This window comes from Triticum urartu, chromosome 6A, assembly GCF_056163025.1.
Source record: "Triticum urartu cultivar PI428250 chromosome 6A, HENAU_Tu73, whole genome shotgun sequence".
Lineage (NCBI taxonomy): Eukaryota > Viridiplantae > Streptophyta > Magnoliopsida > Poales > Poaceae > Triticum > Triticum urartu.
In genome coordinates, this window is record NC_141878.1 from 44,891,319 (window position 1) to 45,035,497 (window position 144,179).

Genomic DNA, 144,179 nt, shown 5'->3' on the forward strand with positions numbered 1-144,179 from the left:
CAGTGAACATATACTCAAAATGTCTGGGTATAACAATCACTTGATTCAACTGGGAGTTAATCTTCTGGATGATAGTGTCATTGACAGAATTCTTCAATCACTACCACCAAGCTACAAGAGCTTCGTGATGAACTATAATATGCAAGGGATGGATAAGACAATTCCCGAGCTCTTCGCAATGCTAAAGGCTGCGGAGGTAGAAATCAAGAAGGATCATCAAGTGTTGATGGTCAACAAGACCACCAGTTTCAAGACAAAGGGTAAAGGGAAGAAGACGGGAACTTCAAGAAGAATGAAAAACAAGTTGCTGCTCAAGAGAAGAAACCTAAGTCTGGACCTAAGCCTGAGACTGAGTGGTTCTACTGCAAACAGACTGGTCACTGGAAGCGGAACTGCCCCAAGTATTTGGCGGATAAGAAGGATGGCAAGGTGAACAAAGGTATATGTGATATACATGTTATTGATGTGTACCTTACTAGAGCTCGCAGTAGCACCTGGGTATTTGATACTGGTTCTGTTGCTAATATTTGCAACTCGAAACAGGGACTATGGATTAAGCGAAGACTGGCTAAGGACGAGGTCACGATGCGCGTGGGAAATGGTTCCAAAGTCGATGTGATCGCCGTCGGCACGCTACCTCTACATCTACCTTTGGGATTAGTTTTAGACCGAATAATTGTTATTTGGTGCCAGCGTTAAGCATGAACATTATATCTGGATCTTGTTTGATGCGAGAATAATGGTTGTTCTATTTATATGAGTAATATCTTTTATGGTCATGCACCCTTGAAGAGTGGTCTATTTGTGTTGAATCTCAATAGTAGTGATACACATATTCATAATGTTAAAGCCAAAAGATGCAGAGTTGATAATGATAGTGCAACTTATTTGTGGCACTGCCGTTTGGGTCATATTGGTGTAAAGCGCATGAAGAAACTCCATACTGATGGACTTATGGAATCACTTGGTACTTGCGAACCATGCCTCATGGGCAAGATGACTAAAGTGCCGTTCTCCGGAACAATGGAGCGAGCAATAGATTTATTGGAAATCATACATACTGATGTATGTGGTCCGATGAATATTGAGGCTCGCGGCGGGTATCATTATTTTCTCACCTTCACAGATGATTTGAGCGGTATATCTACTTAATGAAGCATAAATCTGAAACATTTGAAAAGTTCAAAGAATTTCAGAGTGAAGTGGAAAATCATCGTAACAAAAAAATAAAGTTTCTACGATCTGATCATGGAGGAGAATAATTGAGTTACGAGTTTGGTCTACATTTGAAACAATGCGGAATAGTTTCGCAACTCACGCCACCCGGAACACCATAGCGTAATGGTGTATCTGAACGTCGTAATCGTACTTTACTAGATATGGTGCGATCTATGATGTCTCTTACTGATTTATCGCTATCGTTTTGGGGTTATGCTTTAGAGACGGTTGCATTCACGTTAAATAGGGCACCATCGAAATCTGTTGAGACGACGCCTTATGAACTATGGTTTGGCAAAAAACCAAAGTTGTCGTTTCTTAAAGTTTGGGGCTACGATGCTTATGTGAAAAAAATTCAACCTGATAAGCTCGAACCCAAATCAGAGAAATGTTTCTTCAAAGGATACCCGAAGGAAACTGTTGGGTACACCTTCTATCACAGATCCGAAGGCAAGACATTTGTTTCTAAGAATGGATCTTTTCTAGAGAAGGAGTTTCTCTCGAAAGAAGTGAGTGGAAAGAAAGTAGAACTTGATGGGGTAACTGTACCTGCTCCCTTATTGAAAAGCAGTTCATCACAGAAACCGGTTCCTATGACGCCTACACCAATTAGTGAGGAAGATAATGATATTAATCATGAAACTTTAGATCAAGTTACTACCGAACCTCGTAGGTCAACCAGAGTAAGATCTGCTCCAAAGTGGTACGGTAATCCTATTCTGGAGGTCATGTTACTTGACCAAGGCGAACCTACGAACTATGAAGAAGCGATGGTGAGCCCAGATTCTGCAAAATGGCTTGAAGCCATGAAATCTGAGATGGGATCCATGTATGAGAACTAAGTGTGGACTTTGGTTGACTTGCCCGATGATCGGCAAGCCATAGAAAATAAATGGATCTTCAAGAAGAAGACTGACGCTGACGGTAATGTTACTGTCTACAAAGCTTGACTTGTTGCAAAAGGTTTTCGACAAGTTCAAGGGGTTGACTACGATGAGACTTTCTCACCCGTAGCGATGCTTAAGTCTATCCGAATCATGTTAGCAATTGCCGCATTTTATGATTATGAAATTTGGCAAATGAATGTCAAAACTGCATTCCTGAATGTATTTCTGGAAGAAGAGTTGTATATGATGCAACCAGAAGGTTTTGTCGATCCAAAGGAAGCTAACAAAATGTGCAAGCTCCAGCGATCAATTTATGGACTTGTGCAAGCCTCTCGGAGTTGGAATAAACGTTTTGATAGTGTGATCAAAGCATATGGTTTTATACAAACTTTTGGAGAAGTCTGTATTTACAAGAAAGTGAGTGGGAGCTCTGTAGCATTTCTAACATTATATGTGGATGACATATTGTTGATTGGAAATAATATAGAATTTCTGGATAGCATAAAAGGATACTTGAATAAGAGTTTTTTTAGTGAAAGACCTCAGTGAAGCTGCTTACATATTGGGCATCAAGATCTATAGAGACAGATCAAGACGCTTAATTGGACTTTCATAAAAGCACATACCTTGACAAAGTTTTGAAAAAGTTCAAAATGGATCAAGCAAAGAAAGGGTTCTTGCCTGTGTGACAAGGTGTGAAATTGAGTCAGACTCAATGCCCGACCACTGCAGAAGATAGAGAGAAAATAAAAAGTTTTCCCTATGCTTCAGCTCTATCATGTATGCAATGCTGTGTACCAGACCTGATGTGTGCCTTGCTATTAGTTTAGCAGGGAGGTACCAAAGTAATCCAGGAGTGGATCATTGGACATCGGTCAAGAACATCCTGAAGTACCTAAAGAGGACTAAGGATATGTTTCTCGTTTATGGAGGTGACAAAGAGCTCGTCGTAAATGGTTACGTCGATGCAAGCTTTGACACTGATCTGGACAATTCTAAATCACAAACCGGATACATGTTTATATTGAACGGTGGAGCTGTCAGTTGGTGCAGTTCTAAACACAGCGTCGTGGCAGGATCTACGTGTGAAGCGGAGTACATAGCTGCTTCGGAAACAGCAAATGAAAGAGTTCATATCCGATCTAGGTGTCATACCTAGTGCATCGGGTCCAATGAAAATCTTTTGTGACAATACTTCTGCAATTGCCTTGGCAAAGAAATCTGGATTTCACAAGAGAACCAAGCACATCAAGAGACGCTTCAATTCCACCCGGGATCAAGTCCAGGTGGGAGACATAGAGATTTGCAAGATACATACGGATCTGAATGTTGCAGACCCGTTGACTAAGCCTTTTCCACGAGCAAAACATGATCAGCACAAAGACTCCATGGGTGTTAGAATCATTACTCTGTAATCTAGATATTGACTCTAGTGCAAGTGGGAGACTGAAGGAAATATGCCCTAGAGGCAATAATAAAGTTATTATTTATTTCCTCATATCATGATAAATGTTTATTATTCATGCTAGAATTGTATTAACCGGAAACATAATACATGTGTGAATACATAGACAAACATAGTGTCACTAGTATGCCTCTATTTGACTAGCTCGTTGATCAAAGATGGTTGATTTTCCTAGCCATAGACATGAGTTGTCATTTGATTAACGGGATCACATCATTAGGAGAATGATGTGATTGACTTGACCCATTCCGTGAGCTTAGCACTTGATCGTTTTAGTTTACTGCTATTGCTTTCTTCATGACTTATACATGTTCCTATGACTATGAGATTATGCAACTCCCGATTACCGGAAGAACACTTTGTGTGCTACCAAACGTCACAACGTAACTGGGTGATTATAAAGATGCTCTACAGGTGTCTCCGATGGTACTTTTTGAGTTGGCATAGATCGAGATTAGGATTTGTCACTCCGATTGTCGGAGAGGTATCTCTGGGCCCTCTCGGTAATGCACATCACTATAAGCCTTGCAAGCAATACAACTAATGAGTTAGTTGCGGGATGATGCATTACAGAACGACTAAAGAGACTTGCCGGCAACGAGATTGAGCTAGGTATTGAGATCGACGGTCGAATCTCGGGCAAGTAACATACAGATGACAAAGGGAACAACGTATATTGTTATGCGGTTTGATCGATAAAGATCTTCGTAGAATATGCAGGAACCAATATGAGCATCCAGGTTCCGCTATTGGTTATTGACCGGAGACGTGTCTCGGTTATGTCTACGTAGTTCTCGAACCCGTAGGGTCCGCACGCTTAAAGTTCTGTGACGATCGGTATTATGAGTTTTTGTGTTTTGATGTACCGAAGGTAGTTCGGAGTCCCGGATATGATCACGGACATGACGGGGAGTCTCGAAATGGTCGAGATGTAAAGATCGATATATTGGACGACTATGTTCGGACACCGAAAGTGTTTCGGAAGGTTTCGGGCATATACCAGAGTACCGGGGGTTACCGGAACCCCCGGGGGAGTATATTGGGCCTAATGGGCCCTAGTGGGAGAATAGGAGGGGCGGCCAAGGGCAGCTGCGCCCCCCTCCCCCTCTAGTCCGAATTGGACAAGGAGGGGGCGGAGCCCCCCTTTCCTTCTCTTCCTCTCTCCCTTCCTTCCCTTCTCCTACTCCTACTAGGAAAGGAGGAGTAGGACTCCCCCCTTGGCGGGCCCTCCTCCTTGGCCGGCCGCCTCCCCCTAGCTCCTTTATATAACGGGCAGGGGGGACCCCATGGACACAACAATTGATCATTGACCTCTAGCCATGTGCGGTGCCCCCTTCCACCATAATTCACCTCGGTCATATCGTAGCGGTGCTTAGGCGAAGCCCTGCGTCAGTAGCATCATGATCACCGTCCCCACGCCGTCGTGCTGACGAAGCTCTTCCCGGAAACTCTACTGGATCGTGAGCTCGCGGGACATCACCGAGCTGAACATGTGCTGAATGCGGAGGTGCCGTACGTTGGATGCTGAGGATCGATCGATCGTGAGGACGTACGACTACATCAACTGTGTTGTTATAACGCTTCCGCTTACGGTCTATGAGGGTACGTAGACAACATATCCCCTCTCATTGCTATGCATCACCATGATCTTGTGTGTGCGCAGATTTTTTTTTTTGAAATTACTACGTTCCTCAACAAAATTGAGATCAAACATATTTGCATCTTTATAGTGATCCCGGGTTTATTTGTAATATTTTTTTGTTTTCTATTATGTTTCTCATAACACCTACCAACAAATCAAAACCGGTAGAAAATTCCAGGAAATAAATGTGTGTGGATATTACCTCACTGACGCCGGCCACTTTACCTATCTCGCCAGTCGGTCTACCCACCTCGCCGACCAGTCTGCACGTCTCACCAGCCAACCACTCTGCCTGTATTGCCGGCCAATCCGTTTGTCCCACCGGTAAGCCACTCTGCCCGCCTCGCCAGCCGCTTCGTCTGTCCCGCTACTCGGCCCCTTCCCTTCATCTCCATCTCTCTCTTTCAAAGCTCACCGACTAGGCATGAAGATGAAATAAAGCACACATTATCCACCCGGGTCCGTTATGTGAGAAGATAGTAAAACCTACAGCCCGAAAAAAAAATTGCGGACAGAAAACCTGAAATAGAAAAATATATATGTGCCCGGATGCGCACATTGAGATGTGTGCGTCTCCGGATGTATGTCAAGAATTTTGTGTTGGGGCAAGCGGCAGCGAGGACCGGGGACACCGGCAAGACCTTGGCCAGCAATGAGTTGTAGCCGACGAAGATGATATGATGGTTCGGGGTGGTGGGGGTTGCAGGGCTTGTCGGAAAATTCTGGTGCTTCACCGGTTTAGGGCATCTCCAGCCGTTGGCCTCCCCAGGAGGCATGTTTTTCGCCTCCTGAGGGGCTGCCGGCGAAATTTTTGGTCTGGGAGGCCAAAATTATCCACTCGTTGTGCCCCCCACTAGCTTGACGGCGAGGCGAGGAAGACGAAACGATGATCCCGCCGCAGTCCTCGCCATCTCGCGCGACTCGCCGTGCCCCGTCGCTCGCCCGCCTTGATGAGCACCGGCAGCAGCAGAGCAGCGCGCGCGGCAGCACCAACTCGCGCCAGCAGCTTGCGCTTGGGGATGGACTTGCACGCGAACTCGCCGCCGTCCTCCTTGGCCACGCACAGGCAAGCGCGAGAGCGCGCGCACCATGGTCCTGCAGGAGGCGGGCATGGCGCTGTCCGGCCGGACGAGCTCGACCGTGCGGCCCGAGCGGAGCAGGGCGGCCACCCAGACGAGATGGCCAGCCACAGATCGACGCACTCCTGGTGGAAGGCGCGGTTGCAGCTGGGGAGGACGCGCACGGCGCGGCCCAGCTCCATGGCGTCGAGGCAGATGGGGCAGAGCGCCTCCTCCTCCTCGTCGACTGCGGCCTCTGCCAGCCCGTTATTGTCGTCGCCGTCGCCGCTGATCTGGCCGCAGCACCGACCAACCGGGAGGGCGAAGGGGAGGAGAAGTGGGCCTTGAAGGGCGTCGGGAATGGGGCTGGAGCGGCTTCGCGAGCTCTCCGTTTGGCGGGGCGGCACGGTGACGGCACTGAGCCCGCGCCGTTGAGCAGCAGCGCCCCCGGCAGAGACATGTCGTCGTCGAGGCACACGGCGAAAGGGGCCGCGTCGACGGCCGCCTTGGCCGGCTGGAGCGGGGGCGCTGAGGCGAGCCGGCCCGAGGCCGGCGTGCGGAGGCGGGATGGCCGGCCGGCCACCCGGAGCAGGCGCGGGAGAGCTCGGCGAGGAGAAATGAGGAGAAGGTAGGGCGCTGCGAGGATCGAGAGGGGAGCAGGGAGGCGTGGGGTAGGTGGAAAGAGAGGAGAGAGAGGGAGACAGTGGCTGACTGCGGGCCAGTGCATGCCAAAAAGTAGTGCCGGCGCCCCAGCTCGCCCCCTGCGCGTTGGGTTTCTCATGCCAGCGCCGGCCGTAACTTTCCTCAAATCCGGCGAAAAATGTGGTCTTGGGTGCATGGCTGGGGCGATTTTTTACCACCGGTACAAAAAAAGTGGTCCTGGGAGGGCTGTTGGGGAGCCTAGTGAAGATGCCCTTAGAGGGATGACCACGGCGGTGGGCGGCGATGAGGGGAAGGCGGGACTAAACAATGAACATGGGAGGCATCTAGGCATTGGTTTTACAATCCTACGGCCGAAAACAAATTGATTGACCGTCTGACCCCAAAATAGTTTTCAGTGGATTGACCTCTGGCCTATCCCAAGCGGATTAGGTTTTTTTAGATGAAACACTGAGATTTCCATAGATCAAACGGGCTGAGTAGAAACGCTGGTATCCTGCCAGTACAGGTTTTTGGTAACAAACTGAAAAAGACGTAATCGCGCTAGGGTTGAGTTGTCCATGGAGCCCCTCTGATCTGATCTCTTCTTGATTACGCATCTTGATCCCCTCTGATCCGATCCCATGGAAACCCCCGTCACCGCTGTGCAGGCGCCGCAGCCCGGCGGCATGTCCGCCCTGAGGAAATCCCGGCAGTGGTCCGATCTCTCGCCGGACATGCTCCTCGCCGTCTCCGCCCGTCTGCACGACCCCGCCGACTTCGTCCGCTTCCACGCCGTCTGCACGTCCTGGCGGGAACGACTGCACTCCGCAGCCACGCGCCCCAAGTTCGCGCCATGGCTCCTCTGGCCAAGCAACGACGGCCAGATCATGCACTCCCCCGTGGTCTACTCCGGACACGTCGAGGTCGAAGTCTCTTCCGAGAGCCACCCCTCCGATTACAACGACGACATCGTCTTGGCTGCCGCGGCTCCATCCGCGGGAGGCGGCGGCAGGAACTGGGTGGCCAGCGCAGATGGCACGGCCATCTGGCTCTTCGCCGGCGGTCCTGAGCCAAAACTAATCAACCTGGTCACCGGCATCGCCACGCCCCTGCCTCCCTTCCCCGATGATATTGACAGCTATGTGATCAAGCGGATGAGGAATCCCCACGGCGTCGTCTATGGCGATGGCACCGTGTTTCTATACAGCTGTGAGAAGGGTTACGGGGCGATCTTCACGGCGGCCGTCCTACGTCCCGGCGAGGCGGCGTGGGCAGTCATGAAAAAGAGACTGAATAGGTTGGCAACCTTTTGGTGTGCTGCATATCACGACGACAAGGTCCTGGTGTGGCAGAACTTGTTCTGGTGTTGCATCCTGGACTTCCAAGACAACACCGACCATTACACATCCGTCGGCGAGCTCAAGACACCATGTCGTGAAGCCGAGGACAGACGATACAGCGCCTTTTGCAGCTACGCCCTCGAGTCCCGCGGCGAGCTGTTGCAAGCATCCATCCTCATCGAGCGTGAATGGCGTCGTCATCACTACTTGGATGGCCCATCGCCGCCATTATCAGTGACGGTGCACGCGCTGGAAGAAGGAGCGGGCGGCGAGATGCGATGGGCGATGAGGGACGCCTATAGCTTGGGCGACCGCATCTTGTTCCTCGGTTCCAGGGCCAGCTTCGGCGTCGACGCTGCGCAGCTGGGCATCGAGGGCGGGTGCGCCTACTTCGTCTTTATGAGCCGTTTGTATAGGTGTAGCCTCGTCAATGGCGAGGCCAAGTTAGTGAAGCCGCTGCGCCATGGATGCTGCATGTGGCTCCAGCCCCAACCTGCTATTGCTCCGGTCCAGAAAATTCGAGAAAAGCTCAAGGCTCTGTCCGAACAAGAGGATGACAAAAGTTAATTCAGTGAATGGTCGCATGTATTGATGAATTTCAGTGCCATTTGTCTAGTTCATTTTGAGGACGAGTGTCTAAAAAGCAGTAGTATGGATCTATTGTTCACTTTCAAGTACTCCCTTCATTTTTTTTGGTCCGCATATAAAATTTGTCTCAAGTCAAACATAGTAAAGTTTGACTGAGATTATAGGAAAAATATCAACATTCATCACAATATAAAATCGATATCATTAGATGCCCCCGCAAAAAAAAAGGTACTCCCTCTGTTCACTTTTATAAGACCTTGAAGACATTTCAGACAATGTATAAAACAACTTATTTTGAGTTGTCTGAAATGATTTACAAAAGTGAACGGAGGGAGTATAATTAGATGCATCACTTGAATTAACTTTCATATTGTATATCTCTAGTATTGTAGATGGTAATTTTGTATATAATTATGATTAAACTTTATGAAGTTTGACTTAAGACAAATCTTATATGCAAGTACAATAAAAAAGAAACGGAGAGAGTACTTAGTAGTCATTTCAGTTTCTTTACAGGTTAATGCCTCAATGGCCTTATTTAGTATGGCAATGGGCCTCCTATCTGCCCAGCTACGATCAGTTTCTTTACAGGATAGAGTTCTTGGTGACTGAAAAACTACAGACTGCATGTATGTACATGTTCGACAGATCTCAATAGTTGGTTTTTATAGGTTTAAACAGATTGGACACACACAAATATACACAATTTGGATGCTAAGACGGTCAACTTTCGATCTTCACTAGCTTCTCTCAAGGCTTCATTTATCCGTATGTGCAGCTTATTAGTGCTTGTATGTCAAAATATTTGAATCAAGAGAGGGAAGTGATTTCGTACCGCACAATTAGTTGCCGTATAAAGTTTTAAATTAGTTAAGTCTGATATTTTCCTAAACCTCAGTCGCCCCAGATTGCATTACTATCCTGAAATTGTGCAATATATTTAGTGCTATGATAGTGTATTATTGTTTCCCTCGGGTCTTCTATTAAGTTTGCATATTCTTTTCCAGCGGCCGATCTTCCCATTCAGACAATCTTTCTGCTTCCATCTTTGACAACAGGTAAATCAATTTGTTCTTTGCTTATAGTACTAAAGTACTACCTACTAATCACCATATATATTCCCAGTACGGTCTATAGATGTATGCATACACATTTGCTGTTCAACCAAGTCGTAGCTACATATGGAAAATATGAAGAACACTGCCATAAGCACACATATGTTCGTGCAATATATCTAGTACTCTCATGGGTACACTGATATGTCTGACGGCCATATCATATATAGTAACACAACCAAGATGCATGGTGAGAACACCTACAAATGAGTCTTCACAAGTCCTGTACAAAGTCTCTCCAGTCCAACTCTCTAGAAGCACACTCCAAGCCTCATGCCGCTGACCTGAAAAGGAGGAGGCGATAAAATTTTGAATTTTTGCTGCTACAAAATTATTTCCACTCATAGCAACCATACACAGATTGAAAAAAGATTAGAACCATATAACCGAGAGACAGTTACATATGTGAAAATCATCCACCCAACTTTGGAGTGAGGTGGGGATTCTCTCTGAATAAATACTTGCTTCTGAGAGACATCTACATAAGCTTTCATATTACTGAACATAAAACTAAGGTTTTCACTCGAACTCCAACGGACTGACAGCAAGCAATTCAAAGAACAAGGAGGTATACAATACAAGAACAGAGAACAGGGGGAATCGAAAGAACAAGGAGGTATACAAGAACAGAGAACAGGGGGAATCGAAAATCTTGTATACCTCAAATGACTTGGGTGCATATATATATGACTAGAAGGAATGTGTGCTGAAAATAGTACAGCTTGAATCAGCTAATTAACATGCTGATCGAACTATGGCAAACAATAAAAGGAGAGAGAAAACACACTCACCAATTATAATACTATAACATAATCAACACAAACGCTGGCCACTAATGGGGGATATGGCATCCGATGTTGCAGTTGTAAAATTTGATTCTCCGCCGAAGACTAGGCACTGTCCGTCCACAGATGTTTACTGATAATGCCAAGGGGCAAATCAGCTGTTTGAGTTTCAGTGTATTCAAAGGCATGTTGCTGATATAGCTTATTAGGCATTTCATTACTCAATATTTGTTTAGCTAGGTGCAGTTATAGTAAATTTACCATCACCAGATCAACTTTGGGGAAAATAGCACAATACTGCTAGTAGGCGGTAGACTGTAGTACATGAATTAGCATAAGTGTAGAATTGCCTTTGTTGTACTTCAAACAGTAACAGTCAGTTTGCAAGCAGACATGACAGATGACCTTTTTAAGATCTTCAGTCAAGCTGCATATATGGCCCATTAGGCATTTATGTCATGAGGATTTGTTAAGCCAGATGTATTTATACTATAATATAAAAACTAAAGAACTATGAATCTATGAGAAGATGTTAAGAAATGCAGTATGATTCCTTTTGGTCCATAGAAGTTCCAATGGGAAAAGAAATTTCAGTACAAAGGATATTATTTGGTCATTCAGAAATCTGTACCAAGGGAACATGAAGGTACTCATTATACGAGGAGATTTCACTCTGGTAAGGCGGTAACCAGATCACACTCACTCAGATCCTAATTTTCAGTCAAACCGATCACAACCTTACCATCTACCAGCACCCAATTACAAGAACCACCAATGAAGAAAAGATTATTCAAGTTTTTCACAAAGCACCAAAAGAGCAAGTATGTCATTCTGCTACCACTTAACATGACAGCATTCTCATCCTTGAAAAGGCACAGGCATATGCAAGAAAAGGGGAATAAACTGGCTGCAAGGTAGTTGAATCTGAATGACAAGGACAAAAAGCAAAAGAGATCATCCAGCCCAAGGAAGGAGGAGGGATTAGTCATGTTAATAATGAAGGAGACACATTTTCGTAAAACAGTTCAGATACCTCAACTTGCATGCAGAAGATAAGCTTACCTGCTCAACCAATACATCACAATAGCATATCTAACTGAACAATTGCTTTGTGTATCGTGCCCATCGTGTCATCCACCAATGACTCACAACTTTAGCTCCATCGTGTCCACCACCAATGCCTGTTTTACAAACATAAGAATTCAAACAACCAATGACTTTCCAAAGAAAAAACCAAATAGATACAAGGAGGCATCAACTACATATTAACATAAACTCGTAGCTGTAATATGAAACGATGAAATGAACCCCATTTATTGGGAAAAAAATAACGGTATAAATGAGCTTTTCACTTGCAGCAGGACTCTACTGCAAGTGATAATGGACAATTATTTGTAAATTGCATACCAAGTCCCAGTTATGGATTTCAGATTATTAGCAAGATCAGCAGAGATAACAATATTGAAATACAGTACAGAAATTTAACTAGTTGTTAAGCTTCCAAATGTGCCAATTGAGCTACTATTTGACATTGCAGTTGGTTCAAGCTAACTTTAAATTTTTAATATAGTTGTCTTCAACTTCAAAATGCTATGTATCCCATCTTGAAACAAAAACTGCACTGCAGCTATGTGCTAACACTACCATGATACAGCTCTTGCATATTTCAGTAGGCAAGCAAGAGTGAAACTTTGTTCAGTTATATTATAGAAAGAATAAGCCAATCTCGGTGTCCATTGAAACGAAAACATGATACGAGTATGACAACTACTTAAAATCGTTAATTTCACACGGAAGAATGTGAACAACATGTAATCAAAAATAAACTCTGTTTTGCCATATCCAGAGTGCAAATGAATGCTAGTACCTGGAGGATAGGCAATTTCAAATGGATGGTACCAAGAATCGAGACTAGTCTTAGAGAGCTTCTTGAACCGCCATGACTCAAGATGGACCATGAAGACACCAACAACTGTCCAGAAGAACACCACATTGTTTTCCTCGGCATACCCTATCACCTGTGGGGGATCTTTCTTTGGATTTAGTCGAAGTAACTTGTCCAGCTCAATACTTCTCCCTGGCTCCCATATCATAACACCGTCGCGATTGGGCTTCAGACTCCATAATTCGGCGGTAAAGCCGAATAAGAAGAGGAAACCCATCCCACCACCCTCTGCTCGCATAACCGCGAATTTGACAGGACTGAGCGGGGTGTAATAATCCCCTGGCAGCAGCCTCAGATCTAGGCTCTTCCTGTTCAAATCAAACTTGAGGATACTTCTCGAACCCGCCATGGTAAGCGACCAGTGAAGGCAATCCCCTGCCAGCACAGCGGGCTGGGACCTGAAAATGAACAAACCCTCGGATGGAAGCGGCGCCGAGATGAAATCGCCCCATGCGCCGGTCTCCGACGAGTAAACGCAGGCGAGCACTGTTCTAGGCTGCTTCCCGTTGCTGCCTACCATGACCACCCGGAAGTGGTCGACGTCTCCGGCGGCGCGAAGCACCGCGCCGCTGATATCACCCTTGCCCCCCTGGAACTCGAAATCCGGGGGAACGGCCAGGAGGCGCTGGTGGCCGGCGACGGGATCCCACACCAGGACCTCGAACCGGATCTTGTGGAAGAAGAGCCCGAGGCCGTGGCGCCATCCTAGGGCCATGTAGCAGCCGTCGAGCTCCAAGGAGAAGAGTCCGCGGGGGAGGCGGTAGGGGGCGCCCGGAGCTGGCTCGAAGGTGATGCTGTAGCCATCGTCGCCGTCGTCGTCGTCGCCGCCGCTGTCGCCGTCGTCGTCGTCGCCGCTGTCGCCGCCGTGGTCGATGAAGAAACCGAGGAAGGGAGGGCCGCGGCGGTGGCGGATGCGGGAGCAGCGTCGGAATTGGGGGTCGGAGAGGAAGAGGAGGCGGCGCAAGCAACTGCATGCCACGGAGTCGCGCGGGAGGACGGGGGGGCTGCATACGAGGGGATCTTTGCCTTTCTGCTCTGGCGCCGGCGGCGATCTGGGGAGGAGGCGGCGGAGGAGGCTGGCCGCCGTCATCTCGCCCTCCGGCCGGCTGTGCTCAGTTGGTGCGGGCTGTGAGTGTGACCGAAGCGCGTGTGGTCCGACGATAGCCGTGTGAATGGGGATTTAGCCAAGTGATTCTTGACAAGTCGGGCGCAAGTGCATAGGCTAATAAGTAGACAATTGTTGCATGATCAGATAATTACATGGTGTGTAGATCCATGGGAGAAATTTTGGAGGTCCAACTAAAATTACCAACTGTGTTTAGAAATTCTCGAGGTCCAAATCAAATTCTTGCGAGCTAAAATGAATGTTAACGAGAAGATTATAAGGTTTGTACCCATTACAAAAGGGGAAGAGAAGGAGTGGTACCAAGTGAAATATGAAAAACTTCCTATCTTTGGTGGCAACTGCGGTCTGCTTTGTTGTTTCCATCAAGAATGTGGCGACGGTGAACATGACAAGACCTGTCTTGAGTGGGGTAATTTTATCCTAGCAGATGTGGGTAGATGCAGAAGTCGAGGAAGTGGTGGTCATGGTCCTGAAGGTGTACAAGATTATAAGGTTTGTACCCATTACAAAAGGGGAAGAGAAGGAGTGGTACCAATTGAAGTATGAAAAACTTCCTATCTTTGGTGGCAACTGCGGTCTGCTTTGTTGTTTCCATCAAGAATGTGGCGACGGTGAACATGACAAGACCTGTCTTGAGTGGGGTAATTTTATCCTAGCAGATGTGGGTAGATGCAGAAGTCGAGGAAGTGGTGGTCATGGTCCTGAAGGTGTACAAGATTCTGATGGAAACTTAGGTGGATTCACCGAAAGAGGTAGAGGGGCGGGAATTGAAGATACAGGCCACGGGCAAGGGCTTATGGGTGTTGACGTAATTCCTACTAGTAGCTGGCGGTTTAATGGGCTGTTGCGGAATAATAATTATGATGCTTTGAAATGCACGTAATCTGAATGCTAGAAATGATGGTAATGGGAGACAAGATGTTGGAATGCACGATGAAATATTTTGGGAAAGAGAGCTGCTGAGAATTCTAATTCAAACGAAGGCACCACTGTTCATGTTGGAATGCACGATGAAATATTTTGGTAACCCGGCAATACAAGTCCCCCTTCCGACTACTGAAGGCACCACTGTTCATGTTGCTAAAAACACTATTGTGGCAATTATGGTGGATCAGTTTGAGGAGAGATAGAAGAATGACATACATCAGGGGAACCCCTCTAGAAAAGCGCAAACAAAAATAAATTTAAGGGAACTGTTGGAGTGGTAGTAGATAGTACCAGTGCAAGTTCAATCCATGAATCGAAAGGCTCCCTGAAGGGGTACCGCCGAGAGCAATGAAAAACATGAGATGGAATTGTCATGGTACTCCACCATGGCAATTTGAGAGCTCCTAGACCTCAAGGGGCGAGTGAGTGCGGATGTGACTTTCCTCTCGATATCTCGCTTGAATAAGGATAAATCTAATTTCTTAGGAAAAAAGTTAGGTTTTGATGATTTGTACATCCAAGAAAGTGACGGTAGGGCGGGGTGCTTGTTTTGTTTTTCAACCATATTAATAAAGTGGAGTTAAACTATCTGTCATCCAATTTCATTGATGCTGTTTTTATGATTGGTGTTGAGGTTGATTGGAGGTTGTAGGGTTCTATGGGTACTCTTCTTGGGATCAACGACATTTGTCTTGGAATTGTTTGCATGACCTTCATAATAAAGCATCATATCCATGGGCTGGCTGTCATCTCATCTCGCCCTCCCCACTGCTGACTGTTGTGCAGATGGGGACGTGAAGTCGAGTGCGCCCGTCACTCGACTAATAAAACAAGCTGGCTAAACCAGCCGGTTTTCTTCTTCAAGGCAAAGCCCACCGTATTCTTCTTTTCTTTCTTCTCACAATGCCATTTTTTCTTCATATTGCGAGTCCCATTCAAGGCGATAATAAGATCGAACGGAAAAAAGTATTCAATCAAGTGTATTGCCGGCAATGAAATGTTCCATGACATAGGAATTTTGAAGTATCTTGTTGGCCTCCACTTCCAAGAAATTATCTGTATCTTTGACGAATAATACCTCATCTCATTCTCCAGCGTGTGGGTCAAAGAGCTCCTGCACAATAGTTTTAAAACAATTGTTCCCCTTCTTGTGATCACCTTTCTAGATGTGTTTACTAAATCGATAGTAGTTTTATAACATATTAATTTTCTCACCATTTTCAACTCTTTAGATACAGTTGTGCCTGATGGCGAATGCCACCTCCTTGGTGGCGTCGTCATGCTACTAAAGATGCTCAGCTCCTTGTCCCTCAAGGTGTCCCTCTTCCTCTCATAAGTAGGAATATGATAAGAGGCTTGTCAGGGTTATCAAAGGATGATGATCTCCAACTCCTGTGTGTTTGGATACTCTACGATGGGTGTATTGAGAGGATCGCTGGATCCCATCGCATGCTTGCCTGTAGTCAGACCCCAGGAGAAGATGGCTGCACCAAGAGTATTTCTGGATGGGCTTGTTGAGGTACTCAACGTCCTTGGGGTGATCCTAAGAATGAAATGCAATGTTGTTTTTTTGTGATTGGCATGTTGGATCAAGTGAAACAAGTTACAGGTTAGCTAACCGTGATGTGGCCTTCGTAGTGCTCGACCTCCAATAGAATGGTGAAGGTGTTTTGGTCACATTGTGCACCGCCAAGCTCTCTACGCTTTGGCACCTAGGCCCATCTTGCTCTCCACTTCCAAAAGATGGTTGTACACCTATGTTGAGGTAACTTTGTGTCACATAACTCGAAGACCATCTTGGCAACAATGTTCAGATGCACCTCCTTAAAGCCCTTATCAGTCCTCACTTCTCCCACGATGATATTAAACATCTTGTACATGATAAAGATGGACATGAAAGGATCTCATTTCATCGCATTCCCTTTCATTGACCCCCTCAACGATGCCTTGGCAGCCTTAATTTCCACCTTAGTATCAGCCACAAGCATCGCCAGCACTAAAGAACACAAGTGAGGCCTCTAAAACACCTTTGCATCCTGAGTCAACGACGGCTGTGAAGGAAATATGCTGAAGGAAATATGCCCTAGAGGCAATAATAAAGTTATTATTTATTTCCTTGTATCATGATAAATGTTTATTATTCATGCTAGAATTGTATTAACCGGAAACATAATACATGTGTGAATACATAGACAAACAGAGTGTCACTAGTATGCCTCTACTTGACTAGCTCGTTAATCAAAGATGGTTATGTTTCCTAACCATGGACAAAGAGTTGTTATTTGATTAATGGGATCACATCATTAGTTGAATGATCTGATTGACATGACCCATTCCATTAGCTTAGCACCCGATCGTTTAGTATGTTGCTATTGCTTTCTTCATGACTTATACATGTTCCTGTGACTATGAGATTATGCAACTCCCGTTTGTCGGAGGAACACTTTGTGTGCTACCAAACGTCACAACGTAACTGGGTGATTATAAAGGAGCTCTACAGGTGTCTCCAAAGGTACATGTTGGGTTGGCGTATTTCGAGATTAGGATTTGTCACTCCGAATGTCGGAGAGGTATCTCTGGGCCCTCTCGGTAATGCACATCACTTAAGCCTTGCAAGCATTGCAACTAATGAGTTAGTTGCGGGATGATGTATTACGGAACGAGTAAAGAGACTTGCCGGTAACAAGATTGAACTAGGTATTGGATACCGACGATCGAATCTCAGGCAAGTAACATGCCGATGACAAAGGGAACAACGTATGTTGTTATGCGGTCTGACCGATAAAGATCTTCGTAGAATATGTAGGAGCCAATATGGGCATCCAGGTCCCGCTATTGGTTATTGACCAGAGACGTGTCTCGGTCATGTCTACATTGTTCTCGAACCGTAGGGTCCGCACGCTTAAGGTTTCGATAACAGTTATATTATGAGTTTATGAGTTTTGATGTACCGAAGGAGTTCGGAGTCCCGGATGAGATCGGGGACATGACGAGGAGTCTCGAAATGGTCGAGACGTAAAGATCGATATATTGGACGACTATATTCGGACTTCGGAAAGGTTCCGAGTGATTCGGGTATTTTTCGGAGTACCGGAGAGTTACGGGAATTCGCCGGGAGAAGTATTGGGCCTTATTGGGCCATACGAGAAAGAGAGAGGGGCTGCCTAGGGCAGGCCGCGCGCCCCCCAAGGCCTAGTCCGAATTGGACTAGGGGGAGGGGCTGCGCCCCTTCCTTGTTTCCTACTCCTACTACATGGAAGGACTCCTAGTTGGACTAGGAAAGGGGGAATCCTACTCCCGGTGGGAGTAGGACTCCCCTAGGGCGCGCCATAGAGAGGGCCGGCCCTCCCCTCCTCCACTCCTTTATATACGGGGGCAGGGGGCACCCCATAGACACACAAGTTGATCTTCGTGATCGTTCCTTAGCCGTGTGCGGTGCCCCCCTCCACCATATTCCACCTCGGTCATATTGTAGCAGTGCTTAGGCGAAGCCCTGCGACGGTAGAACATCAAGATCGTCACCACGCCATCGTGCTGACGGAACTCCTCCCCGATGCTTTGCTGGATCGGAGCCCAGGGATCGTTATCGAGCTGAACGTGTGCCAAGAACTTGGAGGTGCCGGAGTAACGGTGCTTGGATCGGGAAGACGTACGACTACTTCCTCTACGTTGCGTCAACGCTTCCGCTTCGGTCTACGAGGGTACGTAGACAACACTCTCCCCTCTCGTTGCTATGCATCACCATGATCTTGCGTGTGCGTAGGAAAATTTTGAAATTACTACGTTCCCCAACAGGCTGTTCTCAACATAGGAGGCAAAGGTTTGTTTGATGTCCGATAAAGTAAGGGCTTGAATATACTCTTCCTTGGTCATTGCCTACAATGGTTAGTACCAGAACTAACCGAACAAGAATAATGCATCTACCATGCTAGCATGGATTGGTCATTAAGATGAACACACTACTAAATCTACCATACTAACATGAACTGATCATGAAGCTCAACACACTACCAAATCTGCCACACTAGCATGGATTGATCATGAAACTCAACACACTGCCAAATCTACCATACTAGCATGAAAACCGATATGAAAAGCATGTAATACTAGCACATAAACATCAATCCAACACAACACCATGAAATCATCACTGCCGACAAGCAAAACCTATCATAAACCAAAACAACACCGCTGCCAACTGATCTACCACATCCTCACACAACATTCATGAAGAAATCCTTGCATAACCTACCCTACTACTTGTAGATCTACTCTACTTTAGCACATACTCATAGATCTAGGCTACAACAAGTAGGGTCTGATGTTACTTACCGCCATCGGAGGAGCAGGGAGGAGGCATACTCCCACCAATTTCTCGGGGACGCGCACGATTCCGCGCTCTCCCCGATCGCACGAGCTTGATGCCGTGTTCCCCTCCATGTACACGGAGGGCTTGGCTCCTTGGAAACTGCCGATTCAGGGGTTTTCCCACGGCTGGCTGAGCGGTGCTTTGAGGTTCATGCAGGGCCAAGATTTCAATGCAACCCAGCTAACCAAACGGGCGAATTTGATCTCCCGGAGCATGCATGGTGGGATGCAAGCAACCAACCACGTCCTTGATGTAACTTTTGATTGTATCAGAGATCTTTCTTGTCCGTGTGTGGTTCAGTCTCTCCGATATGATGGAATTTATCTAATTAGTGAATAGGTCGTATGGTGTAGAAAAAGTTGCTCTATCCTAGTAGTTTCTTCCAACGGGGATCAGAACTAGAAAGATGAGCAATGATATATTGGAACGTATACTCTTCAGGAAGCTGTCCCGCTCTGTAATTGACATCTGGAATCCTTTCACTTTGATCCAATCCAACCTGAAGATGAATTTATCTCAGGACTGCAGCAAGTCTGAAGCCTCCAGATGTTGATGTCTGGTACCAATACAGTTGTTCCATTTTCCTTCTCCTTCGTCGTCGACCGAGAGCTGGATCAGTCCGTGGATGACACTGCTAAAGATTGCGGTTTCCACAACTTGGGACGATGCAAGCGAAAGAGTATAAATGTTCATCTTCTTCAGATGACTTGGAACAGTTCAAAGATGCCCAGCATGTACAATTCTACATTCTACTATTGGAATATATTGGATTATCATACAGGTTCAGACACAAGCAGGGTAACCAGCAGAGACATAAAGAATCACAAATAAACCAATCACGGAAACTAATTAAACGATTGCATTCATCCTTGTATATGTGCCAATCGATCAATCCAGTGGCACCAGAAAGAATGCACAAGTATATGGCTATCGGCTTCATTACTGTATTCATCAGCAGCAGAAGGATGTTCACCTTATACCAGCCAACAGGAGAAGGATGCACAAGTAAGTATATCCTATGCCTACCCCAACTTCATCGGTGCATCTACTCTAACTCTATACCACTAACTCAGCAACACTCATTCAACGGCAGCAGCCCATCACAACTTTAATCTGGCAAAATCTGTTGACTTCAACTCTGATCAGCAGGATGTTCTTTCTAGGAAGTCTCTTGACTTGAACTCTGATCAGCAGCATGTTCTCCCTAGGAAGCCTGATGACTTCAACTCTGACCAGCAGGCTCTTCTCTCTTGGAAGCCTGATGACTTGAACTCTCAGCAGAAGGAGCACGTGGGTAGATGATGTTGTAGTGATTTCCCGTGTACAGCAGGGTCACACTCGGACGGGGAAATCCAGGACCAGTGTAGATATCTCGAGCATATCCTTGTTGGAATGATTCCGTTCTGAGGGGGACCTCAAGCGCTGTGGCCAAAGCCACCAACATAACATGGTCCGCGTCCACACGAGCTGGAATGACGTGCTCAAAGCACCACTGTTTGTGCAACAAGAAGTCAGGTAAAATGAGTGTCGTGTATCCAACAATGGATGCACTTGAAATTCAGCAGGAGGTAATGTAAGGGAAGGGGATGCTGATACTGACAACTTCCAGACTGCAATTTCCTTGGTCGACCTCTGGTATATGTGGTACATACTCCTCACTGTGCGAGCATATATGGATAGCTACTAGTAATCTGAGGAAAGCAAAAACTAACCAATAAAATGTGTCAGAAACATGAATTACGATGAACAGAAGGAAATGTAAGTTCAAGGGTGTTTTTCTCACTGTCTTGCGTCCTCTCATACGTGCTGAAGAACTGGAGAAGTTCCTCTTTACGGCAACTAAAAATGGCACATATTATGTCAGTGAGATGGAATGCGTTCATCTACAATACTTTGATGGAATTGCAGAAAACCATAAGAATCAAAAACCTGCTAGTTGATTCCGTGCCCTTCCATCTCATTACTTTCTCAATCAGCTCCTCAAATGCCTGAAAGAATCAGCAACTCGATTATTCATGGTTGATAATCATTACATACTACAGGATACAATAATACATACAGAATATTGATCAATGGCAGGATATAAAAGAACACAGCTAAGACACCTCCCTGAGAAGCTTCAGTCATTACAGATATACTATAGCATAGTAACAGAACAGTGAGGTGGCTGTACAATAATAACCAGCAGGCGTGCATTGTTGCAGTGCTCAAACAAGCATAAAATTATGTTATTTCCCAATTATATTGCTGTTGTTCCTTTGCACGTAAATTTCTCTTAAGGTTGTTGTTACAATCGGGTTGTTAACTTCATAATAAGCTTCAAATTTGAGTTTGTGCCAACATTGTGTAAAACTGTGACGGCATTCCACTACTGTTAAGCAATTGTGCATCTCCTGCAAATGACAAACAAAGATAGTGAGATGCCAGATGATGCTTGAAGTGTACTTTGTAACCTGAAGAGAATCATCATCCCTTGCAAGCATGTTTATCCAAGAAAGAACAAATATGGAGAAGGTGAGAACTTACTCTGCTGGTCCTGGAAAACTCAGAGTTCCATCCAAGAATTGCATGTTGCACAGACATTCTTTCAACGACATGAAGGAGACGATGTTCCTCATCTGTGTCCTGCCTATCAATAACTTGCTCCTGTTGTACATTCGCATAAACAGAGAAAGTTAAATAACTAAACCTACATCATATGCTAAGAAAAAGAGAGGAGGTCAATTACTAGGTAGGAAAATATGAAGCTCCTGTAGAAACACTCCCCATCTCCAATCACCAGTCTAATTTCCGAATAGGCATCAAGATGGTTCGCCTCGTTAGAAGAAACCATATACCGATTCCTTACTTCATTGATGGGACGTGTCTGCAAGAACCACACAAATACGAGAATTCAAATTACAGAGTAGAACATGGAAACAACATATCTAAAAAGGTGATGGAAAGTTTGTTTTTATTGCAATATTCGGTTTTTAAAACCACTGTCATGTATAATCCCATCACTGATATTGATCTGTTGCTGTTCAATAAGAAAACAAGAAGATATCTGTTAATGTCTGATAACTCAACAACAGTACAAGTACGATTCAGCTTCCATCAAACTATCACAACCAAGAGTTAACATACAATTTAGTATCCATAAAAGAGAAAGTAATCTTTCTGAACAGTTCATCGTACAGGAACCATGAATCAAAGTATCTTGTGATCTCGGACATTCTTCCTGATATTTCATGCACTTCAAATTTGAACATCACATTAGGCAAAATGGAGACAAACCTGGTGCTCCACATGTCTTGAATATATTTGCTTTCCTTCTCTACGAAAAATCTATTTGACAAGAAATGAAGAGAATGAAATTAATGTATGATAAACTCAACAACAGTACAAGTACGATTCAGCTTCCATCAAACTATCACAACCAATAGTTAACATACAATTTAGTATCCAAAGAGAAAATAATCTTTCTGAACAGTTCATCGTACAGGAACCATGAACCAAAGTATCTTGTGATCTCGGACTTTCATCTTGATATTTCATGCACTTCAAATTTGAACGTTCACATTAGGCAAAATGGAGACAAACCTGGTGCTCCTCACGTTCTGAACATATTTGCCTTCCTTCTCTACAAAAAATCTATTTGACAAGAAATGAACAGAATGAAGTTAAAGTCCATACATCCTGGCAGTCTTACAATTATAAAGAATCAACAAGAAGCCAAACATTTTCCTTTTCCCAGTAAAAAAAGAAACAAGAATGTAATAGCAAGACCACAAACGTTCAAGTCCAAAGCTCTTTATTTTCGGCAACTATTTAAAAGAAATTATATTCTGAGGCTTCTGAGCGAGTTCCAGGTGCCAATCAACCAAATGGTGAAACTTCTCAACCAGATCCTGAAGTGGTCAGAGATTTTGCATGTAAATAGCAAATGATTTACAGAAATTATATTTGGTTATGTTACAAAGGAAGATCGTACATTCGACTTCAGGCTCTGTTACGAAAATATTGCAGTAATCAGGACATGACCTCCTGATTTCCACACATTTTACAGACAGCAATTCCAACGAGATAGCCATTCGCTTCAAAATATGATGCCAGATTTCGAAAAGATCCACAAACAACAAGGACGTGTGTACTGCTGCCAACATTTGCCCAAGATTACTCCTCTACTCTAGGATGCCACATGATGCTCAAACCAAGATCTTCTATGCAGTTGACTTCCCTTGGTTAAACTAACAGGTCCAGAATTAAACTAACAGTTCACATTTGCCACATGATGGCACTTTTGCCTTGGTTAAACTAACAGGTCACGTTTGCCACATGATGCCACATTTGCCTTGGTTAAACTAACAGGTCCAGAATTAACATGAACACACAGAAATCAAGAATCCCAATTCCAGTTTCCATGCACATAAAATAGGTAAGTACAAGAATGCTGGTCATACCACCCAAGAATCACAAGTGCGAAGAGTAAACAAGATTCAGGTCATACCTTGTTCTTGAGCCGACTCCAGAGCGATTTCCCCTTTTCAGGCCTGGGTCTCACCTTGACTTGTGGTAGTTTCTTCTCCTACTCCACAGAGTTAGCATCAGGATTCACACATTTCGTATTAGCAAGGTGAAAGGACTAACAAGATTGAAAAATGTGGAGCTATCCAACTCCTCTCTACTCTTGCCGATTTTTATATGAATTGAGTTTCAATTTTCGAGGCTCCATAGTCAGATTCAAACTTTCAGGTAACAGATGACCTCCTGATTTCCACACATTTTTGCTTCAAAATATGATGCCAGATTTCTGAAAGACCCACGAGCAACAAGGACGTGTGCTGCCAACATTTGCCCAAGATTCCTCCTCTACTCTAGGATGCCACATGATGCTCTAACCAAGATTCGTTGCCCTGATTAAACTAACAGGTCCAGAATTAACATGAACAAACAGAAATCAAGAATCCCAATTCCAGTTTCTGTGCACATAAAGTAGGTAAGTACAAGAATGCTCATATGGCCATACCACCCAAGAAAATCACAAGTGCGAAGAGTAAACAAGATTCAGTTCATACCTTGTTCTTGAGCCGACTCCAGAGCGATTTCCCCTTTCCAGACCTGGGTCTCACCTTGACTTGTGGTAGTTTCTTCTCCTACTCCACAGAGTTAGCATCAGGATTCACAGATTTTGTATTAGCAAGGTGAAAGGACTAAGAAGATTAAAAAATGTGGAGCTATCCAAATCCTCTCTACTCCTGCTGATTTTTATATGAATTGAGTTTCGACTTTCGAGGCTTCGTAGTAAGATTCAAACTTTCAGGTAACAGATGACCAAAGGCCCAAACTTCTCGACCAAACTCCAGGGTGGAGTAAGAGATCAAAGGCTTTTGCATAAAAGTGGCTGAGGATCCAGATAATGTACGTCAAGGTAAGTAATCCAGTGCAAACATTCAGACTAATTCTCCTATAATACAACTCATTTACACTGAAAACTGATTCATTTTGGCTTAAGGATTTCTTGTTAAAGTATCACAGCAACTACTGCCACGACATGATCCTCGTACCTCCCCACATTTTCCACTTGCAGCAAAATATGTCGTCACACTGAATAGAAGAATCAGTTAGCACAAGACTGGACACCTAAATCTTGAACAGTTTCCAATAATCACAACAAGATGCTCGGTCGTTCTAAATTCATACTGCACCGCAAGAAGAACTCCGGGTCATAATCATGAAACTGTCCCGGCCCAAGATTCCGCTTGTATATTACTCTAAATCATCCCCAAGATTTCAACAAACATAAGAGATCACAGTTCCACGCCCCGAACAAGAAAATGGTCACAGTTCCACACTCCAAATCACAACCGAGCAAGCAAGAAGACCAGATTCAGGCTATACCTTTTCCTTTCCCGGGGGCGCGTCCTTGGCGTGCGGCGATTCCACCTGCTCGAGAAGAAACCAAGAAACGCTCAAGAACGCACTCCAGCAACTCCAAGAACTCCAAGAAACAACATCGCGAACGCTCGTCACCTGCTCCTCCTCGCCCTCCTCGATGATAACCGACTGCCCCTCTCGTACCACCTGCTGGAACACCCGCGTGTAGTCGAACGGCAGCGTCGTGTCCCTCGGCACCACCATCCTCCTCCCCGCCGAGGAGCTTGACCCCCCGGCTCCGAAGGCGGAGGCGGAGTCGGGGATGCTGCCCGCGGAGCTTGGGGAAACAGGTGGCGGAAAGGGACCGGCGGCGATCGCCTTGCCCTTCCGGAGGTCGACCACCGCGGCGGGGCGCGACCCATCGGCGCCGCCTCCGGCCTGCTCGAGGTGGAGGGGAGGTGGCGGCGCAGCAGCGGTCGGGGCCCCATCGCCGTTGGAGGAGGCGTTGGAGGCCGGTTCTTGGATTCGCTCCTCCTCGACCGGTTCTGCAGCTCCTGAACCTGAACCTGAACCGGGTGGCTCCATCGCGGCGGGAGAAACTTGGAGGGCTCGCGTGGCAATTCCGCTAACTCGCGAGGGCGTGGAGAAGAAAGGTGTGCGGGGTGCGGGATGGAAAAAGGGGAGAAGGTTTGACGGCTATTTATTTGGAAATTCTGATGGCGGTTTGGTCCCTTGGGAGTTCCTGTTTTGCAACCAACTCCAAAAAAAAAGTCCATGTTGAACCAAACATTAGTACAGGCCGCAGGCACACACTTCTCGTTTGCAGATACAGCCCACATGAAAGATAAAAATTACAAGAAAGGCAATCAGAAACACGCGACCAATCCATGGTTGAATGGGTAACACGTGTCATGTCGTACAACATAGGTTGTATCTAGGCAATTCAAAAGGATCGAACAGGGGTAGCCATTCACCCTGTGCGTTCGGTTTATTCTGTTTACATGGTTCAGTTTATACGGTTTTTCGGTTTGTACGGTATTAATACTTCGGTAAATACAGTATGAAATTAAAATACGGTTCGGTTTTGGTATATACCAAATTATTTCGGTATATATCATAAAAACCAAAGTTGACGTGAATTTGAAAATGACGTAATAATAATTTGCAAATTTATGACTCAAAGCACATACTATTTTACACAAATAGTATATGACTATATATATAAGTATATATGCATGCATTAATTCATCTATTGATGGTTATGGACGTGCTTAGCATTTTAAAAAGAGAAAAATGACTATGTTACAAGAAAATTTTACATGCTTATTAGTGAATTGGACTCGTGTACAAGAAAAATGACAACTTGTATGATTGTTCATCTCAAGAAATATAAATTTATTTTTACTTCGGTTTATTCGGTTAACCGTTCGGTTTTTCGGTATATACCATAAAAACCAAAGTTCAAATCGGTATGAAAAGTTCATACCATACCGAAACCATAAACCATAAAAACCGTAAAATCGGTTCGGTTCGGTTTATTTTCGGTATGGTTTTTCGGTTCGGTTTTGAAATGCACAGAGTGAGTAGCCATCGAACAAGGCCTACCCTTGTTCATACTTACCATTAAATTCATTGCCATAGAATTTTCGGTTACAAGGCGTTGGAGTCCGGTTCTTGGATGCGCTCCTCCTCGGCCGGTTCTGCTGCTCCTGAACCTGAGCCTGAACCGGAACCGGGTGGCTCCATCGCGGCGGGAGAAACTAGGAGGGCTCGCGTGGCAATTCCGCTAACTCGCGAGGGCGTGGAGAAGAAAGGTGTGCGGGGTGCGGGATGGAAAAGGGGGAGAAGGTTTGACGGCTATTTATTTGGAAATTCTGATGGCGGTTTGGTCCCTTGGGAGTTCCTCTTTTGCAACCAACTCCATGTTGAACCAAACATCTTCTATATCTAAATAGCTAGCCCCCACTAAGATATTTCTCTCAACATGCAAGCATGCCACCTCATCATTCAACATGCATAAGAAAAGGCCCGCCTCAACATGCAACTATGCATATTAAAAATCCACTACAACATGCATGCATGTAAAATTCCATTTTATTATGCTATTTACATTTAATTCTTATATACTTTCAGAAACTATTGTTTCAAGAATTCATGTTCCATATAATCAAAATCTCATTGAAATATTGCAAACATTCCCGCAACAACGTGCGGGGCATCGTCTAGTTAATACAAGCTGCAGGCACACACTTCTCTCATTTGCATATACAGCCCACACGAGAAATAAAAATTACAAAAAAGGCAACCAGGAACACGCGACCAATCCACGGTTGAATGGTAACACGTGTCATGTCACACAACATAGGTTGTATCCGGCCAATTCAAGAGAAACGGGGGTAGCCATCGAACAAGGCCTACGCTGATCACAATTTGGTCGGGCAACGCCTTGCGACATGATGTGTCCTTTAAGGGTGGTTGTCACTTGTCCAATTGTCGTAAAGATATAAGAAATTTCATTAAAATTTTCATCGGGATGAGATTTTCTCCTAGTAGATGGATTCAAGTGATAGTAGTATGAAAAAAAAATCATCAAATAAGGAAAATAAATATAGCTTTCATTGCAACTGAATATTTTATGGCAATGAATTTAACGGCGAGTCTATGTCTATCACTTTGAAATTTTATATAACTAAACATATGATTATTATTAGGGAATGTCTACAACTCAGCTGATTGAGACATAATTTGGTCTCGCTCAGCTGACGTCATATTGCATGCGGTTTCCTGGCATATTCTATTTGGCGCTTCAGGCGCCCGTTACTGTGCATTTGTAAACAGGCGCCTGAAGCCCTCCAAGTTGGGCCAGCCCATCCATCTCTTTTCTTTCTTTTGTTTTAAACCCGCAAAAAGATTGAGCGTGGTGTGAATCCAATCCCCAACCTCCTGATCGCATCCACACTGCACTAACCAACCGGCCACCTCACGTTATGTGATTGCTTACATCATTTTACACCTTTTGTTCCTTTCTCTTCTTTTCCTTTTCCCTTTCCCCTTTTTTTCTTCTTCCTGATTCGATGAACTATTTCAAATTAGTGAACTTTTTTTTCAAAAATGATGAACATTTTCAAATATGTGAACTCTTTCTTCAAAGTCAATTAAATTGTTTTCAATTTTGATGAACCTTTTCCAATTTTGATGAACTTCTTTTTCAAAATGATGAACCTTTTCAAAATCAATGACTTTTTTTTCAAAATCTATGAACCTTTTCAAAATTTATGAACTCTTTTTCAAAATTTGATGAACTATTTTTTGAATTTGGTGAACTTTTTTTCATATAGATGAACAGTTTTTAAAAGTTCATGAACTTTTTTTAAAATCCATGCGCATTTAAAAAAATCCATTATTGTTTTTGAATTCATGATTTTCTTTCACTTGTGCAATTTTTTTCCTTTTTTTTTTACAAATGCGCTCGAGTAGATAGGCCAACCCACCAGCGTCGGCGCGTGGGCACCAAGGAGCTTCCCAGGTGCCTGAAGTGCCGAATGGAATAGGAGCTCCACGGTTTCCCCTGCAAGGCCTGGTTTGTCTTTTTATTTGTTTTGGGTTGGACTTGTCTTATCATTCTTCCCTGTCAAGTGTCAAATACTCGACGATAAAAAGGCCGGCCACAAGCTTAGGAGTTTCATGCTCGATCAACAAACACATGATGAGCAGGGCCATAAGAACACACATGTGTTGTGTAATATTACATCTATCACTTTCATAGGTACACAAATATGTCTTGACAGCCATATTATATATAGTAACACAACCAAGGTGAATGGCGAGAACACCTACAAATGAGTCTTCACAAGTCCTGTACAAAGTGGTTATAGAAGCACACTCCAAGCCTCATGCCGCTGGCCTGAAAAAGGGGCGACGAGTGGTAAGGTGAAAGGGCTGCTGACCACAAAATGTATAACACTACACTGCTCCAAAATCATTTCCGGTCATAGCAATCATACGCAAATTGACATTTGATTAGAGCCATATAACCGGGGCATAATTACATTTGCGAAAATCATCCACCCAACTTTCAAGTGAAGCGGGGATCCTCTTTGAATAAAGACTATTTCTGAGATACATCTGCATAAGCTTCTTATCTTACTACAAAAATAAACTAAGGTTTTCACTCTCCAACTCCAACAAACTGATAGCAAGTAACTCAGAGAACAAGGAGGTAACCAAATACTGTATATGCTACCAGCATATGTTTTCAGCCAAATACAGAGAACAGGAGAAGCAAAATACTTGTACACATCGAATGGCTTGGTGTGTATATGCGAGTAGAAGGAAGGTGTGGTCAAAATAGCACAAACTGAATCAGCTAATGATCGTGCTAATCGAACTACAGCAAAAAAAGGAAAGGAAAACACACTCACCAGTTATAATATAACACAATCAACACAAACACAGGCCACTAATGGGGGATATGGCATCCGAAGTTGCAGTTGTAAAGGGGGCACAGCCAATTTTTGATTCTCCATCGAAGACTGGGCACTGTTCATCCACAGATGTTCATAATGGCAAAGGGGCAAAAAGGCTTACTTATCAAATGAGCTGTTCGAGTTTCAGTGCATTCAAAGTCATGCTGCTGATATATCTTACTAGGCATTTCATTACTCAAGATTTGTTTAGCTAGATGCAGTTATGCTAAATTTACCATTAGCAAACCAATTTTGAGGGAAAATGGCATAATAATGCTTGTAGGCAGTAGTACATGAATTAGTATCACTGCAGAATTCCCTTTGTTGTACTTCAAACAGTAATAATCAGTTTGCAAGCAGATATGGCAACTAACCTTTTTAAGATCTTCAGTCAAGCTGTGTATATATAATATATTAAAAAACTGTAATAGTGTGTACTGCAAACAGTAATAATCAGTTTGCCCATTAGGCATTTCTTTCATGAAGATTTGTTAATCCAGATGTATTTATAATATATTCAAAAATCTATGGAAAATATGAATCTATGAGAGAAAATGATAAGGAATGCAAACATATACACCCCTTTTGGTCCATCGAATTTTGTTATGACAAAGGAAATTTCAGTACAACGGATATTATTTGCTCCATTCAGAAATTTTGTACAAAGGGAACATGAATATACTCATTATACCAGGAGATTTCACTCCGGTAACCAGATCACGCTCGCTCAAGTCCTAATTTTCACTCAAACTGATCGCAACTGGACAATCTACCAGCTTGTTTTTATAGAAAAACAGTTCAGATACCTCAACTTGCATGCAGAAGATAAGCTTACCTGCTGAAGCAATACATCACAACAGCATATCTAAGAGAGCAACTGTCTTATGTATTTTCTCCATCGTGTCCACCAAGAATGCCTTACAACTTCAACTTGTTTGTTTCCACCACTAATGCCTGTCATACAAGCATAAGAAGTCAAACAACCAATGACATTCCAAAAAAAAAAGGTCGAGTAAATACAAGGAGGCATCAACAAGATACTTAGGTAAACACGCAGCTGTAGTTTGAAAATATGAAATTAACTCAATTTATTGATTTTTCATGGTATAAACGAACACTTGCAATGGGGTTCTAGCACAAGTGATAAAATGAACTGTTTGTAAATTTCAAACCAAGTCAAGTATTATGGATTTAATAAAGATTATAGCAAGCTTACCAGAGATAACAATACTGAAACAAAGAAATGTAACTAGCTTTTAAGCTTCCAAATGTATCATTCAGGCCACGGGCCACCTATTTGACATTTTAGTTTGTTCAAGCTAATCATTTCTATAGCCGTCTTCAGTTTCAAACTGCTATGCATCTCAACTTGAAAAGAAAAGAGAAACTGTACTGCAGCCATGCGCTAAGACTACCATTATACTTATACAACTGTTGCATATTTCAGTAGGGAAGCAACTATGTAATTCAGCTCGATTATATTCTACAAAGAACTAGCCAATCTCGGTGTTCATTGTTTTAGTGCAATTTTTTTATTAGATTCATGTATCCTAGATAGCTGATCTGTGCTTGAGCCATGTCATCGACAAAAAGATTGTCCATATGATTATCTCATGAATGGATAGTTGCCGATAATTCCCTCTGATGGTGTGCCTCTTTAGGTTTATACAAAGTTTTTGATCTTCCTTCCATACCTCTAACTTGAAGCAGTTAGTTCAAAGTTTGATAATAAAATAATAATATTACAAACAACACCGTGTAGGTACTGGAAAGATAAATTGAGAGGAGGTCATCAAGCAACAAAAATTACTTACAAACGTTTAGCTTAACATGAAAGAATGTGAACAACATTTAATAAGCCAATTGTTAGAGAAAAAAATCGATTTTGTTATATCCACAATGTAAAAGGCATGCTAGTACCTGGAGTATGGACAGTTTCGAATGGATGATAGTAAGAACCGACGGTTGTCTTGGGGAGTTTGTTGAACTGTAGTGACTCAAGATGGACCATGTAGCCAGCGTCAACTGTCCTGAATAACACCACATTGTTTTCCTCCGCATAGCCTATCATCTGTGGGGGCTCTTTCTCTGAATTCAGCCCAAGTAAATTGTCCAGATCAATACTTCTTCCTAGCGCCCATATTTCAACACCGTCGCGATTGCGCTTCATACTCCGTAATTCGGCGGTAAATCGGTATAAGAACAGGAAACCCATCCCACCACCCTCTGCTCGCACAACCAGTGAAGGCAATAATCCCCTAGCAGCAAGCTCAGATCCAGGCTCTGCGTATCCAGATCAAACTTCAGGATACTTCTTGATCCACAGTGTAACAACAAAAAAACACGTGACACGACACTACTTAAAAACGTTTAGCTTAACACGAAAGAATGTGAACAACATTTAATAAGCCAATTATGTAAGGAAAAAAAACTCGGTTTTGTTATATCCACAGTGTAAAAGGCATGCCAGTATCTGGAGTATGGACAGTTTTGAATGGATGATAGTAAGAACCGACGGTTTTCTTGGGGAGTTTCTTGAACTGCAGTGACTCAAGATGGACCATGTAGTCAGCGTCAGCTGTTCTGAAGAACACCGCATTGTTTTCCTCCGCATACCCTATCATCTGTGGGGGCTCTTTATCTGAATTCAGTCCAAGTAACTTGTCCAGTTGAATACTTCTTCCTGGCGTCCATATTTCGACACTGTCGCGATTGCGCTTCGTACTCCACAATTCGGCGGTAAATTGGTGTAAGAACAGGAAACCCATCCGGCCACCCTCTGCTCGCACAACAGTGAATTCAGGACTGAGCGGGGTGAGGGAGTCCTGGATTAGGGAGTCTCCGGACAGCCGGACTATATCCTTTGGCCGGACTGTTGGACTATGAAGATACAAGATTGAAGACTTCGTCCCGTGTCCGGATGGGACTCTCCTTGGCGTGGAAGGTAAGCTGGGCAATACGGATATGTAGATCTCCTCCCTTGTTACCGACTTTGTGTAACCCTAGCCCCCTCCGGTGTCTATATAAACCAGAGGGTTTAGTCCATAGGACAACATACAATCATGCCATAGGCTAGCCTCTAGGATTTAGCCTCTACGATCTCGTGGTAGATCAACTCTTATAATACTCATATCATCAAGAACAATCAAGCAGGACGTAGGGTATTACCTCCATCAAGAGGGCCCAAACCTGGGTAAACATCGTGTCCCCTGCCCACTACCAGAATAACTGGCGATGCCGACGGCCGAACCTATGCCGACGGGCCCCATCGGCATAGATTGGCCTATCCCGAAGGCCCAGCCCAGGCCGTCGGCACAGAAAAGCCGTCAGCGTATATCAATCTATGCCGACGGCCCCCGTCGGCAAAGCTCACCCGTCGGCGTCGATAGAAATATGCCTACGGTGGCCGTTGGCATAGAGAAGGCCGTCGGCATAGCTCGTGGGCCCGGCCACCCGAACGGAGACGGCCTTTTGACGGCGTCAATCTACGCCGACGGGCTAACGGCGGCCGTCGGCATAGACGCCACGTCATCGATCCGCGACGCCCGCCATGTCATCGATCCGCGTCGCTCGCCTGTCCGTGGGGTGGCAAATCTATGCCGACGGCATGGCCGTCGGCATAGGTCTGGCCCATGGATGTTGCCACATCACTGATCCGCGCCCTTAGGCACGTCATCGATCCGTGGCCATGTGCGCAGGTATGCCGACGGCCTTGCCATCGGCATATCTCTATTTTTTTATTTATTTTTATTTTTTACTTATTTTTATTTACTTTTCCCTGTTTTTTTCACAACATAAATGTGCCTTGTCTAACACAAAAAAAACATACCCAGATGGTATATCGATTGCTCCCCTCACGGACGTTGCTGCCGCCGCGCCGTGCCCCACAGCGACGCCGGAGATGGGGGGCACACCCCGGAGCTGCGTGCCAGGTACCTGCGCTAGCCACCACGCTTTCACAACCGTAGGAGGGCCCAAAGCAACACCTAGCGGCATTGCTACCCCCAGGTACACCCTCCCGTCTAACCGGGCCCTCATACATGCGGGGCGGTGTGGTGCCATGTCTGAATAGGCGGGACGGGGGCCCTGGGGGATAGCAATACCACCGGAGCGTCCCACCGGGCCCTCATACATGCGGGGTGGTGTGGTGCCATGTCCAAATTAGAGGCGGCACGCGTCTCCGGGTTGTGCCCCCGCTCACGGACGGCGCCGCCGCCGGCACCTGAAGGGGGGAAACGGACGCGTCGGGTCTACACGGAGGGGATCTTACTGTGGGTTTGGCCCGGATGTTGCTCTAAAGTGTTCGTATGGGCTGACCTAACACGACCGGGTGGATAGTTCCACTGGTCAAAACCCGTCCGTGCAAAGTCAAAGGGCTAGATCCCGTGGTCAAACGCTACAGGGTTAGGCGGGACGGGGGCCGTGGGGGGGGGGTAGCAATGCCACCCGAACGTCGCACCGGGCCCTCATACATGCGGGGTGGTGTGCTGGCATGTCTGAAGAGGTGGCACGCGTCTCCGGGGTGTGCCCCCGCACACGGACGGCACAACCGTCGGCACCTGAAGGGGGAAACAGACGCGTCGGGTCTACACGGAGGGGATCTTACTGTGGGTTTGGCCCGGATGTTGCTCTAAAGTGTTCGTATGGGCTGACCTAACACGACCGGGTGGATAGTTCCACTGGTCAAAACCAGTCCGTGCAAAGTCAAAGGGCTAGATCCCGTGGTCAAACGCTACAGGGTTAGGCGGGACGGGGGCCCTGGGGGGTAGCAATGCCACCCGAGCATCGCATCGGGCCCTCATACATGCGGGGTGGTGTGCTGGCATGTCCGAAGAGGCGGAACGCGTCTCCGGGGTGTGCCCCCGCACACGGACGGCGCAGCCGCCGGCACCTGAAGGGGGAAACGGATGCGTCGGGTCTACACGGAGGGGATCTTAATGTGGGTTTGGCCCGGATGTTGCTCTAAAGTGTTCTTATGGGCTGACCTAACACGACCGGGTGGATAGTTCCACTGGTCAAAACCCGTCCGTGCAAAGTCAAAGGGCTAGATCCCGTGGTCAAACGCTACAGGGTTAGGCGGGACGGGGGCCGTGGGGGGGGGGGGTAGCAATGCCACCCGAGCGTCGCACCGGGCCCTCACACATGCGGGGTGGTGTGCTGGCATGTCCGAAGAGGCGGCACGCGTCTCCGGGGTATGCCCCCTCACACGAACGGCGCCGACGCCGGCACCTGGAGGGGGGAAACGGACGCGTCGGGTCTACACGGAGGGGATCTTACTATGGGTTTGGCCCGGATGTTGCTCTAAAGTGTTCGTATGGGCTGACCTAACACGACCGGGTCGATAGTTCCACTGGTCAAAACCCGTCCGTGCAAAGTCAAAGGGCTAGATCCCGTGGTCAAACGCTACAGGGTTAGGCGGGACGGGGGCCGTGGGGGGGTAGCAATGCCACCCGAGCGTCGCACCGGGCCCTCATACATGCGGGATGGTGTGCTGGCATGTCCGAAGAGGCGGCACGCGTCTCCGGGGTGTGCCCTCTCACACGGACGGCGCCGCCGCCGGCACCTGGAGGGGGGAAACGGACGCGTTGGGTCTATAGGGAGGGGATCTTACTGTGGGTTTGGCCCGGATGTTGCTCTAAAGTGTTCGTATGGGCTGACCTAACACGACCGGGTGGATAGTTCCACTGGTCAAAACCCGTCCGTGCAAAGTCAAAGGGCTAGATCCCGTGGTCAAACGCTACAGGGTTATGCGGGGCGGGGGCCGTGGGAGGGGGGGGTAGCAATGCCACCCGAGCGTCGCACCGGGCCCTCACACATGCGGGGTGGTGTGCTGGCATGTCCGAAGAGGCGGCACGCGTCTTCGGGTTGTGCCCCCTCACACGGACGGCGCCGACGCCGGCACCTGGAGGGGGGAAACGGACGCGTCGGGTCTACACGGAGGGGATCTTACTGTGGGTTTGGCCCGGATGTTGCTCTAAAGTGTTCGTATGGGCTGACCTAACACGACCGGGTCGATAGTTCCACTGGTCAAAACCCATCCGTGCAAAGTCAAAGGGCTAGATCCCGTGGTCAAACGCTACAGGGTTAGGCGGGACGGGGGCCGTGGGGGGGTAGCAATGCCACCCGAGCGTCGCACCGGGCCCTCATACATGCGGGATGGTGTGCTGGCATGTCCGAAGAGGCGGCACGCGTCTCCGGGGTGTGCCCCCTCACACGGACGGCGCCGCCGCCGGCACCTGAAGGGGGGAAACAGACGCGTTGGGTCTACACGGAGGGGATCTTACTGTGGGTTTGGCCCGGATGTTGCTCTAAAGTGTTCGTATGGGCTGACCTAACACGACCGGGTGGATAGTTCCACTGGTCAAAACCCGTCTGTGCAAAGTCAAAGGGCTAGATCCCGTGGTCAAACGCTACAGGGTTAGGCGGGACGGGGGCCGTGGGGGGGGGGGTAGCAATGCCACCCGAGCGTCTCACCGGGCCCTCACACATGCGGGGTGGTGTGCTGGCATGTCCGAAGAGGCGGCACGCGTCTCCGGGGTGTGCCCCCTCACACGGACGGCGCCGACGCCGGCACCTGGAGGGGGGAAACGGACGCGTCGGGTCTACACGGAGGGGATCTTACTGTGGGTTTGGCCCGGATGTTGCTCTAAAGTGTTCGTATGGGCTGACCTAACACGACCGGGTCGATAGTTCCACTGGTCAAAACCCGTCCGTGCAAAGTCAAAGGGCTAGATCCTGTGGTCAAACGCTACAGGGTTAGGCGGGACGGGGGCCGTGGGGGGGTAGCAATGCCACCCGAGCATCGCACCGGGCCCTCATACATGCGGGATGGTGTGCTGGCATGTCCGAAGAGGCGGCACGCGTCTCCGGGGTGTGCCCCCTCACACGGACGGCGCCGCCGCCGGCACCTGAAGGGGGGAAACGGACGCGTTGGGTCTACACGGAGGGGATCTTACTGTGGGTTTGGCCCGGATGTTGCTCTAAAGTGTTCGTATGGGCTGACCTAACACGACCGGGTGGATAGTTCCACTGGTCAAAACCCGTCTGTGCAAAGTCAAAGGGCTAGATCCCGTGGTCAAACGCTACATGGTTAGGCGGGACGGGGGCCGTGGGGGGGGGGTAGCAATGCCACCCGAGCGTCGCACCGGGCCCTCACACATGCGGGGTGGTGTGCTGGCATGTCCGAAGAGGCGGCACGTGTCTCCGGGGTGTGCCCCCTCACACGGACGGCGCCGACGCCGGCACCTGGAGGGGGGAAACGGACGCGTCGGGTCTACACGGAGGGGATCTTACTGTGGGTTTGGCCCGGATGTTGCTCTAAAGTGTTCGTATGGGCTGACCTAACACGACCGGGTCGATAGTTCCACTGGTCAAAACCCGTCCGTGCAAAGTCAAAGGGCTAGATCCCGTGGTCAAACGCTATAGGGTTAGGCGGGACGGGGGCCGTGGGGGGGTAGCAATGCCACCCGAGTGTCGCACCGGGCCCTCATACATGCGGGATGGTGTGCTGGCATGTCCGAAGAGGCAGCACGCGTCTCCGGGGTGTGCCCCCTCACACAGACGACGCCGCCGCCGGCACCTGGAGGGGGGAAACGGACGCGTCGGGTCTACACGGAGGGGATCTTACTGTGGGTTTGGCCCGGATGTTGCTCTAAAGTGTTCATATGGGCGACCGGGTGGATAGTTCCACTGGTTAAAACCCGTCCGTGCAAAGTCAAAGGGCTAGATCCCGTGGTTAAACGCTACAGGGTTAGGCGGGACGGGGGCCGTGGGGGGGTAGCAATGCCACCCGAGCGTCGCACCGGGCCCTCATACATGCGGGATGGTGTGCTGGCATGTCCGAAGAGGCGGCACGCGTCTCCGGGGTGTGCCCCCTCACACGGACGGCGCCGCCGCCGGCACCTGGAGGGGGGAAACGGACGCGTCGGGTCTATAGGGAGGGGATCTTACTGTGGGTTTGGCCCGGATGTTGCTCTAAAGTGTTATACTGGTTGGGGGTGTAGCTATGGGCTGGGCTATGACAACCAGGTGAAAAGGTACACCGGTCAAACCCCGTGCGGTGAAAGTCAAAGGGCTAGACCCGGCGATCGTGTGTGTCAGGGTTAGACGGGACGGTGTACCTGGGGGTAGCAATGTCGCGAGGTGTCGCAGTGGGCCCTCCTACGGTTGTGGAAGCGTAGTAAAAAAATACCGGAGCTCACAAATATGCCATAATAAAAAAAATAAAAAATATGCCGTAATAGAAAAGTATGCAAAGTACCTATGCCGACGGCTTAGCCGTCGGCATAGATTGACACGTGGCATGTCCATCTATGCCGACGGCTAAGCCGTCGGCATAGGCTGACCTTATCCACAGGCACACCCACCCCCTCCACTCATTCTTCCTCCCCCGCACCGTCTCCCCCCCCGCCCGACCCCGATCCCCACCCGTGCCGCCGCCGCCCTATCCTGACCCTCGCCGCCGCCCCACCCTCGCTGCCGCCGCCCTATCCCGACCCTCACCGCGCCGCCACCCCATCCCCTCCCCCAACTCCGGCGCTGCCCCGCCCCCGCCCTCATCCCATCCCCCACCGCCGCCACGCCGCCCCCACTGCCTGCGCCGCCCCCATCCCCTCCCCCACCGCCGTCGCACCGGCCCCACTGCCCGCCCCGCCCCCATCCCCTCCCCCACCGCCACCGCACCGCCCCAAGACCGCCGTCGACGCCGCCGGGCCGGCCCGTCCCCGTCCTCGTCCGCCCGTCCCCGGCGGCCCATCCCCGGCTACGGCCGCCCCGTCCCCGACTGCGCCGGCGGCCGACGCCAGTGCCCCTCCCGTCGCCGCCCTTCTCCACCCCGACCTCGTCGCCGCCCCACCTTTGCTTCGCCGGTGAGCCCCCTGCTGCTGCTTTGCTGCTACCGCTGGCGCTTGCTGCTTGCTGCCACCGCTGCCGCTGGTTGCCGCTTCCTACTGCTGCCGCTGGTTGCTGCTTCCTGCTGCTGCCGCTGCTTGCTACTTGCTGCTGCTACATTATCCGTCGGTTAGTTGATGATGATGGATAGATGAGTCCCTATAGTTGTTAGGTTATATAGATGGATAGATGAGTGGATATATGATGGATAGATGATGATGATGATGGATAGATATATAAATAGTTAGATAGATGGATTGTAAGATATAAAATTTTTGTTGATAGGTTAGTTGAGAAAAAAATTGTTGTTGATATATAGATGGATAGATGAGTGGATACTACATCATGATATATAGATGGATAGATGATGATGATGAATATGTGACGAATAGATGATGAGTCCCTATAGTTTTTTTGCCTACATGATGCAAAAATAAATGAATGCATGTTTAAATGTTTTAAATATGCTCTATGAGTTGTGATGTTCTAATTTTTTGTCGCGATGGAATTTGCAGGCTTTGTGGTGTTGCATTTCATTAAAGTGACCGTCGTCCGACGCGTTGTTCCCTGAGCATCCCTCTGTTGTTCGACTCCTTCCCCTACAGCCGAAGGTGAGCTACAAGTCCATCTCCTCCATTTTTTGATGTCACTAGATTTCATTCTCAAGTCAACTGGCGTAAACCTAGGCGTCTCCCGTCTGAAAGGGTTGCATCGATAAATATGCATTCAATTGCATATTTATCACCACGGCTCTTTCGGATTGTCCAGCGTTTTCCATGGACAGCCCGAGGATGTGTAGATTGGGTACGTTCTCCATGTTCTACCCCGTTCCGAGACAGGATTTCGGCGGCGCCTCCCCATTGTTCTCCGGAGCACATTCTCTCGGCTATTTGCCGAGACGTGTATCTGGAGAACAGCAGGGAGGTGCTGCCGAAATTTTGTCTCGGAACGGGGTAGAATGGAGAACGTACTCAATCTACACGTCCTCGGGTGGGATTAGGACCCATATTTACCTATTAGACATGTAGGTGGATTAAACACGGTAGAAACTGAAAATTTGATGCCATTAATTTAAGTGAATCCTTAATTATGTTGTGTGGGTTGCAAAAAAGCAGAGGATGGCAGATAATCAGTGGATGTACAGTGGTTTTATCCGTCGAAATCGAGTAACATCAGAGTGGATCGCGAAAACCGATGTGTATTTGAAGGAGATATTCCGTCGTCCAATGAGAATTATCCCACCATGCCCCTGTGCGAGATGTGCCAGACGTCACCATAGAAATCAGACGGACATGAGTGAGCACCTTCGCACGCACGGATATATGCCAAACTTTGACATGCCGCCGATAAACATAGCCGAGCAGGACCGTGGTAGAGAGGAGGTGATGCGACAACGCATCGATGGATATGAGGACGACGGGGTCAGGGACATGCTAGATGATGTCATTGTTGCAGAAATGGAAAATGCGACACCTTCAGAGAATGAACCGGAGGAGCCGGAGGCAACCGCAAAGGCCTTCTTGGAGGTCTTGGCCTCGTCGAAGAAACCTCTTTATGCGGGTGCGAAAATATCTCAGCTGGATGCCATCTCGCAACTGATTGCAGTGAAGGCTGAGTACGGCTGTAGCCAGAAATGCTTCGAAGCATTCCTGGGAGTATGGGCTAACAGCCTCCCTGAGGGTCATGAACTGCCGAAAAGCATGTACGATACAAAGAAAATCATGAAGGCACTCTCTATGGATTATGAGAAAATAGATGTTTGCCCGAAGAATTGCCTTTTGTTTAGGCACGAGTATGCGGATGACAAGTACTGTAGGAAGTGCGGTTCGTCTCGGTACATTGAGGTGGTCGGTGAGGATGGTGAGAAAAAGCAGCTAACCATCCCCGTTAAGGTTCTTCGATATCTTGATTTTATAAAAAGATTGCAGCGCCTTTTCATCACGAAGGAGTCTGCCAAAATGACGAAGTGGCACAAGGAAGGTATAAGGTACAATCCAAAAAAAATCATACATCCATCAGGAGGGGAAGCATGGAAGTCATTCGATGAAGAATACCCCGAGGAAGCAGCCGAGGCTGGGAATGTCAGAATAGCCATATCAGGTGATGGGTTGAATCCATATGGTATGTCGTCCAATCCATACAGCCGCTGGCCTGTGTTTGTAATTCCGCTCAATCTTCCTCCCGGTGCCCTAATGCAACGGAAGACCATGTTCTTGTCGCTCATCATTCCGGGGCCTGACTATCCGGGGAAGCAATTGGGTGTGTTTATGCAGCCGCTTGTGGATGCTTTGCACCATTCTTGGTACTTTCCGAGGTTGACATACGACTGGGATTTGCAGAGAAATTTCTTGATGAAAGTTTGGTTGCACTATTGCATGCATGACTTTCCCGGCTATGCTCTATTCTGCGGATGGTGTACAAGTGGTAAGATGCCATGCCCAGTGTGCGTGCAGGCTCTGCGAATGATTTGGCTGAGTAAGGGTGGCAAGTATGTAGCCTTTGACCTGCATCGACAGTTCCTCCCTCCAGACCATCCAGACAGGGAAGACAAGAAGAACTTCACGAAAGGCCGGGTTGTTCATGAAGTAACCGAGATTCCAACATTTTCGGGGGCAGATGTTCTTGCTCAGCTAAAAGCTCTCAAGCCTAAAGTCAAAGGCAAAGGCAAAGCCAAAGCCAAAGGCTTCGAGGGATATGGTGAGACGCACAACTGGACGCACATTACCCCCTTCTCGCAGCTTCCCTATTTCAAGGACCTCAAACTTCCTTACAATATTGATGTGATGCACACCGAAAAGAATGTGGCAGAGTCACTTTTCCACACGATCCTCAACATTCCTGATAAGATGAAGGATAACGTAAAAGCTAGAGCCGATCAACAGAGAATTTGTGATAGACCACGCCTGAACATGAAGCCTCCCACAGGCGGTTGTAAAAACTGGTTCAAGCCAGATGCTGACTTTGTCCTTAAACCGCCAGAAAAAAAAGAAGTACTTATCTGGCTGAAACAAATTTTCAAGTTCACCGATGGTTATGCATCGAATATAAGTAAGGGAGTCAATCTTTCAACAGGCAAAGTGACCGGCCTGAAGAGTCATGACTACCATGTATGGATTGAGCGGATAATGCCGGTGATGGTTCGAGGCTATGTCCCCGAGCATGTCTGGCGAGTGCTTGCCGAGCTTAGCCATTTCTTCCGCACGCTCTGTGCTAAAGAAGTAAGTAAAGAGGTGATTGAAAAATTGCATAAGAAGGCACCGGAGTTGATAGTCAAGCTAGAGAAGATCTTTCCGCCAGGCTTCTTTACTCCGATGACACATCTCATTCTGCACCTCGCGAACGAGGTATTGTTGGGGGGCCCTATGCAAAATCGCTGGCAGTACGACCCTGAGAGGCAGAACAAGCATCTCCGACGGAAATGTGGAAACAAAGCTAAGATTGAAGCTTCCATAGCTGAGGCAGTTATCCTAGAGGAGGTGTCTGACCTCAGGACATCATACTATCCAGACCATGTTCCCCATCTGCATAACAAGGTGCCTCGATACAATATAGAAGAGCCCAAGTATCAACCCAGGCTCGATCTATTCAACGCACAAGGTGGGAGGGCTGGGGCCTCGAAATCTTATAACATGCCACGACAAGAGTGGGAGGACCTCATGTTCTATATCTTGCACAACATCAAGGAAGTTGAGGAAGTGTGGATGAGGTAATACCACTACAGCATTCCTTTATGTCTTTCACATCATCATGTTTCATGTTCACTTAGTCCCAGTCTAACACCGCTTATCTTTTTTTATTGATTTCGTTCAAGAGGAATGGACGGGAGTGAATCCTCCTACTGAGGCGGAGGCACTTACTCTTCTCCGTCATGGAAACCCTGGACGTAAAAATTTTGTTGCTTGGTTCATGGAGAAAGTAATTTTCCACAATCCCCTGTTAAATACCTACTTCAACATTTATTAGTTAACCGAACTAATGCACGCAACAATTTCCATTATACTTGTAGGGAAAAGATCCGAACATATCTATGGATGATGAATTGAGATGGGTTTCCATGGGTTTTGACCCTGCCGTCGTGACATGTAAAAAGTATGATGTGAATGGGTATCGCTTCCATACAGAGGAGCACCAAAACAGCCGCCCCGATCCCAAAACTATAAATACTGGAGTGTACACCCCCGGTCAAAATTCAGTAGACTACTACGGAAGGGTACAAAATATATACAAGGTTAAATTCCGCCAGGGCCGTGAGACCCTAAGTCTGCCTGTGTTCAAATGCCGATGGTTCGATCCGCAGGAGGGGGTAAAACATACGCCTTCCATTGGTTTGGTCGAAGTTAAACCATCAACCGTCTATGCCGGAGCCGATCTCTTCATTGCGGCTACCCAAGCTACACAAGTATATTATCTGCCTTACCCATGCCAGAAAGTGTATCTAAAGGGTTGGGAAGTTGTGTTCAAGGTGTCGCCACATGGTAAGCTACCAGACCCGAATGAAGATGATTACTACAACATTAACCCCATGACATACGAGGGAGTGTTCTATCAAGAGCAACCTGATGATGATGATGATGATGTGGTTAGAAACGATGACGCTAGACCATTGGGTGATGATGATGTGGACCCAAACGTCGACGATGCACGGAATGATGGTGAGACCATTGTCAATGAAAATGACATACTTATGCTAGAAAAGTTAAACGAAAACGCTGACGACGAGGAAGAGCCTCCACCTCCGTCGGACAACGAAGATGATATGATTGATAGTGATGATGAGACGGACCGAGAAAGAGGTTACAACAGTGATGATTCATATGGGTTCTAGCAGATGTACGTTTCAAGTATTTTTTTCTATAGTTTAGGAATATGCCTTTTTATGCATTTTTATTAATGTGTTTATTATCATGCCTTTCCTTCATTTCATTAATTTACTAATTGCTTTTTCTCTTTTCAATGCAGGTTCGTGGAACATGGGCAAGGGGATGGCCGACGGCGTGGGTTTCCTACGCAAGGTCGTCGGCCTGCCTAGTCGGAGTGGTCGAGCACGTAATCCTCCCCCTCGACTACTTGACGATGACTCCTCATAGGGAGGTCGAGGGAGAGGTGCCCCTAGAGGAGGAGGGGGCGGGGGGAGAGCCTCTAGAGGACGAGGTGCTGGGGGGAGAGCCACTACAGGGGGTCGCGGCCATAAAGAGCGCACCCTCACCGACTTAGGGGTGTTGTCTTCGAGGCCCTCCTCTAGTGAGGTACCCTCCTCTAGTGAGGCAGGCGAGGAGGAGGAGGAGGAGGAGGAGGAGGAGGCAGGCGAGGAGGAGGAGGAGGAGGAGGTTGGGGAGGGGGAGGCAGGCGAGGAGGAGGGTGGTGGCGGGGATGATGGTGGTGATGGGAAGGGGGTTGACACGAAGGGGTGGCTGCGTGGCAACGCAAAGCTACCAAAGCAGGTTCCTGCTACTGAGGAGCAGAAGTGGCTCATTGAGCCCACGGGAAAAGAGTAAGTGGTTCATTATGTTGCTTGTCACATGCTTATTCCGGTTGTTATTTATTTTTCTTGTCACATGCTAATAGTTCATTCTTTTGCAGCAACTGGATATATTCTAAAGTGGTCCGTATTCCCAATGGCCTCATCACCGTCTTGCTGAAGTTATATTGTCCGGGGTTGTACTGTCCTGATCCAGTCAGGCAGCCGGACCGTCGGGTTTTGGCCACGAGATGGGACCACTGGGAAGCGGCCCGCCACGCGGACCATGAGACCCATGCCAAGGCCGTGATCACTACTTTCTGGGTGAGTTCTCTTCAGAAGCACAAGTCCATTCTAATTTCATGAATGATTTAACTCATGGCTTCTCCCATTCTTGTTTCATGCATGATTGTAGAAATTCTATCGAGTTCTTCCGGAGCACAGGGCTAGAGCGGACCAGATCGTGCTGCGCCAATGCAAGAAGAAGGCCCGCCAGATGCAGTACGAGGTGCGCTATGTGGCCATCTCCACATACTACCACGACTATCTTGGTGTGAAGATGACCAAGGAAGAAGCACAGAGGATGGGCATTACCTTGGAGAGGCCCGAGTTCTTGGCGGTAAGTATAAAAGATTTTTCATTATGCTTTCATTATGCTTTCATTACCTTGTGGTACATTATGCTTCATGCTTTATGCTTCCATAACACCAATTTGGACACACCTACATGCCATTATGCTTTTATTATGTAGGTGTGTCCAAATTGGTGTTATGGAAAAGACGAGTCCTGGGCGGCATTGGTGGATCTTTGGTGTGATGAGGCTGGAGCCTGGGCGGCTATGAGAACCCAAAATAAGGCTAACCGAGGGACGGAGGGAGTACATGCTCAGGGAAACCGAAACCACTATCTCCACAAGGCAGTTAATGTATGACTAACCCCATTAAACATTCTTCTTCTTCTATTTACCATCACTTTCTTATGTATGACTAACCTCTGTTTGGTGGTGCAGGAGGAGAAACTGAAGCGGCCGCTCTCACACATGCAGGCGTGGGAGATCGCCCATACGCGGAAGGACCCCAAGCCTGGCGAGCCCAAGTACTACGGCAAGAAGACCGCAAGGAGGAAGAAGGCCTACTCCGAAGCGTATCTGGAGTTACATCCTGACACACCTGACCCCATTGCGGCGCCTCTGGACGACATGGCGGTGGTGAGGATGGGGCCCAAGGAGCATGGTCGGGATGCGGTTCTCGATGCTGTGATCACTCCTAGTATCTCCTACACACAGCTTCGTCGGATCGACCCGAGCCTGAGCCAGCGCACGAGCCAGCCAGTGACTAGTACACAGTCCCTCTTTCAGGAGCAACAATCTGTAAGTATTTTCCCTCTTATCTTCATTTCTCACTTCATTTTCCACATTTAGTAGTTTTATGAGTTCCATCATGTCATACCGTAGGCCTACATGGAGTACACACGCCAGGAGACCATGGCGTGGCATCAGAGGCTTTATGAACACCAAGTGCAGAGGGATAGCCAGATGCAGTAGGCTTTTCAGGATATGGCGGCCGGCAGGTGTCCTCAGTTCCCTACAACACAATGCCCTCCAGCACAACCAGTGCTGATGAGCTTTGAGGAGTTTGTGGCACAGAACGCTGGCCCCTCACCGGTTAGTTCATACCCAATCTATTCACCCAAAGCATGTCATGCCTTTCAACACAGTCATAGATCCCGTGCATATGTCTTTTCAACATGCAGGGAACAGGTGGATCTACCGTTGGCGGGGGTCTTCGCAGCACTCCGGAGACACGGAGCCCGACCACTCCGATCCACGGAGGCGGAGGCGGTAGCGCTGCCGCTAGCACTGATGACCTGGACTTTGGCCGTCTTGGCGGTGACAACCTCCGCGGTGCTCGATGATGCTTGAGATGTGATGATGATGCTTGAGATGACTTGTGTGTGCTGATGATCATTTAGCTGACTTGTGTGATGATGCTTATGCTTACGTTCGTTGATATGTGCTGCTGATATGTGCTGTTATATATGTGATGTTATCTGAATTGAACTGATTTGAAAACAAACAGAAAAAAGAAAAAAAATTAAAAGCAAACTATGCCGACGGCTAGGCCGTCGGCATAGGGCCAGCGTGAGCTCCCAGTTGCTGACACGTGGGCACCTATGCCGACGGCCTGGCCGTCGGCATAGTTTGAAATTAAGCCGACGGCCTGGCCGTCGGCATAGGTGCCAACGTGTCAGCAACTGGGATCTCTGTTTGAAGGACTATGCCGACGGCTTGGCCGTCGGCTTAATCTCAGACTATGCCGACGGCTTAGCCCTGGCCCACGAGCAGCGGCCGGTCGGCACGTGGCACATCTATGCCGACGGTCTAGCCGTCGGCACAGTTTTCGACTATGCCGACGGCTAGGCCGTCGGCATAGGGGTGCCACGTGGAGACAAGTCGTTGGGCGGACTTGACGGCGGCCGCCGTTAGGCGATAACGTTGCCGACGGCCTTGGCCGTCGGCACAGATGTACGGACACCGTCGGGATAGGTCTTATGCCGACGGCATTTCTGTGCCGACGGCCTTTCTGGCTACGCCGACGGATATTTTCCCGACGGGGGCCGTCGGCATAGGCCTGTCCCGACGGCCATTCAGGGCTATGCCGACGGCCCTGGCCGTCGGCATAGGGTGCGATTCCGGTAGTGGCCTCCTGTTACCATCCGCCTTAGACGCACAGTTCGGGACCCCCTACCCAACATCTGCCGGTTTTGACACCGACATTGGTGTTTTCATTGAGAGTTTCACTGTGTCGTCACCATAAGGCTTGATGGCTCCTTCGATCATCGGTAACGATGCGGTCCAAGGTGAGTTTTTTCTCCCGGACAGATCTTCGTATTCGGCGGCTTCGCACTGCGGGCCAATTCGCTTGGCCATCTGGAGCAGATCGAGAACTACGCCCCTGGCCATCAGGTTAGATTCGGAAATTTAAACTACACTGCCAACATCCGCGGAGACTTGATCTTCGACGGATTAGAGCCCATGTCAGGTGCGCCGCACAATCACGACGAGCACGACATAACTCTGTCATCGGACAGTGTTCGGGAGATCGCGTCTGCAACTACTCCGGTCGTCAACCCGGAGCAAATCGCGCCATCCAAGAGCGGAGGGATAGACCCCGCCATGGAGGCCGCACTCTCAGTGGCGATAGAGCCAGACACTGACTTCACCCCTTACGAGAGCCGTGTCGCCGAACCACTGGATTCACCTCCGGCCACGGACCCCGAGCCGCTTACATCCGTGCCTGTCGAATCCGACTGGGCGCCGATCATGGAGTTCACCTCCGCGGATATCTTTCAGCACTCGCCCTTCGGCGATGTGCTAAATTCATTGAGGTCCCTCTCCCTGTCAGGAGAACCTTGGCCGAACTATGTCCGGCTAGAATGGGATGCGGACGACGAAGAAATTCGCTGCCCACCCACCACCCACTTAGTAGCCACTGTCGACGATTTAACCGACATGCTCGACTTCGGCTCCGAAGACATCGACGATATATATGGACGACGATGCAGGAGATGAGCAGGAACCACCGCCCACAGGGCGCTGGACCGCTACCTCATCATACGACATATATATGGTGGACACCCCTAAAGAAGGCAATGGCGACGAGATAGCGGAGGATGACCCCTCCAAGAAGCAACCCAAGCGCCGATGTCAGCGACGCCGCTCTAAGTCCCGCCACAACAAAAGTAGTGATACCAGCACAAGAGATAATAACACTCCGGATAGTGCCGAAGACAACCACAATCCCCTCCAGCACGATGTAGAGCCGGAGGATGAACAAGCCACCCCTCCAGAGCAGGCAGCAGATGGAGAATCGGAGGAGGACAATTACATGCCTCTCTCCGAAGACGAGGCGAGCCTCGGCGACGAAGAATTTATCATGCCTGAGGACCCCGTCGAACAGGAGCGCTTCAAGCGCCGGCTTATGGCCACAGCAAATAGCCTGAAGAAAAAGCAAGAACAGCTTCAAGCTGATCAAGACTTGCTAGCAGACAGATGGACCGAAGTCCTTGCGGCCGAGCAATACGAACTCGAGCGCCCCTCCAAGAGTTACCCAAAACGCAGGTTGCTACCTCACCTCGAGGAGGAAGTATTGAAACCTCATGCACCAGTGTACGATGCGGCTGACCGGCCACTGCGTGGCCGATCCAAAGAGGCGTTTCAGCCTGAAGTTCAGCCTGCACCCCGCCGCCACTCAATCCAAAATACCAAGGCTCGGGGCAACACACGGGACCTGCGAGACGTAATGGACAATAAGGCAAAACTTGCAAGGTCAATATACGGGTCACGGGCACGCGCGCCAACACGGGACGATGATCATCGCGCCGGATACGCCAAAAGCAAATCCGGCAGGGCCGAATACAGCAGACAAGACTCATATGAACTGCGTCGGGATATAGCCCGGCACAGAGGCACCGCACACCCCCTATGCTTCACAGATGAAGTTATGGATCACGAATTCCCGGAGGGTTTCAAACCCGTAAATATCGAATCATATGATGGTACACCAGATCTCGCGGTATGGATTGAGGATTTCCTCCTTCACATCCACACATGGCTCGCGGTGATGATCTACATGCCATCAAGTACCTCCCACTAAAACTCAAAGGACCAGCTCGGCATTGGCTGAATAGCTTGCCAGCAGACTCCGTCGGCAGTTGGGAGGATCTGTAAGACGCATTCCTTGACAACTTCCAGGGCACTTATGTGCGACCACCGGATGCTGATGACTTGAGCCATATAACTCAGCAGCCAGGGGAATCGGCCACACAATTCTGGACTCGGTTCCTGACTAAGAAAAACCAAATTGTCGACTGTCCGAACGCAGAGGCCCTCGCGGCATTCAAGCACAACATCCATGATGAGTGGCTTGCTCGCCACCTTGGCCAGGAGAAGCCGAAATCTATGGCAGCCCTCACAACACTCATGACCCGCTTTTGCGCGGGCGAGGATAGCTGGCTGGCTCGCAGCAATAACACAAGGAATCAGGGCACTTCGGATACCAAAGATGCCAACGATAGACAACGTCGTAACAGACCAAAGCGCCACAATAACGGCGACAACACCGAGGATACGACAGTCAATGCCGGATTCAGAGGCTCTAGATCCGGTCAGCGAAAAAAGCCATTTAAAAGAAGTACTCCGGCTCTGTCCAGTTTGGATCGCATACTGGATCGCTCGTGTCAAATCCACGGCACCCCCGACAAGCCAGCCAATCACACAAACAGAGAATGTTGGGTGTTCAAGCAGGCCGGCAAGTTAAATGCCGAAAACAAGGACAAGGGGTTGCATAGTGATGACGAGGAGGAGCCCCGGCCGCCGAACACGGGAGGACAAAAGGGGTTCCCCCCACAAGTGAAGACAGTGAACATGAAATATGCAACCCACATTCCCAAGAGGGAGCGGAAGCATGCACTAAGGGATGTCTATGCAATGGAGCCCGTCGCCCCAAAGTTCAACCCATGGTCTGCTTGCCCGATCACCTTTGATCGCATGGATCACCCCACTAGTATCCGTCATGGCAGATCCGCCGCACTGGTCCTAGACCCCATCATTAATGGATTTCATCTCACTCGAGTCCTTATGGACGGCGGCGGCAGCCTGAACCTACTCTATCAGGATACAGTGCGAAAAATGGGTATCGATCCCTTGAGGATCAAACCCACCAAAACCACCTTTAAGGGCGTCATCCCAGGTGTAGAGGCCCATTGCACGGGCTCAATCACACTGGAAGTAGTCTTCGGATCACCGAACAACTTCCGAAGCGAGGAGTTAATCTTCGACATCGTCCCGTTTCGCAGTGGCTATCATGCACTGCTCCGATGAACTGCATTTGCAAAATTCAATGCAGTACCACATTACGCATACCTCAAGCTCAAGATGCCAGGATCTCGGGGGGTCATAACAGTGAACGGAAACACAGAATGCTCGCTCCACACGGAAGAGCACAATGCGGCCCTCGTAGCAAAAGCACAAAGCAGCCTTTCAAGGCAAACCACTAATTCGGCGATACAGCCCCCGAACACCTTCAAGCGTGTCCGGAGTAAACTGCAACAGGATCGCCTGACACATTCAGAGCTCGCCTAGCAATTCGGCCCCCGTCCCAGTCCCAGTCAAGCGACGAAATCCGTGCCGCGTGTACATAATTACGCACTGAAAATACCATGGACATAGGCGGGGGCACGATCAGGGCACGTCCCGCAATGCGGCTTAACTGCCCTAGGGGCTGTATATCTTTATCATTTCTGTTCTCTTTCAGGGCCTAACTCTCTGAAAGCCCTTTCCGGCAGTATGATTGCCGGGCACATTACGGGAAGGAACAACCAAGGTGGCAAGAAGCCAAGATGTACACGGAACCCCCAGGTGGTCTCTAATAATAATATCCGCTTTCTACTATCCATACGCAGCTTGCCCTTGGATAGGACATTTCGAATAGTCCTACTTTCTGCTTATTGCACTACCTGTACCAGTACGCTTCGACGTATTATTTAAATAACAATGCATAGCATTAATCTATTATTGCATTATTCATTCTCTTTTTTTCCTTTATGTCCATTTACGACAATCCGCACCCGTCAATTCGGGTACGGTCAGTACGCCAGGGGCTTTCGTTTACCCCATAATACGGCGCGAGAAGTCCGAACACTTTCGACAGTGCGGCACCCCGAACTTATAGTATTATATGCATCAGCTCCGAATCATGTCTTGGGTCAATAGTTGGGTTTGCCCGGCTCTCATGCTTTGGTACCTTACGTTCCGCTATATCGGCTAAGGTAGCGGTGGGAGAACTACTGCGATTGTGTCTCGGTTCTTCTGGACGAGCACCTCAGTAGAGAAAGCCGAAAACTGACTGTCATGACAAGGCGAGAGATTGGTCGTTGTTCGAGAGGTCTCAAGTCCTTAAAGACTTTGTCCGCTTCGGGCGAGGAGTCGTCCTTGTCCGGCTTAGGCATGTATAGCGCCCCAAATTCGGCCTTCCGAATACCACGGGCTTCGCCAAAATTTAAAATTGTAGACTTCTAAGGCTAAGTGAGAGTGATAAAGCATTATAGTCCGATTGCCTGGTTCATTGCACTGAACACCTCCCTTGAAGGACCCAAAATTGGGGTAAAGAGTGCTTAGGTTTATCCCGAACACCCCAATACTAGTTACATGGGGGCAAAAGCCAATGACTGGCCAACTCTCAGATTTTATAAATGGCCACATAGAAGGTAATATTTTAAATTAAAAAAAGCGTCACATGGCTCAAATGAACTCGTTTCATATCATAGGATCACATGAGCATGTTCATTCAAAAATTACATCCTTGGCACACTCATCCGCCACAAGGCGGGAACTCTTCAGGACACTCTCATAATACATTTCGGGGCAGCGATGCTCCTTGCCCTCCGGCGGCCCCTCCTTCACCAGCTTCACGGCGTCCAGATTCACCAAGTGCACCTTCGCCCGGGCAAAAGCCCTGCGCGCACCCTCGATGTAGACACACCGCTTTATGACTTCAAGCCGTGGGCAGGCGTCGACGAGCCGCCTCACCAGACCGAAGTAGCTACTGGACAGGGGCTCGCTAGGCCATGTCCGGACTATAAGGCCCTTCATGGTGATACGTCCATTTTGCATCATGCTTTTATATCGATATTTATTGCATTATGGACTGTTATTTCACTTTATGTCACAATACTTATGGCTATTCTCTCTTATTTTACAAGGTTTACATAAGGAGGGAGAATGCCGGCAGATGAACGTCGGAGAGCCACCAGGGGGCCCACACCCTGCTCACGAGGGTTGGGGGTGCGCCCCCTACCTCGTGGGCCCCCTGGTGGCTCTCCGACGTTCATCTTCTCCTATATGAAGTATTTCGATGAGAAAAAAATCATAAGGAATTTTTCGGGACGAGACTCCGCCGCCACGAGACGGAACCTTGGCGGATCCAATCTAGAGCTCCGGCAGAGCTATTCTACCAGGGAAACTTCCCTCCGGGAGGGGGAAATCATCACCATCGTCATCACCAACGCTCCTCTCATCGGGAGAGGGCAATCCCCATCAACATCTTCACCAGCACCATCTCATCTCCAAACCCTAGTTCATCTCTTGTATCCAATTCTTGTCTCAAAGTCCGGGATTGGTGCTAGTAGGTTGCTAGTAGTGTTGATTACTCCTTGTAGTTGATGCTAGTTGGTTTACTTGGTGGAAGATCATATGTTCAGATCCTATAAGCATATTATTACCCCTCTGATTATGAACATGAATATGCTTTGTGAGTAATTACGTTTGTTCCTGAGGACAAGGGAGAAGTCTTGCTATTAGTAGTCATGTGAATTTGGTATTCGTTTGATATTTTGATAAGATGTATGTTGTCTAGCCTCTAGTGGTGTTATGTGAACGTTGACTACATAACACTTCACCATTATTTGGGCCTAGAGGAAGGCATTGGGAAGTAATAAGTAGATGATGGATTGCTAGAGTGACAGAAGTTTAAACCCTAGTTTATGCGTTGCTTTGTAAGGGGCTGATTTGGATCCATATGTTTCATGCTATGGTTAGGTTTACCTTAATACTTTTGTTGTCATTGTGGATGCTTGCAACAGAGGTTAATCATAAGTGGGATGCTTGTTCAAGTAAGAACAGCACCCAAGCACCGGTCCACCCACATATCAAATTATCAAAGTCTCGAACACGAATCATATGAACGTGATGAAAACTAGCTTGACGATGTTCCGATGTGTCCTCGCGAGCGCTTTTCCTATTATAAGAGTTTGTTTCGGCTTGTCCTTTGCTACAAAAGGATTGGGCCACCTTGCTGCACTTTATTTACTTTTGTTACTTGTTGCTCGTTACAATTTATCCCGTCACAAAACTATCTGTTACCACTTATTTCAGTACTTGTAGAGAATACCTTGCTGAAAATCGCTTATCATTTCCTTCTGCTCCTCGTTGGGTTTGACACTCTTACTTATCGAAAGGACTACGATAGATCCCCTATACTTGTGGGTCATCAAGACTCTTTTCTGGCGTCGTTGCCGGGGAGTGTAGCGCCTTTGGTAGGTGGAATTTGGTAAGGAAAAATTATATAGTGTACTGAAATTTACTGTCACTTGTTACTATGGAAAGTAATTCTCTGAGGGGCTTGTTCGGGGTATCTTCACCCCATCTAGTAGAGCAAAGAATTGCTCCTCAACCTACTAAACCTATTGAAAATAAAACTCCTTTTGAATTTCCTTCGGGTATGATGGAAAAACTGCTAGCTAACCCTTTTACAGGAGATGGAACAAAGCATCCCGATGAGCACTTAATATATGTGGATGAAGTTTGTGGATTATTTAAGCTTGCAGGTATACCCGATGATGTTGCTAAGAAGAAGGTTTTCCCTTTATCTTTGAAGGGAGACGCATTGATATGGTATAGGCTATGTGATGATATGAGATCATGGGACTATAAAAGATTGAAGTTGGAATTTCATCAAAAGTATTACCCTATGCATCTTGTTCATCGTGATCGCAATTATATATATAATTTCTAGCCTCGCGAAGGAGAAAGCATCGCTCAAGCTTGGGGGAGGCTTAAATCAATGTTATATTCATGCCCCAATCATGAGCTCTCAAGAGAAATGATCATTCAAAAAAATTATGCCCGGCTTTCTGAAAACAATCGCACCATGCTCGATACTTCTTGTGCTGGCTCTTTTATGATGAAGACTATTGAATTCAGATGGAATTTATTGGATAGAATTAAACGCAACTCTTAAGATTGGGACCTCGACGAAGGTAAGGAGTCAGGTATGACACCTAAGTTTGATTGTGTTAAATCTTTTATGGATACCGATATTTTTCGTAAGTTTAGCACTAAATATGGACTTGACTCTGAGATAGTAGCTTCTTTCTGTGAATCTTTTGCTACTTATGTTGATCTCCCTAAGGAGAAGTGGTTTAAATATCATCCTCCCATAGAAGTAAAAGTAGCTGCACCTATTAAAGTTGAAGAAAAGACTGTCACTTATAATGATCCTATTGTTCCTACTTCTTATATTGAGAAACCACCTTTCCCTGTTAGAATAAAGGATCATGCTAAAGCTTCAACTGTTGTTCGTAAAAGCAATATTAGAACTTATACACCTCCTGAGCAAGTTAAAGTAGAACCTAATATTGCTATTGTTAAAGATCTCTTGTCTGATAATATTGATGGGCATGTTATTCAGTTCGAAGGTGAAACTGCTAGAATTGCTAAACCCTGTGATAAAGATAAACATAGACCTGTGGTAGGCATGCCTGTTATTTCTGTTAAAATAGGAGATCATTGTTATCATGGCTTATGTGATATGGGTGCTAGTGCTAGTGTAATACATATTGACTTATACGAAGAAATTAAGAATGAAATTGCACCTGCTGAGTTAGAAGGTATTGATGTCACAATTAAACTTGCCAATAGAGATACTATTTCACCAAATGGGATTGTTAGAGATGTTGAAGTCTTGTGTGGGAAGACTAAATATCCTGCGGATTTTCTTCTTCTTGGTTCCCCACAAGATAGCTTTTGTCCCATTATATTTGGTAGACCCATCTTAAATACTGTCAATGCTACCATAGATTGCACAAAGAATGTTGTTACTGTTGGCTTGGATGATATGATTCATTAGTTTAATTTCTCTAAATTTAGTAAACAACATCGCGAGGAAGAATTACCTAGTAAGGATGAAATTATTGGTCTTGCTTCTATTGCCGTACCTCCTAGTGATCCCTTAGAACATTATCTGCTAGACCATGAGAATGATATATTCATGAATGAAAGAAAGGAAATAGATGAAGTATTCTTTAAATAGGAACCTATTCTGCAACATAATTTGCCTATTGAAATTTTAGGGGATCCTCCTCCACCCAAGGGTGATCCCGTGTTTGAGCTTAAACCTTTGCCTGATAATCTTAAATATGCTTATCTTGATGAAAAGAAGATATATCCTGTTATTATTAGTGCTAACCTTTCAGAGCATGAAGAAGAAAGATTATTGAAAACTCTGAAGAAGCATCGTGCTGCTATTGGATATACTCTTGATGATCTTAAGGGCATTAGTCCCACTCTATGTCAACCAAAAATAAATTTGGAAGCAGATGCCAAACCAGTTCGTGATCCTCAACGACGTCTGAATCCTAAAATGAAAGAAGTGGTAAGGAAAGAAATACTAAAGCTTCTGGAGGCAGGTATAATCTATCCCGTTGCTGATAGTGAGTGGGTAAGTCCTGTACATTGTGTCCCTAAGAAGGGAGGTATTACTGTTGTTCCTAATGATAAAGATGAATTGATTCCACAAAAAATTATCACAGGTTATAAGATGGTAATTGATTTCCGCAAATTAAATAAAGCTACTAAGAAAGATCATTACCCCTTACCTTTTATTGATCAAATGCTAGAAAGATTATGCAAACATACACACTATTTCTTTCTAGATGGTTATTCTGGTTTCTCTCAAATACTTGTGTCAGCTAGAGATCAATCAAAGACTACTTTTACATGCCCTTTTGGTACTTTTGCTTATAGACGTATGCCTTTTGGTTTATGTAATGCACCTGCTACCTTTCAAAGATGCATGATGGCTATATTCTCTGACTTTTGTGAAAAGATTTGTGAGGTTTTCATGGACGACTTTTCTGTCTATGGTTCATCTTTTGATGATTGCTTGAGCAATCTTGGTCGAGTTTTACAGAGATGTGAAGAAACTAATCTTGTCTTGAATTGGGAAAAGTGCCACTTTATGGTTAATGAAGGTATTGTCTTGGGGCATAAAGTTTCTGAAAGAGGTATTGAAGTTGATAGAGCCAAGGTCGATGCTATTGAAAAGATGCCATGTCCCAAGGACATCAAAGGTATAAGAAGTTTCCTTGGTCACGCCGGATTTTACAGGAGGTTCATTAAGGACTTCTCAAAAATTTCTCGGCCTCTGACTAATTTATTGCAAAAAGATATACCATTTGTCTTTGATGATGATTGTGTAGAAGCATTTGAAATACTTAAGAAAGCATTAGTCTCTGCACCTGTTGTTCAGCCACCTGATTGGAATTTACCCTTTGAAATTATGTGTGATGCTAGTGATTATGATGTAGGTGTTGTTCTAGGGCAAAGAGTTGATAAGAAATTAAATGTTATTCATTATGCTAGTAAGACTCTAGACAATGCTCAAAGAAATTATGCTACTACTGAAAAAGAGCTTTTAGCAGTTGTATTTGCTTGTGATAAGTTCAGATCTTATATTGTTGATTCTAAAGTAACTATTCAAACTGATCATGCTGCTATTAAATATCTTATGGAAAAGAAAGATGCTAAACCTAGACTTATTAGATGGGTTCTCTTGCTACAAGAATTTGATTTGCATATTGTTGATAGAAAGGGAGCTGAGAACCCCGTTGCAGACAACTTGTCTAGGTTAGAGAATATTCTTGATGACCCACTACCTATTAATGACAGCTTTCCTGATGAACAATTAAATGTTATAAGTACTTCTCGTAGTACTCCATGGTATGCTGATTATGCTAATTATATTGTTGCTAAATTTATACCACCTAGCTTCACATACCAACAAAAGAAAAAGTTCTTCTATGACTTGAGACATTAATTTTGGGATGACCCACATCTTTATGAAGAAGGAGTAGATGGTGTTATTAGACGTTGTGTACCTGAGCATGAACAGGAACAGATCCTACGTAAGTGTCATTCCGAGGCTTATAGAGGACACCACGCTGGAGATAGAACTGCACATAAGGTATTGCAATCTGGTTTTTATTGGCCTACTCTCTTCAAGGATGCCCATAAGTTTGTCTTGTCTTGTGATGAATGTCAAAGAATTGGTAATATTAGTAGACGTCAATAAATGCCTATGAATTATTCACTTGTTATTGAACCATTTGATGTTTGGGGCTTTGATTATATGGGACCTTTTCCTGCCTCTAATGGATACACACATATTCTAGTTGTTGTTGATTACGTTACTAAGTGGGTAGAAGCTATTCCAACTAGTAGTGCTGATCATAACACTTCTATTAAAATGCTTAAAGAAGTTATTTTTCCGAGGTCTGGAGTCCCTAGATATTTAATGACTGATGGTCGTTCACACTTTATTCATGGTGCTTTCCGTAAAATGCTTGCTAAATATGATGTTAATCATAGAATTGCATCTCCTTATCACCCACAGTCTAGTGGTCAAGTAGAGTTGAGCAATAGAGAGCTCAAATTAATTTTGCAAAAGACTGTTAATAGTTCTAGAAAGAATTGGTCCAAGAAACTTGATGATGCATTGTGGGCTTATAGAACTACATACAAAAATCCTATGGGTATGTCTCTGTATAAAATGGTTTATGGAAAAGCATGTCACTTACCTCTCGAACTAGAACATAAGGCATATTGGGCTATTAAAGAGCTTAACTATGATTTTAAACTTGCCGGTGAGAAGAGGTTATTTGATATTAGCTCACTTGATGAATGGAGAGCCCAAGCTTATGAAAATGCCAAGTTGTTTAAAGAAAAAGTTAAAAGATGGCATGACAAAAGGATACAAAAGTGTGAGTTTAATGTAGGTGACTATGTATTGCTATACAACTCTCGTTTAATATTTTTTGCAGGAAAACTTCTCTCTAAATGGGAAGGCCCCTATGTTATCGAAGAGGTCTATCGTTCCGGTGCCATAAAAATCAACAACTTCGAGGGCACAAATCCGAAGGTGGTAAACGGTCAAAGAATCAAACATTATATCTCAGGTAATCCCATAAATGTTGAAACCAATGTTATTGAAACCGTAACCCCGGAGGAATACATAAGGGACACTTTCCGGAACGTTTCAGACTCTGAAAAGGAATAGGTATGTGGTACGGTAAGTAAACCGACTCCAAAACAATTTTTAAGGCAATATTTCTCCGTTTTGTAATATTTAGAAAAATAGAAAAATAAGTAGCAGTCCGGGAAGGACACGAGGGCCCACGAGGGTGGTGGGTGCGCCCCCTACCTCGTGAGCACCTCATGTGCCTTCCGAACTCCTTTTTCTTGCACGATACATATTTTGGTCGGTAAAAATTCATTATATAACCTCCGGAAGTTTTGACTCCCGTATCACGCAAATCTCCTCTGTTCTTGTTTCGAGCTGTTTTCTGTCAGGGTTTTTCCAGGCTAGGCATCATGTCGTCTCCCTCCTCCAACAATGGTGACAACGATGCTTGGCTAATGAAGATAGATCTGAAGATGGAAGAACCCACGAGGGTCAACAAGGATGAAAGGATCAAGAAAGCCATGAAGGATCAAGCTCCGGCAGCAAAAGACATCCTTCAACTTGATCATAACCTTCTTACCCCAACTGAGATCGAAGCTTTCAAGATGATTGAGTTAGCTCGTATACAAAACAAGTATCTCACACAAGAAAATATTTTGTTGAAGGAGCATATTGTCGCACTCAAGGGCATTATTCGCAAGCTGGAGGACCTCTTGCGCTCGATGTGCGATTATCCGTGACCTCCACCTTCTTCACCGACAAAGGAGATATAATCACATGGGTATGGGCACTCCCCTTGGCAACTGCCAAGCTTGGGGGAGGTGCCCCGGTATCGTATCACCATCACAACTCCTATCTTTATCATTTTTCTTAGTTCGATCCTATTATAAGTATCTTGATCTAGTAGAATAAAGTTTATGGCATGATCTAGTTTTGAGTTTTGCTTTATGATCTCTCTTTGTAAGCGAGTCCGTGAGCTATATATAATAAAGATTAGTGTTGAGTCAAGGGCTTGATTATTTTTCCATGATCTTGGGTGAATAAAAGAAAGAAGAAAAGAATAAAAAGAAACAAAGAGTTCATATTGATCTTATTGAGAGTAATGACTTCACATAGAAAGAGTATGATGACTAAAAGTTGTTGGGAGTTGGCAGACATAGCTTTGGTCATTGTTGCAATTAATAGGAAGTAATAAGGAAAGAGAGGTTTCACATATAGATATATTATCATTGACATCTTTTATGATTGAGAGCACTCATTAAAATATGACATGCTAAAGAGTTGATGTTGGACAAGGAAGACAACATAATGAGTTGTGTCTTTCTTATATCTGAGATAAAGTATGTTGTCATGGATCCTCTAACTTGTTGAGCTTGCCTTTCCCCCTCATGCTAGCCAAATTCTCAGCACCAAGTAGAAATACTACTTGTGCTTCCAAACACCCTTAAACCAGTTTTGCCATGAGAGTCCACCATATCTACCTATGGATTGAGTAAGATCCTTCAAGTAAGTTGTCATCGATGCAAAGAAATAAAAATTGCTCTAAATATGTATGATTGATTGGTGTGGGAGAAATAAGCTTTATACGATCTTGTGATGTGGAAGTAATAAATGTGATGGACTGCATAATAAAGGTTCATATCACAAGGGGCAATATAAAGTGACGTTCTTTCGCATTGAGATTTTATGCATCCAACCATAAAAGCCCATGGCAACCTCTGCTTCCCTCTGCGAAGGGCCTATCCTTTATTATTATCTTCTACCCTATGCAAGAGTCATGGTGATCTTCACCTTTTCTTTTTCATTTTATCCTTTGGCAAGCTAAGCATGTTGGAAAGAACATGATATATATATCTAATTGGATGTAGGGGAGCATGAACCATTATTGTTGACTTTACCCTTGAGGTAAAAGGTTGTGGGGCAAAACTATAAGCTCCTATCTTTCTCTGTGTCAGATTAAAACTCCGTAACCACAAGTATCGCGTGAGTGTTAGCAATTATGAAGGACTAAATGATAGTTGAGTATGTGGACTTGCTTTTTAGCTCTGACATAGACTCTTTCCGATGTTATGATAAATTGCAATTGCTTCAATGACTGGGATTATAGTTTGTCGGAGCCTAATAAGGTTTATGATTTATACTTTTGCATTGTGAATAGATCATCACTTGAACATAAGTAATCATATGACAAAATCTATATATGTTGCTGTTATGAGAATAATCATGATGCCTTCATGTCCGTATTTTATTTTTATCGACGCCTCTACCTCTAAACATGAGGACATATTTATTGTTATCGGCTTTTCGCTTGAGGACAAGCGAGGTCTAAGCTTGGGGGAGTTGATACGTCCATTTTGCATCATGCTTTTATATCGATATTTATTGCATTATGGACTGTGAATTCACTTTATGTCACAATACTTATGGCTATTCTCTCTTATTTTACAAGGTTTACATAAGGAGGGAGAATGCCGGCAGCTGGAATTCTGGGCTGGAAAAGGAGCAAATATTAGAGACCTATTCTGCGCAACTCCAAAAGTCCGGAAACTCCACGGAACATCTTAAAATAAATAAAGAAAAATCCTCGCCAAAGATGAAGGCCAGGGGGCCCACACCTTGCTCACGAGGGTGGGCCCCCCCTAGGGCATGCCCCTACCTCGTGGGCCCCCTGGTGGCTCTCCGACGTCCATCTTCTCCTATATGAAGTCTTTCGATGAGAAAAAAATCAGAAGGAACTTTTCGGGACGAGACTCCGCCGCCACGAGGCGGAACCTTGGCGGATCCAATCTAGAGCTCCGGAGAGCTGTTCTGCCGGGGAAACTTCCCTCCGGGAGGGGGAAATCATCACCATAGTCATCACCAACGCTCCTCTCATCGGGAGAGGGCAATGTCCATCAACATCTTCACCAGCACCATCTCATCTCCAAACCCTAGTTCATCTCTTGTATCCAATTCTTGTCTCAAAGTCCGGGATTGGTGCTAGTAGGTTGCTAGTAGTGTTGATTACTCCTTGTAGTTGATGCTAGTTGGTTTATTTGGTGGAAGATCATATGTTCAGATCCTATATGCATATTATTACCCCTCTGATTATGAACATGAATATGCTTTGTGAGTAATTACGTTTGTTCCTAAGGACAAGGGAGAAGTCTTGCTATTAGTAGTCATGTGAATTTGGTATTCGTTTGATATTTTGATAAGATGTATGCTGTCTAGCCTCTAGTGGTGTTATGTGAACGTCGACTACATAACACTTCACCATTATTTGGGCCTAGGGGAAGGCATTGGGAAGTAATAATTAGATGATGGGTTGCTAGAGTGACAGAAGCTTAAACCCTAGTTTATGTGTTGCTTCGTAAGGGGCTGATTTGGATCCATATGTTTCATGCTATGGTTAGGTTTACCTTAATACTTTTATTGTAGTTGCGGATGCTTGCAATAGAGGTTAATCATAAGTGGGATGCTTGTTCAAGTAAGAACAACACCAAGCACCGGTCCACCCACATATCAAATTATAAAAGTATCAAACACGAATCATATGAACGTGATGAAAACTAGCTTGACGATATTCCCATGTGTCCTCGGGAGCGCGTTTCCTATTATAAGAGTTTGTTCCAGCTTGTCCTTTGCTACAAAAGGATTGGGCCACCTTGCTGCACTTTATTTACTTTTGTTACTTGTTGCTCGTTACAATTTATCCCGTCACAAAACTATCCGTTACCACTTATTTTAGTACTTGCAGAGAATACCTTGCTGAAAACCGCTTATCATTTCCTTCGGCTCCTCGTTGGGTTCAACACTCTTACTTATCGAAAGGACTACGATAGATCCCCTATACTTGTGGGTCATCACATGGCTTGTTCGGCCGCCTTGTAAAGCTCAACCAACTGCTTCAGCTGGTCGCTCAAAGGCACGGGGTGTTCGGTCCCAGTATACTGAGACGAGAACAACTTCTCCGTCGAGCTCCCCTCCTGAGCTCGGTAAAACTCCACGGCATCCAGTACACTGCGGGGAAGATCTGTGAACGCCCCTAGAGATCTCCGAATTCGGGTAAGTAAAAGGAAAGTTTCCTCCACATGCTCGCTTTGCATAATGAATACCTTACCTGCTGCTATCTTCTTCACCGCATCAATCTCCTGGAGGGCCTTGTGGGCTTCGGCCTTGGCGCTCCGGACACTTTCAAGAGCCTGCGCGAGCTCGGACTCTCGCATCTTAGAATCAAGCTCCAAGGACTCGTGCTTTTTGGCGAGGGCCTCGAGCTCTTGCTGCACCTCGCCTACTCGAGCTTCTTGCTTCTCCCATTCAATGCGCTCCTTGGCCGCTTTGTCTTCGGCCTCGGACAGCGCCTTCCTCAGGGTTGCCACTTCGGTCTTGGCCCTTGGCAAATCCATGATGATCCTATTACTTTACACCTGAACTTCTTTTTAAATATATAGAAAATGGTATTGCTTACCTTTGCTTTCCTCGAGCCGCCTCTTGGTAAGGCCGAGCTCATCCTCGGACCGCTCCAGGTCCTGCTTCGGCGCAGAGACCTCCGCAGTACGTGCGGCAGCGGCCAGTAGTGAAGCCGGCACATACACATAGACATTTTTCTGATTAGACCCCTGAGTTATCATTTGATCGTCTATTCGACCTTTCTTTCCGAATGCCGAACAGAGCATCAGGGGCTAGTATCCATGTGGGCATATTTTCCTATATCTTAATTGCTTACCTCAAAACATGTTAGGAGGCTGGCGCAAGCTTCGGACAGTCCGTTCTTGGCGGACTGAATTTTCTCGATCACCGCACTCATGATAGTGTAGTGCTCTTCGTCGATGGAAGCGCTGCGAAGCGCTTCCAGCAAGTTGTCCGGCGCCTCTGGTTGGACAGAGGCCACCGGCATGGGCGGCTTTCCCCTCTTAACGAGGGGTCGCCTGCCGGAGTCCGGAACCATCAAAGGTTCCAGCGCAGTGTTCGGCTGGGGGCCGAACTTGGAGCCCGTGGGGATTTTGCTCCCTTTGCGCTGAGGGTCCGGAAGGTCGCCTTGAGGCGCCCCCAGGACTACCTCCGCTTGGCCCGGTGCCTGTTGAGACAACACTTCGACGTTGTCCGTAGGGCAAGGAGTGGAGGCGGTCGGAAGTGAATCGCTATTCATATCCGAGAGTCCAAAGAACCGTCCGACGAAGATACTTCGGTACGGGCTCGGGACGGGCTGCATAATCATATTCGGCATAAGCAGAAGTAGTGCAACAAAACATACCAATTACTATGGTATCCGGATACTTACGACTTCGCCAGGGGCTTGTCCCTTGGGAACCACTCGTCGTCGCTGTGGGAGGCCGTAGTGGAGCAGTCCGGACGGAGGGTCCTTCCCTTCTTGGACCCTTCGGCCTCCCCGGTTGGGTCGGCCTTCCTTTTCTTGTCTCCCCCGGCTGGGGGGAGAACTTTCCTCTTCATCCTCCTCGTCTTCGTGGGAGGAGTGCCCGTCGGAGTCATCGAACAATGAGTCCGATACAACCTTGCGCCGAAGACCCTTGCGGGTCCCCGGAGCCTTCTTCTTGGTCTTCTTCACCGGCACTGAAGGAAATATGCCCTAGAGGCAATAATAAAGTTATTATTTATTTCCTTATATCATGATAATGTTTGTTATTCATGCTAGAATTTTATTAACCGGAAACATAATACATGTGTGAATACATAGACAAACAGAGTGTCACTAGTATGCCTCTACTTGACTAGCTCATTAATCAAAGATGGTTGTGTTTCCTAACCATGAACAAAAGAGTTGTTATTTGATTAACGGGATCACATCATTAGAAGAATGATGTGATTGACATGACCCATTCCATTAGCTTTGCACCCGATCGTTTAGTATGTTGCTATTGCTTTCTTCATGACTTATACATGTTCCTATGACTATGAGATTATGCAACTCCCGTTTGCCGGAGGAACACTTTGGGTGCTACCAAACATCACAACATAACTGGGTGATTATAAAGGATCTCTACAGGTGTCTCCAAAGGTACATGTTGGGTTGGCGTATTTCGAGATTAGGATTTGTCACTCCGATTGTCGAAGAGGTATCTCTGGGCCCTCTCGGTAAAGCACATCACATAAGCCTTGCAAGCATTGCAACTAATGAGTTAGTTGTGAGATGATGTATTACGGAACGAGTAAAGAGACTTGCCGGTAACGAGATTGAACTAGGTATTAAGATACCGACGATCGAATCTCGGGCAAGTAACATACCGATGACAAAGGGAACACCGTATGTTGTTATGCGGTCTGACCGATAAAGATCTTCGTAGAATATGTGGGAGCCAATATGAGCATCCAGGTTCCGCTATTGGTTATTGACCAGAGACATGTCTCGGTCAGGTCTACATCGTTCTCGAACCCGCAGGGTCCGCACGCTTAAGGTTTCGATGATAGTTATATTATGAGTTTATAAGTTTTGATGTACCGAAGGATTTTGGAGTCCCGGATGAGATCACAGACATGACGAGGAGTCTCGAAATGTTCGATACATAAAGATTGATATATTGGAAGCCTATGGTTGGACATCGGAAGTGTTCCGGGTGAAATCGGCATTTTACCGGAGTACCGGGAGGTAACCGGAACCCCCCGGTAACCTAATGGGCCTTAATGGGCCTAGTGGAGGAAGAGGAGAGGAGGCCTAGGGGCTGCCGCGCGTCCCCCCCCCCAAGTCCGAATTGGACAAGTGGGGGGGCGGCGGCGCCCCCTTTCCTTTCTTCCCTCTCCTCCTTCCCCCCCAAGTCCTAATCCAACTAGGGAAAGGGGGGAGTCCTACTCCCAGTAGGAGTAGGACTCCTCCGGCGCGCCTCCTCCTAGAGCCGGCCACACCCCCCCTTGCTCCTTTATATATGGGGGCAGGGGGCACCCCTAGAGACACAAGTTGATCTTCATGATCGTTCTCTTAGCCGTGTGCGGTGCCCCCCTCCACCATAATCCTCGATAATATTGTAGTGGTGCTTAGGCGAAGCCCTGCGACAGTAGAACATCAAGATTGTCACCACTCCATCGTGCTGACGGAACTCTTCCCCGATACTTTGCTGGATCGGAGTCCGGGGATCGTCATCGAGCTGAACGTGTGCTAGAACTCGGAGGTGTCGTAGTTTCGGTGCTTGATCGATCGGGCCGTGAAGACGTACGACTACATCAACCGCGTTATCATAACACTTCCGCTGTTGGTCTACGAGGGTACGTAAATTACACTCTCCCCTCTCGTTGTTATGCATCACCATGATCTTGCGTGTGCGTAGGAAATTTTTGAAATTACTACGTTCCCCAACAGTGGCATCCGAGCCAGGTTTTATGTGTTGATGTTATATGCACGAGTAGAACACAAGTGAGTTGTGGGCGATATAAGTCATACTGCTTACCAGCATGTCATACTTTGGTTCGGCGGTATTGTTGGATGAAGCGGCCCGGACCGACATTACGTGTACGCTTACGCGAGACTGGTTCTACCGACGTGCTTTGCACACAGGTGGCTGGCGGGTGTCAGTTTCTCCAACTTTAGTTGAACCGAGTGTGGCTACGCCCGGTCCTTGCGAAGGTTAAAACAGCACCAACTTGACAAACTATCGTTGCGGTTTTGATGCGTAGGTAAGATTGGTTCTTGCTTAAGCCCGTAGCAGCCACGTAAAACTTGCAACAACAAAGTAGAGGACGTCTAACTTGTTTTTGCAGGGCATGTTGTGATGTGATATGGTCAAGACATGATGCTAAATTTTATTGTATGAGATGATCTTGTTTTGTAACCAAGTTATCGGCAACTGGCAGGAGCCATATGGTTGTTGCTTTATTGTATGCAATGCAATTGCGCTGTAATGCTTTACTTTATCACTAAGCGGTAGCGATACTCGTGGAAGCATAAGATTTGTGAGACGACAACGATGCTACGATGATGATCAAAGTGTCGCGCCGGTGACGATGGTGATCATGATGGTGCTTCGAAGATGGAGATCACAAGCACAAGATGATGATGGCCATATCATATCACTTATATTGATTGCATGTGTTGTTTATCTTTTATGCATCTTATCTTGCTTTGATTGACGGTAGCATTTTAAGATGATCTCTCGCTAATTATCAAGAAGTGTTCTCCCTGAGTATGCACCGTTGCGAAAGTTCTTCGTGCTGAGACACCACGTGATGATCGGGTGTAATAGGCTCTATGTTCAAATACAACGGGTGCAAAATAGTTGCACACGCGGAATACTCAGGTTATACTTGACGAGCCAAGCATATCCAGATATGGCCTCAAAACACGGAGACCGAAAGGTCGAGCGTGAATCATATAGTAGATATGATCAACATAGTGATGTTCACCAATGAAACTACTCCATCTCACGTGATGATCAGACATGGTTTAGTTGATTTGGATCACGTGATCACTTAGAGGATTAGAGGGATGTCTATCTAAGTGGGAGTTCTTTAGAAATATGATTAATTGAACTTAAATTAATCATGAACTTAGTCCTGGTAGTATTAGCATATCTATGTTGTAGATCAATAGCTCGCGTTTAGCTCCCCTGTTTTATTTTTGATATGTTCCTAGAGAAAACTAAATTGAAAGATGTTAGTAGCAATGATGCGGATTGGATCCGTGATCTGAGGTTTATCCTCATTGCTGCACAGAAGAATTATGTCTTTTATGCACTGCTAGGTGACAAACCTATTACAGGAGCAGATGCAGATGTTATGAACATTTGGCTAGCTCAATATGATGACTACTTGATAGTTTAGTGCACCATGCTTAAACGGCTAAGAATCGGGACTTCAAAGACATTTTGAACGTCATGGACCATATGAGATGTTCCAGGAGTTGAAGTTAATATTTCAAGCAAATACCCGAGTTGAGAGATATGAAGTCTCCAACAAGTTCTATAGCTAAAAGATGGAGGAGAATAGCTCAAGCAGTGAGCATGTGCTCAGATTGTCTGGGTACTATAATCGCTTGAATCAAGTGGGAGTTAATCTTCCAGATAAAATAGTGATTGACAGAATTCTCTAGTCACCATCACCAAGTTAGTAGAACTTCGTGATGAACTATGATATGCAAGGGATACGGAAACGATTCCCAAGCTCTTAGTAATGTTGAAATCGACGAAGGTGGAAATCAAGAAAAATATCAAGTGTTGATGGTAGACAAGACCACTAGTTTCAAGAAAAGGGCAAAGGGAAGAAGGGGAACTTCAAGAAGAACGGCAAGCAAGTTGCTGCTCAAGTGAAAAAGCCCAAGTATGGTCCTAAGCCTGAGACTAAGTACTTCTACTGCAAAGGGACTGGTCACTGGAAGCGGAACTGCCCCAAGTATTTGGCGGATAAGAAGGATGGTAAAGTGAACAAAGGTATATTTGATATATAGATTATTGATGTGTATTTTACTAGTATTCATAGCAACCCCTCGGTATTTGATACTGGTTCAGTTGCTAAGAGTAGTAACTCGAAACGGGAGTTGCAGAATGAACATAGACTAGTTAAGGGTGAAGTGACGATGTGTGTTGGAAGTGGTTCCAAGATTGATATGATCATCATCGCACACTCCCTATACTTTTGGGATTAGTGTTGAACCTAAATAAGTGTTATTTGGTGTTTGCGTTGAGCATGAATATGATTTGATCATGTTTATTGTAATACGGTTATTCATTTAAGTAAGAGAATAAATTGTTGTTCTGTTTACATGAATAAAACCTTATATGGTTACACACCCAATGAAAATAGTTCATTGGATCTCGATCATAGTGATACACATATTCATAATATTGAAACCAAAAGATGCGAAGTTAATAATGATAGTGCAACTTATTTGTGGCACTGTCGTTTAGGTCATATTGGTGTAAAGCGCATGAAGAAACTCCATGCTGATGGGATTTTGGAATCACTTGATTATGAATCACTTGGTGCTTGCGAACCATGCCTTATGGGCAAGATGACTAAAGACTCCATTCTCCGGAACAATGGAGCGAGCAACGGACTTATTGGAAATAATACATACTGATGTATGCGATCCAATGAGTGTTGAAGCTCGTGGCGGGTATCGTTATTTTCTGACCTTCACATATGATTTGAGCAGATATGGGTATATCTACTTGATGAAACATAAGTCTGAAACATTTGAAAAGTTCAAAGAATTTTAGAGTGAAGTGGAAAATCATCGTAAAAAGAAAAATATGGTTTTTATGATCTGATCGCAGAGACAAATATTTGAGTTACGAGTTTGGTCTTCAATTAAAACTATGTGGAATAGTTTCACAAATTCGTGCCACCTGGAACACCACAGTGTAATGGTGTGTCCGAACGTCGTAACCGTGCTTTATTAGATATGGTGTGATCTATGATGTATCTTACCAATTACCACTATAGTTTTGAGGTTATGCATTAGAGACAGCTACATTCACGTTAAATAGGGCACCATCTAAATCCGTTGAGACGACACCGTATGAACTATGGTTTGGCAAGAAACCTTAGCTGTCATTTCTTAAAGTTTGAGGTTGCAATGCTTATGTGAAAAATATTCAACCTGATAAGCTCAAACCCAAATCGGAGAAGTGCGTCTTCATAGGATACCCAAAAGGAGACTGTTGGGTACACCTTCTATCACAGATCCGAAGGCAAGTTATTCATTGCTGAGAATGGATCCTTTCTAGAGAAGGAGTTTCTCTCGAAAGAAGTGAGTGGGAAGAAAGTAGAACTTGATGAGGTAACTGTACCTGCTCCCTTATTGGAAAGTAGTTCATCACAGAAATCTGTTCCTGTGACTACTAGACCGATTAGTGAGGAAGCTAATGATGATGATCATGTAACTTCAGATCAAGTTACTACCGAAACCTTGTAGGTAAATCAGAGTGAGATCCACACCAGAGTGGTACGGTAATCCTGTTCTAGATGTTATGTTACTTGACCATGACGAGCCTACGAACTATGAGGAAGCGATGATGAGCCCAGATTCCGCGAAATGGCTTGAGGCCATGAAATCTGAGATGAGATCCGTGTATGAGAACAAAGTATGGACTTTGATTGACTTGCCCAATGATCGGCGAGCCATTGAGATTAAATGGATCTTCAAGAGGAAGACGGACGCTGATAGTAGTGTTACTATCTACAAAGCTAGAATTGTCACAAAAAGGTTTTCGACAAGTTCAAGGTGTTGACTATGATGAGAGTTTCTCACTCGTATCTATGCTTAAGTCTATCCGAATCATGTTAGCAATTGCCGCATTTTATGAAATCCGGCAAATGAATAAACAAAACTACATTCCTTAACGAATTTATTAAAGAAGAGTTGTATATGATACAACCAGAAGGTTTTGTCAATCCTAAAGGTGCTAACAAAATGTGCAAGCTCCAGCGATCCATTTATGGACTGGTGCAAGCATCGCGGAGTTGGAATATGCGCTTTGATGAGATGATCAAAGCATATAGTTTTATACAGACTTGCGGTGAAGCCTGTATTTACAAGAAAGTGAGTGGGAGCACTACAGCATTTCTGATAAGTATATGTGAATGACATATTGTTGATCGGAAATAATGTAGAATTATTCTGCAAAGCATAAAGGAGTGTTTTGAAAGAAGTTTTTCAAAAGAAAGACCTCGATGAAGCTGCTTACATATTAAGCATCAAGATCTATAGAGATAGATCAAGACGCTTGATAAGTTTTTTCAATGAGTACATACCTTGACAATATTTTTGAAGTAGTTCAAAAATGGAACAGTCAAAGAAAGAGTTCTTGGATGTGTTACAAGGTGTGAAATTGAGTAAGACTCAAAGCCCGACCACGACAGAAGATAGAAAAAGAATGAAAGTCATTCCCTATGCCTCAGCCATAGGTTCTATAAAGTATGCCATGCTGTGTACCAGATCTATTGTATACCCTACACTGTGTTAAGCAAGGGAGTACAATAGTGATCTAAGAATAGATCACTGGACAGCGGTCAAAATTATCCTTAGTGGAAGAAGGAAATATTTCTCAATTATGGAGGTGACAAAAGGTTCGTCGTAAAAAGTTACGTCGATGCAAGTTTTGACACAGATCTGGATGACTCTAAGTCTCGATCTAGATACATATTGAAAGTGGGAGCAATTAGCTAGAGTAGCTCCGCACAGAGCATTTTAGACATAGAATTCGCAAAATACTTACGGATCTGTATGTGACAGACCCGTTACTAAAATTATCTCACAAGCAAAACATGATCACACCTTAGTACTCTTTGGGTGTTAATCACATAAATGATGTGAACTAGATTACTGACTCTAGTAAACCCTTTGGGTATAGGTCACATGACGATGTGAACTATGGGTGTTAATCACATGGTGATGTGAACTATTAGTGTTGAATCACATGGCGATGTGAACTAGATTATTGACTCTAGTGCAAGTGGGAGACTGAAGGAAATATGCCCTAGAGGCAATAATAAAGTTATTATTTATTTCCTTATATCATGATAAATGTTTATTATTCATGCTAGAATTGTATTAACCGGAAACATAATACATGTGTGAATACATAGACAAACAGAGTGTCACTAGTATGCCTCTACTTGACTAGCTCGTTAATCGAAGATGGTTATGTTTCCTAACCATGAACAAAAGAGTTGTTATTTGATTAACGGGATCACATCATTAGAAGAATGATGTGATTGACATGACCCATTCCATTAGCTTAGCACCTGATCGTTTAGTATGTTGCTATTGCTTTCTTCATGACTTATACATGTTCCTATGACTATGAGATTATGCAACTCCCGTTTGCCGGAGGAACACTTTGTGTGCTACCAAATGTCACAACGTAACTGGGTGATTATAAAGGAGCTCTACAGGTGTCTCCAAAGGTACATGTTGGGTTGGCGTATTTCGAGATTAGGATTTGTCACTCCGATTGTCGAAGAGGTATCTCTGGGCCCTCTCGGTAAAGCACATCACATAAGCCTTGCAAGCATTGCAACTAATGAGTTAGTTGTGAGATGATGTATTACGGAATGAGTAAAGAGACTTGCCGGTAACGAGATTGAACTAGGTATTAAGATACCGACGATCGAATCTCGGGCAAGTAACATACCGATGACAAAGGGAACACCGTATGTTGTTATGCGGTCTGACCGATAAAGATCTTCGTAGAATATGTGGGAGCCAATATGAGCATCTAGGTTCCGCTATTGGTTATTGACCGGAGACATGTCTCGGTCATGTCTACATTGTTCTCGAACCCGTAGGGTCCGCACGCTTAAGGTTTCGATGATAGTTATATTATGAGTTTATAAGTTTTGATGTACCGAAGGAGTTCGGAGTCCCGGATGAGATCACGGACATGACGAGGAGTCTTGAAATGTTTGAGACATAAAGATTGATATATTGGAAGCCTATGTTTGGACATCGGAAGTGTTCCGGGTGAAATCGGCATTTTACCGGAGTACCGGGAGGTTACCGAAACCCCCCGGTAACCTAATGGGCCTTAATGGGCCTAGTGGAGGAAGAGGATGGAGGCCTAGGGGCTGCCGCGCGTCCCCCCCCCCCAAGTCCGAATTGGACAAGGAGGGGGGGCGGCGCCCCCCATTTCCTTTCTTCCCTCTCCTCCTTCCCCCCAAGTCCTAATCCAACTAGGGAAAGGGGGGAGTCCTACTCCCGGTAGGAGTAGGACTCCTCCGGCACGCCTCCTCCTAGAGCCGGCTGCACCCCCCCTTGCTCCTTTATATACGGGGGCAGGGGGCACCCCTAGAGACACAAGTTGATCTTCATGATCGTTCTCTTAGCCGTGCGCGGTGCCCCCCTCCACCATAATCCTCGATAATATTGTAGAGGTGCTTAGGCGAAGCCCTGCGACAGTAGAACATCAAGATCGTCACCACGCCGTCGTGCTGACGGAACTCTTCCCCGATACTTTGCTGGATCGGAGTCCGGGGATCGTCATCGAGCTGAACGTGTGCTAGAACTCGGAGGTGCCGTAGTTTCGGTGCTTGATCGATCGGGCTGTGAAGACGTATGACTACATCATCCGCGTTATCATAACGCTTCCGCTGTCGGTCTACGAGGGTACATAGATTACACTCTCCCCTCTCGTTGCTATGCATCACCATGATCTTGCGTGTGCGTAGGAAAATTTTGAAATTACTACGTTCCCCAACAGGCACCTCGTAAGGTGCCGGAGTCAGCATCTCCGTTAGGAGAGTGCCTGCAGGATCTTTGGGCAGGGGGGGGCTGGGCAATCAAGCTGCTCCGCTGTCTTTATCCAGTCCTGTTTATGACATAGAAGCTTAGATCCTGCATATGACTAAACCGGGGCAAATAAATACCCTAAGAGATATAAAAACTTACCGGATTGGCGTGGCGCTTTGCGCTGAGTCTGCGGTCCTCGGTGAGGGAAGGAGGTACCTCGGCGCCCTTGAATAGCACCCTCCAGACGTCCTCGTGTGTCGTGTCATAGAGCTCTCGCAACGTCTGGTGCTTGGCCGAGTCGAACTCCCACAAATCGAATGCCCGTCGTTGACACGGGAGGATCCGGCGGAAGAGCATGACCTGGACCACATTGACGAGCTTGATTTTCTTGCTCGTCATGTTCCGGATGCAGGTCTGGAGTCCGGTCAACTCTACCAAAGAACCCCAGGATAGGCCCTTCTCTTTCTAGGAGGTGAGCCAAGTGGGTATTCCGGATCAAAATTTGGGGGCCGCCACCCAGTTGGGGTCGCGCGGCTCGGTGATGTAGAACCACCCCGATTGCCACCCCTTTATGTGTTGGGGAACGTAGTAATTTCAAAAAAAATCCTACGCACAGGCAAGATCATGGTGATGTATAGCAACGAGAGGGGAGAGTGTTGTCCATGTACCCTCGTAGACCGAAAGCGGAAGCGTTAGCACAACACGGTTGATGTAGTCGTACGTCTTCACGATCCGACCGATCAAGTACCGAACGCACGGCACCTCCGAGTTCTGCACATGTTCAACTCGATGACGTCCCTCGAACTCCGATCCGGCCGAGTTTTGAGGGAGAGTTTTGTCAGCACGACGACGTGGTGACGATGATGATGTTCTACCAACGCAGGGCTTCGCCTAAGCACCGCTACGATATGATCGAGGTGGATTATGGTGGAGGGGGCACCGAACACGGCTAAGAGATCAAGAGATCAATTGTTGTCCCTTTGGGGTGCCCCTGCCCCCGTATATAAAGGAGTGGAGGAGGGGAGGGCTGGCCCTCTCTATGGCGCGCCCTAGGGGAGTCCTACTCCCACCGAGAGTAGGATTCCCCCTTTCCTAGTAGAACTAGGAGCCCTTCCAAGTAGTAGGAGTAGGAGGGAAGGAAAGGGAAGGGAAAAGGAGAAGGAAGGAAGGGGGCGCCCCCCCTCCCTAGTCCAATTCGGACCAGCCCATGGGGAGGGGTGCGGCCACCCTTTGAGGCCTTTCTCTCCTTTCCCGTATGGCCCATTAAGGCCCAATACGAATTCCCGTAACTCCCCGGTACTCCCGAAAATACCCGAATCAATCGGAACCTTTCCGATGTCCGAATATAGTCGTCCAATATATCGATCTTTACGTCTCGACCATTTCGAGACTCCTCGTCATGTCCCCGATCTCATCCAGGACTCCGAACTCCTTCGGTACATCAAAACACATAAACTCATAATATAACCGTCATCGAACTTTAAGCGTGCGGACCCTACGGGTTCGAGAACTATGTAGACATGACCAAGACACGTCTCCGGTAAATAACCAATAGCGGAACCTGGATGCTCATATTGGCTCCTACATATTCTACGAAGATCTTTATCGGTCAAACCGCATAACAACATACGTTGTTCCCTTTGTCATCGGTATGTTACTTGCCCGAGATTCGATCATCGGTATCTCAATACCTAGTTCAATCTCGTTACCGGCAAGTCTGTTTACTCGTTTCGTAACACATCATCCCGCAACTAACTCATTAGTTGCAATGCTTGCAAGGCTTATAGTGATGTGCATTACCGAGTGGGCCTAGAGATACCTCTCCGACAATGGGAGTGACAAATCCTAATCTCGAAATACGCCAACCCAACAAGTAACTTCGGAGACACCTGTAGAGCACCTTTATAATCACCCAGTTACGTTGTGACGTTTGGTAGCACACAAAGTGTTCCTCCGGTAAACGGGAGTTGCATAATCTCATAGTCATAGGAACATGTATAAGTCATGAAGAAAGCAATAGCAACAAACTAAACGATCAAGTGCTATGCTAACGGAATGGGTCAAGTCAATCACATCATTCTCTAATGATGTGATCCCGTTAATCAAATGACAACTCATGTATATGGCTACGAAACTTAACCATCTTTGATTCAACGAGCTAGTCAAGTAGAGGCATAATAGTGACACTCTATTTGTCTATGTATTCACACATTTATTATGTTTCCGGTTAATACAATTCTAGCATGAATAATAAACATTTATCATGAGATAAGGAAATAAATAATAACTTTATTATTGCCTCTAGGGCATATTTCCTTCAGTCTCCCACTTGCACTAGAGTCAATAATCTAGTTCACATCGCCATGTGATTTAACATCAATAGTTCACATCACCATGTGATTAACACCCATAGTTCACATCGTCATGTGAGCAACACCCAAAGGGTTTACTAGAGTCAATAATCTAGTTCACATCGCTATGTGATTAATACCCAAAGAGTACTAAGGTGTGATCATGTTTTTCTTGTGAGGGAAGTTTAGTCAACGGGTCTGCCACATTCAGATCCATATGTATTTTGCAAATTTCTATGTCAACAATGCTCTGCACGGAGCTACTCTAGCTAATTGCTCCCACTTTCAATATGTATCCAGATTGAGACTTTGAGTCATCTGGATCAGTGTCAAAACTTGCATCGACGTAACCCGTCACGACGAACCTTTTGTCACCTCCATAATCGAGAAACATATCCTTATTCCACTAAGGATAATTTTGACCAATGTCTGGTGATCTACTCCTAGATCACTATTGTACTCCCGTGCCAAACACAGGGCAAGGTATACAATAGGTCTGGTATACAGCATGACATACTTTATAGAACCTACGGCTGAGGCATAGGGAATGACTTTCATTCTCTCTCTATCTTCACCCGTGGTCGGGTTTTGAGTCTTACTTAGTTTCACACCTTATAACACAGGCAAGAACTCTTTCTTTGACTGTTCCATTTTGAACTACTTCAAAATCTTGTCAAGGTATGTACTCATTGAAAAACTTATCAAGCGTCTTGATCTATCTCTATAGATCTTGACGCTCAATATGTAAGCAGCTTCACCGAGGTCTTTCTTTAAAAAAAAACTCCTTTCAAACACTCCTTTATGCTTTGCAGAATAATTCTACATTATTTCCGATCAACAATATGTCATACACATATACTTATCAGAAATGATGTAGTGCTCCCACTCACTTTCTTGTAAATACAGGCTTCACCGCAATTCTGTATAAAACTATATGCTTTGATCAACTTATCAAAGCGTATATTCCAACTCCGAGATGCTTGCACCAGTCCATAGATGGATTGCTGGAGCTTGCATATTTTATTAGTACCTTTAGGATTGACAAAACCTTCTGGTTGCATCATATACAACTCTTCTTTAATAAATCCATTAAGGAATACAGTTTTGTTTATCCATTTGCCAGATTTCATAAAATGCGGCAATTGCTAACATGATTCGGACAGACTTAAGCATAGATACGAGTGAGAAACTCTCATCGTAGTCAACACCTTGAACTTGTCGAAAATGTTTTTGCGACAATTCTAGCTTTGTAGATAGTAACACTACTATCAGCGTCCGTCTTCCTCTTGAAGATCCATTTAATCTCAATGGCTCGCCGGTCATTGGGCAAGTCAATCAAAGTCCATACTTTGTTCTCATACATGGATCTCATCTCAGATTTCATGGCCTCAAGCCATTTCGCGGAATCTGGGCTCATCATTGCTTCCTCATAGTTCGTAGGCTCGTCATGGTCAAGTAACATGACCTCCAGAACAGGATTACCGTACCACTTTGGTGCGGATCTCACTCTGGTTTACCTACGAGGTTCGGTAGTAACTTGATCTGAAGTTACATGATCATCATCATTAGCTTCCTCACTAATGGGTGTAGTAGTCACAGGAACAGATTTCTGTGATGAACTACTTTCCAATAAGGGAGCAGGTACAGTTACCTCATCAAGTTCTACTTTCCTCCCACTCACTTCTTTCGAGAGAAACTCCTCTAGAAAGGATCCATTCTCAGCAATGAATATCTTGCCTTCGGATCTATGATAGAAGGTGTACCCAACATTTTCTTTTTGGGTATACTATGAAGATGCACTTCTCCGATTTGGGTTTGAGCTTATTAGGTTGAAACTTTTTCACATAAGCATTGCAACCTCAAACTTTAAGAAACGACAGCTTAGGTTTCTTGCCAAACCATAGTTCATACAGTGTCGTCTCAACGGATTTAGATGGTGCCCTATTTAACGTGAATGTAGTTGTCTCTAATGCATAACCTCAAAACTATAGTGGTTAATCGGTAAGAAACATGATAGATTGCACTATATCCAATAATAGTACGGTTATGATGTTCAGACACACCATTATGCTGTGGTGTTCCAGGTGGCACAATTTTGTGAAACTATTTCACATTGTTTTATTTGAAGACCAAACTCGTAACTCAAATATTTGTCTCTGCGGTCAGATCGTAGAAACTTTATTCTCTTGTTACGATGATTCTCCACTTCACTCTGAAATTCTTTGAACTTTTCAAATATTTCAGACTTGTGTTTCATCAAGTAGATATACTCATATCTGCTCAAATCATCTGTGAAGATTAGAAAATAATGATACCTGCCGCGAGCCTCAATATTCATCAGACCACATACATCAGTATGTATGATTTCCAACAAATCTGTTGCTCGCTCCATTGTTCTGGAGAACGGAGTCTTAGTCATCTTGCCCATGAGGCATGGTTCGCAAGCATCAACTGAGTCATAATCAAGTGATTCCAAAAGCCCATCAGCATGGATTTTCTTCATGCGCTTTACACCAATATGACCTAAACGGCAGTGCCACAAATAAGTTGCACTATTATTATTAACTTTGCATCTTTTGGCTTCAATATTATGAGAATGTGTATCACCACGATCGAGATCCAACAAACCATTTTCATTCGGTGTATGACCATAGAAGGTTTTATTCATGTAAACAAAACAACAATTTATTCTCTTACTTAAATGAATAAACGTATTGCAATAAACATGATCAAATCATATTCATGCTCAACACAAACACCAAATAACACGTATTTAGGTTCAACACTAATGCCGAAAGTATAGGGAGTGTGCGACGATGATCATATCAATCTTGGAACCACTTCCAACACACATCGTCACTTCACCCTTAACTAGTCTCTATTCATTCTGCAACTCCCGTTTCGAGTTACTACTCTTAGCAACTGAACCAGTATCAAATACTGAGGGGTTGCTACGAACACTAGTAAAATACACATCAATAATCTGTATATCAAATATACCTTTGTTCACTTTGCCATCCTTCTTATCCGCCAAATACTTGGGGTAGTTCTGCTTCCAGTGACCAGTCCCTTTGCAGTAGAAGCACTTAGTCTCAGGATTAGGACCAGACTTGGGCTTCTTCACTTGAGCAGCAACTTGCTTGCCGTTCTTCTTGAAGTTTCCTTTCTTTCCCTTTGCCCTTTTCTTAAAAATAGTGGTCTTATTAATCATCAACACTTGATGCTCTTTCTTGATTTCTACCTTCATCGATTTCATCATCATGAAAAGCCCGGGAATCGTTTTCATCATCCCTTGCATACTATAGTTCATCACGAAGTTCTACTAACTTGGTAATGGTGACTAGAGAATTCTGTCAATCACTATTTTATCTGGAAGATTAACTCCCACTTGATTCAAGCGATTGTAGTACCCAGACAACCTGAACACATGCTCACTGCTTGAGGTATTCTCCTCCATCTTTTAGCTATAGAACTTGTTGGAGACTTGATATCTCTCAACTCGGGTATTTGCTTGAAATATTAACTTCAACTCCTGGAACACCCATATGATCCATGACATTCAAAACGTCTTTGAAGTCCCGATTCTAAGCTGTTAAGCATGGTGCACTAAACTATCAATTAGTCATCATATTGAGCTAGCCAAACGTTCATGACGTCTGCATCTGCTCCTGCAATAGGTCTGTCACCTAGCGGTGCATTAAGGACATAATTCTTATGTGCAGCAATGAGGATAAACCTCAGATCACGGATCCAATCCGCATCCTTGCTACTAACATATTTCAACTTAGTTTTCTCTAGGAACATATCAAAAATAAAACAGGGGAGCTAAACGTGAGCTTTTGATCTACAACATAGATATGCTAATACTACCAGGACTAAGTTCATGATAAATTTAAGTTCAATTAATCATATTACTTAAGAACTCCCACTTAGACAGACATCCCTCTAATCTTCTAAGTGATCACGTGATCCATATCAACTAAACCATGTCCGATCATCACGTGAGATGGAGTAGTTTCAATGGTGAACATCACTATGTTGATCATATCTACTAGATGATTCACGCTCGACCTTTCGGTCTCCGTGTTCCGAGGCCATATCTGTTATATACTAGGCTCATCAAGTTTAACCTGAGTATTCCATGTGTGCAACTGTTTTGCACCCGCTGTATTTGAACGTAGAGCCTATCACACCCGATCATCACGTGGTGTCTCAGCACGAAGAACTTTCGCAACAGTGCATACTCAGGGAGAACACTTATACCTTGATAATTTAGTGAGAGATTATCTTATAAAGCTACCGCCGAACTAAGAAAAATAAGATGTATAAAAGATAAACATCACATGCAATCATAATATGTGACATGATATGGCCATCATCATCTTGTGCCTTTGATCTCCATCTCCAAAGCATCATCATGATCTCCATCGTCACCGGCATGACACCATGATCTCCATCATCTTGATCTATATCAATGTGTCGTCACATGGTTGTCTCGCCAACAATTGCTCTTGCAACTATTGCTATCGCATAGCGATAAAGTAAAGCAATTATTTGGCGCTTGCATCTTATGCAATAGAGAGATAACCATACGGCTTTTGCCTGTTGCCGATAACTTCAGAAAAACATGATCATCTCATACAACAACTTATATATCATCATGTCTTGACCATATCACATCACAACATGCCCTGCAAAAACAAGTTAGACGTCCTCTACTTTGTTGTTGCAAGTTTTACATGGCTGCTACGGGTTGAGCAAGAACCGTTCTTACCTAGGCATCAAAACCACAACGATAGTTTGTCAAATTGGTGTTGTTTTAACCTTCGCAAGGACCGGGCGTATGCACACTCGGTTCAACTAAAGTTGGAGAAACTGACACCCGCCAGCCACCTGTGTGCAAAGCACGTCGGTAGAACCAGTCTCGCGTAAGCGTACGCGTAATGTCGGTCCGGGCCGCTTCATCCAACAATACCGCCGAACCAAAGTGTGACATGCTGGTAAGCAGTATGACTTATATCGCCCACAACTCACTTGTGTTCTACTCATGCATATTACATCAACGCATAAAACCTGGCTCGGATGCCACTGTTGGGGAACGTAGTAATTTCAAAATTTTCCTACGCACATGCAAGATCATGGTGATGTATAGCAACGAGAGGGGAGAGTGTTGTCCACATACCCTCGTAGACCGAAAGCGGAAGAGTTAGCACAACGCGGTTGATGTAGTCATACATCTTCACGATCCAACCGATCAAGTACCGAACCCACGTCACCTCCGAGTTCTGCACATGTTCAACTCGATGACGTCCCTCGAACTCCGATCCAGCCGAGTGTTGAGGGAGAGTTTCGTCAGCACGAAGGCGTGGTGACGATGATGATGTTCTACCGACGCAGGGCTTCGCCTAAGCACCGCTACGATATGATCGAGGTGGATTATGGTGGAGGGGGGCACCGCACACGGCTAAGAGATCAAGAGATCAATTGTTGTCCCTTTGGGGTGCCCCCTACCCCCGTATATAAAGGAGTGGAGGAGGGGGAGGGCCGGCCCTCTCTATGGCGCGCCCTAGGGGAGTCCTACTCCCACCGGGAGTAGGATTCCCCCTTTCCTAATAGAACTAGGAGCCCTTCCAAGTAGTAGGAGTAGGAGGGAAGGAAAGGGAAGGGAAAAGGAGAAGGAAGGAAGGGGGCGCCCCCCCCTCCCTAGTCCAATTCGGACCAGCCCATGGGGAGGGGTGCGGCCACCTTTTGAGGCCTTTCTCTCCTTTCCCGTATGGCCCATTAAGGCCCAATACGAATTCCCGTAACTCCCTGGAACTCCCGAAAATACCCGAATCAATCGGAACCTTTCCGATGTCCGAATATAGTCGTCCAATATATCGATCTTTACGTCTCAACCATTTCGAGACTCCTCGTCATGTCCCCGATCTCATCCAGGACTCCGAACTCCTTCGGTACATCAAAACACATAAACTCATAATATAACCGTCATCGAACTTTAAGCGTGCGGACCCTACGGGTTCGAGAATTATATAGACATGACCGAGACATGTCTCCGGTAAATAACCAATAGCGGAACCTGGATGCTCATATTGGCTCCTACATATTCTACGAAGATCTTTATCGGTCAAACCGCATAACAACATACGTTGTTCCCTTTGTCATCGGTATGTTACTTGCCCGAGATTCGATCGTCGGTATCTCAATACCTAGTTCAATCTCGTTACCGGCAAGTCTGTTTACTCGTTTCGTAACACATCATCCCGCAACTAACTCATTAGTTGCAATGCTTGCAAGGCTTATGTGATGTGCATTACCGAGAGGGCCCAGAGATACCTCTCCGACAATCGGAGTGACAAATCCTAATCTCGAAATATGCCAACCGAACATTTACCTTTGGAGACACCTGTAGAGCACCTTTATAATCACCCAGTTACGTTGTGACGTTTGGTAGCACACAAAGTGTTCCTCCGGTAAACGGGAGTTGCATAATCTCATAGTCATAGGAACATGTATAAGTCATGAAGAAAGCAATAGCAACAAACTAAATGATCAAGTGCTATGCTAACGGAATGGGTCAAGTCAATCACATCATTCTCTAATGATGTGATCCCGTTAATCAAATGACAACTCCTGTCTATGGCTAGGAAACTTAACCATCTTTGATTCAACAAGCTAGTCAAGTAGAGGCATACTAGTGACATACTGTTTGTCTATGTATTCACACATGTATTATGTTTCCGGTTAATACAATTCTAGCATGAATAATAAACATTTATCATGATATAAGGAAATAAATAATAACTTTATTATTGCCTCTAGGGCATATTTCCTTCATTATGGTATCCACATAGGTGCCCTCGAGCCAGGTGACGTTAGGCATCTTGCCCACCATGGCGCCTCCGCACTCTGCTTGCTGGCCACCCACCACCTTCGATTTAACATTGAAGGTTTTCAGCCATAGGCCGAAGTGGGGCCTGATGCGGAGGAACGCCTCGCACACGACGATAAACGCCGAGATGTTGAGGATGAAATTGGGGGCCAGATCATGAAAATCCAGCCCGTAGTAAAACATGAGCCCGCGGACAAATGGGTGGAGGAGAAATCCCAGTCCGCGGATGAAATGGATAAAAAAAAACTACCCTCTCATGGGGTTCGGGCGTAGGGACGATCTTCCCTACGTCTGGCAGCCGGTGCGCGATATCCGCGGCCAGGTATCCGGCTGCCCGCAACTTTGCGATGTTCTCCTCCGTGACGGAGGAGACCATCCACTTGCCTCCTGCTCCGGACATGCTTGGAGTGGTTTGAGAAGTAGGACGCGAGCTTGGGCGCTGGAGCTCGAGTGCGTGAGAATGGATTAGCGAGGAGGTAGAAGGCATGGGTAAAAGGGGGTAAATCCTTGTCCCTTTATAAGGGCGAAAGAGGCGATGTGTCTCCCCACTTGCCTGGTAAAACCGCTTATTCCCCAGGCGCCGTGAATGATGGCGCGGTTGGGTTACCCACGTCCATATTGATGAGAATCCCGTAATAAGGGGTACACGATCTCTGCTTTGACAAGACGTGTCGAGAAAACCGCCCCATGTTATGTGCGGTGCTGGTCGAGAAAAACGGTTCAAATAATGACCGAGCCATGACATGATGTCGTGCTGTCAGAACGCGTCAGTGGATTAGATTTGTGGAAATATTATTCTCTCTGTGGTAGTATGTGGAACTTGTTTTGCAGAGCCGGACACTATTCTGGTGTTCAAAATCTTCTATGGAGTATTCGGAGGAGGAACCCGCCTTGCAATGCCGAAGACAATACTACGCGCCGGACTCATCGTCATTGAAGCCTGGTTTAGGGGCTACTGAGGGAGTCCTGGATTAGGGGGTCTCTGGACAACCGGACTATATCCTTTGGACGCACTGTTGGACTATGAAGATACAAGATTGAAGACTTCGTCCCGTGTCCGGATGGGACTCTCCTTGACGTGGAAGGCAAGCTAGGCAATACGGATATGTAGATCTCCTTCCTTGTAACCGACTTTGTGTAACCCTAGCCCCCTCCGATGTCTATATAAATCGGAGGGTTTAGTCCGTAGGACAACATACAATCATGCTATAGGCTAGCCTCTAGGGTTTAGCCTCTATGATCTTGTGGTAGATCAACTCTTGTAATACTCATATCATCAAGAACAATCAAGCAGGACGTAGGGTATTACCTCCATCAAGAGGGTCTGAACCTGGGTAAACATCGTGTCCCCTGCCTCCTGTTACCATCCGCCTTAGACGCACAGTTCGGGACCCCCTACCCGAGATCCGCCGGTTTTGACACCGACACGGGGTGTAATAATCCCCTGGCAGCAACCTAAGATCCAGGCTCTGCGTATCCAAATCAAACCTCAGGATACTTCTTGATCCTGCCACGGTAATAGACCAGTGAAGGCGATCCCCTGCCAGCATAGCGGGCTGGCCCCTGAAAATGAACAAACCCTCGGATGGAATCGGTGCCGAGAGGCAGTCACCCCATATGCCCGTCTCCGACGAGTAAACGCAGGCGAGCGCTATTCTAGGCTGCTCCCCGTCGCTGCCTACCAGGACCACCCGAAAGTGGTCGACATCTCCGGCGGCGCGAAGCACCGCCCCGCTGATATCACCCTCCACCCCGTGGAACTCGAAATCCGGGGGAACGGCCAGGCGAAGCTGGTGGCCGGCGACGGGGTCCCACACAAGAACATGGAGCCAGATCGGGAGGAAGAAGAGCGCGAGGCCGTGGCGCCTTCCGAGGGCGATGCAGTGCTCGTCGAGCTTCAGGCGGAATTGCTTGAGGGGGAGGCGGTCGGGGGCGTCGGGAGCTGGCTGGAAGGTGATTCTGTAGTGTTGGATGAAGGAGCCGAGGAGGAGAGCATTGTGGCGGTGGTGGATGCGGAAGCGGCGGCGGAAGGCGGGGTCGGAGAGGAGGCGGCTGCAGACGGCGGAGGCGCGCGGGAGGGAGGAGGGCTGCGGGGGGAGGCAGAGGAGGATCTCGGAGTGCAGGTCGTCGCCTTCCGGCAATGAGCAGGGGCGGCGGTGGAGGCAGCCCGCCATCGTGTCGCCCTCCCCACCGTTGTTTGTGCTGATGCGGGTGTGAAGTCGAGTGTGTTGGGGAACGTAGTAATTTCAAAATTTTCCTACGCACACGCAAGATCATGGTGATGCATAGCAACTAGAGGGGAGAGTGTGATCTACGTACCCTCGTAGACTGACAGCGGAAGCATTATGACAACGCGGTTGATGTAGTCGTACGTCTTCATGGCCCGACCGATCAAGCACTGAAACTACGGCACCTCCGAGTCTTAGCACATGTTCAGCTCGATGACGATCCCCGGACTCCGATCCAGCAAAGTGTCGGGGAAGAGTTCCTTCAGCACGACGGCGTGGTGACGATCTTGATGTTCTACCGTCGCAGGGCTTCGCCCAAGCACCGCTACAATATTATCGAGGAGTATGGTGGAAGGGGGCACCGCACACGGCTAAGAAAATGATCACGTGGATCAACTTGTGTGTCTAGGGGTGCCCCCTGCCCCCGTATATAAAGGAGCAAGGGGAGGAGGCCGGCCGGCCCTAGGGCGCGCCAAGGAGGAGGAGTCCTCCTCCTAGTAGGAGTAGGACTCCCCTCTTTCCTACTCCTACTAGGAGGGGGAAAGGAAGGGGGAGAGGGAGAAGGAAAGGGGGGCGCCGCCCCCCCCCTCTCCTAGTCCAATTCGGACCAGAGGGGGAGGGGGCGCGCGGCCCACCCTGGCCGCCCCTCTCTCTCCACTAGGGCCCATAAGGCCCATTACTTCTCCCGGGGGGGTCCGGTAACCCTCCGGCACTCCGGTTTTCTCCGAAATCATCCGGAACACTTCCGGTGTCCGAATATAGCCGTCCAATATATCAATCTTTATGTCAATATACCACTAGGCCCATTAAGGCCCATTAGGTTACCGGGGGGTTCTGGTAACCTCCCGGTACTCTGGTAAAATGCCGATTTCACCCGGAACACTTCCGATGTCCAAACATAGGCTTCCAATATATCAATCTTTATGTCTCGACCATTTTGAGACTCCTCGTCATGTCCGTGATCACATCCGGGACTCCAAACTAACTTCGGTACATCAAAACTCATAAACTCATAATATAACTGTCATCAAAACCTTAAGCGTGCGGACCCTACGGGTTCGAGAACAATGTAGACATGACCGAGACACGTCTCCGGTCAATAACCAATAGCGGAACCTGGATGCTCATATTGGCTCCCACATATTCTACGAAGATCTTTATCGGTCAGACCGCATAACAACATACGTTGTTCCCTTTGTCATCAGTATGTTACTTGCCCGAGATTCGATCGTCAGTATCTCAATACCTAGTTCAATCTTGTTACCGGCAAGTCTCTTTACTCGTTTGGTAATACATCATCTCGCAACTAACTTATTAGTTGCAATGCTTGCAAGGCTTATGTGATGTGCATTACCGAGAGGGCCCAGAGATACCTCTCCGACAATCGGAGTGACAAATCCTAATCTCGAAATATGCCAACCCAACATTTACCTTTGGAGACACCTGTAGAGCTCCTTTATAATCACCCAGTTACGTTGTGACGTTTGGTAGCACACAAAGTGTTCCTCCGGCAAACGGGAGTTGCATAATCTCATAGTCATAGGAACATGTATAAGAAATGAAGAAAGCAATAGCAACATACTAAACGATCGGGTGCTAAGCTAATGGAATGGGTCATGTCAATCACATCATTCTCTTAATAATGTGATCCCGTTATCAAATGACAACACATGTCTATGGTTAGGAAACATAACCATCTTTGATTAACGAGCTAGTCAAGTAGAGGCATACTAGTGACGTTTAGTTTGTCTATGTATTCACACAAGTATTATGTTTCCGGATAATACAATTCTAGCATGAATAATAAACATTTATCATGATATAAGTAAATAAAATAATAACATTATTATTGCCTCTAGGGCATATTTCCTTCAGAGTGCGGCCGTCACAGTGAAGAGACAGAGAAATCAAGCTGACCACCAAACCAAGGATAAAGAAAGGGCAGTGATCTGCGCCGGTGCGCCGGCCCAATGTTTTGGCTGGTCGTGCGCGGGCCATCAGATCAAATCGCGGAGACCGTGAGATCTAGGTAAAAATGGTTCGCCCAGCTCCCTTCTTCCTCTCGCAGAAACGCTCTTGTCTCCTCCCCGCATCTCGCGCATGCAACCCCCTGAATCTCACGCAGCTCGCCGGGGCGGGGGCCACGCTCTCCTACTGCCCGCCTCCCTCCAGGTTGCAGCACCACCCCTCCCCTCCCTGCTCTTTGCTAGTTCTCGTCATCGGAATTCGCGGCAACCCCACACCAGCATCTTGTTTTCGTGCTCTCCGTCGCGCTTGAAAATGGATGTAGCAAAAACTTCGCCAGTAGTATCAAAATACGATTATGGCTGTAGCAAATCATCATCCCCGTTGTCGCGAGGTCGTAGCTCTGCCTTGATGGAGGTAGCAAAAAAAAATTGCCGGTAGTACCAAAAAACAACTACGGTTGCAGCAAAACTTGTCATCGCCGGTGCCCCACAACCATCCTCTGTTTGTATCAAAAAAAGAAGCCGGTTGTAGCAAACAACAGATTTGGTTGCAGCTTTTCGTCCTCGTCCATGGCTTCCGTCGTCTGTGGTTGAAACTTTTTTTGCCGCCGGTTGAAACTTTTTTTGTTTATGATTTTTCATGGTTGAAGCTTTTTTTATGTCGGTTGAAGCCTTTTCCCTTGCTGGTTGAAGCTTTCAGCATTATGCTTATTGCCGGTCGGAACACGCCTTGTTTCTAGTAGCAAAAATCCATGCTGGATGCAGCTATTTTGTCGGCCGGTTCCAGCTCAAATCCACGCTGGTTACAGCACCGATCGCCTCCATTTGAAGCTCATCGCTGAGCTCCACCTCGCCGCTCGTAGCATCTAGTCTCGCCAGTTTTTAGCTTCTGACTTCTGAGCTGGCCGCTTCCAGTGTTTTAGCCGGTAGGTTGCAGCAAAAATAGATGCTGGTTCCGGCATCGCAGCCGCGCAGGGCTCACCCCTTGTCCTCGTGTCCATCTCTGACGAGAGATGGTCATCAGGGATCATGGGATTCAGGGCGAGCGTTGGCCATCATAGAGAAAGGAAAAGGAGGAGGGAGATTGAGGGTGTAGGAGGGTGGGGTGGGGGGAGGAGGAGGAGGGTCGCAGCAGCGAAGGCAGTGGTGCGGGACAGGGGACCAGAGTTGCGGCGACGCCGGTGGTGCCGGACGGGGAACGGAGTTGTGGGGATGGGGCGGGGGAGCTGAGCGATGGAGAAGGAAGAAGGAGATGTGTTGTAGATAAGGGAAGGGGTGCGCTGTTTCTGGCTGCATGATTACAATCCATCTCGCGGCTTGCGTGAGACCGGCATAACAGTTGGGCCGGTGCCCCGACTGGAAACATTTCCCATAAAGAAATATAAAAGCGTTTAGTGAGACAAATTTCAGTGTTTCTAAAGAGCGTTTAACGACATAAGTTTTTATTTTTTTGCACACGCCACAAAAAATGTTATTTTTCCGTGAAACTTTGTGCACACACATAGAACATGAAGACTTATCCGTGCAACCATTTTTAGATTTTTTTAGCATTTAGAAATATGTTTTCCGAAGTGGGTTCATATGTACCCGGGTTCATCCATGCACTTCCCAGCGTTTAGATCACTACTTCAGAGCATCTCCACTGGCGCCCCCAACAGCCCCATGACGAGTTTTTTCGCGCTGGCAACAAAGGAAGTGACCAATAAGGGAGCCCAGTTTTCTCTCTCTCTCTCTCTTCGATTCGAGGCAAAGCCCACCATACCCGAGACATGGATATTTTGCTCCATGCTTTAGCGAACTGAAGCCTTTACAACGTTCACAACAAAGGTAGAAAAATAAAATAAAAGGTTCGATACAGACCTAAAGGGCGAAAGGTACGAGGCCTAACAGAATAAAACAAAAGCCACGATGGTGAGGTAGATCATGCCGCAAGATCGGCCTCCATGCTGATCAATGAGCACCCTGTGACGTCGAAGCCTCGACGCAAGAGATCTGAGTTTGTTCATCAGCACCTCAATGATGGATGCGTCCTCTGACTTGCTCAAAAGCTTCCATAGCTGCAAGAAAATTGCCGTTTTTTACATGGCATCAGCAGGGTGTTTGATGAATTTTACTTCAATTAGAGCTTTGTTTCTAGTATGCCAAAGGGCCCATGTCATGGTTGCGAAGACTAACCACGTAATCCTATGGGTGCGTTCAGATAATCTAGATGATAACATGTGAAACGCCCTAAACGATCTCGGTGCCCAACTGCACCGAGTGACATCGCAGATAGAACCCCACAAAAATTGCGCAAGGATGCATTTGAAAAAAAATGCGGCCAGTGCCTTTGATCATGCCACATACACTGGTAGAAAAAGGGCCTGTTGTCCCGGTCCGTAAGGGCCTTTTGTCCCGGTTCTGGAACCGGGACTAAAGGGTCGATACTAATGCCCTGTCCCTTTGTCCCGGTTCAATCCAGAACCGGGACAGATGGGCCTCCACGTGGCCTGTGCGCGGAGCCCAGGCAGGAGACCCTTTGGTCCCGGTTGGTGGCACCAACCAGGACCAATAGGCATCCACGCGTCAGCATTTCTCTGGTTGGGGTTTTTGTTTTTTTGAAAGGGGGGGGGGGTTTGGGGGTTTGGGGGGTTAATTTAGGTGTTTCATATATTGTGTTAGCTAGCTATAATTAATAGAGAGAAGTGTCCTCTCTTATGTCCGTGCTTAGTCGACGCTACGTACTATACATACGTATAGAGAGGACTAGACACGCTAGCTAGCTAGTAAGCAAACGAAGAAAACAGAAGATCGTCATGAACATATATGCATACAGAGATAAGTGATATCGACCACCTCTCCTCCGAGAGATTGGTCGAACAACAAGTTCTCGTATATCTATCCGACACTACCGGCTACATATATACAATAATTATCTCTTACAAATATAATCATACGGACTCAGGGTCCACATAGTATTCTCCGTCTTCAGGGATCACGTGGTCAAGAAAGAATGCCGCCAATTCCTCTTGAATTGCTCGCATGCGAGCTGGTGCTAGGAGTTCATCCCGCTTCCGAAACATCTAATTTAAAGAAGGGGGTCAATACATATATATATGAATGAATGAAACTCAACACAAATGATGGTAATAAAATAAAATTGTGAATGTTGTTATTTACGTACTTCATATTGTTCGTCAGTGTAGCCCCGCTCACAGGTCATGTGGCGGATGGACTCGCAAACGTAGTATCCACAGAAATCATTCCCTTTTTGTTCCTGACACAACCACTTTACAAGAAATAGAGGTCAATCAAACTGATAAGCAAGAATGTCAAATGGTATTGATGAAACTAGCGCTTGAATGACTAGTAGATGCGCGGAACATGCTACTATAGTACTTACTTTCGGGTGTCTAAATTGCAGCTCCTTCGGCAGTCCCGGAGCTTTTCTGGTGAATTTTCTCCAAACCCTGCCGGACAAAGAAAACAATTACTTGATATAGCAGTAAATGAACAAAGTTGCTAATATGGTGGATAATGATCGATTTAACTTACTTCTCGAGTATTTGAGTCATGTCTGCATAGCCTGGGGATCTTTTCGTCTTGAGTCTAAGACGGTTACTAGTCCCTGCTCAAGCTTAATCTCTAGGAGAATATAGTGGAAACTGCACACGCATGCATAACTCATCAATTACATTACTATAACCTTGACTAATATATAAGGGAAACCGAATATGCACAAGACAGTAACACTCACTTGAAGTTGTAAGGAAAGAGTATTGTATCTTTGTTTTCATTTATTACCAACGATCGTAGCAAGTTGGCCTCGGTAGCTGCGGCATGAAATTTAACCTGAGTTGCATCTATGAGATATGTGTTAATGAACCCAATATCACCGACTTGTCTTTTCTTCAATTCGGCGATCTTCAATCTGCATAATATAGTGAGGATGATTATAAATACATGCAATGAAAGAGCTGAGCTATATAGAGAGACTTAATGACAGAAGTAGTACTACTTACAGACAGTAGCAGGCGACCGTTCTTTTATCGAGGGCCAATTGATTGAAAAACTGATAGAACTCCTCAAATGGAACAGGCAACAGTTCAATTCCAATGAGGTCATGCTCCTTTTTTAACTTTCACATACAAAGTACTCCTCCCCCCAGAGTCTCTATAGATTTTCAAGTACCAATCATGCAATCTTCGCATCATCGTTGATAGAGATCTTTCATCTTTGACGAGAGGCTTCCCGTACTCGTATCTTTGTATCTGCACCTCCATGGGTTCATAATGTACATCCTCGGGCAGGTAATCTGCAAGATTTCTATAACCGGGCAACATCCTCGGATCATTGGCGACGTTGTGGCTAGGCACCTTGAGCGGGGGGCATGATTGCTTCGCTTGTTCGCCGAGTTGGGCAATTTGTTTCCTAGCTCATCGTTCTTTCAGCCTTTGATCACTGACAGTACTTCCCGACCGCTCCGCTTCGGCAAATTCCTTTCCAATAATGTGCTCATAGTTTCCTTTCGGCGGAGACTTGGGTGGTTTTGTCAGGGCAGCCAGAGTGCGCTTCGCTTTCACCGGATCTACCTTCTCCTCCGGAAGTGGATGTCTCTTTGCTTTCAACCCTTGAAACCAGTCATCCACTTCGGTTCGTGCGATCTCGGCGTTCTCCTCCGGGGTCCTCTCGTATGGTAACTTCTCTGGAGTCTTCAGAGAAGGACCGAATCTGTATGTCCTCCCGCCTCTGGCTGTACTGCTAGACGTTGGCCGAGCAGACAGAGCGGTTGTCTTCTTTACTTGCTTACGAGGCGGAGGAGAAGGACTACGACGCGCCGGAGCAGCCGGAGCGGCGGCAGGTCTCTTCCGCCCTTGCTGACGAGGCGGAGGAGGAGGCTGGCTGCTCAGGCGCGTCGGCGCGGGCAGAGAAGGAGGTGGAGTGCCGCCACGCGCTGGAGAAGGAGTCGGTCGAGTGCCCTAATCTTCACTCGCCGGAGGAGGAGGCGGTGGAGGAGGCGGAGTGCCCTGACTTGCCGGAGGAGGAGGAGGAGGCGGAGGCGTCCAGTTCGGAAGGTTGATGAGCTCCTTACGCCATAGGCATGGAGTCTTCAGAGCAGACCCCAGCCTAGTCTCCCCTTCACCGGTAGGGTGGTCAAGATGGAGGTCCTCAAATCCCTCCGTTATTTCATCCACCATCACCCTAGCATATCCTTCTGGAATCGGCCGGCAGTGAAAAGTTGCGCCGGGTTCAGTAGGATAAACAGAGCCAACAGCCGTCTTGACCTTCAAATTCATCCATTGTGTCATAAGGTGGCAATTTTGAGACTCCGTGATAGCATCCACGGGATAGCTGGCAGGAGCCGTCAAGGCATGCTCCGGCTGAAGCAGCTCGGTGGAAGCCACGTTGCTTCTCCGCTGAGATGGCGGGGTAGCTTCGGGGGAAGCTTCGGCAGTATGTTTGCTGTGATTTGCTTCTCGTTCCTCTATCGCTTGTACCCTTGCTTGCAGCGCCTGCATTTGGGTCTGCTGCACTTTTTTCCTCCTCTCATGGGATTTGTAACCGCCTGCGTCCGGAAACCCAACCTTCCACGGAATGGAGCCTGGCGTGCCTCGTGTCCGTCCAGGGTGCTCAGGATTCCCGAGGGCCATTGTGAGCTCGTCGTTCTCTCTGTCTGGAAAGAACGTCCCTTGCTGCGCTGCTTCGATATAGTGCTGAAGCTTCCTGACTGGTATGTCCATTTGATCGTTCGTCCAAATGCACTTCCCTGTTACAGGGTCCAAGGTTCCGCCAGCCCCGAAGAACCAAGTCCGGCAACGGTCTGGCCAGTTAATTGTCTCTGGTTTGATCCCTTTATCAACCAGATCATTCTCAGTCTTGGCCCACTTAGGCCGGGCTACAAGGTAGCCACCTGACCCCGTGCGATGGTGATGCTTCTTCTTCGCAGCATTTTGCTTGTTTGTCGCCAACATCTTCTTACTCTTTTCCGATGTCTTGTGGGCCACAAATGCGGGCCAGTGATCTCTGATCTTCTCATATCTGCCCTTGAATTCCGGTGTCTCATTATTTTCGACAAACTTATTCAGCTCTTGCTTCCACCTCCTGAATAGTTCTGCCATCCTCTTAAGAGCAAAAGACTTGATTAATTGCTCTTTAACTGGCTTCTCTGGATTATCCTCTGGCGGTAGGGTGAAATTTGACTTCAGCTCAGTCCAAAGATCATTTTTCTGCATATCATTGACATAAGACACCTCAGGGTCTTCTGTAGCCGGCTTAAACCATTGCTGGATGCTGATCAGGATCTTGTCCCTAACCAAAACCCCGCACTGAGCAACAAATGCGCTCTTTGTCCGGAGGGGTTCAATCGGTTGGCCGTCGGGCGTGATTGCTATGATCTCAAACTTTTCATCCGAGCTCAACTTTTTCTTCGGGCCTCGTCTCTTTACCGAAGTTGTGCTCGATCCGGAGGGCTAGAAAAAAGAACAAAGACTTAACTAATATGTGTACATACCAAAACAATGAATGCATCAATTAGCTAGTCAGCAGAAGCTTAACTAATATATATATACCTGGCCGGACTCGGTTCGGTCACCGGAGACGTCATCACGGTCTCCTTCTTGCACCAGCATTGGGTCACCGGAGCCGTCCTCACGGTCTCATTCTTGCACCGGCATTAGGTCACCGGAGCCATCATAATCAGCTGCTTCCAGACCATCGGTCTTGTTGAGAAACAACGAGCAGATGGCATCACTTCCTCGTGCGATTATGTCCCCCAACAACTCTTCTTGTACTTCGTCTCGGGCGGTGTCCATAGTTTCTACAAATATTGACAACATGGCAATTATTATTCAAACATGACAGATGGATATATTAGTGGCAAAAACGTAGAACTAATATTAATTAGTGGCCTCGACGCTGCTTCTCTAGGGTTTGGGGTGGCCTCGACGCTGCTTCTCTAGGGTTTGGGGTGGCCTCGACAACGCTTCAAGGATAAAAAAAGAAGAGGGAGAAGAAAAAAAGAGGAGAAGAAAGAATAGAGGAGTTCTTTACTCCTCTATTCTTTCTTCTCCTCTTTTTTTCTTCTTCTTCCTCTTTTTTTTTATCGGGAACGAGGGTCATCGAGGGTCACCGAGCGATAGAGGAAACCCTAAATAGAAAGTATCGTCGGTGTGAGATACATGTGGCCGTCGGTGTCGGACACTACATCCACGTCCCACAAGTGACGTGGGCTTCGAAGCCCGCGCCACTTGTGGGACGTGGATGTAGTGTCCGACACCGACGGTACATGTATCTCACACCGACGATACTTTCTATTTAGGGTTTCTCCTCTACCGCTCGGCGACCCTCGACGACCCTCGTTCCCGATAAAATAAAGAGGAAGAAGAAGAAAAAAAGAGGAGAAGAAAGAATAGAGGAGTTCTTCTCCTCTATTCTTTCTTCTCCTCTTTTTTTTTCTTCTTCCTCTTCTTTTTTATCCTATTCTTCCTCTTATGTTCGAGAGGATCGCCGAGGGGTCGGGAGGTTGCCTAGTGTCAAAGAATTCAACAAAACCATGTCTTCATCATTAGGCGAAAGTAACAGGTGCATGATGGTACGAAGCTCTCCAAAGTTATTTTGGAACGGAGTCCCAGATAAGATAATTCGCTTTTTGGTACAAAGTTCAGCAAGAACCTTCCAAATATCATTATTTGGAAGGCCTTTGCTGAAATTCATACAAAAAGGCAAATTATCCTATCCGGGACACCATTCCAAAATAACTTTGGAGGACTTCGTCATGCCCTGGTTACTTCCGGCTAATGATGAAGCCATGGATTTCTTCAATACTTTGACACTAGGAAACCTCTCTCGACCCCTCGGCGATCCTCGACCCCTCGAACCCTCGACCCCTCGAACCCTCGACGACCCTAGACCCCCTCTCGAGCCCCTCATGTTGAAGTTATCGGGTAGGGGGTATATCGACAACGACATACCCAATACATGCATACATACATACATACATATCACATGCATCCATACATATATGAACAAAATTAATATCTACTAATTAACAACCTAAATAAAAAACCTAATACATATAGGAAGAAGAAGAAAAAAGAAGAGAAGAAAGAATAGAGGAGAAGACTTCCTCTTCTTCCTCTCCTCTTCTTCTCCCTCTTATTCTCCCTCTTCTTCCCCTTCTTCCCTCGACCCCCTAAACTAGTTCTCAACCCTCGACCCCCTAAACTAGTTCTCAACCCTCAACCCCCTAAACTAGTTCTCGACCCCCCCTCATGTCGAAGTTATCAGGGAGGGGGTATATCGACCCCCCCCCTCATTTCAAAGTTATCGGGGAGGGTTATATCGACCCCCCTCCTGTCGAAGTTAACGGGGGGGGTATATCGACAATGACATGCATACATGGAAAAAAAATGCTATCCATCTATACATACATAGCCACATACATATATACATGGAAATAATGCTATGAAAAAAAATATGAACAAAAAAATGCTATGAACAAAAAAAATAATACACATAAACAAAAAAATACATATATGGACAAAAAATGCTCTGAACAAAAAAATAATACACATATATGAACATCTATACATACATATAGCCACATACATATATACATTATATATATATGTACAAAAAATGAAAAAAATGATAAACAGGTGGCGGCGGCTCACAGCAGCGAGGTTGACTGGCGAGGGCGACGGCGGGGGCGGCGAGGGCATCGGCGAGGGCGGCGGCGAGGGCGGCGGATGGCTCGGGGAGGAGGGCGGCGAGGGCGGCACGGGCTCTGGGAGGAGGGCTCGGGGACGACGGCGAGATCAGGGGCGGCGCGGGCTTGGGGACGACGGCGAGCTCGAGGGGCGGCGTGAGCTCGGGGAGGAGGGCTCGGGGATGACGGCGAGCTCCGGCGCGGCGCGGGCTCGAGGGCGGCAAGGGCTCGGGGGCGGCAAGGGCTCGAGGAGCGGGCGGCGGCGGCGAGAGGAGCGGGCGGTGACGGCAACAGCGACCTCGGGGCGGCGACGGCGAGCACGGGCAGCCTGGCGGCGTCGTCGGGGCGGGATCGAAGAAACTGAACCAAAATTTTCACAAGTGTGGCTTATATAGAGAGAGCATTGGTCACGGTTCGTGGCACAAACCGTGACCAATGCCCCCCTTTAGTCCCGGTTGGTGCCACCAACCGAGACCAAAGGCCTCTTTTCAGCAGCCCAAAGGGCAGGAAGCGGCGGCCTTTGGTCTCGGTTGGTGGCACCAACCGGGACTAAAGGGGGGCATTGGTCACGGTTTGTGCCACGAACCGTGACCAATGCCCCCCTTTAGTCCCGGTTGGTGCCACCAACTGGGACCAAAGGCCTTGTGCGGCTGCTGCATCGAAAGTTTAGTCCCACCTCGCTAGTTGAGAGGGGTGCGCAGTGGTTTATAAGCCCCACTGCCGCACCCCTCTCGAGCTCCTCTCCATTGCAGGCTTACGGGCCTAATTGTCACTGCTATGCCTGTGGGCCTACTGGGCCTCCTGCGGGCCTGAATCATGGCCCTTGGATGGGTTTCTAGTCGTATTCAGGCCGTTGGGGGCCCAGTAGGTGGCATTTTTTTTGTTTTTTTGTTGCTTTATTTATTTTATTTTGTTTTTTGCTTTATTTTTTAATTCTTTATGCTTTTAGTTTTAGAAAAATTATAAACTTTTTGTTAATGCCATTAGTTTTCAAATTGGAAAACACTTTTTTTGTTTTTTTGTTTTCTTTGTTGCTTTATTTATTTTATTTTGTTTCTACTTACAACAAAATACTTATTGTTGCTATTTTTTCCAGTTTTTTGTTTTGTTTTCTGCATTATTTATTTTCTTTTGTTTTTTGCTTTATTTTTTATTCTTTTTGCTTTTAGTTTTAGAAAAATTATAAACTTTCTGTTAGTGCCATTAGTTTTCAAATTTGAAAACACTTTTTTAGTTTTTTTGTTTTCTTTGTTGCTTTATTTATTTTATTTTGTGATTAACTTTACTATAAAAATAGTTTTTTCCTATTTTTTATTTGTTTTTTGCATTATTTATTTTATTTTGTTTTTTGCTTTAATTTTTAATTCTGTTTGCTTTTAGGTTAGCAAAATTATAAACTTTCTGTTAGTGCCATTAGTTTTAGAAAAATTATAAACTTTCTGTTAGTGCCATTAGTTTTCAAATTTGAATAGTTAAAATTTGAATTCTTTGAAAATTGTTTGAATCACAAGTTTGTGATTAACTTACTAAAAAATGAGAATAGATGCGCTTATAGAGAAAATTCAACCTAAATTCCTAGTAAATTTCTATGAATTTCAGAGAAATTCACTATGAATTTAGGTTAAACTTTTCTCTATTAGGGCATCTATTTTCACTTTGAGAGGAGCTCAACAAGGCAGAGAGGGAAGGGCTTATAAACCGGTGTGAGCCCCCTTCGGTTGGCGAGGTGGGACTAAACTCTGCCCGCAACGAGGACCAACCCTTTAGTCCCGGTTTGTGGCACAAACCGGGACTAATGGTCATGGGCCAGGGGCGAGGAGCAAAATTATAAACTTTCTGTTAGTGCCATTAGTTTTAGAAAGTTGAAAGTTGGCATGGGCCAGGGACTAATGGTCATGGTATTACGAGGGCCGAACCATAAGACATGAAAGCATTTCAAATGAACTCTGAGAAAGTTGAAAGTTGGCATGGTATCATAATTTCACCCACATAGCATGTGCATGTACAAAACGGACAATGGTAGCATGTTCATGTGTTACAAAGTTGGCATGGTATCATCATAATAGTTGCGGGAGAAAGTCTTCACTTTTTCTTCGCTTGTGTCATTTGCTTATTGCGCCGTAACCATGGATAATCTTCATTGTTTATCAGGATGCTTAGGTCAGCCTTGACATTGAAGGGAGGAATTTTATGAAACTTTTCATAATCTTTAGACATGTCTGTCTTGCCGTCCACTCCCAGGATGTCCCTTTTTCCTGAAAGAACTATGTGGCGCTTTGGCTCATCGTATGATGTATTCGCTTCCTTATCTTTTCTTTTTCTCGGTTTGGTAGACATGTCCTTCACATAGATAACCTGTGCCACATCATTGGCTAGGACGAACGGTTCGTCAGTGTACCCAAGATTTTTCAGATCCACTGTTGTCATTCCGTACTGTGGGTCTACCTGTACCCCGCCGCCTAACAGATTGACCCATTTGCACTTAAACAAAGGGACCTTAAAATCAGGTCCATAGTCAAGTTCCCATATGTCCACTATGTAACCATAATATGTGTCCTTTCCGCTCTCGGTTGCTGCATCAAAGCGGACACCGTTGTTTTGGTTGGTGCTCTTTTGATCTTGGGCGATCGTGTAAAATGTATTCCCATTTATCTCGTATCCTTTATAAGTCAATACAGTCAAAGATGGTCCCCTAGACAACAAGTACAACTCATCACAAACAGTGTTGTCACCTCTGAGACGTGTTTCCAACCAACTGTTGAAAGTCCTGATGTGTTCACATGTAATCCAGTCGTCGCACTGCTCCGGGTGTTTGGAGCATAGACTGTTCTTGTGTTCATCGACATACGGGGTCACCAAGGTAGAGTTCTGTAGAACTGTGTAGTTCGCTTGAGACCAAGAATATCCGTCCCTGCATATTATTGAGTCTCTTCCAAGAGTGCCTTTTCTGGTCAGTCTCCCCTCATACCGCGATTTAGGGAGACCTATCTTCTTAAGGTCAGGAATGAAGTCAACACAAAACCCGATAACATCCTCTGTTTGATGGCCCATGGAGATGCTTCCTTCTGTCCTAGCGCGGTTACGGACATATTTCTTTAGGACTCCCATGAACCTCTCAAAGGGGAACATATTGTGTAGAAATACGGGCCCCAGGATGACAATCTCGTCGACTAGATGAACTAGGACGTGCGTCATGATATTGAAGAAGGATGGTGGGAACACCAGCTCGAAACTGACAAGACATTGCGCCACATCACTCCTTAGCCTTGGTACGATTTCTGGATCGATCACCTTCTAAGAGATTGCATTGAGGAATGCACATAGTTTCACAATGGCTAATCGGACATTTTTCAGTAGAAGCCCCCTCAATGCAACCAGAAGCAGTTGCGTCATAATCACGTGGCAGTCATGAGACTTTAGGTCCTGAAACTTTTTCTCTAGCATATTTATTATTCCCTTTATATTCGACGAGAAGCCAGTCGTGACCTTCATACTGAGCAGGCATTCAAAGAAGATTTCTTTCTCTTCTTTCGTAAGAGCGTAGCTGGCAGGACCTTTATACTGCTTCGGAGGCATGCCGTCTTTTTCGTGCAAATGTTGCAGGTCCTCCCATGCCTCAGGTGTATCTTTTGTCTTCCCATACACGCCCAAGAAGCCTAGCAGGTTCACGCAAAGGTTCTTCGTCACGTGCATCACGTCGATTGAGGAGCGGACCTCTAGGTCTTTCCAGTAGGGTAGGTCCCAAAATATAGATTTCTTCTTCCACATGGGTGCGTGTCCCTCAGCGTAATTCGGAACAGCTAATCCACCGGGACCCTTTCCAAAGATTACGTAGTGTAAATCATTGACCATAGCAAGCACATGATCACCGGTGCGCATGGCGGGCTTCTTCCAGTGATCTGCCTCGCCTTTGAAATGCTTACCTTTCTTTCGACATTGATGGTTGGTCGGAAGAAATCGACGATGGCCCAGGTACACATTCTTCCTGCATTTGTCCAGGTATATACTTTCAGTGTCATCTAAACAGTGCATGCATGTGTGGTATCCTTTGTTTGTCTGTCCTGAAAGGTTACTGAGAGCGGGCCAATTATTGATGGTCATGAACAGCAACACCTTAAGGTTAAATTCCTCCTATCTGTGCTCATCCCACATACGTACACTATTTCCATTCCGCAGCTGTAAAAGTTCTTCAACTAATGGCCTTAGGTACACATCAATTTTGTTGCCGGGTTGCTTAGGGCCTTGGATGAGAACTGGCATCATAATGAACTTCCGCTTCATGCACATCCAAGGAGGAAGGTTATACATACATAGAGTCACGGGCCAGGTGCTGTGATTGCTACTCTGCTCCCCGAAAGGATTAATGCCATACGCGCTTAAAGCAAACCATACATTCCTTGGGTCCTTTGCAAACTCATCCCAGTACTTTCTCTCGATTTTTCTCCACTGCAACCCGTCAGCGGGTGCTCTCAACTTCCCATCTTTCTTTCGATTCTCACTGTGCCATCGCATCAACTTGGCATGCTCTTCGTCTCTGAACAGACGTTTCAATCGTGGTATTATAGGAGCATACCACATCACCTTCGCAGGAACCCTCTTCCTGGGGGGCTTGCCGTCAACATCACCAGGGTCATCTCGTCTGATCTTATACCGCAATGCACCGCATACCGGGCATGTGTTCAGATCCTTGTATGCACCGCGGTAGAGGATGCAGTCATTAGGGCATGCATGTATCTTCTCCACCTCCAATCCTAGAGGGCATACGACCTTCTTTGCTGCGTATGTACTGTCGGGTAATTCGTTATCCTTTGGAAGCTTCTTCTTCAATATTTTCAGTAGCTTCTCAAATCCTTTGTCAGCCACAGCATTCTCTGCCTTCCACTGCAGCAATTCCAGTACGGTACCGAGCTTTGTGTTGCCATCTTCGCAATTGGGGTATAACCCTTTTTTGTGATCCTCTAACATGCGATCGAACTTCAGCTTCTCCTTTTGACTTTCGCATTGCGTCCTTGCATCGACAATGACCCGGTGGAGATCACATCATCGGGCACATCGTCTGGTTCCTCTTGATCTTCAGCAGCTTCACCCGTTGCAGCATCATTGGGCACATCGTCTGGTTCCTCTTGATCTTCACCAGCTCCCCCCGTTGGAGCATCACCGTATTCAGGAGGCACATAGTTGTCATCGTACTCTTCTTCTTCGCCGTCTTCCATCATAACCCCTATTTCTCCGTGCCTCGTCCAAACATTATAGTGTGGCATGAAACCCTTGTAAAGCAGGTGGGAGTGAAGAATTTCCGGTTAGAGTAAGACCTCGTATTCCCACATTCAGTGCATGGACAACACATAAAACCATTATGCTTGTTTGCCTCAGCCGCATCGAGAAACTCATGCACGCCCTTAATGTACTCGCGGGTGTGTCTGTCACCGTACATCCATTGCCGGTTCATCTGCGTGCATTATATATAATTAAGTGTCCAAATTAATAGAAGTTCATCATCACATTAAAACCAAAGTGCATACATAGTTCTCATCTAACAACATATAGCTCTCCAGAGCATCTAATTAATTAAACCATACATTGAAACTATGTAAAACATTTCAATGCGAAAACAAATGCGATCATAATCGCAACCAAGGTAACAATTGATCCAACGGCATAATGATACCAAGCCTCGGTATGAATGGCATATTTTCTAATCTTTCTAATCTTCAAGCGCATTGCATCCATCTTGATCTTGTGATCATCGACGACATCCGCAACATGCAACTCCAATATCATCTTCTCCTCCTCAATTTTTTTTATTTTTTCCTTCAACAAATTGTTTTCTTCTTCAACTAAATTTAACTTCTCGACAATAGGGTCGGTTGGCATTTCCGGTTCACATACATCCTACATAAATAAAATCTATGTCACGTTGGTCGGCATAATTTTCATAAACAATAAATGAACCAATAATTATAAAGATAATATATATACCACATCCGAATCATAGACAGGACGAGGGCCGACGGGGGCGGATACCAAAACCATCGCACTATATAAGATGCAATAATAAAAGTAAGAAAATAATACAAGTATCTATGTAAACATACAAGTAAGAATATTTTTTTCCTTTCAGAAAGAAGATAAAACAAGAGGCTCACCACGGTGGTGCCGGCGATGAGCTCGGCGCGGGTGATCGACGGCGGTGAAGACGGGGACGGGGCGTGACGGACCGCTAAACCTAGACAAATATTATGGAAAATGGAGCTTGGAGGTCGAGCTTGGAGAGGAGAAAGCTTAAGTAGTGTGGCTCGGGCATTCCATCGAACACTTTGTGTGCATAGGAGGTGAGCTAGAGCACCACCAAGCCCTCTCCCCCTCGGTCAGAGAAAAACAGAGCACTGAGGTGCTCTACTCGCGAGCGAGGGGTATATATAGGCACCTCATTGGTCCCGGTTGGTGACATGAGCCGGGACTAAAGGGGAGCCTTTGGTCCCGGTTCAAGCCACCAACCGGGACCAATGATGGTGGGCCAGGAGCGAGGCCCATTGGTCCCGGTTCATCCCACCAACCGGGACCAAAAGGTCCATATGAACCGGGACCAATGGCCTACGTGGCCCGGCCGGCCCCCTGGGCTCACGAACCGGGACCAATGCCATTGGTCCCGGTTCTGGACTGAACCGGGACTAATGGGCTGACCCGGCCTGAACCAAAGCCCTGTTTTCTACTAGTGATAGGGGACACCGGCCATCCCCTGGGCCGTATCGTTTTTTGACTTGAACAACTATAGGGAGCCTGTTTCACATCAACTGCCATAAGATTTTTTTTTACTTCTATTGGGATGCGTGCCTTTCAGATATCCATTGCTTGCAAAGGTGCAGCGCCATTGTGCAAGGCATGGTACAAGGAGCTAGTCGTGAACTGACCGGAAGGTTCTAGTTTCCACCGAAAGGTGTCCGGCTCCGTAGTGGGGGAGATGATTCATAATAAGATCACAAATTGGTCCCATTCTTCAACTTGTAGCGGTCCAAGAGAGCGGCGGAATTGTGGACACCACTGTCCATTCCTCCAATTGTCGTTGACTAGTGCATTCAAGAGTGTGGTAATAGCAAATAGCCGGGGAAACTTGTTGCAAGTGGGTCTGGGCCTAACCACACATCTAAACCAAAGATGGTAGACTTGCCATTACCAATAGAGTGAATCACACCGACTCACAACAAGTGTCTGATCTTTACTATTGCCTTCCAAAACTGTGATCCGTTTCTACATGAAGCCGTTGATAACGGAGCATGCTGTAAATATTTGTGTCGAATAATATCCGACCACAGGCCACCTTGTCTAGTAAGCATTTTCCAAGCCCACTTAGTCATCAGGCACCAGTTCATGTGTTTGGTATTCACAATACCAATGCCCCCAACCTCCTTTGGTCATAGATCGTACTCCAATGAACCATGTGATACTTCTGCTTTCCGAGTTCTTTACCTCAAAAGGACCAGGAACACACCGTATCAAACTTCGCATGAACTCCATCTTGGTTAAAAAGAAACCCATGGTAAACATTGGTAGGCTAGACAAACAGGAATTGATTAGAGTTGTTTTGCCACCCGTTGACTGGTATTCTCCCACCCAAGGCTCCACTCACTTGGCCACTCTGTCAGTAATAAAGAGGAAATCCTCGATGGTCAAATGCTTGTTTGCTAGTCGCATGCCCATGTATTTAATTGGCAAAGTGCCAAGTATGCAGTTCATAATGTGTGCAGCCCTGAGGCGGTCCTCTAGACTCCCTTTGGTAACAAATGCCTCACTTTTATCATAGTTGATTTTAAGGCCAAACATAGACTCGAAACACATGAGAAGAAACTTCAGGTTCACCTGGCTAGCGGGGTCATTCTTAATGATAATCAACGTGTCGTTGGCATATCGTAGGTGAGTGATTCCCCCTTCACTAAGGTCCGGGAATACTCCCTGAATGTGGCCAGCCTTCGTAGCTCCCTCTAGAATGACTGCCAAGCCTCGACCACTATGTTGAAAAGCAGCGGGGATATGGGGTCACCTTGCCTGACCCCTGTAGAATTTCAAAAATAGGGCGCCGACTCCCCATTGATGGTGATGGTTGTTTGACCACCATCGGATCATCTGCATGATCCAGCTCACCCACAACGGTGAAAATCCTTTCAGTCTCGCAACTTCTTTCAGGAACTACCATTTAACGCAGTCGTAAGTTTTCTCAAAATCTAATTTCAAGATTAAGAAGTCCTCCTTTTTTTGGGAGACTATGTGTAAGACCTCATAAAGCACATAAATTCCTTCGAGCATGCTCCTTCCTCAGATAAAGGCCGATTGTCTTTGACTAATGACCCGGTTTGCAACCGGAGAGGGGCGGGTGGCAAACCCCTTGACAAGTAACCGGAATCCGACATTGATCAAGGCAATGGGTCGAAACTGCTTGATAAGCTCCGCCCCTGGAGTCTTAGGAAGAAGAGTAATGATGCCATAATTCAGACGTTTGATATCAACTTTCCCTCTCGTGAAGTCGTCTAACAGCTCAAACATTTGTCGGCCTACCAACGACCAAAATTTCTTGTAAAACATGGCCGGGAAACCGTCCGGCCCTGGAGCGGTATTTGTACGAGTGGCGCTAAGTGCAGATTCCAGCTCTACCATGGAGAATGGTGTAGTTAGCCACTCGTTTTTGGCTACGGTGACCTTGCTGCCTGCTGCCCATGCAGAGTTGGCAATGGTGGCACCCCCGCGTTCACCCAAGGCCAACAACTCCCGGTAGAATGCATAAATGTGATGTGATACTCATCTTAAAATTCTTGTCTTAAATTTGTCTACATACAGATACAGATGTATCTAGTCATGTTTTAGTGTTAGATACATCCGTATCTAGACAAATCAAAGACAAAAAAATTGGGACAGAGATAATATTTTGAAAGTATTTTGAAGCATTGTTTTTGTTTTTCTCATCTAGACCCGCACAAATGTTATTCCTTCATGGAATTTTGCGCGTAGGTAGAATTGTAAGCCATGTTTGTTGGCAACAAAAATCAGGATTTTTTTTAATACTCTCTCATATCCATATTAATTGTCGCTCAAACAGATTTGTATAGACGTATTTCAGTGCTAAATAATAAGGATCAGAGGGATTTTCTTTTACTATTTTTTGGGTTTTACTGTCCATGACGGGCGCATTTGAGCTTGGGAGTAGAGTATCACCTTTGACCATATTCTTCATTTCTTTCTTCTCAATAACAAAACAACATCACAGAAACGAGTGAGTGAGGAGTTCACCCATGTAAATCCTGGCCATTGGAGAAAATGAAGATCCATCTTCTAGATCGTGTGTTTCGTTGGCCCCCCTCGTCTTCAATGGCTACGTCTGCACCAACAAGCGGGGAACTGACGACAAATGTCGAAGTATACTCCAAGTTTTTCTTTTCATGTTTGTTTTATCCGTCCTTAGACCTTAGTGGTGGTGTCTTGGTGGTGAAGGCAACATCACATAGAATAAATCTCTCACGGCTCTATTCCAATCTTGGTGTGGTCATCGTGATCGACATGGCGCAGATCGAGGAGCATGTGATGTTTTTGTCCCTTGGATCATTGGCTCTATATCTGGTGTGTGTCGGCCTGCAAGGCGGTGGTGAGCACGTGTGAGGTCAAATTTGGTTTGTTTAGTGGTTCACCTGTTTCATTTCCTTTTTTCGTTCCCGGTTTTCGTCTCTGACAATACGGAATCAAAGCAACAACTCAGACAACCTGCATTAGGATTGTGTCCCCAAGAACAGTCATTGGTCTTGAATTCTCACCTGTTGGTTGGCGACTCATACGGCTTTCCAACACACACTTGGTAAGTGCAGCTTGTCCAAGTTTGGTCTTCTGAGGCTTTTTAGCAAGAGGTTCACGGGAAAATGATGGTAGAAAAAAAAATGAAGCTACAGACAAGACAACGGCTTCAAAGAATTTTGGGACGTGTTTGGTTGTTCGCATGGTTTTTGGGCATCTTGCATGTGTGGCCCAATGCAGCCTGGTTGGCGTAATGCAGTCTCTGAGCCATGTTCTGCAATACACCGTGTTTGGTTGCGCACATTCGTCTCGATGTGGTTACCTTGCAACCACCCCCCCCCCCCCCCCCCCCCCCCCCAATGTGGTCACCTTGCACCTCAATGTGGCGAGCTTGCCAGCTACAACTCTGGCCAGTGTTGTCATTGTAAATTACATATGATCACAACATAACAACAAAGCCTAATTCTGTGCATTCAGTTTATATGGTTCGATTTTATATGTTTTTTTTCAGTTTGTACGGTATTGATACTCCGCTAAACACGGTACGAAACTAAAATGCGGTTCAGTTTTGGTATATACCAAATTATTTTGGTATATATACTATAATAACCTGAAAATGACATAATAATAGTTTATAAGTTTAATGACTCAAAAGACATACTTTCTTAGACAAACAATATATAACTATGTACAAGTATATATGCATGCGTGGATTCAAGCCTTTATGGTGGTCGTGCATGCAAATGTGCAATGCATACTTTGCTTTTGTTTAGGAACGTGCTTAGCATATATTTTTCTTTTGAGCGAAAAATGACTGTTACAAGCAAAATGGATATGCTAAGCAAGGAATCTGACTTCCATACAAGAAAAATGACTACGTTGCAAGCCTTTGGTCCACCCATTAACTTTTCCATGCTCATGAGTGAGCAGGTCACAACTCCTTTTAATCTTTAATGCAGTGCGGTCACAACAACTTTGGTTCACCGGCCAGTCAGTGTATATGAACCATGACAACAACTTCAGTACAACCTCACTTACTGACCCGATGAAGAGTAGATGTGAGGTATATAAAAGAGTGTGTCTGGGCATGCATGTATGGTTGTTTGCTCAAGGAATATAAATATTTTTTACTTTGATTAATTTGGTTAACTGTTTGGTTTTTGGTATATACAAAAAACAAATTTCAAAACGGTAAGGAAATTTCATACCATGCTGAAAACCGGAAACCATAAAAACCGTAAAATCGGTTTGATCAGTTTATTTTTGGTAATGATTTTCCGGTTCGGTTTTAAAATACACAGATTGAGAAAAAACACAATGACGATGAATTGGACAAAGATTATGAAGTTCTTCAGCCCACTTAACCCGATTTGACCTACACCCTTGCCTACTCCATGAATGATCTTCTGTTTGCTGGTGAACTTGGAGTAATCATCCTATACATCCTCTTAGTCTGAAACCCTATATAGCAGCTGTTTTGTAACCATTCATATGTTCATGGCATGCCTGTCGTGAATCGTAGACTCCTGGAACCCTCCATGAGTAAACCATGTACCACTTCATCTATTGAGACAGAAGAACAAGATTTAAACAAGCAGGATATATGAAATAGAAGCAAGATAAGCATGCATGATTCATATACCTAAAAGTATCACAAGCTCATCCTACTTACTATGGTGTCATCACCACATCAAAAAGATGGTGTAATCCTACCACAACAAGTTCACCATCTCAGGGGTTTGTATCTACCACCTCATCAAAATATACAGGCCATCAATAGTTTCAAGCCCTAGCTACCACAAAATGTAGACCATCATGCCACTACCCCGAAGACTCTTGCACTATACGTAGTAGTGCTTGCTCAGCCAGGTCCTAAAGCAAGATCGTCCAGTGCCGCACTTCCATGCCAACAAATCCAAGACCATGTGCCATGTTGCCTAGGAGGTGGCTAAGAATGACCATCAGAGCCTCCTCATTAAACCCAATGTTGCACATGACAACATTGTAGAGGGAAGGGGGCACGTCGATAGGCTTGTTGTCCCTGGTGGCCACCTCCTTGACCGCCTCAATCATGCTACTAAAGACACTCAGCTCCTTGTCCCTCAAGGCACACATCTTCCTCTCAGAAGTAGGGAGCATGATTAGCAGGCTTGTCAAGGTTATCAAGGATGATGGTATCCGACTCCTGGGTGTCTAGGTACTCAATTGCGGGTGTATCGAGAGGCTCACTAGATCCCATGGCATGCTTGCCTGTAGTCTGACCCCAGGAGAAGATGGTCTGCACCCGAGAGTAGTTCTGGATGGGCTTGTTGAGGTACTCAACATCCTTGGGGTGATCCTAAGAATGAAAGGCAACACTATTATTTTGTGATTGGTATGCTAGATCGAGTGAAACAAGTTATAGGTTAGCTAACTGCGATGTGGCCTTGGTAGTGCTTCGCTTTCAATAGAATGGTGAAGGTATCCTAATCACATTGCGCACCGCTAAGGTCTCTAAGCTTTGACACTTGGATCCATCTCGCTCTCCACTTCCAAAAGATGGTTGTACACCTGTGTTGAGGTAACTCTATGTCACAGAACTCAAAGACCATCTTGGCAACAATGTTCAGGTGCACCTCCTTGACGCCCTTATCAGTCCTCACTTCTCTCACGATGATATCAAACATCTTGTACATGACAAAGGTGGACATGTAAGGATCTCATTTCATTGCATTCCCCTTCATTGACCCCCTCAACCATGCCTTGGCAGACTTAATGGCCGCCTTAGTACCAGCCACATGTATCGCCACCACTAAAGGACACACGCGAGGCCTCTCAAACACCTTTGCATCTTGAGCTAACGGCGACTATCCTCAACATAGGAGGCAAAGGTTTGTTTGGTGTCCGACAAAATAAGGGCCTGACTATACTCTTCCTCGGTCATTGCCTACAATGGTTAGTAACAGAACTAATCGAACAAGAACAATATATCTACCACGCTAGCATGCACTGGTCATTAAGCTGAACACACTACTAAATCTACCATACTAACATAAACTGATCATGAATCTCAAGACACTACCAAATCTATACCACACTAACATGCATAGGTCATGAAGCTCAACACACAACCAAATATACCATACTAGCATGAAAGCCGACTTGGAAAACATGTAATACTAGCACATAAACATTGATATAACACAACACAATGAAATCATCACTACCAACAAGCAAAACCTATCATAAACCAAAATGACACCGCTACCAACTGATCTACCACATCCTCACAAAACATTAATGAAGAAATACTTGCATAACTTACCCTACTACTAGCACATCTAATCTAATTTAGCACATGCTCATAGATCTAGGCTACAACAAGTAGGGTGTGATGTTACTTACCGCAACTGGAGGAGCAGGGAGGAGGCATTGAACAACTCGAAGAAGAGGATGAAGAAGTGTTGCCGCTGGCCTGAGAAGATGGCGCCGCTTACCTACTTGTCGGAGGAGGAAGCTTCCTAGGGCGGAGAGCTCAAATGGGGGCAAGGGGGATGGTGGGGAGGTTAAGGCGGTGAGCCGAAGGGGGGAGGGGTAACCAGGCGGAGGCAATTGGCGAGAGGTGACGAAATTACTCCCACCAATTTTTTGGGGACGCGCGCGAGCTCGCGCCATCTCTTTGCTCGCACAAGTTTGACGCCACGTTCCCCTCCATGCACATGGAGAGCTTGGCTCCCTGCCGATTCAGGGGTTTCTCCAGGGCTGGCGAGCGGTGCTTTGAGGTTCGTGCGGGCGAAAATTTCAATGCAACCCAGCTAACCAAACGGGCGAATTTGGTCTCCCGGAGGCTGCATGGGGGGATGCGAGCAACCAACCATGTCCTTGATGTAGCTTTTGATTGTATCACAGTTCAGAGATCTTTCTTGTCCGTGTGTGGTTCAGTCACTTCGATTTGATGCAATTTATCCAACTAGTGAAAAGGTCGTATGGTATAGAAAAAGTTGCTCTATCCCAGTAGTTTCTTCCAACGGGGATCAGAACTAGGAAGATGAGCAATGATATTGTGGAACGTATGCTCTTCAGGAAGCTGTCCCGCTCTGTAAATGACATCTCGAATCCTTTCACTTGGATCCAATCCAATCTGAAGATGAATTTATCTCAAGACTGCAGCAGGTCTGAAGCCTCCAGGTATTGATGTCTGGTGCCAATACAGTTGATCCATTTTCCTTCTTCTTCTCTTCCGTCGTCGTCTGAATGTTGATGTCTGCCGTGGATGATACAAGCAGGGTAACCAGCAGAGATAGAAAATATATTGGATTACATCACAATGTAAAGCCAAAAAAAAGGGCACCAAGTTGTGACTCAAACAGGTTCCCAAGCCATTCCTGGAAAATATATTGGATTATCGTACAGGTTCAGACACAAGAAGGGTAACCAACAGAGATAGAAAGAATCGCAAATAAACCAATCACAGAAACTAATTAAACGGTTGTATTCATCCCTGTATATTGCCAACTGATCAATCCAGTGGCACCAGCACTATGTACTGTGCCAACAGAAGAAAGAATGCACAAGTATCTCTGCTTCATTACTGTATTGGTGGGTAGGCAGCAGCCCCAACTCAACATTAACCTAGCAAAATCTGTTGAATTTCTGCATGTGAGATCTATAGGCTTGTATTGCCATCAGCAGCAGAACAACTCAACTTAACCCAGCCTTGTTTAAGTGACTAATATAAATGAGAAAACTAGGATATTTTCATCATCCACATTGCTGCAAACAAAACGGCAAGCCACCAAAGAGACATGTCCAAACAAGAGCAATATTTGTGTCTTCCAGAACATACAAAAAAGACCAGCCGATATCATGCCCATGTTCAAATTTCAAAAACACAATTAAGAAGTTCGAATGCGATCACAGAACATTCACTCGTATACCAGCCAACAGAAGAAGAATGCAAAAGTATATGCTATGCCTACCCCAACTTCATCGGTGGATCTACTCTACAACTAAACTCAGCAACACTCTCATTCAACGGCAGCAGCCCAACACAACTTTAATCCAGAGGAATCTGTTGACTTGAACTCTGGTCAGCTGGATGTTCTCTCTAGGAAGTCTGTTGAATTGAACTCTGATCACCAGGATGTTCTATCTAGGAAGCCTGATGACTTGAACTCTCGGAAGGAGGAGCGCGCGGGTAGATGATCTCGTAGTGATTACCATTGTACAGCAGGGTCACAGCCGGACGGGGAACTCCAGGACTAGTGTAGATATCTCGAGCATATCCTCCTTGGAATGTTTCCACTATGAGGGTTACGTCAAGCGCGCTGGCCAAGGCCCTCATCATAAGACCTTCCGATTCCACACGAGCTGGAGTGACGTACAGAAAGCACCACTGTTTGTGCAACAAGAAGTCAGGTAAAATGAGTGCCGTGTATCCAACAATGGATGCACTGGAAATTCAGCACGAGTTAATGTAAGGAAAGGGATGCTGATACTGACAACTTTCAGACTGTAAACTCCACTGGCGACATCTGGTATATGCGGTACATACTCTGCACTGTGCGAGCATATCTGGATAGCTACTAGTAATCTGAGGAAAGCAAAAACTAACCAATAAAATGTGTCAGAAACATGAATTACGATGAACAGAAGGAAATGTAAGTTCAAGGGTGTTTTTTCTCACTGTCTTGCGTCTTATCATATGTGCTGAAGAACTTGAGAAGTTCCTCTTTACGGCAACTAAAAATGGCACATATTATGTCAGTGAGATAGAATGCATTCATCTATAATACTTTGATGGAATTGCAGAAAACCAAGAGAATCAAAAACCTGCTACTTGATTCCGTGTTCTTCCATCTCTTTACTTTCTCAAGCAGCTTCTTAAATGCCTGAAAGAATCAGCAACTCAATTATTCACAGTTGAAAATCATACCACTACAAATAATACATACAGAATACTGACCAATAGCAGCATATTAAAGAACACAGCTAAGACAACTCCCTGAGAAGCTTCAGTCATTGCACATATACTATAGCATAGTAACAGAACAGTGAGGTGGCTGTACAATAATAACCAGAAGGTGTGCATTGTTGCAGTGCTCAAACAAGCATAAAATTATGTTATTTCCCCATTATATTGCGGTTCTTCCTTTGCAAGTAAATTTCTCTTAAGGCCATTGTTACAATCAGGTTGTTAACTTCACAATAAGCTTCAAATTTGAGTTTGTGCCAACATTGTCTAAAACTGTGACGGCATGCCACTACTGTTAAGCAATTGTGCATCTCCTGCAAATGACAAACAAAGAGAGTGAGATGCCAGATGCTGCTTGAAGTGTACTTTGTAACCTGAAGAGAATCATCATCCCTTGCAATTGCAAACATGTTTATCCAAGAAAGAACAAATATGGAGAAGGCGAGAACTTACTCTGCTGCTCCTGGGAAACTTAGAGTTCCATCGAAGATCTGCATGTCGTGCAGACGCTGTTTCAACAACATCAAGGAAACGGCGTTCCTCATCTGTGTCCGGCCTATCAACAACTTGCTCCTGTTGTACATTCGCATAAACAGAGAAAGTTAACTAACTAAACCTACATCATATGCTAAGAAAAAGAGAGGAGGGCAATTACTAGGTAGGAAAATATGAAGCTCCTGTAGAAACACTCCCCATCTCCAATCACCGGTCTAAATTCTGAATAGCCATCAAGACTGTTCATCCCATTAGAAGAAACCATATAACGATTCCTTACTTCGGAGATGGGTTGTGTCTGCAACAACCACACAAATACGAGAATTTAAATTACAGAGTAGAACATGGAAAGAACATATCTAAAAATGTGATGGGAAGTTTGTTTTTATTCCAATTTTTGGTTTTTGAAACCACTATCATATATAATCCCATCACCAGTATTGATCTATTGCTGTTCAGTAAGAAAAGAAGAACATATATGTTATTGTCTGATAAACTCAACAACAGTACAAGTACGATTCAGCTTCCATCAAACTATCACAACCAAGAGTTAACATACAATTTTATCCATAAAAGAGAAAATAATCCTTCTGAACAGTTCATCATATGGAACCATGAATCAAAGTATCTTGTGATCTAGGACATCATCCTGTAATTTCACGCACTTCAAATTTGAACATCACAGTAGGCAAAATGGAGACAAACCTGGTGCTGGACATGTTCCGAACATATTTGCCTTCCTTCTCTACAAAAAATCTATTTGACAAGAAATGAAGAAAACGAAGTTAAAGTCCATACATCCTGCCAGTCTTACAATTGTACAAAATCAACAAGAAGCCGAGCATTTTCCTTTTCCCAGTAAAAAAAACAAGAATGTAGGAAGACCACAAACGTTCAAGTCCAAAGCTCTTTATTTTCGACAACTATTAAATGAAATTATATTCTGAGGTTTCTGAAAGAGTTCGAGGTACCAATCAACCCTATGGCGAAACTTCTCAACCAAATCCTGAAGTGGTCAGAGATTTTGCATGTAAATGACAAAGGATTTACAGAAATTATGTTTGGTTATGCAGTCTTGAACTAATGTCTAGACTAAATCTTCTGATAGCAATATTTGTTTACGAAGGAAGATTGCACATTCAACTTCAGCCTGTTACGGAAATATTGCAGTAATCAGGACATGACCTCCAGATTTCCAGAAATTTTACAGACAGCAATTTCAACAAAATAGCCATCCGCTTCAAAATACGATGCCAGATTTCGGAAAGGCCCACAAGCAACAAGGACGTGTGTACTGCCGCCAACATTTGCCCTAGATTCCTCCTCTACTCTAGGACGCCACATGATGCTCAAACCGCCTTGATTAAACTAACAGGTCCAGAATTAACATGAAACAAACAGAAATCAAGAATCCCAATTCCAGTTTCTATGCACTTAAAATAGGTAAGTACAAGAATGATCATATGGTCATACCACCCAAGAATCACAAGTGCGAAGATTAAATAAGATTCAGGTCATACCTTGTTCTTGAGCCAGCTCCAGGGTGATTTCCCCTTTTCAGGCCTGGGTCTCACCTTGACTTGTCGTAGTTTCTCCTACTCCACAGAGTTAGCATCAGGATTCACGCATTTTGTACTATTAGCAAGGTGTAAGGACTAACATGATTGAAAAATGTGGAGGTGTCCAAATCCTCTATACTCTTGCCGATTTTTATATGAACTAAATTTCGACTTCCGAGGCTTCGTTGTCAGATTCAAACTTTCAGGTAACAGATGGCCAAAGGCCAAAACTTCTCGACCAAACTCCAGGGTGGAGTAAGAAATCAAACACTTTTGCATAAAAGTGGCCGAGGATCTAGATAATGTACATCAAGTTAAGTAATCAGTGCAAGCATTCAGATTAACTTCTCCTATAATACGATTCATTTATACCGAAAACTGATTCAATTTGGCTTCAGGATTTCTTGCCAAAGTATCACAGCAACCACTGCCACAACATGATCCTCAAATCTCCCCACATTTTCCACTTGCAGCAAAATATGTCATCACACTGGATAGAAGAGTCAACAAGCACAAGACTGGACACCTAAATCTTGAACAGTTTCGAATAATCACAACAAGATCCTCGTCCATCTCTAAATTCATACTGCACCGCAAGAAGCACCCCGAGTCATAATCATGAAATACCTAATCAAACTGTCCCCAACATTTGCCCAAGATTGCGCGTGTATTACTCTAAATCATCCCCAAGATTTCAACAAACTTAAAGAGATCACAGTTCCACACCCCGAACAAGAAAATGGTCACAGTTCCATACTCCAAATCACAAGCGAGCAAGCAAGAAGACCAGATTCAGGCTATTACCTTTTCCTTTCCCGGGACTGCGTCTTTGGCGTGCGGCGATTCCACCTGCTCGAGAAGAAACCAAGAAACGCTCAAGAACGCACTCCAGGAACTCCAAGAACTCCAAGAAACAACATCGCGAACGCCCATCACCTGCTCCTCCTCGATGATAACCGACTGCCCCTCTCGTACCGCCTGCTGGAACACCCGCGTGTAGTCGAACGGCAGCGTCGCGTCCCTCGGCACCACCATCCTCCTCCCCGCCGAGGAGCTTGACCCCCCGGCTCCGAAGTCGGGGATGCTGCCCGCGGAACTTGGGGGAAAAGGTGCCGGAAAGGGAACGGCGGCCAGCCTGCCCTTCCTTTGGACCCACGCCGCGGCGGAGCTCGACCCATCGGCGCCGCCGCCGGCGTAGTCCGTGGGGCTCGGAGGAGGAGGAATGTCCCTGGGCAGCAGCGTCTCCTTGCCCTTCCGCGGGTCCACCACCGTGGCGGAGGTCGACCCGTCGGCGCCGCCTCCGGCCTGGTCGAGGTGGAGGGGCGTCGCGCGGGGAGGTGGAGGTGATACACGCGCAAGAAGACAAGAAGATACTATCTATTAACAGATGATAAACTCAATAACAGTACAAGTACGATTCAGGAACCACTAATCACAGTATCTTGTGATATAGGGCTTTGATCCTGATTTTTCTTGCACTTCCATTTTGAACATTCCATTAGGCAAAATGGAGACAAACCTGGTGCTTCACATGTTCCGAACATATTTCCCTTACTTTTCCACAAAAAATCTATTTGACAGGAAATGAAGAAAACAAAGTTAAAGACGATACATCATCCTGCCAGTCTTACAATTGTACAGAATCAACAAGAAGATTGAGTATTTCAAAACAAGAAATAAGGGAATAGAAAACGAATGGAATTAAAACAACCAATCAATTTATTTTTCCTTTTCCCGGTCAAAAGAAAAAAGCAATAATGTATAGCAAGAGCACAAAACATGTGCGTCCAAAGCTTATTTATTTTGGGCAACTATTTACATGAAAATATATTCTGAGACTTCTGAACCAACTATTTACCAAATGACAAAACTTCTCACCAAATCCTAAAGTGATCGCCGATTTTGCATGTAAATGGCAAATGATTTACAGGAATTATGTTCAGTTATGCAGCCTTGAACTAATGTTTGTCTAGATTACAGTTTCTGATAACAGCATCTGTTTACAAAGGAAGCCATACATTCGACTTCAGGCTCTGTTACCAAAATATTGCAGTAATCAGACAACAGTTTCAACAAGATAGCCATTTGCTTCAAAATACAATGCCAGATTGTGGAAAGACCCACGAGAAACAAGGACGTGTGTACTTCTGTTAACATTTGCCCAAGATTACTCCTATATCCTATGATGCCGCGTATCACTCTAACCAAGAATTTAACATGAACAAACAGAAACCAAAAACCAAAAACCCCTGATTCTTCTTTCTATGCACAAAAATTAGGTAAGTGCAAGAATGCTCATATGGTCATACCACCCAAGAATCACAAGTGAGAAGAGTGGACAAGATTCAGGCCCTACCTTGTTCTTGACCCGACTCCACAACGATTTCCCCTTTACTTGCGGTAGTTTGTCCTGCTTGGGTCTCACCTTTACCACAACCTTCTCCTGCTCCACAGAATTAGCATCAAGATCACACATTTCGGATTAGCAAAGGTGAAAGGGCTAACAAGATTGAATTGTTGAGTTATCCAAATCCTTTCTACTCTTGCCAATTATTCATATGAATCGAGTTTTGAGGCTTCGGAGCCAGTTTCAGGCTTTCAGGCAACAGATGATGTACGTCTGGCCAATTAATCCCGAGCAAACATTCAGATTAACTTCCCCTATAACACCATTCATCTACAATGGAAACTGATACATTTTGGCATCAAGAATTCTTGCCAAAATATGACAGCAATCACTGCCAAGACATGATCCTTATATCTCCCCACATTTTTCACTTGCAGCAAAAGTGCAAAACATGCTATCATACCAAACCAAATAGAAGAATCAGTTAGCACAAGCCTGGACACCTAAATCTTGAACAGTCGCGAATAATCACAACAAGATCCTTGCCTACCTGTAAATTTGATAACGCACCGCAAGAAGAACTCGAGTAATAATCAGGAAATGCCTAATCGCCAAACTGTCCCCAACATTCGCCCGAGATTTCGTTTCTACTGCTAAATCATCCCCGACCCCAAGATTTTGACAGACCACAGCAAGCAATTCCGAGCAAGCAAGAAGACCAGATTCATGCTCATACCTGTTCCTTCTGGTACATCGCCTCTTCCGCGCGCAACGAGTTGTACTGCTCAAGAGGAAACCAAGAAACGCTCAAGAACGCACTCCAGAGGCTCCAAGAACTCCAAGAAACAACAAGAGCACGTCGCAGAGGCCCTCACCTTCTGTTCCCATCGCCTGGTCCCCTCGTCGACGGCCGCCTGCTGTTCCCGTCGCCTGTTCTCCTTGTCGACGGCCGCCTGCTGTTCCCGTCGCCTGTTCGCCTCCTCGCCGGCCGCCTGCTCTTGAATCAGCTGCTCGATCACCATCTGCTCGAACACCGTGTTGGGGTCGAACGGCTCCTCCTTGTCGACGGCCGCCCGCGCTTCAATCAGCCGCTCGATAAACCGCTGCCTGGCGACCAGCTTCGGGTCCAAGTCCAACGGATGCGCCGCCGCGTTGGGGACCTCCCTCGTCTCCGCCACCACGGGGCGGCTCCACCTCACCCGCGCCTTTCTGCCGCCCATCTTGCTCGACTCCCCGACCTCGCCTCCGAAGGCCGCGCCGAAGTCGAGGGAGCTGCTGCTGCTGCTGCTGCTCGCGGAGCTCGGAGGAGAAGGAATGTCGGCGATTCCCTTGCCCTTCCAGGGGCCGGCCACCGTGGCGGGGCTCGACCCATCGGCGCCGCCTCCGGCCTGCTCGAGGTGGAGGGGCGTCGCGGGGGGAGGTGGCGGCGCAGCAGCGCCCGGGGAGGAGGCGTTGGAGTTGGAGTTGGGGTCATGTTCTTGGATGCGGTCCTCCTCGACCGGTGGTTCTGAACCGGGTGCGGGTGGCTCCATCGCGGTCGCGGCGGGAGGAGTCGCGTGGCAATTCCGCTAACTCGCGGGGGGCGTGGAGAAGAAACGTGTGGAGGGTGCGGGATGGAAAAGGGGATAAGGTTTGACGGCTATTTATTTGGAAAACCTGATGGCGGTTTAGTCCTTGGGAGTTTTCTTTTCTGCAAACAACTCCACGCTGAACCACGTTGTTCGGTTCATATGGTTAATTCGCTTAGTCTTATTCGGGTTTTTAGAGTTTTGTTTCCTGTAAAACAACAATCGAAATAATCACAATAAAATTTTGCCACCAAACCTTATTAACAAAAATGCATCGGTTCGGTTTGTTCGGTTAACAGGAAAACCAAAATACGTGTCCACCATCATCTGTCAAAGCAATGAGAGTATTTTTTTTTCAATTTGCTTAGGGAACACGTCATGCTCAGGAACGCCAGCCGGTGGCAGCTCTATGGAAATGGAATAAGGTTCTTCTCGCCTAGCCCTATCTCAGTGTTGCGTCTACCATCGTTGAAGGGCGTTTGGAGATGTGTCTCCAGCTGTCTCCCGAAATTCCACCGGTTGGTGTTTATCTTTTGATGGATCTGTATGCATTCGATATTTGGTAGGTGTTTATCATTTTTTGCTATGCACAACACGTAATGGCTGTAACTAGGTTTCTGACCAATTCTTCAGTGCTTATGTTTTCGGCCAGTACTGGTACTTTTGAGCTGGACTGTTGTCTGCCAAACAAATTTATATGCACGGTTGGCATTCTTTTTTTTTACAAGAAAACTTTCAATATATTTATTTTTAGTCATGGCAGTACAACGAACACCAAAAATAATAAAAATTACATCTAGATCCGTAAATCATCTAACGACGACTACAATCATTGAAGCGAAGCGATGAGTAACAACATCCTTAGTAGATGAAAAAGAAAGTATGCCACGTACGGATTTCACACCGGAGAATGGGTCACCAACTGGGATGCTCTTGAACAGGTGCTTGCTCACACTTGTTTCCTCAAGATCTGATTTTTTTAAAGTGCCACAAACTTAATTATTTTAACATGTTCATATAATCCGTACTCCTAATCTCTACTCTTAATGTAGCAGTTGGTAGCTTGGTACATCGATTTTATTTTTGCTCGGTTTTATTTCATCCCAACCCCCCCCCCCCCCTCTTCACTCTTTTCTTTTTTAAAAAAACTCAGCACTTTCCTAACTTATTCAAATCAATCGATCTCTCTTATTAATACAATTTGCTTTATGAAACAAATAATATATTTTCAGGAAACAAATAATGAATTTTAAGGAAATTAACAACTAAACCATGATAAACGAATCTTATTGTAAAAGTATCATATCATTGCTCTTAAAACGGGAGTCGTTCGTTTGTACCTAGGCTCCACGATCAAAGGAATCCCATCGAATTTTTTCACGATTAAAACCCACGTCCCAACCTTCCATTCTGTTTTTTTGTCTCCCGTCACGGTTCCTCTTCCGGTCTCCCGAAGGCACACGTGCCCCCACGAGGCCACGACCACACATGCCCTCACCGGACGCTGCTTCGGTGCCGTAACTGCACCTGCGGTTGGGTCAATGACATGTGGGCCAACCGTCTGTTAGACCCACATGTCCCTGACACAACTGTAGGTGCAGTTACGGCACTAAAGCTCAGTCTGCCCCCACCCCGTCCCCCCTTCCTCCCGACCCCTAGCCCTAGCCCCTGATCCTGTCACTGGCACAATCAATGCAAATACAGCGTGGTGACACCCGCTCGGTTTCGCTGCAACGACCGCAACCGGTCGAAGGAAATATGCCCCAGAGGCAATAATAAAGTTGTTATTCATATTTCCTTATATCATGATAAATGTTTATTATTCACGCTAGAATTGTATTAACCAGAAACTCAGTACATGTGTGAATACATAGACGAACAGAGTGTCCCTAGTATGCCTCTACTTGACTAGCTCGTTAATCAAAGATGGTTAAGTTTCCTAGCCATGGGCATGTGTTGTCATTTGATGAACGGGATCACATCATTAGAGAATGATGTGATGGACTAGACCCATTCGTTAGCTTAGCACTATGATCGTTTAGTTTGTTGCTATTGCTTTCTTCATAACTTATACATGTTCCTATGACTATGAGATTATGCAACTCCCGAATACTGGAGGAACACTTAGTGTGCTATCAAACGTCACAACGTAACTGGGTGATTATAAAGATACTCTACAGGTGTCTCCGATGGTGTTTGTTGAGTTGGCATAGATCGAGATTAGGATTTGTCACTCCGATTGTCGGAGAGGTATCTCTGGGCCCTCTCGGTAATGCACATCACTATAAGCCTTGCAAGCAATGTGACTAATGAGTTAGTTACGGGATGTTGCATTATGGAACGAGTAAAGAGACTTGCCAGTAACGAAATTGAACTAGGTAGTGAGATACCGACGATCGAATCTCGGGGAAGCAACACTAGTGCAGAACCGGCCTTTAGTGCCGGTTCGTAAGGGCCTTTAGTGCCGGTTCCACAACCGGCACTAAACAGTGGGGACTAAAGGTCCCCCCTTTAGTACTGGTTCGTCACGAACCGGCACTAAAGTGCCACCACGTGGCACGAGCCAGGCCCGGGTGCGCTGTTGGAAATATGCCCTAGAGGCAATAATAAAATGGTTATTATTATATTTCCTTGTTCATGATAATTGTCTATTATTCATGCTATAATTTTGTTATCCGGAAATCGTAATACATGTGTGAATATATAGACCACAACATGTCCCTAGTAAGCCTTTAGTTGACTAGCTCGTTGATCAATAGATGGTTACGGTTTCCTGACCATGGACATTGGATGTCATTGATAACGGGATCACATCATTAGGAGAATGATGTGATGGACAAGACCCAATCCTAAGCATAGCACAAGATCGTGTAGTTCGTTTGCTAGAGCTTTTCTAAGTGTCAAGTATCATTTCCTTAGACCATGAGATCGTGCAACTCCCGGATACCTTAGGAGTGCTTTGGGTGTGCCAAACGTCACAATGTAACTGGGTGGCTATAAAGGTACACTACAGGTATCTCCGAAAGTGTCTGTTGGGTTGGCATGAATCGAGACTGGGATTTGTCACTCCATATGACGGAGAGGTATCTCTGGGCCCACTCGGTAATGCATCATCATAATGAGCTCAGTGTGACTAAGTAGTTGGTCACGGGATGATGTGTTACAGAACGAGTAAAGTGATTTGCTGATAACGAGATTGAACAAGGTATTGGGATACCGACGATCGAATCTCGGGCAAGTAACGTACCGATTGACAAAGGGAATTGAATACGCGATTGATTGAATCCTCGACATCGTGGTTCATCCGATGAGATCATCGTGGAATATGTGGGAGCCAACATGGGTATCCAGATCCCGCTGTTGGTTATTGGTCGAAGAGTTGTCTCGGTCATGTCTGCATGGTTCCCGAACCTGTAGGTTCTACACACTTAAGGTTCGGTGACGCTAGGATTGTAGAGATATTAGTATGTGGTAACCCGAAAGTTTTTCGGAGTCCCGGATGAGATCCTGGACGTCATGAGGAGTTCCGGAATGGTCCGGAGGTAAATATTTATATATATGAAGACCAGTTTCGGCCACCGGGAAAGTTTCGGGGGTCACCGGTATTGTACCGGGACCACCAGAAGGGTCCCGGGGGTCCACCGGGTGGGGCCACCTATCCCGGAGGGGCCCATGGGCTGAAGTGGGAAGGGAACCAGCCCCTGGTGGGCTGGTGCGCCCCCCTTGGGCCTCCCTTGCGCCTAGGGTTAGAAACCCTAGGGGTGGGGGCGCCTCCACTTGGCTTGGGGGGCAAGCCACCCCCTTGGCCGCCGCCCCCCCATCTAGTTGGGATCTAGAGGGGCCAGCGCCCCCTGGCCCCTATATATAGTGGAGGGGAGGGAGGGCAGCCGCACCCAAGTCCCTGGCGCCTCCCTCTCCCTCCGTGACACCTCTCCCTCTTGTTGGCGCTTGGCGAAGCACTGCCGAGATCCCGCTGCTTCCACCACCACGCCGTCGTGCTGCTGGATCTCCATCAAACTCTCCTCTCCCCTTGCTGGATCAAGAAGGAGGAGACGTCTCTCCCAACCGTACGTGTGTTGAACGCGGAGGTGCCGTCCGTTCGGTGCTCGGTCATCGGTGATTTGGATCACGACGAGTACGACTCCATCAACTCCGTTCTCTTGAACGCTTCCGCTCGCGATCTACAAGGGTATGTAGATGAACTCCTCTTCCCCTCGTTGCTAGATGACTACATAGATTGATCTTGGTGATGCGTAGAAATTTTTTAAATTTCTGCTACGTTCCCCAACATGCGCGTAGGACATTAGTACCAGTTGGTAACACCAACCGGTACTAAATGTTTGGGGGTGTTTTGGTTTCATTTTTTATTTTTACTTTAATTTTGTGTTTTCAATTTAATTTAGTGATTGTTTTACATTATAATGAGTTGTTAAATCATGAGGTGAAAGTATCACAGATTAGTTTCGACTGGATGGATGTGGATCCTAGCTAAGTGATCAAGTATATGCCATATCCATATTATACTTGATCACCTGGTGATCAAGTATAATATGGATATGGCATATACTGGATCACTTAGCTAGGATCCATCCAGTTGAAACTAATCTGCGGTTTCTTTCATAAATGATATAATAACTCATCATCATCATCATCATCATCATCATCATCATATTAATATAAAAACTCTTGCATCATATATATCATCACCAACAACAGTATATACTAGCTAGCTAAAAATCATCATAGTCGTCATTACCACTATTTAATCATCATATAGTCATTACCTCTATCTAATCACCACCAATACTAGCTTAAAGAAGAAACATTCACTTGTACCAGAAGCAAAGATATCATCGAGTTCAACATGGTAATGATATTATAAGCGTTCATAACACCACAAAAGCAAATCACTATTTGAGATTAAGTTCAGGACAAAGAACACGGACATGAGAGGACAAGTACTAAGAGCATGAACTAGTTAATCACTCTCGCTGCTCTCTCTCAGGTAAAATAGCATAGAACATGTATAGCTTTCCTGATTCATCATATTGGAGCATGCAGATGAACCTGTCTCATAATCGTGGGTTGCGCTTCTGATTGCTGCCCCCTAGTACTTCTCTGCGATCGTTCACAATTTTGCTCCAATCTTTTACTATTAAGCATTCCTCGCTATTAGAAATCCTGAATGCACTAAAGTGTATTGTAGGATATCTTGGCCGTAAGCTAACAATATTCATGGTACCTTTAGTCTCGATCCAATCAGGCACAACATTCATCGGGAGTCCCTGTTGAAGAACATCGTATAGTAACATACTTCGCAATGAAGTTTAGCTTAAAAAATAATGTATGCAAAAGATGCACTGAGGAGAAATAGTAAAAATCTTACCATCTTTCCTAAATATATGTGACCGTAGTTCAGTACGAACACTATTGGTCACACGTTTTGAGTACTAACATTTCTAAGTGCAGGAAAAAAAAATTTGTCTTGACAACATCAAGATCCTCAATCCATGAAACATAATGACTTGTCTCCTCGCAGTTTAGTTCAGCCCCGGGACAGTGGACGGTCCTGTCTACCAAGCGCCGGACATGTTTGCTTGATTGGAAATAAGTTGTCAATAAAAATTACTTGTCAACTATTTTTGAATAAACAATATCGAAGACATAAATATGATTGAGAAACTCACATAATGGTAGAACTGGAGGCGTCTGCACACCGACCCAGATGTCTCTAGCTATTACCTTCAATATCATATTCCAGACGAATATCAAAGGTGATAACCATATCAGGCTCAAATGCATAAGCCTTGCTTAGTGCTTGCCAAGTTTTGCATTCAAAATAGGTGTATGTGTCTACATTGTATAATTTGACGTTGAAGGTATAACCATGCCCGGTCTTCAAGTAAACTTTTTTTACCTCCATAGTTTTGTTAGGACTGAAACATATCTTATCCAAGACAAAAATTCTTGCATGGCAGGGGATACGCTAGTAGAATAGTGAAAATTGAAAATTATAAGTTGAAGCAAATGAAACATAAGTCATGCTTAATTACGAAAAAGACTTGTCATTGTGACTTACTGTATCCACTTCGAAATTCTCATCCAGCTTGATGCTGAAGCACCTATCAACAACTAGAAAATTTCTGCTGCACAGGCCGCGTTGGTCTTCGCAGTATTCGCACATAATGAAATCGTGTTCGTCGTCAGACGACATTCGTATGTTCATAGGTGAAACATTAAACACTTATTAGTTCTATTAATTCAACTAATTCAACTAAGCACTTACGAAAAATATACCTAAATAAATTAGCTCAACTAATTCAACTAACTAGTTCAACTAATTAATTCAACTAATTCAACTAAACTAGTTCTATTAATTTTTTACTAAAAATAAGGTAGCTAGTTCTATATATTAATATTTTGATTAGATCATCAAATCTCATATAACTAAATTGTCTTACTAAAAATAAACTAGTTTTATTAATTCAACTAATTCAACTAAGAATTTACTTAAAAAAAACTAGTTCTATTAATTTTCTTACTAAAATATATAAAGTAGCTATATATAGTAATATTGTAATTAGATCATCAAATCTCATCTACCTAAATTTTCTTACTAAAAATAAACTAGTTCTATTAATTCAACTAGTTCAACTAAGCATTTACTAAAAATAAACTAGTTATATTAATTCAACTAGTTCAAATAATCATATATACCTAAATTTTGTTAATAAAAATAAACTAGTTATATTAATTTTCTTATTAAAAATAAACTAGTTATATTAATTCAACTAGTTCAAATCTCATATATATACGTAATTAATATCTAGCTAATTCATCTAACAATTAACATTAATATTTAACAACTTTTCTATCTAATTCATCTAACATTAACGTTCTAACATTCTTATCTACGTAATTCATCTAACATTGGTCTAAAGAACAGAAAACAGACAATAAGTAAAAAAATATGTGTGTTTGTGTGTGTGTATGTGTGTGTGTGTTTGTATGTGTGTGTGTATGTGTCTGTGTGTGTGTGTGTGTGTATGTGTGTGTGTGTCTGTGTGTGTATGAGCGGGCGGTGGTGGCCTACGGGCGGCGGCGCGAGACGGCGACGCGACGGGGACGGCGACGACGGGCGGCGGGGGCGCCGACCAGCGCGATCGAGACGACGACGTAGTACGGGGCGGCGAGGGGACGACGGCGCGCGGCGGGGGTGACGGCGCGCGGTGGGGGCGGCGACGGCGGCGCGCGATGGGCGACGGCGTGGCGGTGGTGATGTCGCGCGATGAAGTTGGAGAAGACGACTGGCGGCGGATGAAACTGAATTTTTCATAAGTGCCATATATACAGGAGGGGCCTTTAGTACCGGTTGAAGCCACCAACCGGTACTAAAGGCCAATTTTGGCCAGGTCAAGCGGCGGGAAGCGGCCCTCTTTAGTACCGGTTCGTGGCTCCAACTGGTACTAAAGCCCCCCCCCCTAATTAGTACCGGTTGGAGCCACGAACCGGTACTAAAAGGGTTGCGCTGCCATCCGCGGTGCATCATTTTTAGTCCCACCTCACCGAGCGAAGGGCAGCCGCACTGATTTATAAACCCAGCCGAGGTTGCTCCTTCGAACACCTCTATATAGCATGCTTCTGGGCCTAACTATGGCGTGCTGCCCTGTGAGCCTGCTGGACCTTTTAGGCCTGAATTTGCAGACCCTAGGTCTGGCAGGCCCACTGGACAGCGCCCCAACAATTTTTTATAGTTTTTTATTTTCTGCATTATTTATTTTCTTCTGTTTGTTTTTGAGTAATTTTTATATAGTTTTTTTATTTTCTGCATTATTTATTTTCTTCTATTTATTTTTGAGTAATTTTTTAATATAGTTTTTTTTTCTTTTCTCCATTATTTATTTTCTTCTATTTATTTTTGAGTAATTTTTTATATAGTTTTTTCTTTTCTATTTTATTTATTTTCTTCTATTTATTTCTGAGTAGTTTTTTTGTTGTATTTAGTTTGTTTGTGAATATTTTTGCTTTAGCTCTCTAAACATTTTCATAGTTCATTTTGTAGTGATTTTTAATTTCACGGTCATTTAGCTCTCTAAACAAGTCGGTAAATGACTGAAAAACAGCAAATGATGTCAGAACTTGTTCGAAATTGATGACGTCGCTTTGAATGCTGCATACTGAACGCAAAAAAGTCTGGAGTTCAAATAAGTTTAAAAAACATTGAAGTGCCCGTGTAAGATGAGTTCTCATCCGAAACCTTGATACTCCAAAAGAGAATGTCCAGTTTGTACACGAAGTGCGTCCAGTTTTTACCATGACCCTCTCTACTTTTGCGCACATGCTATGTGGGTGAAATGATGATACCATGCCAAGTTTTCAACATTTTCAGAGTTCATTTTGTAGTGATTTTCAATTTCACGGTCATTTAGCTCTCTAAACAAATCGGTAAATGACTGAAAACAGCAAATGATGTCAGAACTTGTTGGAAATTGATGACGTCGATTTGAATGCTGCATACTGAACGCAAAAAAAGTCTGGAGTTCAAATAAGTTTAAAAAACATTGAAGTGCCCGTCTAACAGATGAGTTCTTGTCCGAAACCCTGATACTCCGAAAGAGATTGTCCAGTTTGTACACGAAGTGCGTCCAGTTTTTGCCGTGACCCTCTCTACTCTTTCGCACATGCTATGCAGGTGAAATGATGATACCATGCCAAGTTTCAAAAATTTCAGAGTTCATTTTGTAGTGATTTTCAATTTCACGGTCATTTAGCTCTCTAAACAAATCGGTAAATGACTGAAAAACAGCAAATGATGTCAAAACTTGTTGGAAATTGATGACGTCGCTTTGAATGCTGCATACTGAACGCAAAAAGTCTGGAGTTCAAATAAGTTTAAAAAACATTGAAGTGCCGGTGTAACAGATGAGTTCTCGTCCAAAACCGGCCCTGATACTTCGAAACAGATTGTCCAGTTTGTACACGAAGTGCATCCAGTTTTTGCCGTGACCCTCTCTACTCTTTCGCACATGCTATGCGGGTGAAATGATGATACCATGCCAAGTTCCAACATTTTCAAAGTTCATTTTGTAGTGATTTTCAATTTCATGGTCATTTAGCTCTCAAAACAAATCAGTAAATGAATGAAAATAGCAAATGATGTCAGAAAGGGTTGAAAATTGATGACGTGGCTTAGAATGGTGCGTACTGAACGCAAAAAAGTCTGGAGTTGTAATAAGTTTAAAAAATGAAGTGCCGGTGTAATAGATGAGTTTTCGTCCGAAACCGGCCCTGATACTTCGAAAGAGATTGTCCAGTTTGTACACGAAGTGCATCCCGTTTTTGCCGTAACACAAGAAGTCCGGAGTTCAAGTTATTAAAAATAAAGAAGAGGCACAATGCTCGTTAATTAGCTTCAAGCCTTTCGGAATAGTGTAGACTACACTGCACATAGCTCCATGCAATCTATACTATTCCGAAAGGCTTGAAGCTAAGCAACATGCAGGTGAGCGTTGCGCCTCTCCTTCATCGTCTCTGCACTCACGGCTTATAAACCGCTCCTAATGCCTCTCTCTTCGCGAGGTGGGACTAAAAATCAGCTTACTAAAAAACTCTAGTACCGGTTCATGCCATGAACCGGTACTAAAGGTGTTCGTGGGGCCCCGGCCTAACCACAGCCTGACACAGCCTCATTAGTACCGGTTCGTGGCATGAACCGGTACTAAAGGTTGCCCACGAACCGGTACTAATGATGTCCGCCCGCCTAGCCATTGGAACCGGCACTAATGGACACATTAGTGCCGGCTCAAATTTAAACCGGCACTAATGTGCTTCACATTTGACCCTTTTTCTACTAGTGTAACATACCGATGACAAAGGGAACATCGTATGTTGTTATGCGGTTTGACCAATAAAGATCTTCGTATAATATGTAGGAACCAATATGAGCATTCAGGTTCCGCTATTGGTTATTGACCGGAAGTGAGTCTCGGTCATGTCTACATAGTTCTCGAACCCGTAGTGTCGTGGTTTTGTCACGGCAGATGTCCTAGTGTGAGGACTTAGTCGTGAGGCCAACGCATCTATGTGGTAGCTTGAGAGGGGTTGAGCGGAATCAAGAGATGCAACACGCAATACAAGGGTTTAGACAGCTTCGGGCCCTGAGAAACATCATCCGGTAACAACCCTACATGTTGTTTGTGGCTAGGTCTCATTATCATCATGAGGGAGTCGCCATAAATTGGCTCTCCCAGTTATGTCTAGCCCTAAGATTGTTTCTCCCCACTCTTGGGGTGCCCTGCCCCTCCTTATATAAGTTGAAGGGGCGGGTTACATGTAGATCCAACTCGGATTAAGACTTAAACTATTCTGACTTCTCTTCATGGGCTTCTTAACGTCTTGGGCTTCATAACGTCCCGGGCTTCATAACTCTAGGCGACTCTATCTGCTGAGTTATGACTGTCAACCAGTTATCACTGTCTACCGGGTTATGACTGTCTGCCGGTTTATGATGGTATGCCGGTTTATGATGGTCTGTCGGGTTATAACTTCCTTCTGGTTTATGATTGTCTACTGAGTTATCATCTGACTTAACTCCTGTCGGGTTATCATCTGACTTATCTCCTGCCGGGTTATCATCTGACTTAACTCCTGCCGGTTTACCAAGTACCAGCCGGGTCATACCGCGGGGTATATCCCCGACATTAGTCCCCAGTTTGATTTGGATTTATCCATGTTAAACTGATCCTGAGCATCCTTAAATCCTTGTCATTTCCTTCTAGAAAATCCGGGTTAATAGGCCAGCTTCATAATCAATTTGCTGGCATTGGTTTGTCACATAATTTTTTTATGAAGAATAATTCATTTGACTCAGCTCCCGATGCTTTAACAGAAATATTGGTCCTTGAAATACTCATCTGATCTTCACCCGGCTTAAGGATGTAGAACTTGCCGATTTATAAATATTGATGGCACCGGGTTATAATTGTAGTTAACATCAAGCTTGAAAATATACCTCTTATATGCCCATCACTTGTAGCCCCCAAGTCTTAAGAAGGTAACGTAGTAACAGCTTAAGAATTGCTTCAATATGAATGTCACAAGCTTGAAGAAATCCAGGTTGTTCATCTCAATCACTAGTCAGAACTGAGTATTCCACATATGTAGCCCCCAAGTGCCATGTTGTCATGCTTGCAGCAACCTGGGACTTGTATTTGCCTGATGCTCATAAAAACTTCAACCACTGTAGCCCCCAAGGGCCGGGTCATTATGCAAATAATGAGCAGGGACTTTGAAAATATGATCGTGTAGATTTTAATAGCAACATGTAGCCTCCAAGGGCCGGCTCAATAAGATAACATTGAGCTAGGACTTTATATATACTTCATTGAAAATAACATCATATGATGTAACTCCCATCATGGGGCTTGAACCCATGTCTACAAGGTTAAGAGCTTTGTGCTTTACCAACTGAAGAGTGGACCCACATATATAATGGATTAAAACTTGTGTACCTTGAATTGTTTGACAGGAGCAATTGGTAGCCCCTAAGGGCTGGCTCATTATGATGTGATGAGTCGGGTCTTTGATGAGGTGAGAAAAAATGACTTTGCATTAGCCCCCAAGTGTCATGGTGCATGCTTGCAGCGACATGAGACTTGTGTATTTGATGTAATCCCAACTTGAATAATATAGCCCGAAGTGCTGGGTTGTAAGCCTGCAGCGACTCGGGACTATTCCTTCCATTGTAGAATAAATTATATCCATTGCGCTGAAGCGATTTTGAAAAACTCAATCATAATATTGGTTATTGATAACCATAATAAAAATACAGCTGTGTTGGCTATTAGAGATTTGAATAATATAACCTGCTTTGACAACCGATTCCTGCCATATAAACCGGTATATCCGTGCCCATATGATACATGCTATGATGATGTAATGATGATGCAATGTATGACGCAATATATGATGATGTATGTGTATGACCAAGAGGGTTTAAGCTATAGTTTGGATACGACCAGAGCCCCTGTTGGGGATATCACTACTGGGCGTAAACCGGCCTATCTGGGCCGGGTTAACTTCATCAGTAGTTAACTATGTTGAAACCCAAGAAGGCAGATGAGCTCAAGGCCCATAGTCGGTTCAAGGCCTGTAGCCATAAACCGGTGTTGGTATGTAACTTGTATTGTAAGTTAGGAATAAGTAGAGACCAAACCGGACACATCTATGAGCCGGTATTGGGACTCTGTGAACCGACGGGTGTCACCTGTGTATATAAGGGGACGACCCGACGGCGGTTCAAGGAGGACAGAGAACAACTCGAGACTTAGGCGAAGCTTGTTTGCTCCCTAGTCATCAAAACCCCATCAATTCCATCACAACTAGACGTAGGCTTTTACCTTCATCGAAGGGGCCGAACTAGTATAAACTCTATTGCGTCCCTGTGTCCGCTTTAACCCCTTCAAGCTAACCCGTCGCGATGGCTCCACGACTAAGTCCTTTCTCTAGGACATCTGCCGTGACAAAACCACGACAGTTGGCGCCCACCGTGGGGCTATCGCACGATGGTTTCAGGTTCTTGGAGGGCCTCTTTGAAGGACTCAAGGGCTACGCTGTAGGCCGGATGACTAAGAGTCGTCGCGGCAAGCTCTACATCGACGATGCAGGCTGGGGCCCCGATGCCGGCTCAGTCGAGTACGGGTACCGGGTCCCCTTTGGTGGCATTCACGTTTTCATCAGCAAGATCGGTGAACCGGGTCGTGAGCCGGACATCTGCACCGACCTCGTCGAGACGGCTCAGCGTGCGCGATCTGCCCGGGTTAAACCGGCCATGAAGCGTGCCTTCGTGGGAGTCATCCATGGAGGAAGTTATGAGGATGGATCGGAATCTCGCGGCGAGACCGTCGTTTGTTCTGACGACGAGTCATCAACCGGAGAAACCGAATCTCTATATCAGCTACAAGATGGCCGGATTGGGGGCTGTTCCGATGGCGACAGTATTCCGGACCCCTCTGATATGCCCAACCGAGTTGGAATATTCATGGCCGGCACACAGGCAGTGCTTCATTCTTCGACCGCTGCGCCAATGATAAAAGTTTATTATTCATGCTAGAATTGTATTAACCGGAAACATAATACATGTGTGAATACATAGACAAACAGAGTGTCACTAGTATGCCTCTACTTGACTAGCTCGTTGATCAAAGATGGTTATGTTTCCTAACCATGGACAAAGAGTTGTTATTTGATTAACGGGATCACATCATTAGTTGAATGATCTGATTGACATGACCCATTCCATTAGCTTAGCACCCGATCGTTTAGTATGTTGCTATTGCTTTCTTCATGACTTATACATGTTCCTATGACTATGAGATTATGCAACTCCCGTTTGCCAGAGGAACACTTTGTGTGCTACCAAACGTCACAACGTAATTGGGTGATTATAAAGGAGCTCTACAGGTGTCTCCAAAGGTACATGTTGGGTTGGCGTATTTCGAGATTAGGATTTGTCACTCCGATTGTCGGAGAGGCATCTCTGGGCCCTCTCGGTAATGCACATCACTTAAGCCTTGCAAGCATTGCAACTAATGAGTTAGTTGCGGGATGATGTATTACAGAACGAGTAAAGAGACTTGCCGGTAACGAGATTGAACTAGGTATAGGATACCGACGATCGAATCTCGGGCAAGTAACATACCGATGACAAAGGGAACAACGTATGTTGTTATGCGGTCTGACCGATAAAAGATCTTCGTAGAATATGTAGGAGCCAATATGAGCATCCAGGTTCCGCTATTGGTTATTGACCGGAGACGTGTCTCGGTCATGTCTACATTGTTCTCGAACGTTACGATGACAGTTATATTATGAGTTTATGCATTTTGATGTACCGAAGGTTGTTCGGAGTCCCGGATGTGATCACGGACATGACGAGGAGTCTCGAAATGGTCGAGACATAAAGATTGATATATTGGAAGCCTATGTTTGGATATCGGAAGTGTTCCGGGTGAAATCGGGATTTTACCGGATTACCGGGAGGTTACCGGAACCCCCCGGGAGGTATATGGGCCTTAGTGGGCCTTAGTGGAAGAGAGGAGAGGTGGCCATAGATGGGCCGCGCGCCCCTCCCCCCCCCCTTGGTCCGAATAGGACAAGGAGAGGGGGCCGGCCCCCCTTCCTCCTCTCTCTCCTCTTTTGCCCCCTCCGTGAATCCTATTCCAACTAGGAAAGGGGGGAGTCCTACTCCCAGAGGGAGTAGGACTCCTCCTGGCGCGCCTCCTCTTGGCCGGCCAGCCCCCCCTCCCTTGAGCCTTTATATACGGAGGCAGGGGCACCCCTAGAGACACAAGTTGATCCACGTGATCATATTCTTAGCCGTGTGCGGTGCCCCCTTCCACCATAGTCCTCGATAATACTGTAGCGGTGCTTAGACGAAGCCCTGCGAAAGTAGTACATCAAGATCGTCACCACGCCGTCGTGCTGACGGAACTCTTCCCCGACACTTTGCTGGATTGGAGTCCGGGGATCGTCATCGAGCTGAACGTGTGCTAGAACTCGGAGGTGCCGTAGTTTCGATGCTTGATCGGTCGGGCCGTGAAGACGTACGACTACATCAACCAAGTTAACGCTTCCGTTGTCGATCTACAAGGGTACGTAGATCACACTCTCCCCTTCTCGTTGCTATGCATCACCATGATCTTGCGTGTGCGTAGGAAAAATTTTTAAATTACTATGTTCCCCAACAGTGGCATCAGAGCCTAGGTTTTATATGTTGATGTTATATGCACGAGTAGAACACAAGTGAGTTGTGGGCGATATAAGTCATACTGCTTACCAGCATGTCATACTTTGGTTCGGCGGTATTGTTGGACGAAGCGGCCCGGACCGACATTACGCGTACGCTTACGCGAGACCGGTTCTCCCGACGTGCTTTGCACATAGGTGGCTTGCGGGTGACAGTTTCTCCAACTTTAGTTGAACCGAGTGTGGCTACGCCCGGTCCTTGTGAAGGTTAAAACAGCACCAACTTGACAAACTATCGTTGTGGTTTTGATGCGTAGGTAAGATTGGTTCTTGCTTAAGCCCGTAGCAGCCACGTAAAACATGCAACAACAAAGTAGAGGACGTCTAACTTGTTTTTGCAGGGCATGTTGTGATGTGATATGGTCAAGACATGATGCTAAATTTTATTGTATGAGATGATCATGTTTTGTAACCGAGTTATCGGCAACTGGCAGGAGCCATATGGTTGTCGCTTTATTGTATGCAATGCAATCGCGCTGTAATGCTTTACTTTATCACTAAGCGGTAGCGATAGTCGTGGAAGCATAAAATTGGCGAGACGACAACGATGCTACAATGGAGATCAAGGTGTCGCGCCGGTGACGATGGTGATCATGACGGTGCTTCGGAGATGGAATCACAAGCACAAGATGATGATGGCCATATCATATCACTTATATTGATTGCATGTGATGTTTATCTTTTATGCATCTTATCTTGCTCTGATTGACGGTAGCATTATAAGATGATCTCTCACTAAATTATCAAGAAGTGTTTTCCCTGAGTATGCACCGTTGCGAAAGTTCTTCGTGCTGAGACACCACGTGATGATCGGGTGTGATAGGCTCTACATTCAAATACAACGGGTGCAAAATAGTTGCACACGCGGAATACTCAGGTTATACTTGACGAGCCAAGCATATACAGATATGGCCTCGGAACACGGAGACCGAAAGGTCGAGCGTGAATCATATAGTAGATATGATCAACATAGTGATGTTCACCAATGAAACTACTCCATCTCACGTGATGATCGGACATGGTTTAGTTGATTTGGATCACGTAATCACTTAAAGAATTAGAGGGATGTCTATCTAAGTGGGAGTTCTTTAAGTAATATGATTAATTGAACCTAAATTTATCATGAACTTAGTACCTGATAGTATCTTGCTTATTTATGTATGATTGTAGATAAATAGCCCGTGCTGTTGTTCCGTTGAATTTTAATGCGTTCCTTGAGAAAGCAAAGTTGAAAGATGATGGTAGCAATTACACGGACTGGGTCCGTAACTTGAGGATTATCCTCATTGCTGCATAGAAGAATTACGTCCTGGAAGCACCGCTGGGTGCCAGGCCTGCTGCTGGAGCAACACCAGATGTTATGAACGTCTGGCAGAGCAAAGCTGATGACTACTCGATAGTTCAGTGTGCCATGCTTTACGGCTTAGAACCGGGACTTCAACGACGTTTTGAACGTCATGGAGCATATGAGATGTTCCAGGAGTTGAAGTTAATATTTCAAGCAAATGCCCGGATTGAGAGATATGAAGTCTCCAATAAGTTCTATAGCTGCAAGATGGAGGAGAACAGTTCTGTCAGTGAGCATATACTCAAAATGTCTGGGTATAATAATCACTTGATTCAAATGGGAGTTAATCTTCCAGATGATTGCGTCATTGACAGAATTCTCCAATCACTGCCACCAAGCTACAAGAGCTTCGTGATGAACTATAATATGCAACGGATGAATAAGACTATTCCCGAGCTCTTCGCAATGCTGAAAGTTGCGGAGGTAGAAATCAAAAAGGAGCATCAAGTGTTGATGGTCAACAAGACCACTAGTTTCAAGAAAAAGGGCAAAGGGAAGAAGAAGGGAAACTTCAAGAAGAACAGCAAGCAAGTTGCTACTCAAGAGAAGAAACCCAAGTTTGGACCTAAGCCTGAAACTGAGTGCTTCTACTGCAAGCAGACTGGTCACTGGAAGCGGAACTGCCCCAAGTATTTGGCGGATAAGAAGGATGGCAAGGTGAACAAAGGTATATGTGATATACATGTTATTGATGTGTACCTTACTAATGCTCACAGTAGCACCTGGGTATTTGATAGTGGTTCTGTTGCTAATATTTGCAACTCGAAACAGGGACTACGAATTAAGCGAAGATTGGCTGAGGACGAGGTGACGATGCGCGTGGGAAACGGTTCCAAAGTCGATGTGATCGCGGTCGGCACGCTACCTCTACATCTACCTTCGGGATTAATATTAGACCTAAATAATTGTTATTTGGTGCCAGCGTTAAGCATGAACATTATATCTGGATCTTGTTTGATGCGAGACGGTTATTCATTTAAATCAGAGAATAATGGTTGTTCTATTTATATGAGTAATATCTTTTATGGTCATGCACCCTTGAAGAGTGGTCTATTCTTATTGAATCTCGATAGTAGTAACACACATATTCATAATGTTGAAGCCAAAAGATGCAGAGTTGATAATGATAGTGCAACTTATTTGTGGCACTGTCGTTTAGGTCATATCGGTGTAAAGCGCATGAAGAAACTCCATACTGATGGACTTTTGGAACCACTTGATTATGAATCACTTGGTACTTGCGAACCGTGCCTCATGGACAAGATGACTAAAACGCCATTCTCCGGTACTATGGAGAGAGCAACAGATTTGTTGGAAATCATACATACAGATGTATGTGGTCCGATGAATATTGAGGCTCGTGGCGGATATCGTTATTTTCTCACCTTCACAGATGACTTAAGCAGATATGGGTATATCTACTTAATGAAACATAAGTCTGAAACGTTTGAAAAGTTCAAAGAATTTCATAGTGAAGTTGAAAATCATCGTAACAAGAAAATAAAGTTTCTACGATCTGATCGTGGAGGAGAATATTTGAGTTACGAGTTTGGTGTACATTTGAAACAATGCGGAATAGTTTCGCAACTCACGCCACCCGGAACACCACAGCGTAATGGTGTGTCCGAACGCCGTAATCATACTTTACTAGATATGGTGCGATCTATGATGTCTCTTACTGATTTACCGCTATCGTTTTGGGGTTATGCTTTGGAGACGGCCGCATTCACGTTAAATAGGGCACCATCAAAATCCGTTGAGACGACGCCTTATGAACTATGGTTTGGCAAGAAACCAAAGTTGTCGTTTCTGAAAGTTTGGGGCTGCGATGCTTATGTGAAAAAGCTTCAACCTGATAAGCTCGAACCCAAATCGGAGAAATGTGTCTTCATAGGATATCCAAAGGAGACTATTGGATACACCTTCTATCACAGATCCGAAGGCAAGACTTTTGTTGCTAAGTTCGGAAACTTTCTAGAGAAGGAGTTTCTCTCGAAAGAAGTGAGTGGGAGGAAAGTAGAACTTGACGAGGTAACTGTACCTGCTCCCTTATTGGAAAGTAGTGCATCACAGAAAACTGTTTCTGTGACACCTACACCAATTAGTGAGGAAGCTAATGATAATGATCATGAAACTTCAGAACAAGATACTACTGAACCTCGTAGATCAACCAGAGTGAGATCCGCGCCAGAGTGGTACGGTAATCCAGTTCTGGAAGTCATGCTACTAGATCATGAAGAACCTACGAACTATGAAGAAGCGATAGTGAGCCCAGATTCCGCAAAATGGCTTGAAGCCATGAAATCTGAGATGGGATCCATGTATGAGAACAAAGTGTGGACTTTGGTTGACTTGCCCAATGATCGGCAAGCAATTGAAAATAAATGGATCTTCAAGAAGAAGACTGACGCCGACGGTAATATTACTGTCTACAAAGCTCGACTTGTCGCAAATGGGTTTCGGCAAGTTCAAGGGGTTGACTACGATGAGACCTTCTCACCCGTAGCGATGCTTAAGTCTGTCCGAATCATGTTAGCAATTGCCGCATTTTATGATTATGAAATTTGGCAGATGGATGTCAAAACTGCATTCCTGAATGGATTTCTGAAAAAAGAGTTGTATATGATGCAACCTGAAGGTTTTGTCGATCCAAAGGGAGCTAACAAAGTGTGCAAACTCCAGCGATCCATTTATGGACTGGTGCAAGCCTCTCAGAGTTGGAATAAACGCTTTGATAGTGTGCTCAAAGCATTTGGTTTTATACAGACTTTTGGAGAAGCCTGTATTTACAAGAAAGTGAGTGGGAGCTCTGTAGCATTTCTGATATTATATGTGGATGACATATTACTGATTGGAAATGATATAGAATTTCTGGATAGCATAAAGGGATACTTGAATAAGAGTTTTTCAATGAAAGACCTCGGTGAAGCTGCTTACATATTAGGCATAAAGATCTATAGAGATAGATCAAGACGTTTAATTGGACTTTCACAAAGCACATACCTTGACAAGATTTTGAAGAAGTTCAAAATGGATCAAGCAAAGAAAGGGTTCTTGCCTGTGTTACAAGGTGTGAAATTGAGTCAGACTCAATGCCCGACCACTGCAGAAGATAGAGAGAAAATGAAAGATGTTCCCTATGCTTCAGCCATAGGCTCTATCATGTATGCAATGCTGTGTACCAGACCTAATGTGTGCCTTGCTATAAGTCTAGCAGGGAGGTACCAAAGTAATCCAGGAGTGGATCACTGGACAGCGGTCAAGAACATCCTGAAGTACCTGAAAAGGACTAAGGATATGTTTCTCGTATATGGAGGTGACAAAGAGCTCATCGTAAATGGTTACATTGATGCAAGCTTTCACACTGATCCGGATGATTCTAAATCGCAAACCGGATACGTGTTTACATTAAACGGTGGAGCTGTCAGTTGGTGCAGTTCTAAACAGAGCGTCGTGGCGGGATCTACGTGTGAAGCGGAATACATAGCTGCTTCGGAAGTAGCGAATGAAGGAGTCTGGATGAAGGAGTTCATATCCGATCTAGATGTCATACCTAGTGCATCGGGTCCAATGAAAATCTTTTGTGACAATACTGGTGCAATTGCCTTGGCGAAGGAATCCAGATTTCACAAGAGAACCAAGCACATCAAGAGACGCTTCAATTCCATCCGGGATCTAGTCCAGGTGGGAGACATAGAGATTTGCAAGATACATACGGATCTGAATGTTGCAGACCCGTTGACTAAGCCTCTTCCACGAGCAAAACATGATCAGCACCAATGCTCCATGGGTGTTAGAATCATTACTGTGTAATCTAGATTATTGACTCTAGTGCAAGTGGGAGACTGAAGGAAATATGCCCTAGAGGCAATAATAAAGTTATTATTTATTTCCTTATATCATGATAAAAGTTTATTATTCATGCTAGAATTGTATTAACCAGAAACATAATATATGTGTGAATACATAGACAAACAGAGTGTCACTAGTATGCCTCTACTTGACTAGCTCGTTGATCAAAGATGGTTATGTTTCCTAACCATGGACAAAGAGTTGTTATTTGATTAACGGGATCACATCATTAGTTGAATGATCTGATTGACATGACCCATTCCATTAGCTTAGCACCCGATCGTTTAGTATGTTGCTATTGCTTTCTTCATGACTTATACATGTTCCTATGACTATGAGATTATGCAACTCCCGTTTGCCAGAGGAACACTTTGTGTGCTACCAAACGTCACAACGTAATTGGGTGATTATAAAGGAGCTCTACAGGTGTCTCCAAAGGTACATGTTGGGTTGGCGTATTTCGAGATTAGGATTTGTCACTCCGATTGTCGGAGAGGCATCTCTGGGCCCTCTCGGTAATGCACATCACTTAAGCCTTGCAAGCATTGCAACTAATGAGTTAGTTGCGGGATGATGTATTACAGAACGAGTAAAGAGACTTGCCGGTAACGAGATTGAACTAGGTATAGGATACCGACGATCGAATCTCGGGCAAGTAACATACCGATGACAAAGGGAACAACGTATGTTGTTATGCGGTCTGACCGATAAAAGATCTTCGTAGAATATGTAGGAGCCAATATGAGCATCCAGGTTCCGCTATTGGTTATTGACCGGAGACGTGTCTCGGTCATGTCTACATTGTTCTCGAACCCGTAGGGTCCGCACGCTTAAGGTTACGATGACAGTTATATTATGAGTTTATGCATTTTGATGTACCGAAGGTTGTTCGGAGTCCCGGATGTGATCACGGACATGACGAGGAGTCTCGAAATGGTCGAGACATAAAGATTGATATATTGGAAGCCTATGTTTGGATATCGGAAGTGTTCCGGGTGAAATCGGGATTTTACCGGATTACCGGGAGGTTACCGGAACCCCCCGGGAGGTATATGGGCCTTAGTGGGCCTTAGTGGAAGAGAGGAGAGGTGGCCATAGATGGGTCGCGCGCCCCTCCCCCCCCCCTTGGTCTGAATAGGACAAGGAGAGGGGGCCGGCCCCCCTTCCTCCTCTCTCTCCTCTTTTGCCCCCTCCGTGAATCCTATTCCAACTAGGAAAGGGGGGAGTCCTACTCCCAGAGGGAGTAGGACTCCTCCTGGCGCGCCTCCTCTTGGCCGGCCAGCCCCCCCTCCCTTGAGCCTTTATATACGGAGGCAGGGGCACCCCTAGAGACACAAGTTGATCCACGTGATCATATTCTTAGCCGTGTGCGGTGCCCCCTTCCACCATAGTCCTCGATAATACTGTAGCGGTGCTTAGACGAAGCCCTGCGAAAGTAGTACATCAAGATCGTCACCACGCCGTCGTGCTGACGGAACTCTTCCCCGACACTTTGCTGGATTGGAGTCCGGGGATCGTCATCGAGCTGAACGTGTGCTAGAACTCGGAGGTGCCGTAGTTTCGATGCTTGATCGGTCGGGCCGTGAAGACGTACGACTACATCAACCAAGTTAACGCTTCCGTTGTCGATCTACAAGGGTACGTAGATCACACTCTCCCCTTCTCGTTGCTATGCATCACCATGATCTTGCGTGTGCGTAGGAAATTTTTTTAAATTACTACGTTCCCCAACAGTGGACACCTCTATGATCCGGCCTCGGGACTCTGTAAACCGGCGGGCGTCAACCTGTGTATATAAAGGGACGACCCGGCCACAGTTTGAAGACAGAAAACAACAACTCGAGAGCCAGTCAAAGCGGATTCGCTCCCTGGTCATCGAAACCCTAGCAATACCAATCACAACTAGATGTAGGCTTTTACCTTCATCGAAGGGGCCGAACTAGTATAAACTCTCCGTATCCCCTTGTCCGGTTTAACCCCTTTAAGCTAACCCATTGCGATGGCTCCACGACTAAGTCTTTTCATGAGGACATCTGCCGTGACAAACCCACGACAGGAGGTTTGCTCGGTAAGGCTGAAGATGCTCGGTTGTGTCTTCTCGGCCAGTGTGGGAAGGCTGGGCAATGCGGGCCTGGGCGGCGGTGCTGGGCAGCAGGGAGACTTGAGAATGGGAACAGTAAAGGAGACGAGTTTTCATGCATGCCTCTTTTTTTTTAAGGAAAGGAGAGTGTGTTTTCTCTCCGTACAGGAAGTGTTTGTTTTGGGCCAAGCTTAAAAAAAATGTCTTCCCAACCTAACGACAAACTCTATCTAAAAAATCAACATTTCCCTAAAAAAATCAGTATTAACATATTTCTCTTAACATGCAACCATATATCTAAATGCTCTTATATTTCTTTACAGAGGGAGTAATTGTTTTCCTAACACTTCTCAAGTAGTCCGCCTCAACATACAACCATTCACAGGACTCCCCAATCAGAATAGGTGAGTACTCCATTAATTTTGATATATATTAATACTAGCCAACATCTATGCATTTCCTTACCATAGTTTAAGGGCAGCTCAATGCACTATATATCTCAAGCTATATCTAATGCCATTAAATAGATGTTTACATATGGCAGTGCGAGTGCACTATCTTTTAGTGTTGTATATCTAGAACAACTCTCATTTAATGCCTTCTGCGAGAGAAAAGCTATCATATGTCTTAGATTTGATGCTAATTCTGTATCTAGATTGATCTATCTCTCCTCATTAAATAGGGTATCACATCATATATATTTTTACCTATAAAAACATGCTAAGATAAAAGCATTGGAAGTGCCCTAAGGCTCCCAATGAAAGTATTATTGGTAGTATCATGCGCAGGCCCGTCCATAAACATGTGCGAACGGTGCAACGGCACAGGCCCCCGCTTTCCAGGGGGGCACATTTTGTCAATCTCTCTTGGTATTTTTCTTACTGGGCTTTTGTTTTCTTCTCTCCAGCCCGCTACACACATGGGCACGAGAGTTTAGCCTCAGAGAAAGGAACAAACCAATCTCTGTTTCAATTCCTTCGCTTTGTTTCCCTAGTCGGCGTCGGGCCGTCCGCTGCCTGCAAATCTAACGCCGTATACTGCACACCGCTACGCTCTGGCCAGCGGCAGGCGGCCAGGTATGCACGCGGCCACTCCGTACAGCAGCGCCAAGGATGCATGGCAGGCACGTCCGTGATGAGGGCCAGTGGAATCACCATCAATCATCAGAAAAGTTGTTCACCGGATCACCATCTCCATTTAGGTTAATTGAAACCCTATTTGATTTTGGTTTTGTTTCTCTGTTGGGTGATTATATCGGTGATGATTAATTGAGTGAATCAATTTATTTTGGCCTTTTATTTGTACGTACGTGTGTATCAATTCCGACAGATTGGGTTAGAATCCACTACGGCACAACATTTGCAGGACAGTGGCACAACGCGAGAAAGCCAATTCCGACAAGCCGACGCAGCCAGCGTCTGGGCGGCTGGCTGAGCGTCAGGGCGTCACTGATCAATCCATGACTCTGTCAGGTGCGCCTACAAAGTCTTACTATCAATGAATATAGGCTATTTGCTATTTTTTTCTTGAACAATTCTGTCAATGAATATACATGCAAAACACTATATTAAATAATTATACAGTACTTTTTAGTCTGCTCATCTTGGCAAATACTATACTGAATAATTATAATACTTTTTTATGTTCATCTTTTATGTACTTGCACAATTGGCTAGCTCCTCAAGTCGTCATGCATAATTTAATGTTGTGTCAAATAACAAATATTCAAAAAAAAATTAAGTGATAGTATGCGTTAGTCATATTAGTTTGTTTAATGATAAGGCTTTTAAAAATTTAGGGCCCCATTTTAAAGTTCGCACCGGGGCCTGAAATTTCTGGAGACGGCCCTGATCATGCGAGCCAATTAATCATTTTTGGTGAGGTGACACTCAATTAAATGAGAAAATAGAGGATTGAGTATCACGATATAATACTGTATCATATTAAATGATGTACTCCCTCCGTCCCTAAATATAAGTCTATGTAGAGATTCCAATATTTTAAACTATACACGGATGTATACAAATATATTTGAAGTGTAGATTCACTCATTTTGCTTCGTATGTAGTCCATATTGGAATCTCTAAAAGACTTATATTTAGGAACAGAGGGAGTACTAGTATGTGTCATACATGACAATAAATAAGATCCCTGTGTGATACCAATCTATGATAATATGCATTGTGAAGGTAGTATCACACACTAGTATCATGCATGTGATACTTCCCATTGTGACTAGGCTAAAACTGCTTAGAGTGGGAGTATCATACTATGAAGTATCATGCATGTCAACTAAGCAGTTTAGATGAGATGACATATAATTAAATAAAGAATGAGAGGATTGAGTATCATGATATGATATTGTATTATATTAAATGATGTGCTACTATGAGTCATGCATGATGATAAATAAGGTCATCTATGATACTCCTACTATGCACTATGAAGGTGGTATCATATTAATGAGACTAGTATATGAGATTTCTCACTGCGATAAGATGTTAGATAGATTCATTTACATGAACCCATAATCAAAGTAAATGAGTAGTATGGAAAATAAATGTATCGAAGTAAGGAAAATGAATATAACTCCCATCATGACCAAATATTTTGTGGCAATGAATTTAATGGTGAGTCTACCGCAATAAAAGGACGTCTCCCCATCAAACGACCACAACCAGGGTAGAATAGAAGTATTGATGTGTGCCTGAGAAGTGTTAGGAACACAATCAGGGCCGGTCCTGACTTTTCAGAGGCCCGGGGCGAACTTAAAAAGTGGGCCTAATGTAGTGAAAAATATAAATTATATCGATATAAAGCACAATCGGCGCAAAAAAAGAAGATACAAAGCATAACGTTTTTATGCCCTAAAGAACTCCTTTTTTATTATTACTAAAAATATATATACCGGATCTAACTTATCTGCTATCATTTTCTTTCTTCTTTCTCAAAATCATGTTTTTAGCCAACATTTTATAAGAAAGGAGTGGAAATACCTGAATTTGTCAGTGGAAAAATAGAAGAAATCCAGCTACCCAATCCCAAGCATATCGGATCTTCCTAGGGTCCACATATCCTCAAATGAGCAACATGTACATAAATAGAAGATCAGTCTGGGAATCGCTAGAAAACAAAGAAAAACAGTACAAAGATCAGGCGGAAAAGGACTATGCAATCACAAGATCTTTGTAGGCCTTTGACCCAAGAAATTGTCATGTTGCAACTTGCAAAGTGAATGAGCTTATGAAGTGTTGCGCTCTGCCTGTGGCCGTCCGCTATATGAGAATACTTATATGCAAATCCATAGGGGAGTGAGATGGAGAAACTGAAAGTGTATCAAAGAAATCAACTTTAGCGGCAGTATCCATCAATTTGCTAGGCATGCTGCATGCTTCGGGAGTAGGAGCGGAACGGGGAATGAGGAGACAGGAAGAAGAAACGACGGTGGCTAGTGTTAGGAAATGAATCGATTGAATCAAAACTGGGATGGTGTCTTTCACAATTCACGTAACCTACTGGGATGGTGGCTGGAGTAGTTTTTTTTCTAACAGAACGTAACCTAGCTGATTGGGCTACATGCTTTAAGGCCCATTTTGTCGGCTGTGTAGCATATGTGCACAGGGTTGGGCCCCCCATCGGGCTGGGCCCTAGGGCGTTGCCCTTCTTGCCCCTACCCAGGGCCGGCTCTGAACACAATGAGCATCAAAGGCACATGCAAGCATCGGCACGTTCGCTCTCGGGCCGCTGCTAGTCCTGAGTATAAGATTGAATAAGAATTTGAGCCATCGCACACGGTTTCATAAAATTTGTGCGAAAGAAGTTTCAGGCTCATATTGTTCGTGGGTTGAAAGCGGGAGTTGATCTCTAGGACATAGAATCCCCCATTGTCATTCCTTTCCGAGCCCAAATGTTGCGTTGCAATTTGTGAAGTACATCCCCTTTTTGCGCTCTGCCAGATAAAGCCTGCAGCTTTAGAGCATTTATAGCCGGACTAGACAAATTCGGCCCCTCAAATGCTTGCAGACGCTATCGGGCACGTTGGCGGCATTGACCGGTCACATCTAATACATGGTGCTATACATCCAAGTACCTCATATTTCATCTACTAGATCCATATAAAAATACAAAAAAAATCATACGTACTATGCACATCACACTAGCCTAACTACACTTCGTCTGAAATGTCCACGACGTCGGTGTCGGGCACCGGGTAGATGGGAGCGTAGGAGGGTTCTGGCTCCTCCTCCTCATTTGTATACACGAGCATCTCTTTGACGTCCGCGGTGTGCTCCGCCTCCGCCTCCTGCAGACGACGGCGCTTGGCCTCCACCGCCGATTCTGGCCGGAGGGAATCGAGGATCGCATGCAGATCCGCGTCCCCCACGCCCCCACGTCCTTCTCGTCCTCCTCCTGCTTCGCACTCTCCCCATCCTCCTCCTGCTCTTCCTCTTACTTCATGTCCTCCCCATCCTCCTTGTCCTCGTCCTAGTCCTCCTCCAAGTCCTCCTCTGAATCCACCAAGTTCGGAGGTAGCCCAACGGCGATCCGAGCTTCGTGCCTTGCCAAGATATGTTCAAGGAGCTGCAGCCGGTGCTCCGGCGTTAGATATGTGTAGCTCCTTACCCAGCGGCGTGGATGCATGGCTAATACTAGTGGTGGACGGTGAGTGGAAAGTGATGGTGGCGGCGGACGGGAGGGGGGCAATGTCGATGGGTAAGGTTTTGGTGCCAGGGGTCGGCTTAAATAGCCAGGCTAGGGCACTATGCGGCCCGCAGAGCGGCGCCACGCGGCGACGGAGGAGACAAGCTTCAGACCGCCAGGTTTCAGAGTGTTTTTGTGTGGAACCCAGCCGTTAGTCGGACATGGCGGACACTCCAGGTCGTGTCCAAGCCTCCCCATATCCTCTCCATGTTTGGGCTGGATATGAGGGGTGCCGGTCATCTGGGAGTTTAAGGCCCGTTTGAGGCGCCCGTCTAGGTCGGATTTTTCTGACCGGTCACTGGACCCCACACGAGTGTTTGAGGCGGGTTTGAGATGCCCGGTTGTAGATGCTCTTATTCCTCAAAAACTAAAAAGAAGAAGAATAAGTGTATTTTATTTTATTTTTTGCAAAGTAAGAAAAGAAGCAGCAGCTTGCAAAGCTTATTTTCTTGAGTGATTGCTTGCAAAGCTTTCAGTAGCAAAGACCTCAAGCATCTCCAAAGCAGTCCCCAACTGCCGTCCGCGGGCCTATATTGGTCCGCTTGGCAGTTTGGACACACTTTTCCCCGTAAATCGGAGACATACTAGGGGCATTTACGGGCATCTGGACCGCTGCCACGTCCGCTTTTGACTGCCCTGGCCTACCATTAACCCGCTGCCTCGCCCGTGCGCAGTCCCCGCCCTCAACGGTCAGCGCCGCTCTAGAGGGTTAGTGCCGCATTCATGCCCGGCTAGAGCTAACGCGGCCTCTCACTATTGCCGGCATTGAAGCTCCGAGAGAGCGTCGGCCTGCCGCTTCTCGGTGCACGTGACTGCTCCGCATTCAAATGACACCGCGGTGGTCAGTCGCCCTGCATTAACAATATGTGGTTGCCGAGGAACCTACTCCGGCTCCACCCATCTGTTTGTCTGCCGTCGACCATTGCCATCCGCCCGCTATATAAACTCGAACCCCGGCCATAGCCATAGTCATCATCCTACGACCCCTTTCTCCTCTCCGCACCACACCCACCATAGCCTCATCGCACTTTAAATCCCTCTGGGATAGCCTGTCATCTGACCAGAAGAAGGAGATGGCTGACATTGCTGTGGGTTGGCAGGCCGGTAGGCAGACAAAGGTCAATGATGTCCCAATGGGGGATGTGGTAGAGGACGAGCTGGTGTCACCCTCCTCGCCGGTGCATGCCGGCATCACCATCACGAGGCCCGTGCCCACTATATGGACATGGTGCGGGAGGAGCGGGAGGCCAAGTTCCGGGAGGCGCGGGCCGACCAAGCCTACAACCTCCATCTCCTCGACAAGCGGAGGAGCAACTCATCATCGGCATGGCCATAGCATCGGACGCAGACCTGGCGGAGCAGGCGGCACCGCTCGACTCCTAACGCTCCACCCGAGACATCCGTTGCGTCTGCTAATGGTATCGCTAATGTCAGGTGAAATTATAGGCCGCCTACAAGGAGATGGACGAGGCAGCGGATGAGGTATTCGACAAGAGCGACGAGGAGGTGGACATCACCGGCTCCGCCAAGGCCGCGCCCCACCCCCATGACCACGAAGTTGGCAAGTCCATGGGCGCCGCCGGCAGCAAGGAAGAGTAGTGCATGGTAGGTCGCCGCCGCTCGGGTTCCAACAAGGCCATTGCTCTTCCCCTTCCGTTGAAGCCAAGCTGGGTGAGCTGAAAATCGTTGGCCGATTAGCCCATAGTGCAATTATTCTTCATTATACTGCACTATTGGGTACCCATGTTTCAGTGTAGCACGATACATACATTTAGAAAACAAATGGTGAATCCATGCAATACATACATTTGGTAACTTCAAAATATGGCACAATGAGTGAGTTATA

The 144,179-nt window shown here is 45.7% G+C and overlaps 5 protein-coding genes across 13 annotated transcripts in view; all 5 read right to left on the bottom strand.

The window, feature by feature from the left end:
- Window positions 1-9,936: 9,936 nt before the first annotated feature.
- Window positions 9,937-13,885, bottom strand: LOC125531918 (uncharacterized). Of its 2 annotated transcripts, none has more exons than XM_048696136.2 (3): window positions 12,608-13,884; window positions 11,803-11,921; window positions 9,937-10,239 (listed from the first exon to the last, which is right to left on the bottom strand). In XM_048696136.2, exons 1-2 carry the CDS (start codon window positions 13,773-13,775, stop codon window positions 11,833-11,835), a joined length of 1,257 nt encoding a protein of 418 aa, XP_048552093.2. In that variant the 5' UTR covers window positions 13,776-13,884; the 3' UTR covers window positions 9,937-10,239; window positions 11,803-11,832. The 2 variants fall into 2 exon arrangements, with proteins under 2 accessions (XP_048552093.2, XP_087387308.1); XM_087531182.1 differs by lacking the exon at window positions 9,937-10,239 and adding an exon at window positions 10,246-10,873 and having other exon boundaries at window positions 12,608-13,885.
- A 6,063-nt stretch (window positions 13,886-19,948) lies between these two features.
- On the bottom strand, window positions 19,949-25,561 carry LOC125515676 (uncharacterized). 3 transcript variants are annotated; one of them, XM_048681190.2, is made up of 12 exons: window positions 25,120-25,561; window positions 24,988-25,032; window positions 24,165-24,242; window positions 23,597-23,674; window positions 22,690-22,740; window positions 22,384-22,434; window positions 21,836-21,973; window positions 21,634-21,753; window positions 21,037-21,095; window positions 20,891-20,946; window positions 20,708-20,814; window positions 19,949-20,599 (listed from the first exon to the last, which is right to left on the bottom strand). In XM_048681190.2, exons 1-12 carry the CDS (start codon window positions 25,546-25,548, stop codon window positions 20,330-20,332), a joined length of 1,482 nt encoding a protein of 493 aa, XP_048537147.1. In that variant the 5' UTR covers window positions 25,549-25,561; the 3' UTR covers window positions 19,949-20,329. The 3 variants fall into 3 exon arrangements, 1 of the variants encoding a protein (XP_048537147.1); XR_015609395.1 differs by having other exon boundaries at window positions 20,581-20,599; window positions 20,708-20,798; XR_015609396.1 differs by lacking the exons at window positions 19,949-20,599; window positions 20,708-20,814 and adding an exon at window positions 21,449-21,500.
- Window positions 25,562-29,422: 3,861 nt separating this feature from the next.
- LOC125516482 (uncharacterized) lies at window positions 29,423-83,144 on the bottom strand. Its single transcript, XM_087529689.1, has 4 exons — window positions 82,393-83,144; window positions 31,897-32,234; window positions 31,350-31,712; window positions 29,423-29,502 (listed from the first exon to the last, which is right to left on the bottom strand). The coding sequence occupies exons 1-4, from the start codon at window positions 83,142-83,144 to the stop codon at window positions 29,423-29,425; spliced, it is 1,533 nt and encodes a 510-aa protein (XP_087385815.1).
- A 25,266-nt stretch (window positions 83,145-108,410) lies between these two features.
- Window positions 108,411-115,526, bottom strand: LOC125516879 (uncharacterized). Of its 6 annotated transcripts, none has more exons than XM_048682160.2 (14): window positions 114,855-115,526; window positions 114,716-114,760; window positions 113,989-114,075; window positions 113,152-113,202; window positions 112,569-113,009; window positions 112,437-112,481; window positions 111,594-111,668; window positions 110,779-110,829; window positions 110,234-110,371; window positions 110,032-110,151; window positions 109,437-109,495; window positions 109,291-109,346; window positions 109,107-109,213; window positions 108,411-108,999 (listed from the first exon to the last, which is right to left on the bottom strand). In XM_048682160.2, exons 1-14 carry the CDS (start codon window positions 115,509-115,511, stop codon window positions 108,757-108,759), a joined length of 2,175 nt encoding a protein of 724 aa, XP_048538117.2. In that variant the 5' UTR covers window positions 115,512-115,526; the 3' UTR covers window positions 108,411-108,756. The 6 variants fall into 6 exon arrangements, 2 of the variants coding, with proteins under 2 accessions (XP_048538117.2, XP_048538118.1); XR_007287403.2 differs by lacking the exon at window positions 108,411-108,999 and adding an exon at window positions 109,570-109,892 and having other exon boundaries at window positions 109,101-109,213; XR_007287405.2 differs by lacking the exon at window positions 108,411-108,999 and adding an exon at window positions 109,570-109,892 and having other exon boundaries at window positions 109,114-109,197.
- A 28,597-nt stretch (window positions 115,527-144,123) lies between these two features.
- The window catches only part of LOC125514462 (wall-associated receptor kinase 1), a 3,362-nt gene continuing 3,306 nt past the window's right edge, over window positions 144,124-144,179 (bottom strand). The window contains exon 3 of the mRNA XM_048679805.2: window positions 144,124-144,179. This exon is cut by the window's right edge and continues 1,143 nt beyond it. The gene's annotated coding sequence lies outside the window, so the exon portion shown is untranslated.

Coding starts and splice junctions, on each gene's coding strand:
- LOC125531918 (XM_048696136.2), bottom strand. CDS start 13,775: ATGACGGCGGCCAGCCTCCTCCGCCGCCTCCTCCCCAGATCGCCGCCG. Junction 11,922..12,607: donor TGAAATTGCCTATCCTCCAG/GTACTAGCATTC, acceptor TTTGTAAAACAG/GCATTGGTGGTGGACACGAT.
- LOC125515676 (XM_048681190.2), bottom strand. CDS start 25,548: ATGGAGCCACCCGGTTCAGGTTCAGGTTCAGGAGCTGCAGAACCGGTC. Junction 20,947..21,036: donor GGCACGGAATCAACTAGCAG/GTTTTTGATTCT, acceptor TGCCATTTTTAG/TTGCCGTAAAGAGGAACTTC. Junction 20,815..20,890: donor GTATGAGAGGACGCAAGACA/GTGAGAAAAACA, acceptor TTTATTGGTTAG/TTTTTGCTTTCCTCAGATTA.
- LOC125516482 (XM_087529689.1), bottom strand. CDS start 83,144: ATGGCGGGCTGCCTCCACCGCCGCCCCTGCTCATTGCCGGAAGGCGAC. Junction 31,713..31,896: donor TGTCCATACTCCAGATACTG/GCATGCCTTTTA, acceptor CTGGATACGCAG/AGCCTGGATCTGAGCTTGCT. Junction 29,503..31,349: donor CGAAACTGTCCATACTCCAG/GTACTAGCATGC, acceptor GTGGATGAACAG/TGCCCAGTCTTCGATGGAGA.
- LOC125516879 (XM_048682160.2), bottom strand. CDS start 115,511: ATGGAGCCACCCGCACCCGGTTCAGAACCACCGGTCGAGGAGGACCGC. Junction 110,372..110,778: donor CGGAACATGTCCAGCACCAG/GTTTGTCTCCAT, acceptor TGGTTGTTGCAG/ACACAACCCATCTCCGAAGT. Junction 109,347..109,436: donor AACACGGAATCAAGTAGCAG/GTTTTTGATTCT, acceptor TGCCATTTTTAG/TTGCCGTAAAGAGGAACTTC.